The sequence below is a fragment of the Microcebus murinus genome, chromosome 4 (assembly GCF_040939455.1).
Source record: "Microcebus murinus isolate Inina chromosome 4, M.murinus_Inina_mat1.0, whole genome shotgun sequence".
NCBI classification, from domain to species: domain Eukaryota; kingdom Metazoa; phylum Chordata; class Mammalia; order Primates; family Cheirogaleidae; genus Microcebus; species Microcebus murinus.
Genome location: NC_134107.1, coordinates 12672413 through 12791049, shown reverse-complemented (window position 1 = coordinate 12791049; position 118637 = coordinate 12672413). Strand labels below are relative to the sequence as shown.

General features: G+C 54.5%; 8 protein-coding genes and 1 non-coding gene across 23 annotated transcripts; 4 read left to right on the top strand and 5 right to left on the bottom strand.

The window, feature by feature from the left end:
* The first annotated feature begins 7547 nt into the window (after positions 1-7547).
* Positions 7548-7652, top strand: LOC142870742 (U6 spliceosomal RNA). Its single transcript, XR_012919087.1, has one exon. It is a non-coding gene; the product is annotated as a U6 spliceosomal RNA (small nuclear RNA).
* Positions 7653-24425: 16773 nt separating this feature from the next.
* RELA (RELA proto-oncogene, NF-kB subunit) lies at positions 24426-34168 on the top strand. 2 transcript variants are annotated; one of them, XM_012778099.3, is made up of 11 exons: positions 24426-24714; positions 25335-25361; positions 25456-25607; positions 25766-25914; positions 26697-26788; positions 27126-27257; positions 28072-28176; positions 28407-28619; positions 30645-30725; positions 30834-30911; positions 32743-34168. In XM_012778099.3, the coding sequence occupies exons 1-11, from the start codon at positions 24708-24710 to the stop codon at positions 33363-33365; spliced, it is 1659 nt and encodes a 552-aa protein (XP_012633553.2). In that variant the 5' UTR covers positions 24426-24707; the 3' UTR covers positions 33366-34168. The 2 variants fall into 2 exon arrangements, with proteins under 2 accessions (XP_012633553.2, XP_075857908.1); XM_076001793.1 differs by lacking the exon at positions 24426-24714 and adding an exon at positions 24854-24871.
* A 3183-nt stretch (positions 34169-37351) lies between these two features.
* On the bottom strand, positions 37352-49404 carry SIPA1 (signal-induced proliferation-associated 1). 2 transcript variants are annotated; one of them, XM_012778096.3, is made up of 17 exons: positions 49303-49380; positions 47511-47734; positions 46208-46983; positions 45519-45646; positions 45255-45431; positions 43017-43191; positions 42158-42261; positions 41744-41901; positions 41057-41666; positions 40520-40794; positions 38789-39007; positions 38599-38710; positions 38407-38515; positions 38222-38323; positions 38084-38138; positions 37819-37897; positions 37352-37728 (listed from the first exon to the last, which is right to left on the bottom strand). In XM_012778096.3, the coding sequence occupies exons 3-17, from the start codon at positions 46878-46880 to the stop codon at positions 37582-37584; spliced, it is 3123 nt and encodes a 1040-aa protein (XP_012633550.2). In that variant the 5' UTR covers positions 46881-46983; positions 47511-47734; positions 49303-49380; the 3' UTR covers positions 37352-37581. The 2 variants fall into 2 exon arrangements, with proteins under 2 accessions (XP_012633550.2, XP_012633549.2); XM_012778095.3 differs by lacking the exon at positions 47511-47734 and having other exon boundaries at positions 49303-49404.
* Positions 49405-49724: 320 nt separating this feature from the next.
* Positions 49725-72212, bottom strand: PCNX3 (pecanex 3). 3 transcript variants are annotated; one of them, XM_020286370.2, is made up of 35 exons: positions 71387-72212; positions 70830-71017; positions 70494-70593; positions 70342-70381; positions 70145-70240; positions 68815-69942; positions 68214-68337; positions 67959-68134; positions 67442-67532; positions 66899-67034; positions 65672-65832; positions 64704-64857; positions 64399-64431; positions 63992-64163; positions 63778-63888; positions 63343-63434; positions 63074-63183; positions 62752-62857; positions 62541-62633; positions 62261-62411; positions 61210-61354; positions 60681-60858; positions 59582-59690; positions 59327-59456; positions 58835-58893; positions 58520-58735; positions 57578-57831; positions 53148-53378; positions 52862-52965; positions 52396-52543; positions 52077-52307; positions 51722-51996; positions 51233-51366; positions 50853-51151; positions 49725-50772 (listed from the first exon to the last, which is right to left on the bottom strand). In XM_020286370.2, exons 1-35 carry the CDS (start codon positions 71537-71539, stop codon positions 50560-50562), a joined length of 6141 nt encoding a protein of 2046 aa, XP_020141959.2. In that variant the 5' UTR covers positions 71540-72212; the 3' UTR covers positions 49725-50559. The 3 variants fall into 3 exon arrangements, with proteins under 3 accessions (XP_020141959.2, XP_012633537.2, XP_012633534.2); XM_012778083.3 differs by having other exon boundaries at positions 65672-65793; positions 67959-68137; positions 71387-72211; XM_012778080.3 differs by having other exon boundaries at positions 67959-68137; positions 71387-72210.
* Positions 72213-72625: 413 nt separating this feature from the next.
* On the top strand, positions 72626-88636 carry MAP3K11 (mitogen-activated protein kinase kinase kinase 11). Its single transcript, XM_076001791.1, has 10 exons — positions 72626-74501; positions 78727-78907; positions 79083-79231; positions 79339-79514; positions 79610-79853; positions 80359-80472; positions 81045-81180; positions 81261-81352; positions 86020-86394; positions 87761-88636. Exons 1-10 carry the CDS (start codon positions 73763-73765, stop codon positions 88096-88098), a joined length of 2544 nt encoding a protein of 847 aa, XP_075857906.1. The 5' UTR covers positions 72626-73762; the 3' UTR covers positions 88099-88636.
* Positions 88637-90111: 1475 nt separating this feature from the next.
* KCNK7 (potassium two pore domain channel subfamily K member 7) lies at positions 90112-92957 on the top strand. Its single transcript, XM_012778101.3, has 3 exons — positions 90112-90517; positions 91910-92308; positions 92572-92957. The coding sequence occupies exons 1-3, from the start codon at positions 90199-90201 to the stop codon at positions 92775-92777; spliced, it is 924 nt and encodes a 307-aa protein (XP_012633555.1). The 5' UTR covers positions 90112-90198; the 3' UTR covers positions 92778-92957.
* Positions 92958-93154: 197 nt separating this feature from the next.
* EHBP1L1 (EH domain binding protein 1 like 1) lies at positions 93155-109529 on the bottom strand. 11 transcript variants are annotated; one of them, XM_012778088.3, is made up of 21 exons: positions 109122-109528; positions 106395-106452; positions 106088-106183; positions 105409-105462; positions 105139-105317; positions 104919-105061; positions 104396-104431; positions 104239-104307; positions 103998-104157; positions 103107-103851; positions 101535-101717; positions 100899-101056; positions 100763-100811; positions 99657-100322; positions 96169-96238; positions 95995-96050; positions 95772-95895; positions 95396-95495; positions 93936-94009; positions 93740-93854; positions 93155-93629 (listed from the first exon to the last, which is right to left on the bottom strand). In XM_012778088.3, exons 1-21 carry the CDS (start codon positions 109223-109225, stop codon positions 93530-93532), a joined length of 3339 nt encoding a protein of 1112 aa, XP_012633542.1. In that variant the 5' UTR covers positions 109226-109528; the 3' UTR covers positions 93155-93529. The 11 variants fall into 11 exon arrangements, with proteins under 11 accessions (XP_012633542.1, XP_012633543.1, XP_012633540.1 ...); XM_012778089.3 differs by having other exon boundaries at positions 101535-101711; XM_012778086.3 differs by having other exon boundaries at positions 101535-103851; positions 109122-109529.
* Positions 109530-111470: 1941 nt separating this feature from the next.
* Positions 111471-114161, bottom strand: FAM89B (family with sequence similarity 89 member B). Its single transcript, XM_012778103.2, has 2 exons — positions 113166-114161; positions 111471-112296 (listed from the first exon to the last, which is right to left on the bottom strand). The coding sequence occupies exons 1-2, from the start codon at positions 113445-113447 to the stop codon at positions 112018-112020; spliced, it is 561 nt and encodes a 186-aa protein (XP_012633557.1). The 5' UTR covers positions 113448-114161; the 3' UTR covers positions 111471-112017.
* Positions 114162-114294: 133 nt separating this feature from the next.
* ZNRD2 (zinc ribbon domain containing 2) lies at positions 114295-115626 on the bottom strand. The gene is made up of 4 exons (XM_012778102.3): positions 115543-115626; positions 115297-115448; positions 115082-115166; positions 114295-114685 (listed from the first exon to the last, which is right to left on the bottom strand). The coding sequence occupies exons 1-4, from the start codon at positions 115559-115561 to the stop codon at positions 114342-114344; spliced, it is 600 nt and encodes a 199-aa protein (XP_012633556.1). The 5' UTR covers positions 115562-115626; the 3' UTR covers positions 114295-114341.
* Between the last annotated feature and the right edge of the window lie 3011 nt (positions 115627-118637).

Genomic DNA, 118637 nt, shown 5'->3' with positions numbered 1-118637 from the left:
GGTCACAGAAGTTGGAGCACCACAAGTAGACACTTCTTTAGGGTAGTTTGAGTTTGAATGAAAGCTTAGAGACATTTAAATACCAGGTGGAAAGTTGTAAAACACTACGAACTTTTCTCTTTCTTTCTTTCTTTCTTTTTTTTTTTTTTTTTGATTAAAGTGATTGAAGGGGAGTCAGAGGGAGCCACAAGGTTGGAGAAGGAAGTTTCTTTTTTTTTTTTAAGAGACAGGGTCTTGCTCCTTCACCCAGGCTGGAATATAGGGCTGTCATCTCAGCTCGCTGCAGCCTCAAACTCCTGGACTCAAGAGATCCTTCTGCCTCCGCCCCCCAATTTGCTAGGACTACAGACGCGTGCCACTGTACCTGACTAATTTTTAAAAATTGTTTTGTATGTAGAGACGGGGTCTCACTGTGTTGCCGGGGCTGACCTTGAACTCCTGGCTCAAGCAATTCTCCCACCTCGGCCTCCCAAAGTGCTGGATTACAGGTGCCCGCCACTGCGCCTGCACAGGAAGTTTCTTTAGGACATGGATCCGTTAAACACTCCTGGTTGTAAATAGCAGAAAACCGAGAATAAACTGGCTGGGTAAACTGGAGTTCTCACCTTCCTGGAGGCAGAGCAGCTCCAAGGCTGGTTGGCCCAGTGGCTCACAGGTGGTACCTTCACCTACCCCGGCTGCTTCTTTCTCTCCCTGCCACGAACTCACCAGTTGGCTTTATCCAGTGGATTCTCCCTAGGGTAGCAAGATGCCTGCAGCAGCCACTGGGCCACATGCTTCTGCTTTCTAATGTTTCCATGCAGGAATTCCTTCGCAGCATTTCTTGGGAAACGTGTGTTTTTTCTGAATCCTGAGCAGGGCTGATTTCAGGACCAAGTGACTGTGCCTCTGTACAGGGTCCAGCCTCAGAAGGGCCCTGTACTTCCTTTAATGCTCTTCCTCACCATCGTGCCAGTTCTTAATTTTTTTTTTTTTTTTTTTTGAGACAGAGTCTCGCTTTGTTGTCCAGGCTAGAGTGAGTGCCCTGGCGTCAGCCTAGCTCACAGCAACCTCAAATTCCTGGGCTCAAGCGATCCTCCTGCCTCAGCCTCCCAAGTAGCTGGGACTACAGGCATACGCCACCATGCCCGACTAATTTTTTCTATATATATCAGTTGGCCAATTAATTTCTTTCTATTTATGGTAGAGACGGGGTCTCGCTCTTGCTCAGGCTGGTTTTGAACTCCTGACCTGGAGCAATCCACCCACCTCAGCCTCCCAGAGTGCTAGGATTACAGGCGTGAGCCACCGCGCCCAGCCCAGTTCTTAATTTTTGAATAAAGGGCTTTGCATTTTCATTCTTCACTGAGCCAGACAAATTATGTCACTGGTCTTGGTCCTGGAAAAATCAGTCAAAAAATCAGAAAACAGGAAAAAATATAATTCTTCTGCAAGAGTTGAAGCTTAACAATCAACATGGAGACATCACTGCTTCGAAGGAACCCACCAATGCCAAGTCAAGAGCAAGAGCGAGAGCAGGAGGGAGCACAGAGGAGAGAGGCTCTGGGCTGGAAGCAGTCTTACCTATAGCTGACACCACATTATAAGTGTGGGTTCACCGCCCTGTCCCTGCTGCCAACCAGTAAGTTGTTCTTTTTTTTTTTTTTTTAATTGTGGTAAAATACACACAACATAAAATTTACCATTTAAGCCAGTTTTAAGTGTACTGTTCAGTTGCATTAAGTACACCCAGTTCTGGAATGATTTTCATCTTCCCAAACTGAAGCTTTGTCCCCATTAAACACTGACTCTCCATCCCCCTCTTCCAGCCCCTGAAACCCACCACCCTACTATCTGTCTCTATGACTTTGCTCCAGGGACCTCATATAAGTGGGATCCTGCAATAGCTTTTCTCTTGCATTTGTTTTCAGTTAGAATAATGTCTTCAGGGTTCATCCATGTTGTAGCATGTGTCAGAATTTCATTCCTTTTTAAGGCTGAATAATATTCCATTGTATGGATATACTACATCAGTGAGTCATTCCTACAACTAAAATAAATATTAATACATTTATATGTGTAGTATCTTTTATAGAAATCCCATGAATGGTATTCCAAGAGATAACACCTTTTGGAAGCAAAATAAGTTCTTAAATTGATCATTTCTATATGGGATTCTGGGTAGTATTGGTAATCTTGCCAGGAGATCCAGATGTTTATTTTAAGAATGATAACTTCTGGCCGGCCTCAGTGGCTCATGCCTGTAATCCTAGCACTCTGGGAGGCAGGTGGATTGCTCAAGGTCAGGAGTTCGAAACCAGCCTGAGCAACAGTGAGACCCCGTTTCTACTAAAAATAGAAAGAAATTAATTGGCCAACTAAAAATATATAGAAAGAATTAGCCAGGCATGGTGGCACATGCCTGTAGTCCCAGCTACTAAGGAGGCTGAGGCAGAAGGATTGCTTGAGCCCCCAGGAGTTTGAGGTTGCTGTGAGCTAGGCTGACACCATGGCACTCTAACCCAGGCAACAAATTCAGATTCTGTCTCAAAAAAAAATAAAAATAAAAATGAATGATAACTTCTATGCAAATACATATAGATTCTTAAACAATGGCAACTTCAAAAATAAATAAATAAATATTAAATATTTGTATCATTATTTCTCAGTTTGGGAAATGACTTTTTTTTCTTTTTTTTTGAGGCAGAGTCTCACTCTGTTGCCCCGGCTAGAGTGCCGTGGGGTCAGCCTAGCTCTCAGCAACCTCAAACTCCTGGGCTCAAGCATCCTCCTGCCTCAGCCTCCCGAGTAGCTGGGACTACATGCATGTGCCACCATGCCCGGCTAATTTTTTCTATGTATTTTTTTTTTTTTGAGACAGAGTCTCACTGTGTTGCCCAGGCTAGAGTGCTGTGGCATCAGCCTAGCTTACAGCAACCTCAATCTCCTGGGCTCAAGTGATCCTTCTGCCTCAGCCTCCCTAGTAGCTGGGACTATAGGCATGTGCCACCATGCCCACTAATATTTTCTATATATTTTTAGTTGGCCAGCTAATTTCTATTTTTAATAGAGACAGGGTCTTGCTCTTGCTCAGGCTGGTCTCGAACTCCTGACCTTGATTGATCCACCTGTCTTGGCCTCCCAGAGTGCTAGGATTACAGGCGTGAGTCACCTAGCCCAGCCTGGGAAATGACTTTTAATTGGCATTTAATTTATGCTCATTTCCTTCTTATAATCTTTATCAAATGTCTGAATCAGAGAAAGATTATTTTACATGTTACTAACATATAGAGTCTGGTTATGATATATTGGATCATAATTAATCTTGCATATATTATCTCTCTCTCTTTTTTTTTTTTTTTTTTGAGACAGAGTCTCACTCTGTTGCCCAGGCTAGAGTGCCGTGGTGTCAGCCCAGCTTACAGAAACCTCAAACTTCTGGGCTCAAGCGATCCTCCTGCCTCAGCCTCCCCAGTAGCTGGGACTACAGGCATGTGAAACCATGACTGACTAATTATATTTATATATATATATATATATTGTCCAGCTCATTTCTTTCTAATTTTTTTTTACTAGAGACAGGGGTCTCACTCTTGCTCAGGGTGGTCTCGAACTCCTGAGCTCAAAGGATCCTCCCGCCTCAGCTTCCCAGAGTGCTAGGATTATAGGCGTGAGCCACCGAGCCCGGCCTCTTTTTTAAAAAAGCAGAAACTTCTGAAGCTTTTAGCACAAGGCTATTACAGAAAAGTGATTCAGTCTTTATGTTCAGTCATTTTTATTTAAAAATATATGAAGTATTGTGAAAAATACAAAATAACTTATGGTTTTGGCAGGATCATCATGGGGAGGAGGAAGGACAGAGACGAGAAAGACAGAGACAGAGAGACAGAGAATTCCCTGAAGGCTGGAGACAGCCCAGAGGAGATGCCATCCACATGGTCTGTGGGGGTTAATTTTATGTATCAACTTGACTGGATCACCGGGTTCCCAGATAGTTGGTTGAACATTATTTCTAAGTGTGTCTGTAGAATGTTCCCAGATAAGTCAGCATTTGAATAGGTAAATGAGTAAAGCAGATGGCCCTCCCAAATGTGGGTGGGCATCAGGGTCTACTGGGGGCCTGAATAGAACAAAAAGATGAAGGAAGAAGGAGTTGGCTCTCTCTGCCTGACCCCTTGAGCTAGGCCCTCAGTCTCCTACTCTCAGACTGGAGCTGACTCCAACCGCTTTCCTGGGTCTGCAGCTTCCAGACCACAGACTGTGGGACTTCCCAGCCTCCATAATCACGTGAGCCAATTCCTTATTTTATATATGTACCGTGTTTCCCCAAAAATAAGACAGGGTCTTATATTTATTTTTCCTCAAGAAGACACCCTAGGGCTTATTTTCAGGGGATGTGTTTATTTTCCCCTCAAAGCTTCAGCTTGCAGCATGCACAGGGTGGCCTGGACCCGACAGGGGGAGCCGACTTTGTTGGTGGGGCTGCCCACACGTTTCTGGTCACTTCTGGGATAGTAGCTGTCACGATGGGGCAGATGAGAAGGGCTGCTCGTCTTCTTTACCGCTTTGCGACGAAATGCATGGGTTGTGCAGATACGCTGCGTAGCCACGCCCATCGCTAGGTCTTATTTCGGGGCAGGGTTTATATTGTGCAAATGCTTAGAAATCCAGCTAGGGCTTATTTTATGGGTAGGTCTTATTTTGAGGGAAACGCAGTATATATGCTGTTTCTGTGAACTCTGCTGAATATATGGTCATGATACATGTATTTTTTAATGCAGTCTATTTTTGCTTTGTCTTTTTTGCTTGACTTCTGCCTCCCTCCACCCATATTTCCCACCCCACCCCCAAGTAACCCAGGTCAACACCCTGATATGTATCTTCCTGTATTTATCCATATTCTTATAAATAAGAATAAACCAATATTGGAGATATGTGCAAATGTACATACACAGAATGTGTTTATTATTTGATTTTTAGTCATTATTGCTTTTACCAAATTCACTTTTTTTTTCTTGACAACAATACCTTGTGGAACTGTCTTCAACTGTTACAGCGCCGATTCACTCTTTTTCGTGGATATAATATTCTGCAGTGTGGAATTTGGCTCTGTGGGCCTTTGCTTTTTCCCGTTTTATGCCAACACGAACACTGTCACAATAAATCCTTCTGGAGATCTAAGGAATGGAGTCCCACGAATAGATTGCTGGAATGAACCATGTAAGAATTTTCAATTTTACTAGAAATTAGCTAAGTTTTTTTAAATTAACATGACTTAAATAGTGTTTAACCACGAAGAATGTACAAAAATTCCTGTTTCCCCAAATCCCCATCACCAACAGGTGTTAAGGCCCTTTCTAATCTTTGCCAGACTGAGGGACAAAATGGCATAGTAGTATAATTTTAATTTGCATTTCCCAACCTTTTGGTCAGATTAAGAAACATCTTTTCTTTTGTTTGTTGGCCATTAGAGCTTTTCTTCTGTGAATTGCCTCTTTATAGGCTTAGCTCATTTTTCTGTGGTGTTGTTTGTCCTTTTCTGGGTTTGTAAAAACCCTTTTTATAGGGCAATATCAGGCGCTATTGTCTTCTGCTTTGCAAATATTCTTTTCTAAATCTCTTCTTTGTCTCTGCACTTTGTCTACAGCATCTCTTTGACATGTTTGTGTTCAAATAGTCAAATATGCCTGTATTTCCCTTCATAACTTCTGGATTTTCCAGTCTTGCTTAAGAAGTTCTTCTCATCTTTTACAGTTTCTCACAAGATTCTCATTATGAGTTGTGTGTGTGTGTGTGTGTGTGTGTGTGTGTGTGTGTGTTTTACATTTAAGAGTTTGATCCTTCTGGAATTTATTTTGGAGGCTAATGTAAAAGATAGGCCCGGTTGCATTTTCTTCTGGATGGGAGTGAGCTGAGTGTGGCAGTCCTCATCACATAAACTCACCCTTTCCTGCCAAATAGAAATACCCAGCGTGTCAGATATTAAACAGAAAAATAGATTGGGATCCTGCTCCATATTCCTAATTTGGCTCCATGGGTCTGTTTGTCTGGTCCTTCTTTCTAATACCATATTGATTCAGTTACGGTGTCCTTACGATGGTTCCTTTCTGGGGAGCCAAGGTCACCTCACTATTCTCTTGCACATTATTTTGGCTGTTCCCAGGTTTGTATTCTTCGAGATAAGCATTAGGATCACTTAAACCAATTTCAAAAGAAAGCTTGTTATAATTCTAATTTATCAGCCTGGGCAACATAGCAAGACTCTCACTCTACAAAATAAATTTAAAAAATTAGCTGGGGGCACCTGTAGTCCCAGCTACTCTGGAGGCTGAGGCAGCAGGATGGCTTGAGCCCAGGAGTTAGAGGCTGCAGTGAGCTATGATCATGCCCCTGTACTCCGGTCTGGGTGACAGAGTGAGACCTTGTCTCAAAAAAATTTGCACTATTATTTCATGCTATTATATCTAACCACCCCAAAGTCTGGGCTATCTTTCCATTTGTTCCATTTTTTAAATGTTTTTCAATATATTATAGTTTTCTTCATATTCGTCTGTGCTTTTCTTGATAAAGTTAGATTTATCTTTGATCTCTTTTGAGTTATTTCTTATATGATTTAATGTAAGGGTGCAACTTCATTCTTTTGAATGTGGATGTCCAGTTTTCCCAACACCGTCTGTTGAGAACACAGTTCTTTCCCCATTGAACGGTCCTGGCACCCTTGTCAAAAATCATTTGGCCACATATGTGATGATGTAATTCTAGTCTCTTCATTCTCTTCCATTGGTCAGTATGTCTGTTTTTATGCCAGTATCACTGTTTGGGGCTAGTTCGGGTTTTTAACCTAATCTAACTGTTTATCTCCCTCATATTTAGTGTAATGAATGATAGACTTGGATTATAGTTTTCCAATTTTTCTTTATGATTAAAATTTACTTTACATTATTTATTCCTTAACTTTTCTTTATTTGTTAACTTTAAAAAATCATGCCTACCGTTAAAAAGTTTTAACTGAAGTTCCAGAGAAAACCTCTGCTCTGCCACTTGGTCATATGTGATTGGGCAGGTAATTCAACTTCTTCTAGCCTCGATTTCCTAATCTATAAAATGTGAATAATAACATCCATTTCAGTTGGTGGTTGTGAGGAATAAATAAATATTGAATTTATCAATTTATTTTTTTAGACAGAGTCTCATATTGTTGCCCAGGCTAGAGTGCCATGGCATCAGTCTAGCACACAGCAACCTCAAACTCCTGGGCTCAAGCGATCCTCCTGCCTCAACCTCCCGAGTAGCTGGGACTACAGACATGCACCACCATGCCCGGCTACTTTTTTTTTCCATATATATTTTTAGTTGGCCAATTAATTTCTTTCTATTTTTAGTAGAAACGGGATCTCACACTTGCTCAGGCTAGTCTCGAACTCCTGACTTTGGGTGATCTGCCTGCCTCGGCCTCCCAGAGTGCTAGGATTATAGGCGTGAGCCAGTGTGCCCGGCTGAACCAATGCAATTTTGAAAAAGAAGAATGTCATAGCATAAGACTAGAAGCATATGAAAACATAGACAAAGCTCACTTCAGCAGCACATATACTGAAATGGGAATGATACAGAGAAGATTAGCATGGCCCCTGAACAAGGATGATATGCAAATTCATGAATTGTTCCATATTTTAAAAAATAGTTTCATAGAACAGGATAGAGTCCAGAAATAGAACCAATATCGTCAAGTGATTTTTTTTTTTTACCCCCCTCCCTCTCCGTCAAGTGATTTTTGACAAAGGAGTCAAGAGATTTCAGTGGGCAAAGGAAAGCCTTCTTAATAAACAAAGCTGGAGCAGCTGGATATCTATGGGGAAAAAGTGAGTTTTCATCCTTACCTCATCCTCTATATAAAATTAATTCAAAATGGTTTATAGACCTAAGTGTAAAGCTAAAACTATAAAACTTGTGGAGGAAAATGCAAGAGGTGGGCAAAGATTTCTTCGATAAGACATAACAAGCATAAACCATGAAAGAAAAAAAATGATGAAATAAATAAAAAACTTCTATTTATAAAAAGACATCGTTAGGGAATTGAAAAGGAAAGCCACAGACTGGGACAAACTATTTGCAATACACATATTGCAAAGTCAAAAGAATTGTATCCAGAATGTATAAAAAAAAAACCTCTAAAAACTCAATAATAAAGCAAAGAAAAAATTCAAATACGAAGCCAGACACAAAACAGTACATATCATATGATTCCATTTATATGAAATTCCGAAAGATGAATCGAATTTGTAGTGTCAGAAAGCGGATCATTGGTTGCTTGGGGCACGGGGTAAGAGTGAGGATTGACTTGGAAGGGTATAGGGGATCGGTTGGGGGTAATGGAAATGTCTTGATTTTGGTGATAAATACATCGATGTGCCCATTTGTCAAAACTCATTGAACTGAAAAAAATACCACTTGGTTAAGCTTATGGGGAAAAAAACTCATTGAACTGTACACTTAAATCATATACATTTATTATATGTAAATATACTTTAATAAAATTGGTTTTCAGAGGCCAGGTGCAGTGGCTCATGCCTGTAATCCCAGCACTTTGGAAGCCAAGGTGGAAGGATTTTTGAAGCCAGGACAACATATGGAGACTTTGTCTCTACAAAGAAATAAGAAAACTTAGCTGGGCATGGTGGCGCATGCCTGTAGTCCCAGCTAGTTGGGAGGCTGAGGCAGGAGGATCACTTGAGCTCAGGAGTTTGAGGCTGAAGTGAGCTAGGATCATGCCACTCACTACACTCCAGCCTGGGTGACAGAGAAAGACCCTGTCTCAATAAAATAAAATAATTAATTAATTAAAAAAAATGTCAACTCACCAGGCATTACAACATTGTCTTGTTCACTACTCTCTCCTGGACATACTGTGCGCACACATTAAATGTTTGTTGAATCAATGACTCAAAGATGGAGGGGATTCTCCAGGGTGGGGAGCAGCCTTGGATCTTCTGTAAGGCCCCACTGAGCAGAAGGCTGACCGTCTCATGGAAACCAAAAGGAGACAGATTCTGGCCCTACAGCAGAAAGGACCTTGAACACCCAGAGCTGCTGCGAGCAACCTGTTGCCTGAACTGACCGTGTTGGGGCCAGAGATGGACCCGGAGGGACACTGTGGAGGATGGCTTGCTTCAGGACAGACCCGAAGGGCCCCTGGGGGTCCTTCCAGCACCGTGTCCAGACCTTTCCTGGATCGCATTGTGTGTGGGAGATCATTGCAACTGAGATGGCATCTCTCGTGAGACAGAACTAGGTTTCAATCCTGGGCCCTCCATTAGGATGTGTGACTTGGGCATGTGACTCAATGTCGCTAAGCCTATTACCTCATCTACAGTGTGGAGGTGCTAGTGGTATTCCCTCAAAGGCTGGCTGCAAGTGTCAGATTCCAACAATAACCTGGCTACAGCATTTTGTGCAGCATCTGGCACACAGCCCAGGCTCAGGAAACGCTGGCTATTGTTGGAGCTCCGGAGATGAGCCAGCGCGGGCTGGTTCCCAGGGCCCAGAGAACCAGGACAGACCACGTGGAAAGTAAATCAACTGGTCGGCAGACAGAAAGGTACCCGGTAGTGCTTCCTTTAAATACTCAAAGTGCGCTTCTCTCGTTTGATACAATCGTGGTTCATACACTTCTAAATTACTGCTGGGGGGACAATAACTAGAGACATGGAATGTGCCGGTTTTAGGAGGGTCACAGAAACAGATATGAAATCCATAACTGATACAGATGTTTCTCACTTGTGTCAAAAAAACTGGCAGTTCCAGTGTTTGTCTTTCATGGGTCGAAATATAAGGAAAAAAACTAACCAGAGTTTAAAAACCAAATGACAAACCTGACAGACAGCTTGGTTCTAAGGCCCTTACCCATACGGTGAGGTTTAAGGATTAGTTTTGCTCCTCTCTGTTAGAACCACCTCCAACAGAAAAGGTATCTAGACTGTTTTATTGACAATATTTACATTGTTTTATGAACTTAAACTCTGTGTTAATATAAAGTGGATCATTTGTGGAAACAGTAAGTTTATCAACAATGACAATTAATGCAGTTTTTAAATATTTTAAATATTTATCAAAGGCAGTTAACCTCAGGCCAATGTTTTTAAATTATCAGAACAAGAACAAGGATAAAATGCTGACTTTGAGACTCCCACTTGGAGCTAACCTCATAAGAGTGGCCGAATTAGTTCTAAAATGGATTCAGTGCTCCAATAGCCCCTCACCCCTACCAGTGGTGATGGGAGAAGATAAAAGAAGCAGAAGCAAAGCCTCCATGGGAGGAAGCTTTCCAGAGTTAAGCCCACAGGATTGTTATTTAACGATCAACGATCAAACCAACGATCAAACCAACTCACAAGCAACAATCAAACCCAGGAAGGTAAACTACTGTGAGTGAATATCAGCAAAACCAAGAAACAACATATTGTATGTGATGTGTGGTAAGGATCAAGGTTCATTATTTCCCCTATTGTTCCAGCACCATTTCTTGAATAAACTTTCCCCCTTGAATTGCCTTGGAACCCTTGTTGAAAATCAGTTGAGAGAAATGGGGAAGGAGGGACAAGTGGAGGAAAGAATTTGTTCCATCTCCAGATCTGGCTAGGAAATGTTGCTAGAAATGCAAACAAGGGCAGTTTTTGCAATAATGAGTGACTTCATCACTTTTTAAAGGTGTATATATCCACGATAAAAATATTCAGAGAAAGAAGAAGAAAAAAAAAAGAAAACCAATTAATTGTGTATGTGTAGGTCTCTTTCCAGTCTCTTTAATTTGCTCCATTGATCTATATGTCCATCTTGACACTAAAATCCCACTTCTTTGGTTACTAAAGCTTTTTTTTTCTTTTACTGTCAGTAAAACCTAGTTAATAATAAACAAAGTCCAATATTCAGCCTTTAAATAAGTCTTTTTTTTTTGAGACAGAGTTTCACTTTGTTGCCCAGGCTAGAGTGAGTGCCGTGACATCAGCCTAGCTCACAGCAACCTCAAACTCCTGGGCTCAAGCAATCCTGCTGCCTTAGCCTCTCAAGTAGCTGGGACTACAGGCATGCGCCACCATGCCTAGATAATTTTTTGTATATATATTTTTAGTTGGTCAATTAATTTATTTCTATTTTTAGTAGAGACGGAGTCTCGCTCAGGCTGGTTTCGAACTCCTGACCTCAAGCAATCCGCCTGCCTCGGCCTCCCAGAGTGCTAGGATTGCAGGCATCAGCCACCACGCCCGGCCAATTTCTTTTTTTTTAAATTTGAGATACAACTTTATTCTGATTCTTAATGAAAAGGAATGGGAAGGACAGTTAATAAACAGGATTTCACCACTAAATATTGCGATGTGACTGTAGCAGTCTTATATTTGAAACTTAAGGATGAATCAACTGCATTCCAAAACAGCTAAATATGCAGGTCCAAACAATGAAGGTATTTTTTAAACTGCCATTCACTCTGAAGCCCATTGTCAATTTCTGCAAGAAAAGCCCACTGGCATTTTTATTGGGATTGCACTGAATCTGTAGATAAATTTGAGGAGAATCTGGACACAGTGGCTCGTGCCTATAATCCCAGATACTTGGGAGGCAGAGGCAGGCGGGTGGGCTGCTTGAGGCCAGGAGTTCAAAAACAGCCTGGGCAACACAGTGAAACTCTGAAAATATCAAAAATATGAAAAAAAAATGTGTTAGGCGTGGTGGCACACACCTGTAGTTCCAGGACTAGGGAAGCTAAGGTGGGAGGATCGCTTGAGCCCATGAGCTCAAGGCTGCAGCCAGCTATGATTGTGCCACTGTGCCACTGCTCTCCAGCCTGGGGGACAGAGTGAGATCTAATCTCTAAAAAAAAAAAAAAATGGTAGGAATCAATATCTTTTTTTTGTTTGTTTGTTTGTTTGTTTGTTTTGAGACAGAGTCTCACTCTGTTGCTCGGGCTAGAGTGCCATGGTGTCAGCCTAGCTCACAGCAACCTCCAACTCCTGGGCTCAAAGCAATCCTCCTGCCTCAGCCTCCCGAGTAGCTGGGACTACAGGCATGTGCCACCATGCCCAGCTAATGTTTTCTATATATTTTTAGTTGGCCAATTAATTAATTTCTATTTTTAGTAGAGACTGGGTCTCGCTCTTGCTCAGGCTGGTTTTGAACTCCTGACTTTGAGCGATCTTCCCGCCTCAGCCTCCCAGAGTGATAGGATTACAGGTATGAGCCGCTGGGCCCAGCCCTCAATGTCTTAACAATATTGAATTTTCCAATCCATGAACATGGTTGCTAGCCCAGGGGGTTAACCCTACCTCACACTTGTCAGGCTGTGGTTGCTGCAATTGCCCATACTTATTTATCAATAAGCATAGAAACACCAAGAGGCATGTCAGTGACTCTCTTGAGTTCCAGATATATTCCTGCTGTCCCCCTCATATAATAGAATCCTACCTCTTCATAATAATCATGTTCAGTTACATCTGCCAAAACTCTTTTCTTTAGCTGCTGGCTTACTGGCATGAAGAGCCCAATATGACTAAATGGTAACTGAACTAAGCTTTAGGCTTAGTGGAACTTTATTTGTGTAGTTGGTAGAAGCATATCCCCCTTTACCACTAAAACTCAGGATCTCTCATCCAGCAAAGTCTAAAGTAGAGGGGGCAGGAAGCACAAATTTTCCAAGTTGGCCCTTGGGAAAACCTCTGACTTCTATACCTTGGTTCTTGGGCCCATGCATTCTAGCTTCACCTTTAAGAGATTATTCCAGAATTCTATCAGGTCAACAGCTTTTGGATGGTGCAGTATGTGGTACCACTAGTGGATCCTATGGTAATGTGGTCATAGTTATGTCTAATTTTCCATAAAGTGGGTGCCAGGTTGGTAGAGCAAATACTCTGTAAGGCCCCACCAAGGCATTGCAGGTAGGGAAAGCAAGCCCATACCCAGACTGCATGCCAATCCCAGTATGGGCAAATCACAGCCTCTCCAGAGCAGAAAGTCCTCCACAGTGATTGCCACCAGCTGTATAAAAGGGAGCCCACATTGTTGGGCCATACATAACCTGCATCTCTGTCACTACAGGACTCTACTCATGAACCAGTTGTGTGAGCACTAGAGTGGTCTAAAGCAGAAGCTGGCTTACATCTGCAGGATGAGGCAACCTGTCCACCATGTTGTTCAGTCTCTCCTTTGTGGTGAATGCAGTCTGGTGGGCAGTAACACGAGGCACAAAGATCCTCACACTTTGTCCCCATTCTCACAGGACTACTCACATGCCTCTTCCTCACACCTCCTTGTCTCTGACCTCTCAGGCTTGCTACTTCCAGGCGCCTGGCTACCCGGCTGAGGGCTTCACCACTGCCCAGGAGTCCTTATATATCCCTATTCCACGTCACTTATTTCTCCCTCCACACCAACTTGATGACAAAGTTTACTGCCTGAAGTTCTTCCGCTAGGAGGATTATTCCCTCATTCCTGTTCCTCACCCTGGGTGGGGCTGGAGAAGAGTAGCAATCTATTTTTGGTTCACTCCAACTTCTCCTGGCACATCCAAAACCAAGCCTGAGTTTTTCTTCTCCATTGGCTGGTCATAGGTAACCCTCAACAGGTCATAGGTCTAAGCTGAGAGAGAGATATTGATGCAACAGAGATAGGTGAGGATCCGGCCACGTGATCATGCAACTTCCTTGTGCCTTTGGGTCTGTTCAGGTGAATATGTCATTTTGAACTTGGTGGGGCTGACAATCCTAGATCATGATGGGTAGCGATCCTTATACCTTAACCAGAATATGTGTAGAGCTCTCTTTCACTCGGAAGTCCTGAGACCCAGAACTGGCAGTCTTCAAGCCACTCAGTTAATGGATCATACCAGATACAACGCTTCTTTCCAGTGGCGGAGGTAAGGTGCGATAACTGATCGTAGTTCACTGCATGACTGTACTGCAATTTATTTATTTATTTATTTATTTATTTACTTATTTATTTTGAGACAGAGTCTCACTTTGTTGCCCAGGCTAGAGTGAGTGCCGCAATCCTCCTGCCTCAGCCTCTCAAGTAGCTGGGACTACAGGCATGTGCCACCATGCCTGGCTAATTTTTTTCTATATATATTAGTTGGCCAATTAATTTCTTTCTATTTATAGTAGAGACGGGGTCTCGCTCTTGCTCAGGCTGGTCAAACTCCTGACCTGGAGCAATCCGCCCGCCTCGGCCTCCCAGAGAGCTAGGATTACAGGCGTGAGCCACCGCGCCCGGCCTCTACCCTGATTCTTTTTTATTGTTATTATTATTATTATTTTATTTTTATAAGCCAGTCAAATTTAGCAGTGGGGGGTTGAATATCAACTTTAGTGACACTAATGTTAATAAGTTCTGATAACCCACTACCATTGGACCAGCTGACCTTCATTCTTGAAAGATAATTTTAATAAATACACAATTCCAGATGGCTATTTTTCTCTCAATACTTTACAGATATCCCCACCTTGTCTCGTGGCTTCCTTTGCTGTGTTAAGAAGTTTGCTGTTATTCTAATTGTTATTTATTAGAAACCTGTTCTTTCTTTCTGGCTGATTTTAAGATCTCCTCTTAGTCTTCGATATTCTACAGTTCCACTAGAATCTGTCTAGGCACAGGTTTCTTTCTACTTGACTTCCTTGGGATAAATTCTATTTTCTGGATCTGTGGATTTATGCTTTTCATCAGTTGTAAAAAAAATTCATATCCCTTTTGTTTTTGCTTTTTTTTTTTCTGTTTTTTTTTTTTTGTTTTTTTTTTTTTTTGAGACAAAGTCTCACTCTGTTGCCTGGGCTAGAGTGCCGTGTGTCAGCCTAGCTCACAGCAACCTCAAACTCCTGGGCTCAAGTGATCCTTCTGCCTCAGCCTCCTGAGTAGCTGGGACTACAGGATTGTGCCACCATGCCCAGCTAAGTTTTTCTATATGTATTTTTAGTTGGCCAATTAATTTCTTTCTATTTATAGTAGAGACGAGGTCTCACTTTTGCTCAGACTGGTTTTGAACTCCTGACCTTGTGCGATCCTCCTGCCTCAGCCTCTCAGAGTGCTAGGATTACAGGCGTGACCCTAACCCTAACCCTCTTCTGTCTTACTATATTACCTGTCCTGCATGCTTCCTGTATGTTCTTTCTGGGACTTATTAATTAAAATGACTACATAGGCCACAGGAAAAAAATATTTGTAACACATATATTTGAGAAAGTATTTACAGCAACAATATGTAAAGAACTCCTACAAATCAATGATAAAAAGATAACTCCAAAAATTGGCAAAAGAAATGAACAGAAGCTTCATAAAAGAAAATATACACAAATAAATGGTCAAAAACATATAAAAAGATATTCATCAAGAGTCATCAAGGAAATACAAATGAAAACTATAATGACGTACCGCTTCACACATACCGGAATAAAAAAGACTAAAATTGAAAATGACAGAGAGAACATGGAGCAACTAGAACTCTCGCTGGTGAGGGTGTGAAGTGGTACAGCCACTTTGGGGGATGTTTGGCCCTATAAGGTTCAGTCTACATTTGCCCTGTGGCTCAGCAATTTTACTCTTCTGTATTTCCTGAATTAAATTAAAAAAATATATATTCACAAAAAGTACAAGGATGTTTATAGCTTTTTCATAAAACGAAAAAAACCATAAGCTAGCTAATGTTCATCAACAAGAGAATGGATAAATAAATTGTAGTACAAGGCCAGGCGCGGTGGCTCACGCCTGTAATCCTAGCTCTCTGGGAGGCTGAGGCGGGCGGATCGTTTGAGTTCAGGAGTTCGAAACCAGCCTGAGCAAGAGCGAGACCCCGTCTCTACTATAAATAGAAAGAAATTAATTGGCCAACTAATACATATAGAAAAAATTAGCCGGGCATGGTGGCGCATGCCTGTAGTCCCAGCTACTTGGGAGGCTGAGGCAGAAGGATTGCTCGAGCCCAGGAGTTTGAGGTTGCTGTGAGCTAGGCTGACGCCAGGCACTCACTCTAGCTTGGGCAACAAAGCGAGACTCTGTCTCAAAAAAAAAAAAAAAAAAAAAAAGTTATGGATATGGGGATAAATGCAACAGCATAGAGAGTCCAAAAGCACACCCACACATATATGGTAAATTGCTTTACAACTAAGGCACCAATGTGATTCAATGAAGAAAAGATAGTTTCTTTAAATAAATGTTGCTAAAACAATTGGATAGCTATATACTAAAAATTGGGAAAAAAAAAAAAAGAAAAAGAAAACTTGCCTTTACTTCATACCATGTACAAAAGTTAACTTGAAATGGAATATAGACATAAATGTAAGACCTAAAATTATAAGACATATAGAAGAAAACATAGGAGAAAGGCATAATAACCTTGGGTTTAGCGAAGTTTTTTTAAACATGACACAAAAAACATGAAATACAAAATTCAAAAATCAACAAATTAGAGACCAGCCATGGTGGCTCATGCCTGTAATCCCAGCACTCTGGGAGGCTGAGGCAGGAGGATCACTTAAGCTCAGGAGTTCCAGATCAGCCTGAGCAAGAGCTAGACCTTTCTCTCCCAGAAACAGAAAAAATTAGCCAGGCAGAGCGGCTTACACCTATACTCCCAGCTACTCAGGAGGCTGAGGCAAGAGGATTGCTTCAGCCCAGGGATTTGAAGTTGCAGTGAGCTATGACAACACCACTACACTCTACCTAGGATGACAGAGTGAGACTCTGTCAAAAAAAAAACACAAAACATTGAGACATTTTACTATATTAAAATTCAGAATTTCTTGACTGATGAATGAGTGATCAGTTAAAAAAATTCAGAATTTCTGCTCATCAAACAATATCCTAATACTACTACTTACCTAAGTAATCCTGGATGTAAAATATACTTATATTTTTGCCCGGGCGTGGTGGCTCACACCTGTAATCCTAGCACTCTGGGAGGCCAAGGCGGGCGGATCGCTCGAGGTCAAGAGTTCGAAACCAGCCTGAGCAAGAGTGAGACCCCTGTCTCTACTATAAATAGAAAGATTAAATGGCCAACTAAAAATATATAGAAAAAATTAGCCAGACATGGTGGCATATGCCTGTAGTCCCAGCTACTCGGGAGGGTGAGGCAGAAGGATCACTTGGGCCCAGGAGTTGGAGGTTGCTGTGAGCTCAGCTGACACCACAGCACTTTAGCCCAGGGAAACAGAGTAAGACTCTTTAAAAAAAAAAAAAAAAATATATATATATATATATATATATATATATTTCTTTTTTTTAAGGAAAGAAGAAAACATGAAATAGAAAAAGTGATTACCTAGGGGGGAGGGAGAAAACAGGTGGGTGGGGACAAGGATAGACTTCTTTTACTATATCTAGTAATGTAGATTTGACTTTGGAACCATATAATATTTTACATAATTATGAAGAAAAATAAAAATTTAAAAATCAATCTCCAAAAGTCGAAAATAAAACAAAACTATGCATCAATTTGATGGCACAACTTCACAGGGATTAAAGAGATTCCAAGAGATTTAAAACCAAGTAATTTGACTGTCATCTCTAGTGGGCTGTCACCTAAGGACAAGAACTGAAAAAATATATGCTGTTTTCAGAAACTACATTATTGGTGGTAGAGTTGGTATCATTATTCTTCTATTGTCTTGTATATAGTGTGAAATCAAGCAGATGAGTAACTGGTTGGTGTCATTGAGAATTGAGGGTTTTTTTTATTGTGGTAAAGTACACATAACATAAAATTTACCATTTTAACCATTTTGTAATTTTTTTTATTTCAGCATACTATGAGGGTATAAATGTTTAGGTTAGGTTACGTATATTGGCTTTGCCCCACCCGAGTTGAGCTTCCAGTATGTCCATTCCCCAGATGATGCACACCGCACCCATTAGCTGTGAATATACCCATCCCTTTCTCCCCCCCATCTGCCCAACACCCGATGAATGTTATTACTATATGTACACTTGAGTGTTGATTAGTTAAAATCAATTTGATGGTGAGTATATGTGGTGCTTATTTTTCCATTCTTGGGATACTTCACTTAGTAGAATGGGCTCCAGCTCTATCCAGGATAATACATGAGGTGCTATATCACCATTGTTTTTTGTGGTTGAATAGAACTCCATGGTACACATATACCACATTTTATTAATCCACTCATGTATTGATGGGCACTTGGGTTGTTTCTGCATCTTTGCAATTATGAATTGTGCTGCTATAAACATTCAAGTGCAGATGTATTTTTTATAGAATGCCTTTTGTTCTTTTGGGTAGATGCCCAGTAATGGGATTGCTGGATCAAATGGTAGTTCTACTTGTAGCTCTTTGAGATATCTCCAGATTGCTTTCCACAGAGGTTGTACTAGTTTGCAGTCCCACCAGCAGTGTAGGAGTGTTCCTGTCTCTCTGCATCCACACCAACGTTTATTGTTTTGGGACTTTTTGATAAAGGCCATTCTCACTGGGGATAGGTGATAGCTCATTGTGGTTTTGATTTGAATTGCCCTGATGATTAGAGACGTTGAGCATTTTTTCATATGCATTTTAACCATTTTTAAGTACACATACAGTTCAGTGGCATTTAATGTATTCACACTGTTGTATAACCACCACCGCCATCCATCTCCACAATCTTTCCATCATCCCTAGCATAAACTCTGTACACATTAAACAGTATCTCCCCAATTCCCCTCTCCCCAGCCCCTGGTAACCTCTATTGGTTCCATCTCGGTGAGTTTGCCTAGTCTGGGTATCTCCTATAAGTAGACTCATACAATCTTTGTCCTTTTGTGTCTGGCTTATTGCACTTAGCATATTGTCTTCAAAGTTCATTAATGTAACATGTATCACAATGCCCTTCCTTTTGAAGGCTGCATAATATTCCATTGCATGTATATAGCACATGTCCTTTATCTGTTTGGATTAGTCAGGGATCTCCAAAAAAACAGAGCCAAGAGGATATAGCTGTATAAGAGGCGACTTATCATGGAAACTGGCTTACAAGATTATGGAGGCTGAGAAGTCCTGACATCTGTCATGTGCAGGCTGGAGAACCAGGAAAGCCAGGGGGGTAATTTGGTCCAAGTCCAAAGGCCTGAGGACCAAGGGGGCCCATGGTGTAATGTCTCAGCTTCCAAAGGCCTCCAAGACCTCCAGTGTCCAAAGACAGGAGAAGATGAATGTCCCAGCTCAAGGAAAGAGAGAATTTGCCCTTTCTCCACCTTTTTGTTCTATTTGGGCCCTCAGTGGATTGGATGAGACCCGACCACATTGGAGAGGGTAGATGTTCTTTTCAGTCTGATTCAAATGCTAATCTCTTCCAGAAACACCCTCACGGCCACACCCAGAAGCAATATTTTACCAGCTATCTGGGCATCCTTTAGGCCTGTCAAGTTGACACATGGAATTAACCATCAGAGTGTTCACTCATCAGTGGACATTTGGGTTGTTTCTATCTTTTGGCCATTGTGAATGACGCTGCCACGAGCATTGGTGCACAGATATCGATTTGAGTTCGTGCTTTCAGTTGTTTTGTGTGCATGTATACCCAGAAGTGGAATTGCTGGCTCACATGGTAATTCAATGTTTAAATTTTTTGAAGAACCGTCATAAAGTTCTCCACAGCAGCTGCGACATCTTGCATCCCCACCAGCAGCGCACAAGGGCTTTCATCTCTCCACATCCTTGTCGACAATTGATATCTTCTGTTTCTCTGGTAACAGTCACCCTAATGGGGGCGAGATGGTGTCACTGTGGTCTTTATTTGCATTTCCCTGCTGGTTAAGGATGTTAAGCAGCTCCTCATGTGCTATTGGCCATTTGTACGTCTTCTTTGGAGAAATGTCTGCTCAAATCTTTTGCCCATTTTTGAATTGCTTGAGGTTTTTTTGTTGTTATTATTAGCTCTCTGTATCTTCTGGATATTAATCCTTATCAGATATGTAATTCGCAAATATTTCCTCCCATTCTGTGGGTTGCCATTTATTATACTTTGTTGATACTGTCTTTTGGTGCACAAAAGTTTTTCACTTTTTTTTTTTTTGAGACAGAGTCTCTCTTTGCTGCCCAGGCTAGAGTGAGTGCCATGGTGTCAGCCTCGCTCACAGCAACCTCAAACTCCTGGGCTCAAGGGATCCTTCTGCCTCAGCCTCCGGAGTGACTGGGACTACAGGCATGCGCCACCATACCCGGCTAATTTTTTTCTATATATATTAGTTGACCAATTAATTTCTTTCTATTTATAGTAGAGACAGGGGTCTCGCTCTTGCTCAGACTGGTTTCGAACTCCTGTCCTCCAGCAATCCGCCCGCCTCAGCCTCCCAGGGTGCTAGGATTACAGGTGTGAGCCACTGCGCCTGGCCTAGTTTTTCATTTTTATGAAGCTCAATTTATCCATTTTTTCTTTTGTTGCCTGTGTTTTTGTATTGTATCCAGGAAATCACTCCCAAATCCAACGTCATGAAGATTTTACCCTATGTTTTCTTCTGTTTTATAGTGTTATATCTTATATTTAGGTATTTGATCCATTTTGAGTTAATTTTGTATACAGTGTTAGGTAAGGGTCAACTTCATTCTTGTGCAAGTGGATATCCAGTTTCCCAGCACCATTTGTTTAAAAGACTGTCCTTTCCTCCACTGAATGGTCTTGGCACCCTTGTTGAAAATCATTCAGCCATATATGGGAGGGTTTTGTTTTTCTGGGCTCTCTATTCTATGTCATTGTTCATGTGTCTGTCTTTATGCCAGTACTACATTGTTTTGATTACTGTAGCTTTGTATTAGGCTTTGAAATTAAGAAGTGTTAGTCCTCCAACTTTGTTCTTTTTTAAGATTGTTTTGGCTACTTGGAGTCCCTTGAGATTCCATATGAACTTAACTTAAGGATGGATTTTTCTATTTCTGTAATAGAGAGTCAAGATTTTTGACAGGGGAGAAATATGTAAAATGACTAAGGTTAACTTAAACCCCACTAATTCTAAATTTGAGGAGACATCAGTATGAACTCCTGATGCATTTCATTTTTTTTTTTTTTTTTTGAGACAGAGTCTCACTTTATTGCCCAGGCTAGAGTGAGTGCCGTGGCGTCAGCCTAGCTCACAGCAACCTCAAACTCCTGGCTCAAGCAATCCTCTTGCCTCAGCCTCCCAAGTAGCTGGGACTACAGGCATTCGCCACCATGCCCGGCTAATTTTTTGTATATATATATTAGTTGGCCAATTCATTTCTTTCTATTTATAGTAGAGACGAGGTCTCGCTCTTGCTCAGGCTGGTTTCGAACTCCTGACCTCGAGCAATCCGCCCGCCTCGGCCTCCCAGAGAACTAGGATTACAGGCGTGAGCCACCGCGCCCGGCCTTTTTTTTTTTTTTTGAGACAGAGTCTCGCTTTGTTGCCCAGGCTAGAGTGAGTGCTGTGGCGTCAGCCTAGCTCACAGCAACCTCAATCTCCTGGGCTCAAGCAATCCTACTGCCTCAGCCTCCCGAGTAGCTGGGACTACAGGCATGCGCCACCATGCCCGACTAATTTTTTCTATATATATTAGTTGGCCAATTAATTTCTTTCTATTTATAGTAGAGACGGGGTCTCCCTCATGCTCAGGCTGGTTTTGAACTCCTGACCTCGAGCAATCCACCCGCCTCGGCCTCCCAGAGAGCTAGGATTACAGGCGTGAGCCACCGCGCCCGGCCTTCATATATTTTTTTAAATGTCCCCAATGGGTGTAGGTGGCTCACATCTCTGATCCCAGTACTTTAGGAGGCAGAGGCAGGAGGATTACTTGAGGCCAGGAGTTTGAGACCAATCTGGGAAACACAGTGAGACTCCATCTTTTAAAAAAAATTATCTAGGTGTAGTAGAACATGCCTTTAGTCCTGGCTATTCAGGAGGCTGAGGCAGGAGGATTGCTTGAACCCAAGAGTTTAAGGTTGTAGTGAGCTATAATGACACCACTGCACTCTAGCCCTAGCAAAAGAGTGAGACAATGTCTCAAAATTTTAAAATGTCCTAATTGTTCATTGTAAAGGTCTGCAGTGACTGACCCAGTAGCAATAAGCATCCCTTGCACTCAACTGTAGTCTCTAAATACCATTTTCCACTAAGTAAAAAATCAGGACTTCTTGGAAAGCTGCCTGATTCTAGATCTCAGTCAGAAAATTTACCAGATAAGCCAGGCAACATCTTTTTATACCAGACAGCAAGAAAACTATCACAGACTACTGGAATTGTGTCAAAAGCACCGAAGAACCAATTTGAAGAGGCTCTCACTGGCCAAAGATGAAACAATTTGGATTTCAATAACAATATATAACTATAATTGATTAAAGCACATCAGATATGTTTAAAGCCATGCATTCATTTAAGACTTTTGAAAAACTTGTTGATCACTTTTGGGAGATGGTAGAAAATCAATGCATTATTTTGAAAACTGAGCCTAGCACTCTGGGAGGCTGAGGCTGGAGGATCGCTCAAGGTCAGGAGTTCAAGACCAGCCTGAGCAAGAGCCAGACCCCCATCTCTACTAAAAATAGAAAGAAATTAATTAACCAACTAAAAATACACAGAAAAAATTAGCCAGGCATGGTGGCACATGCCTGTAGTCCCAGCTACTTGGGAGGCTGAGGCAGCAGGATCGCTTGAGCCCAGGAGTTTGAGGTTGCTGTGAGCTAGGCTGACACCACGGCACTCCAGCCTCTAGCCTCAGCAACAAAGTGAGACTCTGCCTGAAAAACAAACAAACAAACAAACAAACAAAAAACCCCCTAATAAAACACTTTTGGGTATATACTCAAGAGAAACTCTTGGATATATGTACAACAGGAGATATTCACAAGAATGTTCTTAGCAACATTGTTTATAACTGCAAAAAACTAGAAATCCAAATGCCCATTCTGAGGATGAATAAACTGGTATGTTCACCCAACAGAATACAGCAGTGAGATGAATGAACTATGAAACGGATGAATCTTAGTAATATGTTGAGTGAAAAAAGCAAATAACAAAAGACAACAAATAATATGATACCCTCTTCATGAAAGTCCAAAACTAAGCTAAACTGAAGGATGTGTTTTGTAGGCATGTGTATACAAGTTATTTTTTTCTTCAAAATACAAAAGTGTAGATGGTGGTGGCCTGGATTTGGAGCTAAGAGGAGATGAACAGGTGAGGAGCTTGTGGGTAGATGTCAGTCACCACCGTGTCCCATTTATCCTCTTGAGTTTTGCAGTGGGTACACTGGTATTCACGGTATTAATTTAAAAGTTATAACATACATGAATTTTAAAAAGAGGGTCGTGCAAAGATCCACGATGATTGTGTGTTATTAACCAAAGATTATTATTAATCCATTCTCTTGACCTGAGATGTCTGCCTTAGCAAAAAAAGTAAACTAATTTTTCTAAAGGGCCATCAGAATGAGAAACTGAAAAGAGTGGGAGGGGTGGTAACTCTATTTTCACTTTTCTCTTCCTGTTTTTTTCAGAGCCTGGGAAAGCAAGTCAGAATTTCCAATCTTTTCCAATTCCCACATGATTTCCTAATTTAGAATGAATTCAAAGACAATTTAAAAATCTTTCTCCATCTGGAGAAGACTCCGCCACCTGCAATGGAACATCTTCATTCTGGGAAGAGGTGGCGGCCTGGGATGGGAGTCTGGAGGTGGGGGTGCTCCAGCCCCAGTCCCCACACCGACTCGCATTGGGCTTGGCCTTAGGGGGGATACCCGCACTGTGGGGCCACAAGACAGTTAATTAGTGGAAATGCTTCGGCTTTCCGAGGCTGGGTCTTAGCGAGAGGCCCAGGGAAGGCGTGGGGGTGGGGGGATGGAAATGACCCTGCGGGTTCAAGGAGCCTCTGGGGGTCCCGGACCTTCTGAGACACAAGGGCCAGGCTGCGCAGACGAGGCTCTGAAGTTTACCCCGGGCGCTCCCTACACCCACTGCCGCCGAGGGCCTGCAGTTTGGCTGCATCTTAAGCGGGCGCTTTAGTGCGACAGGAGATGAGCCCTCGGTTAGCTCGCCGGCGGGAGCAGACGAGGCCCTGGGCCTTGGTCGTCCCGTCGGTGCAGCAGGCTCCGCAAAGCTCCTCGATCCAAGCACGGGTGGGAGGTCTGGTCGCTCCCCTTTCCCTCAGCTGCATCTAGACTGGAGTGGATAGGGAATTAAGCAGCAACCACTGAAAGGCACCTTTAGCAATTTGGAAACCTGTGCGAAGCTCAGCCACCTGGCCTTTGAGGGCGCAGCAGACCCGGGCCTTTCCCTACGCAGGGCGGGCGGCTGCAGGCTAGCAGCCCTGGCTTTGCTCCAGACGCAGCCCAGGGTGACATCACCAAACTCCGCCGATGGGCGGGAGGGAGCCCGAAATCCCCTAAAAACAGAGTGAGTAATCGGCGGGCCCGCCCTCCAGGCGGGGCCAGGACCGGGAGCGAGCCGAGTCGCCCGCAGCGCGGGCCCGGGGAGCAGCCTCCGGGCAGACTGCCTCTCCATCTCGCTCTGGGCGCGCACTCGTTCCCGGCCCCGGCGGCGGCGGCGCGCGCGGCCTCCTCTCCGTCTGCGCAGCCCGCACTCGCTCCGGGCCCCTGCGCCGCGGGGTGGCGCAGCGCGCAGGCGCGGCCGGATTCCGGGCAGTGACGCGGCGGCGGGCGCGCGCGGCGCATTTCCGCCTCTGGCGAATGGCTCGTCTGTAGCGCACGCCGCGGGCCCAGCTGCGACCCCGGCCCCGCCCCCGGGACCCCGGCCATGGACGGTGAGGGCGCCCTCTGACTCCGCGGGGTGGCTGCGCCGGGGCTGCGGGGCTGTGGCGGGAGCCCCCCCGCACCGCCTTCCGCCCCTTCCTGCGCCGAAGGCGCTGCGCAGGGAGCGGCCGGCCTGATGGTGGCGCGGGGCGGGGCAGGCAGTGAGGGGTCTGACTCAGTTTCCCCTATGGGTGGAGGGGGGCCTTGACTCAATATCCTCCCTGGGTGTGAGTGCGGGGTGAACCTTAATTCAGTTTCCTCCCACGGTCCATGGGAGCAGTTCTGACTTAGTTTCCTTGTTAGGGGAGAATGTATCTGACTCAGTTTCCTCTCAGGATGGGGGGGAGTGGAGCATGCCCTTCCTCAGTTTTCCTTATGAAAGGAGAAAGGCCCTGACTCAGTTTCCCTCAGTAGAGGAAGGATTCCTTCTAGTTTTCCCTTAGAAGCCAGTGTTTCTGGCTCCTTTACACGTCCCCCCTTAGTTTCACCGCAGGTTCTAGGGAGCAGCTCCTAACTCAGTTTCCCTCCGAGGGAGCTTGGCTCCACCTCCTCTCCATGGATGGGGAGCAGGTTCTCCCTGGTGAGGATGGGGAGCGGGCTTGTACTGACCCCTGTCTCCCTCCTCTTTCAGACCTGTTCCCCCTCATCTTCCCCTCAGGTAAGTGGACCTTCCTCCGTAGTTGGGAGGGAGCTCCCCAGGGTTAGGGGGTTTGGGGGCAGCCCCCTGATGGGACGGTCCTGTGTCCCTGCAGAGCCAGCCCAGGTTTCTGGTCCCTATGTGGAGATTATCGAGCAGCCCAAGCAGCGGGGCATGCGCTTCCGCTACAAGTGTGAGGGCCGCTCAGCCGGCAGTATCCCAGGGGAGAGAAGCACGGATACCACCAAGACCCACCCCACCATCAAGGTCAGCACCTGCTTCCAGTGATGGGGGGGCGCACAGGGTATAGGGGGAAGGTATTGTGGAAGTCCAGCAGGCTTGCCTCCAGGCCACCATGCCCTTTGTGTCTGGAAGTCAGGTTTGGAATTCCTGGGCTTCTAGAGTGCTCTCTGTACTTTGGACAGATCAATGGCTACACAGGACCAGGGACAGTTCGCATCTCCCTGGTCACCAAGGACCCCCCTCACCGGCCTCATCCCCATGAGCTTGTGGGGAAGGACTGCCGGGATGGCTTCTATGAGGCTGAGCTCTGCCCCGACCGCTGCATCCACAGGTGAGCTCCCAGCAGGCCAGGGCATGGAGGGTGAGGTGGGGGGACAGGAGGCAGGGCAGTCGAGTAGCTGCTACAGTGTTACTCTTTTCTGGACATAGGGAGAATTCCTCACTCCTTGCTCTGTCCCCAGCTCTGCGAGCAGACTTCCTTTGTCATGAAATTATCTATTTGTCCACTCTGTCTAGCAGATGTGAGCTCCATGAGATAGGAATGAGTCCCTAGTCACCTCTGAACCCCTGGCCCCCATGACTAGAAGGGCAAGTGCCTGAGTGTCATATCTCCCATATGAGAAAGAAAGCCATTGAACCAAAAGTCTTTCCCGGAACTGACATTCCAGTTGACAGAGACAGGCCATAAATAAATATACAAATAAGTAAATAAGGCACTGTCAATAATAACTTCAGTGCTGAGAATAAAGTAGGACAACAGGTTGGAAGGAGAACCTGCACTGAGAGAAGCAAGGGAACTGGTCTCATCACTTAGGACTGGGAGGTCAGGGAGGCCTCTCTAGCTAAGATTTGAGTGGTGAGAAAAAGCAGAGAAGCACAGAGAGAACATTCTGAGAGGAACAAATAAGTGCAAAGACGTTGAAATGGGAATGGGCTTATGTGTTTGGAGAATGGAAAAGAAGCCCCTGTGGCTGAGCGTAGGGAGGCTGGCAGGCTGTGGTGTGCAAGGGCTGTGCGCTGTGGTGGATAGAGGAAGAAGGGGCAGACCCGGCAAGGCAGGAGGGTCCAGGCTCTGCTGGAGACAGTGGGACAGATGCTTGGGGGGTGCCTCAGTTTCCAGAACCTGGGGATCCAGTGTGTGAAGAAGCGGGACCTGGAACAGGCCATCAGTCAGCGCATCCAGACCAACAACAACCCCTTCCAAGGTGAGCGCTGCAGAGGCAAAGACCTGAACCTGCCTGTAGCGCCCGTACCCTCTGTCACCTCCCCCAGCCCAGCCCGCCTTCTCTGCATGGCTCCCTCATTGACCAAGACTCACAGCACACATGGGATCTTTTGCCAGTGGGAAACCTGGAGAGGGGATATGAATTCAGGTTCACAGTGGAGTCAGTGATGGGTTTAGAACCTTGTCTTTCTCCTTCTTTAGAACTTCCATTTTACATACCCACAAACAGCCCTCCCACCCCAGAGCTCTCTGCACCCCAAAACCCCTGATCTCTCCCCCTCCACCCCTGCTCTCCTGACCATCTGTTTTCCTGGCAGTTCCCATAGAAGAGCAGCGTGGTGACTATGACCTCAACGCTGTGCGGCTCTGCTTCCAGGTGACAGTGCGGGATTCATCAGGCAGGCCTCTCCGCCTGCCGCCTGTCCTCTCTCATCCCATCTTTGACAACCGTGAGTGGTCAGGGAGCCACAGTAAGGGGAGAGGGGTGAGCCTGGGTAGGAACAAGGATATTGGGGTGGGTGTGACCTGCGACAGGAGCTCTGTACTTCATTCAGTCATCTAGCATATTTGTCTCCTGTGCCAAGCTCTGTGCTGGCAGGGAAGGCAGGGCAGAGAAGACCCAGAGCTGCCCTGGAGGTGTAGCTTCCAGGCTGGCAGGGAGTCTGAGGGGAAACGATCATTTTCATTATCACGTGATGAGAGAGTGGTGTGCCCACAACTGTGCTAATGACTCTAGGAAATGAAGTCCCAGGAACAAGATAACGTTAGAGAGTAATAATTCAGTGATGGAAGCTCACAGATGAATTGGGCTGACACTGATCAACTACAGTCATTAATTAGCCAACCAGTAGGATCAATGAAAATAATAAGGGCTCTGGAGTTCCAAGGACAGGAATCCAGGATAAACCAGAAGTTAGGAGGGAAGGACTCACTGCCAAGGTGGATATGAACTGGCCTTGAAGATTGCTTGAGTCAAGTGGAGAAAGAGAAAGTGTGAAAAGATTGGTTCCCACTGGACCAAAAGGTGCATGAGGGCAGAGATGTTTAGCTTTTGTGTGTGGTTATATTCTTGCTCGGAATAGTGGTTAGCACAAAGTAGGTAAATAGTTGGTAAACGGAATGGTCTGACTTTGGCTGCAAAGGTGTGGGAGGCAAGCTCTGGGCAACCTTGACTCTAGCGCGGGCAGGGATGTTGCATCTCCTACAGGCCACCCCGGGGACCTCTGATGGTTCGGATCTTCTTATCTTATTTTTATACCCCAGGCGCCCCCAATACTGCTGAGCTCAAGATCTGCCGAGTGAACCGAAACTCCGGGAGCTGCCTTGGTGGGGATGAGATTTTCCTACTGTGTGACAAGGTGCAGAAAGGTACACACCAGGAGGCAGGGCTGCACTGTTTGGAGCAAGAGGTAAAGGGTGGCACTGAGCAGAGATAGTAAATGTCAGATAACTGGCTTCAGACACTGCCCCCAGTGCCTCGGAGGCTTCAGGTGGGCGGCAGGGTGTTGTATCTCAGGAGACAGGTATCAGAAGTTGGTGGGGGGAGGCTCTGGGGAGGTTAGACACACTGACCCACACTGCTACCCCATCTCCTGCAGAGGACATTGAGGTGTATTTCACGGGACCAGGCTGGGAGGCCCGAGGCTCCTTTTCACAAGCTGATGTACACCGACAAGTGGCCATTGTGTTCCGGACCCCTCCCTACGCAGACCCCAGCCTGCAGGCTCCCGTGCGTGTCTCTATGCAGCTGCGGCGGCCTTCTGATAGGGAGCTCAGCGAGCCTATGGAATTCCAGTACCTGCCAGACACAGGTACACAGCTGGGGAAGGTAGCAGCAGGGCTGTTGGGCTCCACCCAGTGAGAGGCTGGGCTGGATGTCTGGGGCTGTAGTTGAGGAAGAGCCAAAATCTAGAGTCAGAACTTGGGATTTACACAGTAATTGGAATCCATTTCTTGTTTCATTTACTAGTAATGACAGCCAAGACTTAACTGAGCTCATACCACACACCTGCCCCTGATCCAGGCATTTCAGTGAATTCCCTGATTTTAATTTCTCATTAGCCTTTTGAGATAGGAAATAGAGTCTGACTTACCTGAGCTCACATAGCTAGTGAGTGACAGAGTCACACCATTTGAACCCAAGCCATCTGGCTCTTGGGTCCTGTTGCCATGCTGTGTGTCTCTTGTCACTGTCATACAGCCCAGCCACATTTTGATCAAAACTTTGAGTGCCCATGCTGAGGGCATGTGCTAGATGTTGGGAATTACAAAGATGAATAAGACATTCCCTGCCCTTCAGAAGCTCAGGCACATGAGGAAGACAAACATGCAAAACAGATCCTTAAGTCACAGAGTGACATGTGAAATGGAGCTGTGAGCAGCGTGCCATGAGAGCACAGAGGCAGAGAGATGGAGACAGCTATGTGGAGGAGGTGACATTTAGTTTTGAGAAAGATACAGAAGTTCTCCAAGCAGGTGGTCCAGCACCTGGAAATGCAGGGTGTTGGTGAATGCACTGCCTGTTCGGGGGCATCTGAGTGGTGGGAGCTGATGTTGGGCAGTTAGCAGGCCCAGACAGAGGAGGGCCTTGTTAGGCTCAAGGCCTTCATCCAGGATTTCATCTGAAGGCAGTGGGAAGCCACCGAAGGTTCCTAAGCAGAGCAGTGCCATGAACAGATCTGGAAGTTCACTCTGGCGGCCGTGTGTAGAGGATCAAAGAGGGAGAGACTCAGAGCAGGGAGGCCGTTCTGGAAGATGTTGCAGTAGTCCAGGAAGAGAAGATTTGGCGTGAACCTTGCACAAGGAATGGCAAAATGAGAAGATCACATCTCCTACTGCTGTCTTCCTTGGTTACCTGTTGGGACCATGGCTTTTTTGCACCTGACACACACCAAGCTCAGTCCTTTGGGATGCCTGGCCCCAGGTCTTCTCATGACTGGCTCACACCAGTCCTTCCCTGACCACTCTAAATTAAACTCCCTGACCTCACTTCTGGTATTGGTACATCACCTTGTTTATCTTCCTTGGAAATTCTGTCACTTCTTGAGATTTTCTTGTATGTGTATGTGGTTTTTGTCCCAATCTTCTCTTCACTAGGATGCCAGCTTCTGGGGAACAGGCACCTTGTGTGCTCCCGGCCATATCCCCAGTGGCCATGAAGGAGGCTGATGTGTAGTAGGTGTGTGATAAATATGTGTCAGTGAGTAGTGGGGAGTTAGAGAAAGGAAGATGTTGCGGATGATTCCAAGGTTTCTAGCTCTGGCAATAGGGCAGATGGATGGTCAGGGAACACAGGAGAAAGAACCAGGTTTCTGAAGACAGGGGATGAGGTTGGCTTTGGACTGATGGAAGTGAGGTGCTTCGGAGTTACCTAGGTACTGCAGTGGTTAGACAGTTCTGAAAGCTACGACTGAAATATCAAACCATTAGAGAAAGAATGAGAGTCTCCGCTGAAGTCTTAATCAAACCTGTTATGCCTCAACTGGCCCTGAGCGCAGAGATTACTGCCAGGCCTGGATCAAGGCTAGAGATGAGCCGAATAATAGGGCCCCCAAAAGGGCTTCTGTTCCCCCAGAGCACAGCCCCTTTGCTTGGCATCACCCATGTGGCCTTAGACAGGGGCAGATTCAGCCAACAGAGGACTTCTCAGAAAGCTGTGGGATTCTTAGAACTCCTGAGTGTCAGACAGTGACACACAGCTCTTCTCATTTGCTGGGAAGGTTGGGACATGGGTCTTGGGAAAGCCCAGCTCCTCACCTTCCTCCTGAAGGGCCTTTGAGAGTATTGGGGGCCCAGCTGAGGAGAGCAAGTCCCACTTCTCCCTGTTACTTTCCTAGATGACCGTCACCGGATTGAGGAGAAACGCAAAAGGACATATGAGACCTTCAAGAGCATCATGAAGAAGAGTCCTTTTAGTGGTGAGATGGGGAGTCGGGAGAGCCATCGAGAAAGGCAGTGGGCAGGGAGGGGACACCCTGGGGAGGTACACCCCAGGGGTGAAAACTGACCCAGCCCTTGCCCTGCAGGACCCACCGACCCCAGGCCTCCACCCCGGCGCATTGCTGTGCCTTCCCGCAGCACAACAACTTCTATCCCCAAACCAGGTAAGGATTTCTTTTTGTCCTGCTAGAACAGGTTCACATCTGTTTGGCCTGTGGTTGAGACACCTTCTGGGAGGGAGATGAGCAGAAGAATTGGCCTCAGCAGCAGGTGTCTGAAGCCTGCTGTCTGTTGGGCCTGTGTTTCTCAGGGGGTAGGGACTGGTCACCTCTGGCAGAGTCATGTGGGGAGCAGAGATGCAGGTTCCTGGGCCCCATGGCAGACCTATTGAATCAGAGGCTTTGGAAGTATGGGCCCAGGAACCAGCAAATTCCTGGGATGCTAATGCATGCTGAAGTCTAAGAACCGCTATGCCAGTTAAATCCCATATTGGATACCTTGGGATACAGAAGTTAAAAGTACAGAATGTTTTATTTTTTTTTTGAGACAGAGTCTCACTTTGTTGCCCAGGCTAGAGTGAGTGCCATGGCGTCAGCCTAGCTCACAGCAACCTCAAACTCCTGGGCTCAAGGGATCCTTCTGCCTCAGCCTCCCGAGTAGCTGGGACTACAGGCATGTGCCACCATGCTCGGCTAATTTTTTCTATATATATTAGTTGGCCAATTAATTTCTTTCTATTTATAGTAGAGATGGGGTCTCCCTTATACTCAGGCTGGTTTCGAACTCCTGAGTTCAAGCAATCTGCCCGCCTCGGCCTCCCAGAGTGCTAGGATTATAGGCGTGAGCCACCTCGCCTGGCCAAAAGTACAGAATCTTTGCCCTCAACTCTCAGTTGAATTTGGGGAACAGAAAGAAAAAAAATCACCTCTAAAGTAGCAAGATGTATGTACCTGGTATGTGGCTCAAAAAAGAGTGACAGGCTGGGCGTGGTGGCTCACGCCTATAATTCTAGCACTCTGGGAGGCCCAAGTGAGCGAATCCTCTGAGCTCAGGAGTTCTTTGAGACCAGCCTGAGTAAGAGTGAGACCCTGTCTCTACTAAAAATACAAACAAATTAATTGGACAACTAAAAATATATAGAAAAAATTAGCCGGGCATGGTGGTGCATGCTTGTAGTCACAGCTACTCGGGAGGCTGAGGCAGGAGGATCGCTTGAGCCCAGGGGTTTAAGGTTGCTGTGAGCTAGGCACTCTAGCCCTGGCAACAGAGTGAGACTCTGTCTCCAAAAAAAAAGGGGGTGACAGGCCAGGTGTGGTGGCTTACTCCTATAATCCCAGCACTTTGGGAGGCTGAGGCAGGAGATGGCTTGAGGCCAGGAGTTTGAGACTAGCCTGGACAACATAGTAAGATCCTATCTCTATAAAAAATTAATCAGAAAAAAAAATTAATCAGGAGTGGTAGTGTACACCTGTAGTCCCAGCTACTTTGGAGACAAAGGCAAGAGGATGGCTTGAGTCCAGGAGTTCAAGGCTGCAGCGAGCTACATGATTGTACCACTGCACTCCAGCCTTGGCACAGAGCAAGACACTGTCTCTTTAAAAAAAAAAAAAAAAGTGACAAAGTGCCCACTTAAAGCTGTTACTAACTTGATGGTCTGAGGGCTCATCACCTCTGAAGGCTTGGTTTTTCAGCTGGAAAATGAGGAGATCAGCTAATCTCTGAAAGTGTCCCTTCCCCTAAAAGACTGGGAGAGATTTAAGACGTCATGGGTATGAGAGCTTTGTGGGTGTGAGTACTCAGGGAGAGCTCAAAAGAGAAGGTGTGGCTAGAAGTGAACCCTATAAACTGGGTAAGAGGAAGGAGCTAAGCTGGTGACGGCAGGGACTCCACAGAGCGGGGTTGGTCCTAAGTATTATGAAGAGGGGCTGGGGTACAGAGGACGGGGTGGGTCTCTGGGGCTTGTTCTGACCCTTGCCTCTCTGTTCTCTCCTCCAGCCCCTCAGCCCTATCCTTTCACGTCATCCCTCAGCACCATCAACTTTGACGAGTTTTCCCCCATGGTATTTCCTTCTGGGCAGATCCCAAGCCAGGCCTCAGCCTTGGCACCAGCCCCTACCCAAGTCCTGTCCCACACCCCAGCCCCTACCTCAGCCATGGCCTCAGCTCTGGCTCAGGCCCCAGCCCCTGTCCAAGTCCTAGCTCCAGGCCCTCTTCAGGCTGTGGCCCCCCCTGCCCCCAAGCCCACCCAGGCTGGGGAAGGAACACTGACGGAGGCCCTGCTGCAGCTGCAGTTTGATGCTGATGAAGACCTGGGGGCCTTGCTTGGCAACAGCACAGACCCAGCTGTGTTCACGGACCTGGCATCCGTCGACAACTCTGAGTTTCAGCAGCTGCTAAACCAGGGTGTTTCTATGGCCCCACACACAGCTGAGCCCATGCTGATGGAATATCCTGAGTCTATAACTCGCCTGGTAACAGCGTCCCAGAGGCCCCCTGACCCGGCTCCCAACCCCCTGGGGGCCTCAGGGATCCCCAACGGCCTCCTATCAGGGGATGAAGACTTCTCCTCCATTGTGGACATGGACTTCTCAGCCCTTCTGAGTCAGATCAGCTCCTAAGGGAGTGATGCCTGCCCTGCCCAGAGTACTGGTCTGCAGGGGATTGAAGTCCTCCCAAAACACTTACAGATTCTTGGAGGGGGGTGGTGCTCCAGCTGCCCCCAATTTCTTTGGTCTTCCAAAGAAGTTTTTGTCTTCCTTAGGGGGGGATTGCATTTTATTCTTCTGTTGGCAGTATCTATATCTCTCTTTTTGGAGGTGCTTAAGCAGAAGCATTAATTTCTCTAGAAAGGGGGGAGCTGGGAGGATTCAAACTCTTGCTTCCCCTATCCTGATGGTCGGCTCCCTTCTCTCTACAGCAACTCTGGGGGCCTCCATCCCCATCCTCTGGCTTCTAGTACTCTCCTAGAGAGAGGAGCAGGCTGGAGCTATGGCCTTTGTGGCCACAAAGCCTTATTATCAAGTGTCTTGCTCACATAATGGATTCAGTCCACCTTGATCCAAAATAATGCCTGTTACCAGCCCCACTATGGCACTAGCATTGTCCTTGTGCCTAACACCAGCATTTGAGGGGCTAGCCTTTCTGCCCTACAGAAGTCTCTGCCAGCTTTTTTTGCTCAAACTGTGTCTGAAGGGAACTGGTGAGGTAGTGCTGGCTCTCTCTGGGATCCAGAGGGGTTATGTCTGAGACTTCCCTGCCCCCCCCCCTTCTCAAGTGCCTTAATAGTAGGGTGAGTTGTTTCGAGAGTGGGGGAGGGCAGGCTGGCAGTTCTCCAGTCAGGAGGCACAGTTTTCATAGAAGAATCAAAGTACCTGGACTCTTGCTCTTTCTACTCTGAATAAATTTGTTGCCAAGCTGCTTAGAGATTTGCCTTCTTTCGGCAAACGCTGAGCACACACTTTCCTGGTCACGAGAGGCCCAACATCGGTGATAGTTGGATGAATATGCATGCACACTGTCACCTGGAAGCTTGCAGTCTGAGAAGACCCTTTGAAACCCCTACTTACAGTATGGTGGATGAAAACAGGTGGGTGTGGGGGGCTGTCCCAGTGCATTGAGAGCCCATTGGATGTGGGGATGGAGCAGTTTCAGGACAGTCTTCCCAGGGGCCCCATTAGTTCCAGGTCTTAGATCAATAGAGGGTGGATCTTGCAGAGGGGCTAACCAGCGTTTGGAGTTGAGTGGAGTAAGAAATAAGATGTTAAATTTGATGGGATCAGGCTGTGAAAGACTCAAGAAGTATGGGCTAAGAATTTTGGGCTTTGGCCGGCCGTGGTGGCTCATGCCTGTAATCCTAGCACTCTGGAAGGCTGAGGCGGGAGGATCGCTCAGGAGTTCCAGACCAGCCTGAGCAAGAGCGAGACCTGTCTCTACTAAAAATAGAAATTAATTGGCCAACTAAAAATATGTAGAAAAAATTAGCCGGGCATGGTGGCGCATGCCTGTAGTCCCAGCTACTCGGGAGGCTGAGGCAGGAAAATTGCTTGAGCCCAGGAGTTTGAGGTTGCTGTGAGCTAGGCTGACTCCACCGCACCCTAGCCGGGGCAACACAGTGAGTGAGACTGTCTCAGAAAAAAAAGAATTTTGGACTTCATCCCTTGGGTGGGCATGGGAGTGTTTGCCTCTGTTGGGGAAGGAGTGATGCCAGGTAAAGGTCTATGGCCGCGCCACCTATGCTTTGATACCCTGTTCTGGAAGGACCGGTGAATTCTTAATCCACTCCTTCAGGAAACCTAAAAAAACGCCAGGCCGCAACCCACCGGGCTACAGCTGGACATACTTCCGGTTTGATCAGGCGCATGCGCAGCAGCGAAAAGCACAGGCCCCATGGGGGCCTGCCCTCTTAGGCGCGCATGCGCAGAGATAGTGTTCAGAGACCGAGAAGCCAGGTAACGCGCTTCGGGAAAACCCCTGTGCTCAGGCCTATCGCGTCTAACTTCCAAGCTTCGCGCTGTTGCGGGACAGTGACGGCGGGTGCAGGGGGTTATCATTAGTGGCCTGCGCTCCAAAAGTTAGCGACTCTCCTGGGAACACAGTAGGTCCTGGGTGCAAACTCCGATGGACGGTACCCGCGAGAGAAGCTGCCAGGCGACGGCGGAACATGGGGAAGCGGAAGGCGTCTAGGAAGTCCAGCTCGCACTCCAACCTCTACTCGTGGGCTGGCGGTGTCAGGGGCGGGGACTGAAGCAAGAGTGAGCCCAGCAGATCTGCGGCGCGAGAGGCGGAGCCTGAGCCGGTGGTGGCCCGGTCAGGACCCTGGCAAACCTGCCGAGGAGCGCCTGGGAGGCGGGCTCGAGGCGGGGCCGAGCCGAGTAAGAACCCTTCTATGGCCCAGGGAGCGGCTGGCGGAGCTGCGTGCAGTCCCAGTGAGCCCGGGTCCTCCAGTCCAGGCTGCGCCGCCCTCTTCTTGTCTTTCCCAGCCAAGTCCCGCAGTGACCTCCAATGACCCCCAAAAACCCTCATGGTTCTTCTCACACGCCCTGAGTGATCTCATCTTGCTCGTGGCTCACCAAGTTCTAAATCCTGTCTCCAGCCCAGACCTCTCTTCCCTGTGCGCCTGACCCTGAACATCACTCTGACAGCCCTCAGGCCTCCCACATTCACCCCGTTCCAAATGACCTGAACCATGCCGTCTGGCCCCACTTTCCCATGTCAGCCATGCCCTGCCACCCTCCCTCTAGGGGCTCCAGCCAGAAACCTGGCCACTACTGTGGAGACCACCTCTTCTCCCCTAAGCAATTTGCATCCAGTTCCTCATGAGGTCCTGGAAAATCTACCCACTTCTCCCCATTGTCACCACTACCTCCTACCAGACTGCTGCTACAGCCTCCTCCCTGGCCTCCCAGCAGCCAAAGAGCTCTGACACTCAAACCTCACCCCATCACTCTCCCTTTAAACATCAGCCACATGACCAGATCCCAGTTCTCTGCAGACACACCCTCAGAGAGTGACCACAGCCTTTCTTACTGTCCATGAGGGCTGCTCACTACAGTCCACAACCATGAAAAACTGGCAGTCTTGGGAACTGTTAATCCAGGATCCTTAGTGCACCCATCACAACCCCTTCTGATCTAGCTCCAGCTTCTTAGAGCCCGAGGTCCTGCATGTGCCCTGACTCCAGTCCAGTAGGCACCAGACTGGTCCTACCAGATACCTTAGATGTCTCTGCCTGGTGAACTTCTACTTAACCTTCAAAACTCAGGCCTCATGTTACCTTTCCCAGGAAGTCTTCCTGATCCCCAGATGCTCTGTTTCTCAGAGCCTAGCTCATCCTGCCAGCACCTAAGTTAACAGATCCAGGGCTTAGGTCTCAGCAGTGAACTTCAACCAGCCTGGGGAAGGGGCTGGCATAGGCATGTGATGTTGGGCAAGTCAGTGCTCTGTCTAGGCCTCTGGTCCAGAAAACAGAGTTTAGACAAAGTCCAAGTTTGGACCTGATGATGCCATTCATGATTGTCTGTGACATGTGTGCTTCCCTCGCCCAGCCTGGTGAGGAACAGAGCAGGTGGCAGGCTGGTGAGCAGAGAGGAGACAAGAGCCAATTTCTTGCGGGACATGGAATACCCCCAGGAGACTGAGGCAGAGGAGCTGCTTCCTCTGGGATCAGGCCCTGTAGGATGTGGCCAGGTGGTTGAGAGAATACCAGGCTGGGGGCTCAGTGACTACAGAGAGGAGAGCAAGGCTTGCACTGGGGGGCAAGGCCATGTGAGGAATGGCCAGACGCTCCTTGACCACCAGGTTCCTCCCTCCCCTGCCCTGCAGTCTACCCTCTGTTCCTCTGCCCCAGATCTCAGCCCCTTAGGTTTGGTTTCGGGGCTTAAAGAACTAGCTGGGTAAGTATGGGGTATGGCCACCTGCTTCCAAACAGAACCAAATAAATATTTATGGGAGAGAAGCCAAGGGGTGGCCTAGCCTCAGAGACCCCCTCAGTGAGTGCCAGCTCAACCCTGACCCAGTGTCCCCAGGACCTGTCCTAACTAGTCCAGGGAGCTTGGCTGAGGCCTCTGGGGGCAAAACCCCCTCTCCATCATGTCTTGAACACATGTACAGATACAAATAGCAGTGGCTTCTTTACTCCCTGAAATTCCTTTTTCTCCAAAGAATATTTACAAACAGGGACAGGGTGGGGGCAGCTTCCACCACCAAATAACGGGCTAGGGAGTGGGGGGCAGTGCTAAGATGCGCCTCTGCGCAGGGAGAGAGTTCCTGAGGAGGGCTGAGGGCCCAGGAGGTTCCAAGCAGGCCCACAGCCAGACTGAGGCTGGACGGGATGGCTCAGGCCAGGTCGGTGGTCGGTGAGCCCAGCTGCTTGGAGGCCAGGAGCAGGCGTGTGGCTGCGTTCTCCGATTCGGCCTGAAGCCGCCGGTTGTTGTGCCTCAGGCTCCGTACCTCCTCCTCCAGGGCTGCTCTGTCTGCCTTCTCCTGGGGCAGGCAGGGAGGAAGGTGTCAGAGCAGCTGGCCCCTTTCCAGGGGCAGCCCTGAGACTCCCCACCACCCTGGCCCACTCCTCACCTTCTGCAGGTCCTCCTGCAGCTTCCTGAGCATGGACTCCAAGTGAGAGACCTTCTCCGACAGGCTCCCAGGCTCTGGCCTGAGGACATGGGGGTCAGGACTCAGCAGGACCAAGGCAGGGCAGCACCTCGGCCAGCCCCCAGCCCTGCCTAATGAGAGGGGCCCACCCTGTCTCCTCAGACTGATGTGTGTGTGTGGAAGCAGAGCACGATGCCAGGGCACAGGCAGGAAGGGGGGGTCACATGGGCATGGGACAGGGGCTTACTCGGCATCAGACTTTGGAGTTCCTTTGGGGTCTCCACTCTCTGGGATGGGCTGTCCTATAGAGGAACCACGCAGGCAGGTCAGAAAGGGAGAAAGAGCACCATCTTGGCTCCCACCCCCAGTGCCCTGGTGGCCTCACCCTCCCGGGACAGTGACTCCAGGATGGTGTTGCAAGTGGAGGCGATCTCTGAGATGGACTGCCACTCGTCCTCCAGGGTCTCACTGGCTGCCTCTGACATGACTGCGGGCACGAGAAGTGGGCTCAGCCAGGGGACCCAGGAGCATCCCCTACTCTCATCCCAGACCCTCCTACTCCACACTCACTCTTGCTGATGGAGTTCCGCAGAGACAAGGTTCGTGGCAGAAAGGAGGCCCTCAGTTCTGGGGCTGGGTCGCCCTTGTCCTCAGAACCACTGAGGCTGCTGGGCCCATCCTGGGGGGCAGAAGTGGATGTGGATTCCGTGACACCCATTGGTACCATGTGCCATTGAGCTCCAGAGCCTTGTTTCTGCTCACCTGGGTGGGGGGTGTCTCCCTGTCAGCGCTGGGTATTGATGACTTGGCTGTGGTGGCCAGGAGGAGGTCTGGGGTGGTGTTGGGCAGGACTGGGGCCTCATCCGACAGGGAGCTGGGGAGAGCGAAGGGCTCAGAACCAGAAGCTGCTGTTACAGAGGCCTGGAGGGGAGGGAAGGCCAAGGGCATGCACCTGCGGGGTGAGGGCGAGTTCTGGCTGTGCAGGAACTCAGTCCGCTCCTCAGCCAGATCCCGGGGCCCTGGCGGGCCACTATCATCTTGCAGGCACAGGTGCAGCAGCTGCTTTGTGACAGGCAGCAGGACCACTCTGGGGGCTTCCTCCTCCACTGGTTCTGGGGCCCCTCGCCGGCTGGGCTCCTGCAGAGACAGCCTGTACAGCTCCGAAAAGCTCCTGGTGGGGAAGAGGCAGGGGTAGTCAGGAGTCCGCACTCCCTGGAGTCCTGCATCACCAGCCCCAAACCCAGCTGCTACCCAGGCACTTCCAGGAGGAGAGCTCCTCAAACGCCTGGACAACAATGAGAAATGTCTGCCTGGTTACTGGCCATTTTCCCAAACCATGGTTCAAATTCCAGGGCTGCCCCAGTGTATCCTGAGAAAATCACTCTGGACATCAGTTTCTCCATCTGTGAAATGGAGATAAAGTCCTAACCCCATATCTGTTCAAACAACAGATCAATAGCTTGGCATCCAAAAACTACTGCCTGGAGCCAAATCCAGCCGTTTTCCTTTTTAAGCAGATGTACCCATTTACAGAACAGGTGACGCCTGGGAGCTAAGAATGGCTTTTACATTTTGACTAGCTGAAAGAAATCAAAATATTTCCTGATAAGTGAAAGTCATATAAAATCGAAATTTCAGTGCCCATAAATGAAGCTTTAACAGAACAATCATTAAAGCTTTAGCCACACTTACTCATTTACCTACAAGGACAGAGTAGCTGCCACAAAGATCAGATGGCCCAGAAAACCTAAAATATTTACTGTCTGGCCCTTTACAGAAGTTTGCCTGTACCTGGCTTAGCACAGTGAGGAATCCATAGTGTGTGTGTGTGTGTGTGTGTGTGTGTGTGTGTGTGTGTAGGGGCTAATACTAAAAAAAAAAAGATAACAGGCTGCTATTTGATCTTTTTTTTTTTTTCTTGAGACAGAGTCTCACTCTGCCTGGGCTAGAGTGAGTGCCGTGGCGTCAGCCTAGCTCACAGCAACCTCAAACTCCTGGGCTCAAGTGATCCTTCTGCCTCAGCCTCCTGAGTAGCTGGGGACTACAGGCATGCACCACCATGCCTGGCTAATTTTTTCTATATATATTAGTTGGCCAATTAATTTCTTTCTATTCATAGTAGAGATGGGGTCTTGCTCTTGTTCAGGCTGATTTCAAACTCCTGACCTCGAGCAATCTGCCCGCCTCGGCCTCCCAGAGTGCTAGGATTACAGGCGTGAGCCACCGCGCCCGGCCCCTATTTGATCTTTTGAGCAGTGAAAACAACGCGCTTAACTGGTTCCATTAGACATGTGAGGAAAGGGCGGTTCAGGGATGGAGACATAGGGGCCAGGCTGAGGCTGAGGCAGCAGGACTGCTTGAACCCAGGAGTTTGAGGCTGCTGTGAGCTAGGCTGACGCCACGGCACTCACTCTAGCCTGGGCAACGGAGTGAGACTCTGTCAAAAGAAGAAAAGAAAGAAAAGAAAAGAAAAGAAAAGAAAAGAAAAGAAAAGAAAAGAAAAGAAAAGAAAAGAAAAGAAAAGAAAAGAAAAGAAAAGAAAAGAAAAAAGAAAAGAGATGGAGACATGGGATTCTCCGCAGAAGGAAAGACATCCGCATGGGATTCTGGAGAGAAAGCTCCTAGCGACACGGGCTGGGTGGTAGCCAGCTGCCCGGTCCTCGCCCGTCCCGGGAACGCTGACCTGCGGGGCCGGCCGCTCTCGTCCGGGGGCAGGACGGTGACGCAGACCTTGGGCGCCGAGCGCAGCAGCTGGGCGGCGGCCTCGGGGCCCAGGCTGGGCAGCGTCTGGCCGCACACGCGCAGCAGGCGCGCCCCGGGCCGCAGCCCCGTCGTCTCGGCGAACGTGAAGCGCTCCACGTGCGTGACGAAGCCCTCGGTGTCCACCTCGAAGCCCAGGCGACCTTGGCCGTCGCGGGGCAGCGCGAGCTCGCGGGTCTCACAGCCGCGGCTCACCAGCTGCGGGGCGGAGCGCGACGTGAGCGTTAGCAGCCCACCCAGCACATGTGGGCCTGAGGCTCTGGGAGCCCTTCCCCGAGGGCCGCCAGTGCCCGCTCAGCCGAGCTCCCGGTCTGGGTTGCTCCCTCGCCTTTCCTTTCCTCAGGAGGGCGGCAGGAGAGGGGTTCCAAAGCAGACTCCGCCCGACTCGCGCCCGGGCCCGGGGCGAGTGCCCAGGCATCCCGCGCCTACTCCCAGGCCTCCGTCGCCTCCCCAGGCTCACCTGCAGGCGCGCCACCACCTCGCCCACCGCTTGGCTGGGAGGCCCGTCGAACCGCAGCGTGATCGCCTCTCCGCGGCCGTGGTACAGGTCGAGCAGCTGCTCGGAGAAGGTCCAGGCCAGCACGTCGCGACAGGCACAGTTGAAGACCACGCGGCCGTCGCGCGGCGCCACCAGCACAAGAGCCTCAGCCGAGATGCCCAGTAGGCTAGGCACCTCGGCGCCGTCGGGGTCGCCCGCCTCGGCCCCGGCTGCGACCCGAGCCCCGGGCGCCGCGCGCACGCCCCACACCAGCGCGCCCGCCGCCTGCAGCTCGGCGCCTGGGCCCCGAGGGGGCGCCCGGCGCCTCCCGCCCAGGGAGGGCAGGCCGAAGCGCGAAGCGGAGTCCAGCGACGTAGTGGTCACCTCGTTGGTGGCCAGGTCCTGCAGGTACTGCTGGCGCGTGCGCGTGGCCATGGCGTGGAACTGACGTGCGTGGCCCGCCGCCTGCTCGCCATTGAGCGCCTTGGCCAGCAGGAAAGCTCGGAAGTCAGCGTTGGCCGCGAAGGGGCCTCCGCCAGGGGGCAGAGCTGGCCCAAAGGCCGGGGTGTCCTGGGTGCGGCTCACGGCCACCCTGTGGGGATGGATGCGGTAGTGAGGGGCAGCAGGATGCAGTGCCCAGGGGAGACCCGGGACCAACCAGGCGCCCACCTGTAAGAGGTATATGGGGTGCAGGGCGCGTGCGCGCGCACCACTAGAAACACGTGCTGGAAATGCGAGCGGATGGTGGTGGGGCAGAAGGGTTTGCTGCCAGGCTCCTGGAACACGATGGTCACAATGTCGTTGCCGATGTGGCGTTTCCGCAGGAGCTGGGGGGTTAGATGGTGGGAGCTTAAGAGGGGCTGTGTATCCCCCAAGCCCCTCCTCATTCAGGCAGGGCAAAGCCAAGGCACCAATAGCTCTCTACTTGCCCAGGTGAAGGCCTGGAGCGTTTGTTGTGAAGGGGCCATCAGAGCAGAGGGTTGTTGGGGGTCAACAGCGCAGGCCAACTAAAGCTCAAATATTGCCACCCACACAGCACCCTCCAAGGTTCCCAGGGAACCCCTTTTCCTCCCCCACACACACCTGCTGCTGGTTGTTAGGGGTATAAGGCAGCATCGTGGACACGTGGAACATGATCTCGTGGTCCTGGTACGTGGTGTAGAGGGAGTGTGTGCCTGTGGAATCCGCTGTGGCCAAGGAGTTGGAGACACAGAGGGAAAGCAAGAGGAATCTGGGTGGCTTGAACCTGCCATTCTTGCCCCCTGCATTCCACTCAGGAGCCTGCCCTGCCCCAACCAGCAGGTGGCCAACCCCTCATGCCACCACCCAAGGCCCAGGCCATGAGGTCCAAGGACCTCAGCCTTGGCTGCCCCTTCCCCTCCCTACACAGGCTCCAGCCCCATGCTGGGGTGCAGGGGCATCAGGATTGAGGTGCTGAAATAGAATGAAGACACAAATGAGAAGTGGTCTCAGAGGGAGGCAGGGGGCAGGTATCCCAGAAAAGGACAGATAATGACCCAGGCAGAAGTGTATGCCATGCTGGGAGAGTGGGAAGCAGGCAAGAAGTGCTCGAACACCTCCCAGGGGCGCTGGGGTCCTTCCAACCAGGGAGACAGGAGCACCCTCCTCCACCCCTCCCCCGCTCCGAGTCTGGGCCACTGGAACGTGTCCTGTAGAGGAGTGGTACCCCTAAACCACCTTGGCTACAGCTCAGGCAGTAGGGTGCTCAGGCCTTGGGGACAGTCCCAGCCCCTCCTCTCAGTCCATAGCTTGGCCCTTGTAGGCCTGACTCAAGTCCTTAGCTTACTCAAAGAACACTCCAGTCCCTAACCCCTGCCCCAGGACAATATGGACAAAGGAGTGACAAGGCAGTTCATTCAGACCAAAGAAGTTTGCCCTCAGCCTGGGTCTGCCCCCGCCCATCCAGGCCCCTGGGCCTCACTTTTGGTGTCCAGCTGGGCCCGGTAACTGTCAAAGCCTTTGAGCCGCACCACGTCGCCCAGCAAGGTGAGGAACTGCATGAAGGCCGGTCCTGCCTCCTGGTTGTTGTACATCTCCTCCTCTGAGCCCTGGCCCGCCCGGCAGTACAGGATGCCCACCTTGCGCTGGAAGCTCAGCTGGAGGAAGGGGGTGGGCAGAAGGCGTAGGCCTCAGTCCCCCCGCCAGCCCTACCCCCACTGTGTCACAGGGACTAGACAGGACACTGGCCTGCGGGCTGGGCTGCCTGTGTGTGTGGCCACTTGTGCCCCTGCCTGTCAAGTGAGGATAGTCTGCCCTGCTCCTAGTGCTCAGGAGGTGGGGAGAGGAAGTCCCAGATGAGAAGGGATGAGAGGAAGCGGTTCTCATGTGACAACAGAGGAGACAGAAAGGATCCTGCACACAGTACACTCCCAATAAATGTTCACATTGTCATCTTCCTTATCTCAAGACCAGACTGTCCTCTCCACCCTTGAATCCAAGGCACCCCCCACCCCAGCCTCTGGAGGCCTTGAGCCATGTGCCACCTGTCCTGTTTCTATACCCTCTCTGCTCCCAGTTCCTTTCCGTCTGTGGATAACCACGCACAGCTCAAGATGCTCTGACCCCATTCAAACAGCCCAGGCTCCCCTCCCGCTCTCACCTCCCTTCTTCATAGCTAAGTGTGTTCACCCTCAGTCCCCACTTCAGTTTCATTCCTCCCAGCCCCCTGCTGCCCATAGATGTGACCCCCTCTTGGCCACAGTTGGCACCGGGGACAACTGGAACATCACATTGCCTGGGTCCCCAGGGGTCCCCCCTTCTTCCTGGGCCTCTTCTCTACCCACTTGATTGCAGCTCCTCCCCCTCAGCGGCTCAGCAGCCACCTCCATCAGACAGCACCCCCATCTCTGCCACCAGCCCAGACCCCCCTCCCAAACTCCAGAGCCATTTCTCCAGTTTCCTGGATGTCCTTGTCTGGCACCTGGCACCTCATCTCCTTGCTGTGACTCCCCGACCCTGCTCCTTCTCCATAAAAACAACACTCCCAGAAGCCAGGCAGGTAGGGCCGCTCAACACTCCACGCCCTTCAGGCAGTCACAGGGGCTACCCACTTTGCCCCTGGGCTAGCACATCCTCTTCACCTCCACGATTGTCACCACGATGTCTAGCCTGTACAACTGTAAGAGCCTTCTTCCACCTGGCCCCTGCCCCTCTAGTCTAGCCCCCACACCGCAGCCAGAGGACTACTGCACCTCTCAGCTGTGCTTTGTATCCTTCCACGGCTCCCCAGTGCCCACAGGAACAAATGCAAGTTTCTCCCCATCCCCTCCCCACTAATCCCTACTACAGCCACATTGAACAGTACAAATGTGACACGCCTTCAGCCTCTAAGCCTTCACACAAATTGTTCCTTCTGCCCAGAAAACCCGGCTCAGCTGGGCTTGAGCTCTTGTGTTTCCTCTGTGCTGGGAAAGCCTGACCAGGGAAGAGCCATCAGTACTGCCTTTGTGCCCCATGGAACCCTCCACACTCCCCTTTCGTTGTTCTGAATTTCAACAATTCTGTGGGTCTCTCTCCCCAACCCAGCTGTGAGCCACTCAAGGATAGCACCTGGTCTGGACCTATCCCCAGCATCCAGGCTGGGGCCTGGCACCAAGAAGGGGTGAGGAAATGTTTGTTGAATGTTACTGATGGGGTGAATGACACGGGAGGAGACTCAGCTAGTGGGCAGCTTTCAGCACAGGAAATGACTTCCAACTGGCTTGATGTCCCAGAGTGGAATGGGCAGCTCCGGGAAGGAGTGAGCACCACATGTTGAGAGGAGACCAAGCAGAGGCTGCAAGGCACACTGGCCAAGAATGCTGAGGGCACTGAAGGAGCGGTGGGGTCAGTCAGACCAGGACTTCTAGGGCTGTAAAGTACATGTGCATCACCTCGGGATCTTTTTACGAAGCAGACTGTGGTTCAGTAGGGCTGGGGTGGGGCTCCAGAATCTGCGTTTCTAACAAGCACCCAGATGATGTATGTGGATGCTGCTGGTCTACAGCCCTGACTTGGAGAAGCAAGGCTCTACATGACTTCCAATGCCTTGTGTCTGAAAAGCTAGCTCTACCAGGGTCACCGTCCAGCCCAGGATCAGGGTCAGGGCCGGGGGTTTGGGACCTGGGACCTGGGTTCAGATCAGGTCTAACTGTAAGGCTGAGGCTTCCTGGCCACTCACCACTTGCTCGTCCAGTGTGAGCAGTGTGCGAGGCACCTTGGGTGAAGCTGAACCCAGGCGCAGACAAGTCGGGCTCAGCCGCGGTGCCACATGCTCCAGAAGCTTCCTTGGGGACAGGCCTCTTGGGGGCCCCGGCGGCAGCACATCCTCTGAGATGGTGCCTCGAAGGGTCCGGAGCTGGGGAGGGGAGATGTAGGGGTGCTCAGGATCCATACAGGGTGTGGGGGAGGCAACCCACAGCCCCACCCCGTGACCCTGGCCCACCTGCGTGGTCCGCACGATGACTCGGTAGCTGTGCAGGGTGCCCCCTCCGCTGCCCTCCTTCTCCTCCCGCCGCAGGCTCACTGCTACCGGGCCCAGCACCTCGTCCAGCCCGAAGAAATTCTGGTGTTCTAGGGGGCCGTGCTGTGAATGATTGGTCCCACCCAGGCAGCATGCCCTCGCTGGACCATGCCCATCACTAAGTTCAGCTCCAGGATCCCACTTACCACCAAGTTTAGGGCCCAGGCTAAGTCCCGCCCCTCTGTAGCCCTGCTCACATCACACCTTGTCCCAGACTTAGACTCAGTGACCTGCTCCCGAGGCCTAAATCCTGCCCTGGCCCCGCCCACCGCACCCATATTCTCCCTTCCCTGTCCTGGAACCCTGTCTTAGCAGGTGAGAACATGGTTCCCAGGTTCACAGCTTTTAGGCCTGAGTCCTCATCTCACAGGAATGTAGACAGGGACTCTCCTGCAGCCTGGAGGGTTGTGAGGATGAACCAGATGGAGGCAGAGGGGTACACCCTGGCTGGGGGCGAAGGGCCAGGGCTGGCCTTAAGGAGGTGGTTAAAGGTGGGTCCAGAAGAATCTCAGTTCAGCTCCTGATCCTTCTTATGGCCGGGGACTTCCTACTGTGTGTACTGCAGTGACAGGAACCTCTGCCCCTCCCTGGGACCTCTGCCTTCCCCTCACCTTTGCCGTAGAAGTACTTGCGGTAGTAGCCAGCACCCAGGTCTGCATGCTCCAGGCTGTAGGCTGAGGTTCGGTTCTGTGGCTCCTCCAGGATGGACACGGCCGCATTGGGCAGCGTGGGCGGCACAGGTGGGGACACTTGTCCACCCAGACCTAGCTCACCCTCACCCCCAAGCTCACACACAAAGCCAGGCGCCCCAAGCAGCAGGTCCGAGCTGGTAGCCTGGTCCTCAGCTGAAGCCAGGGTCCCAGAGCTGGCCTCAGTGTGGCCCCCCGTCCCCCGTGGCCTTGGAGCCCAATCAAAGAGCAGGCTCTGCACGTCATAGTGGGCAAACCATCGGGGCTCCAGCACTGGCGGGAAGGCAGGCTCTGGTTCCTCTGCTGGCAGCCCCAGCAGGGCCAGTGGGTCAGTGAAGAGCCGGCTGGAAGCTGCGGCAGGGCGTCCAGCCTCCTCATGGCTGTGGGCACGGGCACGGGGGCTGGCTGGCGTGGGGGGTCTGGCCTCGCCTGCATCGCTGCCGCTGCGCAGGAGTGGGCTCCGGGCTGGCCTCTGCTCAAAGGTGTGTGGTGTCAGCGGGGGCCGTGCTGGCTGGCGCAGCTTGCGGGCGAAGAGGTCATCCGTGGGTGCAGGGGCCATGCCCCGCCGAGGGCTCCCCACACCACCGGCCCACATGGGCGTGCTCTGCGGGCCTGACTCTCCGGGGCCCGGGCCGCATTGGCGGGCACAGGTGTTTAGTGCCCAGCTGGCAGGCCGAGGTTGCGGCAGCAGTTCCTGCCTTGAAAGAGGAGGGGGCTGCTCAGAGGGACCTGGGGAGAAAACAGGAACCCCAGCCCCCAACCTGGTCCTCCACCAACTGGGTTGGCTTCCGGCCCCCTCCGAGACCATCAAAGCTGCTTCCGCTTTCCTGGCCACTTCCTCGTCTGCCTAGGGCTGAGGTTTCCAGCCCCCTCTCGGGCTTAGCTGGGCAGAGCCAGGGGCTGGGGTGTTGGACCTTGGCCCTGAGGGCCCTGGAGCCTGGGCAGCCCTGGGGCTGCCAGGTCCCCTTATTCATCTACACACCTTGGCTTTGACCCGGGCTCAGAGTAAGGGTCCCACAAAGGCCTGGCCCAACTGGACAAATTGTCTCGGCTGGGACGGGAAACCCATGGGGCCACTGGTGTCTGGGTCCTGCCTGCTTGACAAAGAGAGGACGTCCTGTCCCCAGAGACCTTCCTCCCTGCCCCTCCCACTTCCTCCAGGGTCCCTGGGGAGCTAAGCACCCAGAGGCCTGGTCTCAATGCCCTAGCCCTCCAGTCTCAATACCTCAAGGACACAGGGACTCCTGGGGGCAGCGGCAAGGCAGCAGCAATGGCAAGAGGACTTCCTTCGGCACAGGAAGTGGCCGCAATGCTGTGCTCAGTTCCCACCCCAGCCTCCACATCCTGAGAAAGGTGCTGGGGTCACACCAGCTTAGTCACGGGACCCAAGTCATTCTGACCTCAAGGACAGGTCCAGGCCCACCCCGTTGCAGGCTCCTATGCCCATGCCTGGGAAAAGAGAGGGAGTCATGCTGACCTGGCCCCTTTGCTGGATTTGGGACCCCTGGGGACCTTTGCCTACTTCGTCTCACTGATGTGGAAGGAGAGGTCTGAACCCCATGTGACAGGTCAAAGTGAGATGCTCTTGCCTGAAGCAATTCCATGTCAGAGCTAGGATCTCACCTGGGTCTGTCAGCTCCTAAACAGAGCTGCACCTGCCCACTCCAGTCAGCTGTGTAGGTGTGAGATGGGTGGGGGCTGGGCTGAGGCTCAAGGTCTCACAGGATGTAAGATTGAGACACCCAAGGCCCCAGGGACCTGCTAAGTACTGTGATGAGGCCAGACGCAGGTGCCAAAGGTGGGGTGAGAACTTGAGGGGAGGCCATGTCCCAGTAAGCCCTGGATGGAGCAGGCAACCAGGACAGGGACCTGGGCACCCTCCACTGGGGTATAGGCATGTGATGCTGGGTCTCCGTGCATCATCCAGTGGTATCACATGGAGCTGGGCTCTATGCTCCCCTTAGCTGGGGCCTCCAGAACCAAGCAAGTGTAGCCCTCCCCAGCTCTGGGTGCCTCCTGCCTTGGTTTCTCCTAGGATAAGTTCTGATCCTGACCTTGAGCCTGTTTTCTCATCTCTGAAATGGGGTTAACTATTTCTGTCCCCTCCAAGGACCGTTGGGAGGTTGAAAGGAGAGTGAGGCAAGTATAGCTAGCCATATATGTGCATAGTGGATGTAGGCCCTGGCCTCATGTGCCAAGCTCTGGGCACTTGCATGCTTGAGCCTAGGCTATGGTGTGTGTGGGAGGGGTCTATGCAGGCCCTGCTCCATGTAGGATGAGATCTACAAACTGTGGGTAAGCTCTGTTGATGTGTGTGCACCCAGCTCGTGGGCTGCCTCTTACTCTGGCCCAGTGCCGGGCTCTGGCCCTGCCGTGGAGGATGTTCTTGGGCTTTGCTCCCTACCCGGCAGCTTCACACAGGGTCCATTGAGGCCGGGACATTCCTTGAGGCCTGTGTCACTGGGGGGGGGGAGGTTGGGGGGAAGAGGCCTGCCCCACCCCCACAGATCCGGAAGGCCTGGCTGCCCCAGGAGGAGGCGCTGGCCGCTTCCCAGCACATCTGGAGGTCATGACCCCATTTCTGCTGCCAGGGGGTGCGACAGATGTTTCCTCCCAGGCCAGGAGACAGACTGGGGGGTGGTGTGCAAAGGCTGGGGAGGAGGCCCGGCAGGGAAAAGGGGAGCCCCAGAATCGGGGGAGCCCCACACACTTGGCAGCAGGGGCAGTCGCCAGAGGCGCCGAGAGGAGCCAGAAGCCGCTGTGTCCATTCAGCTCACTGGCCTGGTGAGGCCGTCCCGCAGAGGAGGGAGTATAGGTGAGTGGCCAGAGGCAGGGGACTGGACAAGTTGACTCGGGACTGAGCTGGAGCCAGGAGGTTGGGAGTGTGTAGCCAGCGAACGTGGCAAGGAACTCTCCCTCCCACACACACACACACACTACCAGGGCCCACGGCCAGACCACCTTCTCCCCTGTCCGGCCAGACAGCGGTGCCCCCCGTCCCCTGCTCCCACCAGTACCTCTGGGGCTCCCGCCCGGCCGCCGCCTCCCGCGCTGGGGTCCCGCTGCCGCTCTCCCGCTACCGCTCCCGGCGCCGGCTCCGCCTGGGGGCGGGGCGCGGCGGAGGGGGCGGGGCCGGCCGGGAGCTGTCTGCGGCGGGAAGCGCCACAGGCGGGGACTCCAGGCCAGGCGGTGGTCAATACTGCACGCAGTCTGAAGGCATGCCCAGCCCCAGCGAGCGGTGGAGCCTCCACCTGCTGTACCGACTCTCTCAGCCCGTTTCCTTGGCTGAGAAATGAGAACAAGTGTACCCACCCTCCAGACCAGCCGGGAGAGCTAGAGGAGTGGTGTCCAGCTCCCTGCTGGCACACAGCAGGTGCTCAGGGACTGCGATTTTTGAGCACTTGCTAAGCACTTGGCCCTGGGTAATTGCTCTACCCATGCTGGTTCATTTATTTTTAATAAAACACCTTAGGTGTTATCATCTCTTTATGGCTTGGAGCAATTGAGATTCAGATAAGGGCTTTAGCCAAGGTCAAGGCTATTAAAAGAAGCCACTAGAGCTGGAAGTCTTTGAACATATGGGGGTGGGAAATTGAACACAACCACCTTCACATCAAGGCTTGGAAAGGAAACAGGCTTGTGGGGAAGAGAACTCAGTCTAACCTGAACCCCACCTTGGTCTGACCTTGGTCTCTACCCCACATCCTTCACCCCTCCTCTGTGCTCATCCACCCTTATTTGGCCACCTCTATCCTGTACTCATTCCCAGGTAGAAGAAGAAACTGCCAAGCAAAATCAAAAATAGTGTTATTAATTCTGGTGTCTCTGAAGCACAAAAAAAAAAAAAAAAAAAAAAAACCCAGAAAAAAAAAATGACCAAAAAAAAAAAAACCACCCTTCCCACACTTCAGGCTACAGGTCCAGGCCAAAGGGGCCACCCCTGCAGGCAGTGCAGGCCCAGGGGCTGAGTTGGTCCTGGCCACTGGCTCAAAGCGGGTCCAGCCCATGGTTCGGCTGTTAGGGCCTGGCTGGGAGGCTGACTGCCTCAGTTTGGGGAGCCCCAGGCCCTGGGCTAGGGATGAGAGAGATCAGGGGTCAAGGTCAGAGGCCTGGGCCATTTAGTTCTGGACTCTGGCTGAGGCAGCCAGAGGTCAGGGTTCAGACGTGAGAGCCAAAGCCACTCAGTTCTGTGGTCCAGCAGAGAAGGCCAGAGGCAGCAGAGGGGATCCAAGTTACTGAAGTCCTGGGATGGGGTCCAGTGGGTGCCAGGCCGCTCAGTACTGGTGCTCCAGCAATGGCTGGGCTGCTGGGCTCTCCCGTTCCTCAGCAGGGGCAGGCCAGTCGCCCGCAGCCCCGGTAGGTGTGCCACTTTCAGGGGCACTGATGTCCAAGCAGGGAATGTCCTGGGCTGTTCTAGGAGGCGAGGCCTCGGTGCTGACATCTGGGCTGAGGCTGAGGCTGAGGCTGAGGCTGAGGTCTAGAGGCGCCTGGGGGAGGGGAGAGAGGTTGGCGGGCAAGCAGACCTGAGCCCCCCCCCCCGGACACGACCCTCCCACAGGCCCCTTACCTGAGATTTGGGGGTGCCTCCTTTAGGGCTCCCTGAGGCTGGCTCCCCATCGGATCCTCCTAGCCCCTTCCGGCCCCCCAGGCTCCACTTCCCACTGGGGCCCTCAGAACCGAGGAGACCAGGGCCAGGGGGCCGTGAGGGCCGGGGGCCCTCAGTGGGGGCAGGCGAGGCAGGGGGTGGCCCAGGGAGCCGAGGGGGAGGCCACTGTAGCAGAGGAGGGGGCCGTCCATCACCAGAGCTGCTCAGGGAGGGCCGTGGCCCCCAGCCAGGGCCTGGTGGGAGGGGTTGGTCACCACTGCCTGTGGGAGACAGATAAGAGCAGAGACCTCAGCTGGGCTGTCCTACTTTCCCAAGGGCTTAGCCCAGCCCCGCCTGCTCACCTGCTGTGTTCTCAGGCGTGGGGTGTGCCAAGGGGGCGTTATTGCTGAGGGAGGTCAGGCCACCGCCCCCACCACAGTCCGAATCATCCACGTTCCCGCCACTGTTGCAGCCAGCGCCACAGCCCTTATGAAGCCTAGAGTAGGGCGGTAGAGAAGGGTCACGGGGGGACATGGCTAAGGCCACAGGCCTCAAGAGCCGAGGTCCCCAGTCTCAGGACAAGTCATCTAATAGTTCTCAGCCCCAAGGTCCTCAACTCTAAGGGGTTTTGCTGCCTACTTTGCAAGGCCTTTTGAGGGAGGCATTGTCAACTGTGTTACACTAAAGGCCACTGTCAACTTAAGGGGTGGGACATTGAAGGGTCCCACCTCTGGAAAGGGGTCATCTCTTAGGCGCTAGCACTTCCTCACTCTGGGGCTGAGGAGGGCACTGCTTCACCTCACTGCACCTCAGCCCTGCTGCAGGCCTCACAGGAGGTGGTGAGGGCTCACCTCTCCCAGCTGCGTAGGAGCCAGCGGGCGATGGCGCCCAGGCTGACGGGGCCACCCCACAGTGCCCGCAGCTGGGGGTGGCTGCCGGCCAGCGAGGTGGTGAGGGGCGACACATAGATGGGGTAGCCCAGCGGCTGGTCACAAGACGAATTGATCATGTTGCGAAGTGCCTGCTTGGCGTTCTGGATGCTGCCGCGCTCTGGGTTGCGGTTGCGCAGGAACACCAGCTCCTGTTGCTGCCCAGCCCACAGGCCTCGCACGCACTCACGGTTCACCTGCAGGCAGGTGCACGCGGGGGTCAGGGGGCCGGTCCAAGGAAGAGGGGCTGGGCTGTGCCGGGCAGGACCATCCCCACCTTGATAACCCGGAAGCTGAGGTGGCGCCGGTTGAGCATGATGATCTTGTATTCGTCAGAGGCATCATCCATGACGTGGCGCAGTGCCAGCAGGGAGGGTGTGTTGCTGAGGATGGCGCTGCGCCAGGCGGGGTCACCCTCGTGCGAGATGACCAGCCGTTCCTCATTGGCTGCAATGGCATCGTACAGGGCCGCTGGCTCCTCATACTCATCTGGGGATGTGAAGTGGTCCTGGCAGGAGACAGGAGCACCAGGGTCAGTGGACCCTTCCCTGGGGAGCGGCTTCGAACCTGTGCTGCCTGAACAACTCCTCCCTGACCTGGTGAAGCTTGAGGGCCATGCGAACCCCAGGTGCCACTACGCGGTGAAGCAGGTCCATGTCGGCAAAGACCCACTCGTCCCGCGGGGAGGTGATGCGAAAGTCCCCCTTGAACAGGGCGTGCAGGCCGTAGAGGAAGGGCTCCAGGCTGAGTGGGGAGGAGGAACAGGGAGATAAGTGAAGGGTTGGGAAGAACCAGGGGTCTAAGGCTTCAGAGCGATCTGAACCAAGACCCTTCCTCATGGTGGGCCTCAGTTTCCCTATCTTGACAAACAAGCTGTATCCGTTCATGTCCCTCACAGAGCAGCGAAGAGCAGGCTAAGTCACGATTTGCCCATGTGAGGACAGTCACACCAATAGGAAGGACCGATGAGTTTCCAGGGGGCCACTGGCCAGAAACACAGAGCTCTTCATGAGGGTCGGGATTGGGAGAGCAGTAGGCCCACCCGGACCTGTGGGCACTCACCTGGCAGACATGCTGTGCGAAGCTGTCCCCAGGGCCCGGCGGCCCAGCACACACAGGCCAAAACACAGCGTGACCAGCGGCGAGTTCCAATCCTGGTCCACGGGCTGTGGCACAAGGACCCCGTCCCCAGAGCCCACTCAGACCTGGGACAGGGAACTTAGGGTGGGGACTGGGGCCCAGGCCGAGGGAGGCTCAGGGTGAGAGGAATAAATGCAGATGGGAGAAGTGGATACACCCAGGTCCCTGGAGCCCCAAGTGGGGCAGCCTGCAGGTAGTGACGCCTGACCTGGCTGCGCCGGGAGGCACAGTACTGGATCCACTCGAGGTGCACGGCACAGAAGGAGGGCAGCGAGAGGCCAGAGAGGCGAAGGTCATAATCTTCATCCACACTCAGCGAGAAGGTGGGGTCTGAGTCGGCATAGCCAGGGGCCCGCACGGGCCGCAGGGCTGCTGCAATGCCCTCGTGGCTTAGCCACGCCTCCAGCTTCGGTGAGCGGCTCACATAGTAGATGATGCTCTGTGAGAGGTGGGGCAGGTGTCAGGGTGGGGCCCGCCCCTGCCCAGCCCTGGCCATGGGAGGGGAAAGCATCAGAGTAAAGAGGCTTCTCCCCTAGACTAAGTGAGTCTGCTTTCTAGGACACCCACCTCCTAGAGCCCACCTCAGCCCCCTGAAGCTACGGGGCAAGCTAGTTCCCCTCCCCTAGGCCAGGTAGGAGGGGCAAAAAGGCAACAGGAAGCACCCCCACTTCCAGTGTGACCTGGAAGGTCCTGTGCTGCGGCAAGTGCTGGCAGGCAGCATCTGCTTGCCTCCTCCCACTCTCCTGGAATATGCCGCATTTGTAAGGGAGACAGGCTCAGACAGATGATAGCCTAGCCTGATGTCACATAGCAGGGCAGGCTGAACTGGAACTTGAAACCTGGACCTTCAACACCATGACACTGTAGGGTCCAGAACCCAGGGCCTGAACAGTCAGGCTCAAGCAAGGGGGCTGCCTGCAGGCCAATGGGGCCTAAGTATCTCTGGGTCATGGGTCCTTTTAGGCAGCTAAAGTGTGACAGCCATACGGCCTCTCTTCAGAAAAAACCAGAGGCACATCTTGCGCCCAAAAGTCAGGGGCTCCTGGACCCCTTGTTAAGAGGCCCTGTGGTTTCTAAGTAGGGGTTTGGGCGAATAGAGAGGAACTTTTGGAAGGTAGGTCGCTGGTACAGTTGGGATGGATGGGCAATATGAGACTGGCAGCTGATGGCCGGTGAGGTTAAGAGGATTCCATGTGCCACCCAGAGATGGAGCTGATAGAGCTTGCCCTTGGCCTGGGTAAGGACTGCAAAAGTCTAGGGCTGGGGGGTGGTACAGCTGGCCATGAACAGAGGGTACCCAGGCAGTAGGGGTGTCCAGCAGGATGGCTGTGGGGGTGTATGGGGAGGCCAAGAGCCTGGGCAAAATGACCAGGGTACAAGCTGGAAAGAGCCAAGGGCCTATAGGCCGGGCGTGGTGGCTCACACCTGTAATCCTAGCATTCTGGGAGGCTGAGTTGGGTGGATCACTCAAGGTCAGGAGTTCAAAACCAGGATGAGCAAGAGCAAGACCCCGTCTCTACTATAAATAGAAACAAATTAATTGGCCAACTAAAAAATATATAGAAAAAAATTAGCCAGGCACGGTGCCACGTGCCTATAGTCCCAGCTACTCGGGAGGCTGAGGTGGAAGGACTGCTTGAGCCCAGGAGTTAGAGGTTGCTGTGAGCTAGGCTAATGCCACGGCACTCTAGCTAGGGCAACAGAGTGAGACTCTGTCTCAAAAAAGAAAAAAAAAGAGTTAAGGGCCTCAAACACCTGGGGCTGGGGGCGGGGGGTGGGGACCTGGAGTCAATGGCTACAGGGGAGGCCTCATCATTTCCCAGCATGGAGGCTTGCCTGGCCCCAGCATGGCCTTAGCCAAGGGCAGGTGGGTGGGCAGTCTGGGGAGGGCTGGGCTACCCCCTTACCAAGAGAAAGGGGGACCAGGCCCTTGTGTGGTAAGTGGGTGCAGGGCGGCCAGGGGCAGCTGGGGCTCCAGGCGGACCCACTCCAGACTGAGCTTCCTGCCCAGAGAGATCTCCACAGTTGGTACCCCCAGAGCCCCCAGGAAGACTCAGAAAAACAAAGTTTTGGGGGCAAAAGGAGCTGGCCAGGCACATATAAAGTGCTTGGTTAACTTTCACCACCAACATTCTGTTCTGGGACACACCCCACAGATTGCTTCTCAGGAGGAAAATGAAAACACGAGTAGCAGCTCCCGCCTATAAGCATTCAGAGTTGGGCTTGGCCCAAGGTGCTTCCCGGACTCCACGGAGCCTCGGCCCGGTGCCTTCCCCTGCGCCGTGTGCACCTAGCTGCAAGAGCAGGTGGGGGACCTGTTTCCTCAGTGGCAAAAGGGCCACTTCCACTGGCACCACCTCTTCCAAGGGCTGCTAAAAGGATACAAGACGATACGGAACATGCATGGGCTCAGGCCCTTGAGTGCCAAGGCTCAGCCACAAGCAGATGTCAGGGCTGGTGTCTCTGTGGCCACAAGGGCTGGGTCAGTCTCTCACCCACCATGCAGCAACTCCCACAGGAAGGGGAAGGTACAGGAGGAAGCACTGAGGGTGAGCCAAGCAATATGGGAAGGGCTTTGCCTGCTCTGGCCAACCTCAGGGGCTGGCAAGGATGCATCCCCCCAGCTGGGACACTGCCTGGGGTCCGCTGGACTCCCAAGTGCACTTGGCACACCTGCCTCACCTACCCATGGCAGCCCTGTCGTCCTTCCCAACTTCACCCTACACACCTCGTCTCTAGTGGAGCCTTCCCCAGGTCCTCCAGGTGCCTCTGCCTGGCTCTGATTCTGCCCAGCCTTTTAGGCAGCCTTAACTGTGGCAAGCTGGCTTCCCCACGGGACAATAAACCTGGCAGGGCTGGAGCTCTCTCAGCCTGCCAACCAAGGCCTGGTGGGCACCTGGCACACGGCGATCAGAAGGCCACACAAGGCTTCTTCAAGTGTAGTACTGAGAGGCAGCAGGGCCACCCAGGCAAGGACACCTCTCTCAAGATAGGTCATGGCCCGGTGCGGTAGCTCACGCCTATAATCCTAGCACTCTGGGAGGCGGAAGCGGGCGGATTGCTTGAGGTCAGGAATTCGAAACCAGCCTGAGCGAGACTCGTCTCTACTATAAATACAAAGAAATTAATTGGCCAACTAATATATATAGAAAAAATTAGCCAGGCATGGTGGCGCATGCCTGTAATCCCAGCTACTCGGGAGGCTGAGGCAGGAGGATTGCTTGAGCCCCGGAGTTTGAGGTTGCTGTGAGCTAGGCTGACACCACTGCACTCACTCTAGCCTGGGCAACAAAGCGAGACATTGTCTCAAAAAAAAAAAAAAAAAAGGTCAGGAAGGTGGACAGGACCATGACCCTGGGTGACCTGGGGCTGGGAACATCCCTCTCTGGGCCATGGCCTTTTTCTTGGTGATAGTAGGGGGGCTCATAAACTCTTCCCTATGAGTGACTGGGAGGACAGAAAGAACGACAGAAAAGTTACAGCTCCTCTGATGTGTAGCAGAGACAGATGTTCATTGGAGGCAAAAGGACAGGTGGGAATGCACAGGACTGCTCCAGAGAGAGCCTCAGGTGGCAGGCTCACCTGGGCCCCAACAAGTCACCCCCTCCCAGCCCCCATGGGAAACTCTAGGGCAGATCCTAAGAAGGCATGTTGGGGCCTGGGCTGTGACCACCAACCTACCCCACTCCCACAGTGCCCTTATTCTGGCTGCTACAAAGCCTCCTCATTCCTGCCATCTCACAAAACTGCAATAACCCCCACTTCTTAAGGAGGTAAACTGAGGCACAGCCAGCAAGGTGACATTCCAGGCTGCCCAGAACCCCCACTGTGCCCCACACTGTGCCTCACCAACCCCCATGAGGGTCTACGAGGTCTTGTTTATTTTAAATAGGGATGGGGTCTTGTTACATTGCTTTAAACTCTTGGGCTTAAGTGATCCTCCCTGCTCAGTTTCTCGAGTAGCTGGGACTATGGGCATGCACCATTGCGCCTGGCTCCCACCAGGTCTTGAGACTCTCAGGCCTGGCCTGGAGCCCCAGGCTGAGGCAGGAAAGCCCAGTGGCTCAACAGGCAGGCTTGGGTTCAAAGCCTGGCTCTGCTACTTTCTTCTGATTCTGAAGCCTCAGGCAAATCACTTCTGTGAGCCAACTTCCCCACCTGTGAGATAGCAGGACTTCTTTTGGACAGAGAGGTAAACTCTATATAGCTCAGGAGAGGCACCCAGCACAAAGCACACCCCACAGTAAGTACCACTGCTTGGCAGCCACTTCTCTAATTATCAGAAACGTACGTGATCGCTGTTGGCTCCATCACAGCTGGGTGCTGCACAGGGTGGGGTAGGGTGGGGGCTGGCGGTTTCAAGGCTGGCCTTGGCCCCCGAACCAGCAGCCCCATGAGGGGATCCGTAGGTGTGCTGCCCACTTGCCCCATACTCACTGCCCAAGGCAAGCCTTCCCCACCCTGGGTACCCTATCACCAGAGCCACATGGGCCCCCATTTAAAATCTCTGAGACCTCTGGTTCCCTTGGGCAAAGCGGGCTCCCAACAGTCCAGAAGATGGTATCCTGGATGCTTCTGGTCAGCAACCGTTCACCACTAGAGACCTGGCCCAGCTGCACGCCACCCTGCCCAGCATACCTTGACATAGTAGGTGATGAGGATCTTGCGGAGGTCAAAGACCTGCAGCATGGAGGCGGCGTTGTTGTCACTAATGCTGTAGCCCTCCAGCACATACTTGCTGGCTGTCACCTCCCAGGCCAGCCAGCGCTGCCCGAAAGCAGCATTGAAGGACAGAACCCGCGGCAGGTGGCCGGGCTCACAGCAGCAGCAGCCCTCGTCCTCCTCCACACCCTCGGTGATAGCCTCCACCTCACGCTGCTGGCAGTATGTGCCTGAAGAGGACAGGGGCCCAGTCAGGGGTCACTAGGACAATCCCTACCTGCCCCATCCCCAGTGAGTGCCCAACATGGCATTTAAGGCCTGCTGCCACTCACCCTGACCCTGGGATGCCAGGGGTATAAACGTTATTAAACAAATGGATTAACAAATGAGCATCTTTTGCCTCTCAACTCCCAGCAGCCCTGGGGGTGGGGGCAGGGGACAGGGATCTAGCTCCTCATTTACAGAGACAAAGACTAAAACTCAAAGAGGAGAAATGAATTTGCTCAAGGTCACAGTGCTCATTAGCCTCTGCACTCGAGGCCCCTTCTGAAGCTGGCATCCCATCCAAGCTGTGTCTTCCGGAGAGCAAGGGCTGGCTCACTCACCAGCGCTGTGCATGGCCAAGCCTGAGACCACAGCGCAGGCCAGGGAGCTCCAGGCCCAGGCTTTCACCACAGAGACCTGGAGAGTCACTGCGGACCCAAAGTCAGGGCAGGGATAGGGCTTAGCCCAAACAGACCCTGCCACTTCACTGCTCAGACTGGGAAATTGAGGCCCACAGAGGAAGAGGCTTGCCAAGGCCACCCAGCCAGCCAGGGAAGAGCTGGACTGGAATCCAGCCCCTAAGCACGATGCGACGCAGCGCCCTGCACCAGGCTTAGCCGCGTCTGCCCACCCGAGCATGGCCCTACAGCTCACCCCGGAACTCAAGGCCACGCAGCTGGAAGGTGACGAAGCCATTGCCAACCTCGATGAGGTGCACCAGGGCGTTGAGGTAGTCAGAGGCCAGGACGAAGCAGTCGCCAGGGCCATAGTTGCCCCAGCGGCCCAGCACCAGGTCCCCACACAGTGTGTGCTGTAGCGAACGTGTCAGGTGCTCGTAGAAGATGGAGTTGAGGTTGTTGTCATCAGCACCTGGGACCCAGGATAGACAGACAGACACAGTGACAACTGAGCAAAGCTCCCTCCCTTGGGAGGCCCTGCCCCAAAGCCCCTGGATGGTTGGGTACACACCCGGGTTCCGGTCCAGCTGTGTGACCAGGCGGGTGTTGGAATGATCCACACGCTTAGTGCTGTTCAGAGAGAGAACAATGCAGGAAGCCGAGGGTGAAGCTGGTGATTCAGATGACAACTTGCACCTGCCCATCAGTATGTCTTCTCTGCCCCTGATCCACCCTGTGCCATGAGGCAGACACTGTCTATGACAGCCCCATCACACAGAGGAGGCAGCTGGGGCTCAGGGACATGAAGGGGACTCACCCAAGACCACACAACCAGGAATCGGGGAAGCTGGACCTTACCCCCAGGCCTGACTGCTCCCAGGCTGTGAGCCTGAGCCCTTGGCCTGGCACAAGCTCTGTCCTCATTGGATCCACTATCTCAAATGTCCCCTCTGCACCCCAGCGCTCACACACTTGCTGTGGCTTTCTGGGCACCGTCCAGCCTGGGCTCCAAAGCCCTCCCTTCCATCCCTGCTGGGCACTGCCTGTGTCCCATGAGACTTACTTGTAGTCACGCTCCCAGAACTTGAGGGGCCTTGCGTAGGACATGATGAAGACGGCGCTGCCAAGCAGGGGGTTGAGTGGCGTGGAGAAGAGCCCCGAGAGCAAGGCTTGGACGAATAGCATGGCCGAGTCTGGGCCGGAGTCAAGGAGGCAGCATGCTCGAGGGACCTCCCAGCCTCCCTCACCACCCTCGCTGCCCCAGGCCACAGCCCTCCCTGCACACCCCCACCCAGACAGTGGGCAGCAGGCTGGATACGTGGCACAGCAAAGGGCTGGGCAAAAGCATGGAAAGCTGAGCCCCAGGTGATCTGCCAGGGCGCGATGTAGGTCAGCACGAAACGCAGCTTGTACAGCAGGTCCCACAGCTGCCATCGTCGGCGAAGGGAGGAGATAAAAGGCACACAAGGGTCACTGACGGAAGCCACAGAGGCCAGGCCTCATTCAAAGCCTTGGACCACTCCACTGGCTACCATGTGAGGCCAAGCTAAGATCACTATCAGCCCTAGCCCTTTCCCTCTGGACTTGGCTCAAGGCACCTGATACCATTAGCAACCTCTGACTGCACTCTAAGGGGACGTTAGCCATTTAATTCGCACAACAATCCTGGCAATTCTATTGCTATTGCTGTCCCATTTCACAGATTGGAAAGTTGAGATTTGGAGAAGACAGAAAAGGTAAATGATTTGCTTGGATCATGCCACTAGGTCACTGGTGAGGCTGGATCTGGATTATGCCACTGAAAGACAAGAGACAATCCCCCCTGCCCTCGGAGAGGAACACAGTCTAGCTGTCCTAGGCCAGGTCAGAAAATAAGAACAGAATGCCCACAAGAGAGGAAAAGGCTCAGGCCTGCTTGGGGTCCCAGGCACCACTGTGAGTCTCTAGTACAGTACAGGGGAATGGTCCTTTGTTCAAAGCGACCCCTTCAAGCCCTGGCAATGCCACAGCCTGGCAGAGCATCTGTGTATACCCAGGCCCTAGGGGCTTCTGAAACTCAGCTTTGAACTGGTCTCCAGGGACGTGGCTGGCAGTGGGCAGAGTTCAGAAGTTGGCATCCAGGAGACAAGGCCAGGTCCTGACTATCCTAACCGCTTCTCCTCAGTAGGGCAGTCATGGGGTCAAATCCTGGCTGACCTCCAGTCCCCTGGAAGACCTGAGGCAAGTCACTCAGCCTCCTCTATGAGAAGAGGTGAATGTAACCCCCTCCTTGAGGGGCTGCTGCAAAGGCCCACAGTGGCGCTCGTACACAGTGGTGGGCCATAGGCCCCTGGGAAGTTCTCCTCCCATCCAGACAGAAAAACTCTGCTCTGCTCCCATTCAGTAGCCTAAAGTCTGGGCCACAGCCACCAGCTCACCTTGCTGCAGAGCAGGGACATGAGGAAATAGTCGAGTAGAAAGCCTTGGGAGAGGCGTGGGTAGTCGAAATGGAAGAGCAGGACGGTGAAGGCCAAAGTCAGGTATTGCTGGGGTGGGCAGCAGAAGGCTGAGCGCAGCAGCTTCAGCCCAGCCACAGTCATCAGCAGCGCCCGGCAGCTGGGGGTGAGGGGCAGACATCAGGTACTTGGTGGAGGCCTGGGGCAGTGGGGGCAGGAGCCCTATGCCTTGTCTACTCTGGCCTGAGAGCAGCCCCAGGCCTCGGCTCTGCTGGCCCGGCCCCTGTTCTTCGGGACCAGTGATTCTCAGTCTCCGCTCCTCCTAAGGGAGTGGCGGGGAGGGTACATTTGCCTTCAATGAGGCAACCATTTCAATGGAAAGTATCGGGAGCTGGGGTCCCCCTTCAGCTTGCTGAGCAACCCTATGCGAGAATCATTCCTTCTCAGTTTCCCCATGTATCAAATGGGAACGCAGATGGTGGGACAGTAGGAGGGGTGGGGTGGTCCTCACTAGAGGCAGAACTTGTCTGGGTGGCTGACAACAGTGTGGGCGTCCACTGTGAGAGCATTGAGCACCACAGCAGGGTAGATGAGGTACTTCTCAACACACTGCAGACCGGCGTACAGCTTCTCAAACCACATCACCTGGGCGGCACCTGCAATGAGAAGGTTGCCACCTGTTGGCCAGCACCTGGCCTCCACACTCACCCCTTCCCCAGGGGCACAAAGACTAGCCACTGCAGGGCCAGGATGGTGCATGCTCAGAGAGAACCTGAGAGGACAGGTGACGATGGGTTGTGTTGTCCCAGGCCCCTGGAGACATGGGGGAGAGGCTGATTTCTGGCAGCTCAAGTGAGTGCCATCAGCATCAGCAGGGCAAGGGTCCCATGAGCCACTTAGCACGCCCGAGGCTTACTTTAGGGTGAGTGCTTTGCCCTGTTTTGCTGTCTGTGAAAACAAAACTGACAAGGAAATCTCAAAAGCCCACCAGAGGCAGGCAAGGGCCACTTCAGGCAGGCTGGGTGAGGCCCAAACACATGGTCCTTCTGAAGGGGTACTCCTTGCATCTCAGGCTAATTGCAGCCACATGGAGATGCTGGCCTGAGTTGCAAATTGTTCCATTGTTTAGAAAAAATAACGTAGACCTTCATATCACAAACCAAGACTTGTTTAAACACAGGCTCAAAGAATTTTGAAACTATTAGACCAGTGAAAATGTGCACCAGGCAGCTCCAGTCTACAGGTGACCAGCCTGTAATTCTGGACAAAAGACCCCTCAGGCCCTGGGTCGCTATTTCTTCCGTGTCTTCAGAGACAGCTAGGAAGGCAGAAGGGCAGTGCTGGCAGGGTGGCAGCACGGCAGGGGCTGGAGCCGGGAGAAGAGTGGCAAAGAGAAAAGTGGCTGATATGGGCACACAGAGGGCAGGGTGGGCAGATGCTGCCCCCTGCTGGCACTCCTGAGTCAAGAGGACCACAGCTCTCATCACCTGGTTGCCCCAAGCCACCCAGGCCAGGCAATGGGGCAAGAGGACATAGGTCTGCCACCAGAGATGGGTACTCACCTCGCACTTCATACTGGCTGTACTCCAGCGGCTTCAGCACAGGCTGTGACAGGCAGAACCAGGGCAGCTGTTTGCGGAGTTGTGGCAGCAGGTAATGTGTGAAGAAGCCCACAGCCCCAGCTAGCGCGTACAACACGAAACCCAGCACCGACTGCAAGGGGCAGAGGCTGGAGGTCAGCTGAGGGGAGCAGGCCAAGGGGCCACAGGGGGCTGCCTAGGACCTCAGGTTGAGCAGGTTCTCGCCAAGACTGGGGAGGAGCAGGTGGCTGTGTGCACAAACCTTTAGTGCGATGAAGACGGTGCTTGCGCTGATGGCAAAGGTGAGCACAGCGATCACCACGCACATCACCAGATCAGAGTGCAAGACTTCACGCTGCAGGACGGGAACAAACCAGCCTGGCTGCCCGGTGCCCCAGGCAGCCACACCCCTCCCAGGACCCCCCCATACCTGCCACCGCCTACCACCAGAACCCCACACTCCCGCCCCTCACCACCGACTGGCGCATCTTCTCTGGCAGGGGGTCTGGGGGCTCGGCCCGGGCTGTCTCTAAGCTCCGCTCTTCTAGCTCAGGGAAGAGCTTGCTCCGGATCAGAGACCTGGGCCAGGGGCGGTGAGAAGAGTCTGGAGCTGGGGGCTGGAGAGGCCACCCCTCCCTCCCACAGGCCCCAGGGTCTAGAGGAAACTGGGGTCACTGGATCACAGGCACGTGCACAGACCCACAGACCCCCAAACCCTTGCCATGCAGATACACAAACACACGCACACAGAGCACACACACCAGTGTGCACGGACAGGCACATGCAGGCACCCACCAGAGCACAGTGGGGTCACTGCTCTGCCGGCTCAGGTGGTAGGACAGTGCCACCAGGAGGCCACAGAAGACTGAGAAGAGGACAGGGACGTGCTGCTCTGGCCAGGGAGTCTGGGAAGAGAACCATGCTGGTCAGGGGAGGTGAGGGTAAGCATGGGAGATGGGGGTGCCCCCCCATATGAGAAGCCACTGCTGAGCCCAATTCACAGCCCCATCCCAACAACCCCCATGGGCCTCAGCATGCCCCCCCACCCCATAGGCCACTCCTACCTTGATGGCCCCAAAGCAGAAGCCGTAGAGCAGGGCAGCAGCCAGCAGGCTGCGGCAGAGACTGAAGACTGCAGTGAGTGGGCTGGTGGCAGCTGTGTTGTGGGGAAGAGAAGGCACGGCCCAGCTCTCACCAGCTGGCACCCCACCTCAGCCCCTGCTCTCTACCCCTCAACTCCCAGAGACTGGCCTCCCTGGACACCATCCTGGGCCCACTGTTCTCTGCTCCCTCCAACCCTGAGAGGTCTTCAAAGTTTCTACTTAGGTTTAAACCAGTAGCCTGGGCAGGGGCAGAGCAGAGCACAGAAGGGACAGGGTCCTTGTGTCTGTGGTATAGATGCAAAGGGGGCTCAGCAAGGGCTGGAGCTGCAGACCCAAACTGAGGGCCCCCTGGGCCTCCACACCAGCCCCCACTCAAGACTCCTGTGGTTATCGTACCTGTGCCCCCAAAGCCGTGCATGTCTATCTGCTCCAGCAGGTACATGAGGCAGGTGTTGACCTGGGGCAGGAGGCCCAGGAGGAAGACGAATGGGAAGCACAAGGTGAACACTGGCAGCAGGGAAACAAAGGCCCGGGTCAGCCTGCTGGCTTTCCCTCAGCCCACCCTTGGGGGCTCGCCCCCCAGGCCACCTCAGCCTTGCTAGAGCCTCACCAGTGGCCACGTCTCGGGCACAGAAGAAGAAGGAGGCGGAGAAGAGCGTGAGGCCGTAGAGGGAAACAGGCGGGAAGGGCTGAGCTGAGCCTAGGGCGTCCAGCAGCCAGATGAGCAGACAGCAGATGCAGAAGTAGACAGGCCGGCTGTATGCGATCACCCAGTTGTGGCCCTGGGGAGGCAGCTGATGAGGAGCCAGCCTCCCCGTTGACACCCCTCAGGCACGAGCACACACGCATGCACGCACATGCTCACATGCCCCAGGCCTGGCCCTGGGTCCAAGCTGGAGATCCTGGTTGAGTGGGGTGGGGGGGAGTCCTGCCCCTCTCTGACGCTCCCTCCTCCCCACCTGGTCTCAGTCCCTCTCAGGGCCTCCTGGCAACAGCCACGGCTCCGTGGGTACTCACGTGCATGGGAGATGCCGCATCAGGCTGCACACTCTGAAAGAGACAGGGCTACATTGGCAAGGAGAGCCAGTGCCCAAGGGAGGGTCAAAGGCCCCAGGACTTGTTCAGCTCCATCACTGGGCAATTACAAGTGACTGGAGCAGGACCCTGAACTGCCTTGAGCCTCAGTTTTCTCACTTATAAAATGGATAGCTGGCTACAGGGGACCATAAGCATCCCGCCTGCTCTCTGAAAACCATAGTAGTAGGACAGGGGACATCTGGGAAAAGTTGGATCGGGGATGGAAACACAGGGATGGGCCTGACCTTCAGCAGGGAATACTGGCAGGAGGCGATGACCAGGCAGAACTGGAAGACCCAGATGTCGGTGAAGAAGCCCTTGAGCAGCAACAGGTAGCCCAGGAAGGCAACGAGGCTGCTCAGCCCGACACCGAAGACGTTCTCCACCACCCCTCTCGTCCTGCAGAGACAGCAGAGTCAGGGCATACCCCCACCCCACCTTCTAACAGGAAAGTCGGGGAGAGAGGATCTGGCCCTAAAGCCTGCTTCTAGGGCTCTGTCCAGGCCTAACCCTTGTCCTCCAAAGATCCAAACCTATGAACTCGAAGGGATGAGCCAAACTGCACCCACCCCAGGAGATCATTCCTTTGTCACCCTGCTTCCCAATATTTGCCCCTCTGGACGCTGAGGACTCAAATTGCCATTGCTCTTGGTACGTGCCAATCTCCAGCTCAGACTGACAGGTAACTATGCATATGGCTACACCATGCACATTACACTGGGCATGCCATGTTATGTACATAGGCACCACGCCAGGAGAAATCCCAACAGACAGGAAGCCAGGCCACGGTCCAAATCCCCTATAGCACACAACGAAATCATCTGCCTTCTCTATCTGAGTTTGTGGGCCTCAGTTTCCCCTCTGAGAAGTGGGAAAGGTAAGACAAATGGTTTCTTAGCCTTTTTAAGGCTACAGCACTTTCTAAATCAAATCTAACACAGAAGCACATAAAAATAACAAAGTAAACAAGAATAGTTCTTTTGAGCAAGGCTTTGAGAGAGATGGAGATACCACTGCACCCTTGTGGTCACTGCCTGCACCCCAGAGAAACCTAAAGAAACACCACTGCAGACTCCAGCTATCAAGACACCCTCAGCTTCCCCCGCCCCCAGCTCCTCTGCTGCTAGGACCATCTCCACAGGTTCAGAGAGTCTGGAAGGCCAAGGTCCAGGGATTTTCTTGGGACTAGGGGCCATAGCAGGTGGGCACTCACCGGTCCAGCAGGGCCAGTAGGGCAAGCCGCTCATAGCGCACAGAGGTCCAGCGGCCAGGGAGAAGCCAGTACTTGTAGCTATGCTGGGCACGGGGCGGTGCCTCCTCCATCAGCGTCTGCTCCTGGGATTCGTGCAGGGAGTCCTGGTCCAGCAGGTCAAACTGCAGTCCCCACAGCCGCGGCCATCAGCCCCACCACCCCCTACACGGTGTATTGCCACCCCCCGCCAGCACGCTGGCCTGGTTGTAATTTCATTCAGCACAGAAAAGCCCTGCCACCTAGCAGGCCCTGCCCTGCCATGCCACTATATCACAAGGGGCTGCTCCCTCTCCATGTTCCCGGGACATGGCTGGATGGCTGCTGCAGGGTACTGGGAGCTACAGTCGCTCACTTCCACATCTGTCTTTGCTACAGAATCTCCTGCCTCTTCCAAGGGACCAGGTACAAATGCTACCCTCCTCCCACACAGCCATCACTTGTCACTCTGACCACCCCACCCTAGAATGTACAGAGTACCCGGCCCTAAGGACCTAGATGCTAATGCCAGCACCAGGAGATCCTGGGTGAACTACTCAACCTCGCTGGGCTTCATGTGTCCTTTACTCAACAAGCACTTATGGGGCACAGCTATGGGCCTCACCCTGTGCCGGGCTATGAGAATACAACAGGGAGCCAAAGATACACAGCTCTGGAGATGCCGTCAGCTGTAAAGCGAGGACTCTGCCTACCCCACTTGACGGTTACAAAGAACAAATAAATCAGGAAGGGGCACGTGGTGATTCCTGGGGCCTGCTCACGGTTTATATGGCCTCAGATATCACATGCATGAGTATCCTTTTATAATTATTCTTTAAACCCTGAGATGGGGTTTTAAGTGCTCTTAGTACTTGTCGCATTAATAAGTTGATCAAGTAAGTTATCATCTAAATTGGGATGTTCTTAGGAGCAAAATGAGACACGTTAATGACTACCCATTGTCCCTATCAAGTGTATGCCCCACCAGAATTAGGAATATGCTCCAGACACACTTGTAAGATAAGCAAATACACAACTTCTTGAGCCATCCAGATCCAGGGCCTCTGCTGGCCATCAGAGGTCAGGACACACACAACTCAGCACGGCCTGTCCACCGCAGGGTGCCTGGGCAAGCTCTCTCTACAGGCCAGGAGCAGGGATCTGCCTGCCCCGCTCCCCCTCCAGCACAGCCCTGCCCCAGCTGCTCCTCACCTCCGGGATCTCCAGGGGCACCCGGCGCACCTGCATGCCTTGCAGAACCACAGGCCTTGGCTGCAGCAGGTTCAGGCCACCTGTCGCCTCAGGGACATCAGCTGAGTGGAAACTGGAGGAATGTGAGTGGCGGTCCCTAAAGAAATGGCAGCCATAAAGGTCAGGGCCGTGGGTGTGCCCTGGGACTGGGTGGGGCCAAGGCCAAGGCCAGAAGGTGGGGCTACCTGTGCCAAGACTGGGGCCCCAAAGGGCAAGAGCAGCACTGGGCTCAGGAGGAGGTAAGTGGCAGAAGTGCCTTCCTCCCAGCCCTGGCCCACATGATGTTGAGACTACACACCCTTACTTTCCTCCCACCTGCCCTGGGCTTCCTGGAAGCCTCCTGCTTGGAATGTCACAGTGCCAGGGACCCCTGCACGTCTGCCCTTCTTTGTTCCCCATCCTCCCTCCAGCCCAGCAGAAAGAGAAAACCCCAGGCTCAGGGTGCTACTAAGAAATGCAGTCCACCAGGCCACCACCCGGGAGAGGCTACGCTTGGGGACTCACCAGGCTCCGTTGGCTGCCTGCTCCCCCTGCTGCCCTACGGGATTCTCGTAGCCACCTCCAGCCACACCAAAGGTATAAGAACGCCGCACACCTGGGGCAGGGTATAACACATGAAGAAGCACAGCAGGGACAGGAGCACCAGGGCCCTGCCCATATGGGTACCAGGGCTATCAAATGAGGGGGAGCCCTGTGCTGTGTTCCCCAGGACGCCAGCCCAGCCCAGGGACCAGGAGCTGCACAGGAAGGGCCTACTAATCAAGCACCAAAGCCCTGCAGTCAGCCCACCCAGGGCTGCGCTTCCATCCACCACTGCCCAGCCCGTGACTTCAGATTGTGCCCGTTTCCTCAACAGCAAAGGGAGATGACAGGGCCACCCACTCAGAGACACTGCTAGGCTGACGTTAAGCAACGTGCCACAGGGCAGAGGGAGCAGTGAGTAGCATCACTGGCAGGGTGCAGACCATCAATGGGAGTGGAGGAGGAGGAGCTGGGCCGCTGAGCTTAAGGAAGGACTCACCGCTCTCGTCGTAGAAGTAGTGCACAGCACCCTCGGACGTGTCATCAAAAGTGCAGGCCTCGTGTACATTGGCACCAGCCCGGGTGAGCAGCAGTGAAGAGGCGAAGTGCAGGGCAGAGGGCAGCGTCAGTGCCCGCGAGTGGGAGGCAGCCCGGCCCCGCTGAGCCTCCTGCAGGCTGCTGGGGAGGGGTGAGCCCCAGGTCAGCACCACTGAGAGCCACTGGCCCCAGGTCCCCCCCCCAGCAGAGTGCTCACCTGGGCGGTGAGCCCATGACAGAGGCTGGAGGCGTGGGGTTGCTGCCTGCGTTGTGGCGCCTCCGGATGGCCTGGGTCCGCCTCACACTGCTTGAGCGGTCTCGCCTGCCAGTCTCCTCAGCCGCTGCCCAGAGAGAGGCCCCAAGCATAAGTGATGGAGGCCTGGACAGCACCAGGGGGGTAGGGACAGGGCGGTGTTCCAGCAAGTAACTAAAGGTCACGCCTTGCCCAACCATGCCCTGGCTCTGGAGCCCAGCCAGGTCACCTAGTCCTTCATGCCTTGGTTTCCTCATTTGGAAATGGCAGTGACACTGATCTGCCTGCCCCACTGCTGCTGGGAGAATGAACACGGATGATGAGAGACCTCAGGGAACAGAGGCTCAGGTGCTAATCGCAGGCCCCAGAGCCAGGTGGCTGAGCCCTGCTTATCTGACAGGTTTGGCAGACAACATCACCTAATCACCACGTCCACATCCACCTTGCACCTGATCCAGAGGCTGAGCTGACTCTAATCAGGTCCACTCCAGCCAGCCCTTTGCCCAAACCCAAGCCCCCGGCTCACCTCCCCCAACTGCCCCCTGCCCTTGAAGCCAGCACTCACCTCCCCCAACAGCACCTTCCTCCTGCAGCTCCCCCCGCCAGCCAGGCTGGTTGGCAGCAGGTCCCCTGCGGGCCTCAGCAGGCAGCACTGCAGCCTCACCGGCAGCCAGCTCCACCCCTACCTGGGCCTCCAGCTCAGCCTTGGAGCCAGCCAGGGGGGCCCTCAGGGCGTCACCTCCTGCCCCATCCATGCTCAGCACACGGGCATGTGTTTTGGCGCTGGCAGTACTAGGCGTCCGCTGGGTCCCATAGGGCCGTTTAGGAGGCACAGCAGTCCCCTCCTCAGCCCCATGGGGGGCCCGCCGCTTCCGGGGTCCCCCTGCTGCACCCCGGGAGCTCTCAGGGGAGTAGCAAGAAGTAGAAGAGGAGCTGTCAGTACTGTAGCGGCGCTGAGACCGAAGGCTGGAGGCAGGGCTCAATTCACTGCCCTCGCTGGTGTCTTCATCCTCAAAGAAACCCCCGCCCTCAAGCAGAGGCCGTCGAGGGGCACGGCTGGGTGGAGAATGTCTTCGAATGGGTGGCCGCCGTTTGCTAGGCCGCAACAGGGCCAAGTCCTTGGGCCGCACAACCAGGAGTGGCTCAGCTGGGCCAGGTGGCGTTCCTGCTCCGATGACCGTATCAAAGGAACGCAGTGTGTCATCTGAGGGGACCCCAGCATCTGGTGAGGCGGGCAGCTCAGCCTCAGAGGGTGGGTCTGTGTCACTGCCCTCAGGGGCTTGGCCCCCTGGGGGGCTGTCCAGGTGGGTTGAGTTAGTCTTCTCACTCTTAAAACTACTCAGTGTCTCCCTGTCAGTGCCACTGAAGCAAGAATCTGAGGAGCCAGTTTTCTGAGGCATGGGCTCACCTGAGCCCCGACGGTCTAGGGGCTGGTAGCCACACGCTCCCCGGCGTTGCTCCCGTCGACTGCTGGTCCTCACCAGGGCCCGATCAGGACGGGTCAGGGTCAGGAAGCTCTTGCTCAGCTCTTGGCTGAGGCTCCCCTTCAGTAAAGGGCTCATGGGCGTGTCAGCCACGCTGCTCCCACTCCAGGGAGCTCCATCGCCAGCCAGGGGAGAACGCTCGGAAGAGTCTGTGCTGGGGAGGGAGGGGTCTGGGGCTGCCCCAGGGGGCGTCTGGGGAAGATCTCCAACTGTCAGAAAAAAACAACAGAAAATGAGAGAACTTTCCACAAAAGAAACTGCTGGCTAACAGGGTCTTATAACAGGGTAAGACACCAAGGGAGACCTATCTGGGAGTACAAAGGGAGCCCCAGAATGGAGCAAAAGTTGGGGTGTTCAAAGACAAAATTGCTAGTGTTCTCCACATGCCCCCAACTCATTGTGCCCACTCACTCAGTTTCTCCTGTGAGCTGAGCTTTAGCATCTCTCGATCGGCTGAAGTCACGATCACATTGTTGCTGCCCTGCTCCCGCACCAGCTCCTTGATGTCTGCAAAGGTAGCCCCAGAGATGTCAGCAAGACCCCAGTGCGGCTGCATGCCAGTCCTGTTCCACACCACTAAGTTCCAACCCTGAACAGCAGCCACCTACCTCTGAGGGGCCCAGAATCCTCCATCCGGGGCAGCAACTCCTGAGCAGAGAGAGGCATGAAGGAGCAAACAGGGCAAGGAGCAGGCTCAGGATGCTCACCAAGGGGACTGGCTCACAGAAGAGCAGGAGAAGCTGAGGGACAGGCCACTCACCGAGACCTGGTTGAAGCCAAACACGGAATGCTGGGAACTGCAGCGCACCGGGGGTGTGGAACTCACTTTCCGAAACACCGTCATCTCCACTCCAGGGTCCCTGGTGGTGGGAAAGCAGCAGCTTTGAGCTAATCTCTCCCCTTTATATACTGTTTGCCCCCATCCTCATCACTCCTTCCTCCTCAAAGGTCCCCTTACAATTCCAGGGTTGACATAAGACAAGTGCTCACAATCACTCAGGAAGCCAGTGTTCCCAGATCCCCTACTCTACCCTGCAAGGCTCACACCCAGGCACCAAAAACCCTCTATCCCCAACACAGCCCCTGCCCCACCCACCTGGGCGGATTGTTGTCCCCCTGGGCAGGATCTTCCTCCAGCTCCCCCATGGTAGAGTTGCGCTTTTCCACAATCTCGCCCTGGTCGAACATAGCATGCAGCCGATAGTTCACTGTCTTGATGGTAGCAAAGATGACAGCCACCACAAGGCAGTACACGCCAGCCACCATCAAGCTGGGAGGCAGGACCTGGAAGTGGAAGCAAGTCAGGTTCCTTCTTGAAAAGCCCTGCCCCGTGGGATATACCTGCCACCAATGTCATGGCTAGAATTCACAAATTTACAAGGAAATTTTGTCCCCCTTCCACACAACCAGTACAAAGACCCTATCAAGTAGCTTTGTCTTCCATTTAACTACAGAAGATTAAATGAGGGCCTCAAGGTCACTTGACCCAAAAAAATGAAGATTTTAGCCCCTCTTCCACACAGACCCAAATTCTCCACACCTCAGCATCCAAGGCACGACCCAGAATCTCTGCCAGGCTGAGAATCTCTGCCTGCCCTCCATGACATCCTGCCCTCCTTTTCCCAGCAGAAGTTACAGGTGGCGGTGTCTCACCATGTACAGCAAAAAGGGAAAGGTGAGGAGGAAGATCCAGACATAGAGGTGGAAGCAGTTGGAGAAAGTGCTCTGGTGCGGGTCGAAGAACCAACCGCCGGTGAGCGAGGCCCACACCCCCTGGCGCAGGATCTGCAACACCTGCGACCCCATGGCCCCGCCGCTGCTGCGCGCGCCCCCCTCCCGGGACCCTCATGGGGGCGGCCCTCGGCCCATGCCCCGTCTGGCGCCCGAGGGCCCCCGGGGCCTAGCCTCAAACTCACGCCATGGCCTCCCCCGGCGGGGGAGGGGGTATCGGAGGGGCGCGGGTGCGGGCAGGGGGCGGGGCCGGCTGGGGTAGTCAGCAGTAGGAGGCCGGGGCCCGGGGGTGGGGCCGCATTAGGGGCGGGGTCCGGGCCCCCACCCCTGGCCCAGAACTACACCAAGGGGCTGAGCCGGTAGGCAGGCGCGGGGCACGGGCCGGGCACCCGTCGGTGGCATCCAGAGGTGGGCGTGGGGTGGGTGCTCCTGGAGTGCCGACGAGGACTCCCTAGACTCCGGACCGGGGAGACCCCCGGGACCCCAAGGTCCACTTCCGGGGTCACAGGTCACTCGCTTGGGGCACCGTGCTCGCCCGGCTTCTGCCGGTGCCGGCCCGAGGAGGAGGCCGGAAGAAGGAGCCGCGAGCCACCAGCCTGCAGTGGCGCATGCGCTCAACGGACCCAGTTGGGACCCGGAAAAGGAAAGCCTAAGAGCACGAGTGCGCAAGCGCAGAATGACATGCCTCTGTGCCCTTTGGGCGTGCGCAGAGTCCGCGTCTAAATAAAGTCCAAAAACTAGAAGGGTTTGAGCGCATGCGCACATGCAGGCGCTGCCACTCTAGAGACCTCTGGGCGGAACTCGGAGATTTAGTTGAGTAACCATTGGGTAGTGGCGGAGTAATTGCCGCAGAGCTCTTCCAATAAGTTACGGAAAGCGGGGAAAAGATGGAAGCGTGGACTCTGTTGGGCTACACTAGGGTTCTCCGCTGCCGAAGCACGCCCCACTTGGTCCTCCCCTTTTAGTGCTGGACCTCCAACGTCATGAGGGCCTCTTGCTCCGAGGGCCTCTACTTCCGGGTCAGAGCTCAGACCTACAATGTAGAAAACGACCCTCCGGAACAGACACAAATAGTCGAAATAGGATGTTGTCGTTTTTCTTAAAGTGACAGGCTCAAAGCAAGCAGGCTCGACCCAGTTGTTATGAGAGCGACTCAGCTATTCTGAATCCAATCCTGGGCAAAGTTCTGGACAACAGTCTCAGGTTTCCGCCTTTGGGGAAGGGATATGAAGAAGCGGATCTTTTCCCAGGTGAGGGGAAGGGGAAGAGCCTTAGACAACCTGTTCCAAGAACTTGAGGTGCAGCCGTTCCATCTTCCTCCAATCTTCCCCACCTCCCATACCACTAGCTCTGCAAAACAGACCTCGTCCTCGGATGAAAAGAATGAGGCTCAGAGTCGATAGATCACACAGTCCTACAACTTGGTAGCCAAGACCAGACTCTGGTTTGTCCCACTCCCAAGAGCAAGTTGTGTAACCCCATATTGTTGATGCTGATGTAGATACAGAGGGCAGAGATGGCTCGTCCTTAAAAGAGACCAACTTCAACCCGAGGCAGGGAGCACCCAGCCTGGGGCTTTTCTTTCTAGATCCCAAAGCTTGCTGCGATGGAGGGTCTGGGGCTACCCTTTCCCTCCTTCTGCCTCTGCTGGCCCGCCTACCCGGGAACTCCCCGCCCGGAGCCTCCGGGAGGGGAGCGGTGCAACCCGCCCGCGTCATCTGATGCTGTTTCCTGCAGGAGAGAGAAGAGCGGAAAAAAGTGAAACTCCACCCTCCACCTCTGCCTCCCGCCCCCGGGGCCAAAGTACAAAGGGAGGAGGAAGAAGGGAACGGGGTCGGAGCCGTCGGGGCCAAAGGAGCTGGGGCCAGGAAGAGGCAGCCTCGATCCAACTGGGGACGCTCCCTCCATTCCCTGCGCAAAAAGACCCAACCGGAATCTAGGCGCTGCCCCTGGCAGGCCCCACCTTACACTTGGAGGGTGCTGGAGCCAGGCTCCCAGAACTGCTCGGGGACCGAGGGAAGCTCGGACCCCTCCAAGCCAGCCATGGTGAGGCACCGGAGGCCCCGGGGCCCCACCCCCCCAGCCTGACCACACTGCCCTGGGTGCCCTCCTTCAGAAGCCCGAGATGCGGGGGGCCGGGAGGCGGCACTCCTGGCTCCCCAGAGAGGCGTGGGTCTGGGGCTGAGGGCCAGGGCCTGGATGCCCAGGTTCTGGGACTAGGGCCTCGCAGCCAGCAGGAGTGGGGACCACGGGCACCCAGAGAAGGTCCTCCACACATCCCAACGCCGGCTCCCGGCCATGGAGCCCTTGAAGAACCTCTTCCTCAAGAGTCCACTGGGGTCATGGAATGGCAGTGGCAGTGGGGGAGGTGGGGGTGGGGGTGGAGGCCGGCCAGAGGGGTCTCCAAAGGCAGCAGCGTATGCCAACCCAGTGTGGACAGCTCTGTTTGACTACGAGCCCAGTGGACAGGACGAGCTGGCACTGAGGAAGGGTGACCGTGTGGAGGTGCTGTCCCGGGATGCAGCCATCTCAGGAGATGAGGGTTGGTGGGCGGGCCAGGTGGGTGGCCAGGTGGGCATCTTTCCATCCAACTATGTGTCTCGGGGTGGCGGCACACCCCCCTGCGAGGTGGCCAGCTTCCAGGAGCTGCGGCTGGAGGAGGTGATCGGCATTGGTGGCTTTGGCAAGGTCTACCGTGGCAGCTGGCGAGGCGAGCTGGTGGCCGTGAAGGCAGCTCGCCAGGACCCTGATGAGGACATCAGTGTGACAGCTGAGAGTGTTCGCCAGGAGGCCCGGCTTTTCGCCATGCTGGCACATCCCAACATCATTGCCCTCAAGGCTGTGTGCCTAGAGGAACCCAACCTGTGCCTGGTGATGGAGTACGCAGCTGGTGGGCCCCTGAGCCGTGCTCTGGCTGGGCGACGCGTGCCCCCCCATGTACTGGTCAACTGGGCTGTGCAGATTGCCCGTGGGATGCACTACCTGCACTGCGAGGCCCTGGTGCCCGTCATCCACCGAGACCTCAAGTCCAACAACAGTGAGTTTGGGGGACGTGGCTTGGGGGTGGCATGGCCCAGGCACACAGCTACTCCTAACCCTCAGCTGAGCCTAGCTAGGGATCTACTGGAGGCAGGAACTCTTGAGGGAGCCCCAGTTGACCAGGGGTGCTCATGGGCTCACATTGGCCCCAAAGCAGGAGTCCCAGGCAGCAAACAGAGTCCCCTGCCCCAGCCTCAGAAGAAGACCTTGACCCCACCCTGCAGCTGCAGCTTGGGCAAGTTAAGAAATTGGGATCTCTCAGGTGGGCTATAAGTATCCTGCCCAAACATGGTTACCACCTCAAGAAAGTCCCCTGGATGCTCCTTGTCTTCCTATCCCCTAAAGTTCACAATCGTGTTGGTGCTGTGCCCTCCCCTCCCTTCATGGTGGGCAGCTCTTCCAGAACAGATATCTCAGAGGGGAAAGCACTGCCTTGGTGGTGGTCAAGGCTAGGGCCAGGGCTGGAATTTCTGGCCCCACCTCTCCTTGGCTGCATGACTTCTAGCTGGTTATTTCAACTCAGAGCCTCAATTTCAGACTTTGTAAAAAGGAGGGTGAAATGGCTGAATGGGCTAGGCAAGCCCCAGCATAGGCTGCCCTACACTCAATGGGTCCTCAGCCATGGAGGGAGACATTTAAGGGCCGGATCACAAGAGGACCTTGCCTGGAACCAGCACTTGTGGTGGGTGTGCTGGGCTAAGGGAGACTCCATCTCCAGCCATTTCAGGCCCCATACACACTGCCCATTATGGGCCCAAGACAAGCAAGTGACAGGTTCAGAGGGCTTCCTGGTGCAGGCACTTAGAGAGCAAGGCATGGAGACAGGACCCAGCAGAGTAGGGGGACACTAGGGCCCACACCCTGCTGGAGCCTCTCGTGCAGGCTGGAGAGCACTGGAAATGCAAGAGGGAGCCAGGCTCCGTGGGGTCACTAGAGAGGCATGAAAAGTTCTTGGGGCAGGGGTCAGCTTGGATATTTTGAGCCTTTTCACCTGGGCTGACCAGGGGCTACAGGGAACAAAGTGCCGGGACCCAGTGATATCCAAGTTCCTTGCCAGGGCTGGAGGGGCAGAGGAGGCCTGCTAGCCACCCTACCCACTCTTCTCACCCATAGAAGAAGGCTGAGTTCCCCCTTCTCAACCTCACCCATGAACCTGGCCATCTAGAGACCCCGACTCCCTGCTCCAACCTGGGGGGATTCCCCGAAGGCCCAGGGGGAGGGGACTCCCTTCTTCTGTTTTTCCTCCGTTTTCTTTCCAGAAAAAATGGAACAATAGCCCAGGCTCTTGCTCCCCACCCTCCCCACCGCTTCCTGCATTTCCTGCTGCCCCTGAGCCGGCTTCCTGCCCCTGCTCCAGCCCCTGCTCCCTCCCTAGCCCAGCTGCCTGCAGGGGAGGAAAGAGCTGGGGGTGGAGGGGTTGCCCCTGCTTCCCTCTCAGAGTCTGGGTGGTGGTGGTGAGGGCAGGCAAGGTGCCCTCAGCCTCTCTGAGCCTGGCATCCAACCTTGCAGACCCCAGTCCTAGGCCCAAGTTGCTGTCTGCGGGATTGGAGTGGGGGGAGTCCCTGAGCTGGGGGGACACAGGCAGGAAACAATGGCGTGATTTTCCTGGACAATGGGGGCCTTGTGAGGAAGCCTGGCAGGGAGAGGAGGGGGAATTCTCCAGGCCCACGAGTCACAGGACTGACCAGCCAGGCTGGCCTGGGCCTGACCTCCCCCAGTTCTCCCCCAAAAGACCCCCTTCCCCATTTGGAGACCTGGCCAAGGCCTCCCAGAAAGGAGAAGTAGGGACCATAGGAGGGAAGCGGAAGAGGTGTGAGCTGTCCAGGCCACTCCCAAGCCCCACAGAAGCCAGTCCAGGGAGGGGCTGGTGGCCAGGTCTCCTTCAGAGACCAGGGAGCCCTAAGGCAGTGCTAAGAAGTGGGGCCCAGCCTTGGGATCTCTAGCCCCTTCTCCTGCATGGCCCCTGACCTCCCTCCCATGCCAGAGGTCTAAGTCAGACACCAGAACAGCAACCCAGGATGGGACGAATTCAAGGCACACGCAGGCAGCAAGGCAGCATGGAGAAAAAGGAGATGTGGAGGTGAGGCTGAGGCTTAGCAGGTGTTAGAGTTGGGGGCAGGGAGGTAGCAGAAAGGCCACAAGTACAATGAAGTCCTGAGACTTTGAGTAAGTTGCTGCCCCTGTCTGGGTCTCAGATTACCCAGCTGAAAATGGGGACAGTGGCCACCCAGCCTGACATTCTGGTAAAGACAGTATTTTGCCAGTCCAGCCTGTTGCAGTTCCTCTTTAGAACGAGCTTAGGGCTTACTAAATGGTCAGGTCTGAGCCTCTAGCAGCCAGCCTGGAGGCTGGTGTGAAGCTGGAAGTTAGGAGTGAAAGAGGATGCAAAGGAGAGAGAGGACTTGAGAGATGTGAGCAGCAGAATCTTCAGGACAGCTGGCATTTAGACCATCCCTGTGAGATGGCAGCCCCGGAGCAAAGGCTTTAAAAGCGTGATTTGTTTAATACTTGTAGCAGCTCTCTGAGGTGGGTTTTGTTATCATTCCTAGCTTTACGAATGTTCAGGACTCAGCCCTGTCTGGCTCAGAGGAGCGGGTGAATTTCAAGGCCATTCTCTGAATTAGGAGATATTGCAAGAAAATTTACTGGGTGCGGTGGGATAGTAAAGGTGATTGCTGAGGGCATATGTACATCAGGTACAGCCGCTGATGGGCAGCTAAATGGACTTCTGTCTGACCTAGAGTTCCAAATGTGGAAGATGCCAGTGGGGAGGGGGAAACTGGCACCTGGAAGAGCCTGGGACATCTGGGGTGGCAGGCAGAAGTTGAGAGGCTAGGCTCTGAGAAGCACCAGCATTGAAATGGCTGGGAGTTGGGGAGTGCATCACAGAAACAGAGCCAAGGGCAGCAGTACCAGGCCCAGAGGGCTTGGCCAGCCAATGGGATTGGGGTTTGTGGCTCTGAGTGTGAGATCCCTGATTCTGCCACCTCCTCTAAGAGGTCTTCCCTGACTCACCAGGCTGTGTTAGTGCTCTTCCCTCTGCTCCACTCCCAGTACCCTGTGCTGCTCCCATTCCAGCCCTGTCACCCTGGGTAGGAGAGCTGAGGGATATGCCTGACACATGTCCACAAACATAGTTGACTTGGATATCACATCTCCTGTACAATGCAATTGGCTGTACTCAGAAAATAGAGGGGCCCTTCAACCCTTGATTCCATGACTTTGTCCTCTTTCTATTCCTCTAAAACTTCTCTCACTCTAGCCATTTTTATCCTGATGAGAGATTTGCAAGGTGCTGCTTCTCCCTATACAGAGTATGATGGCCCCATTTGGGGTCAAAGCCATGAGTCCCTGCCAAATTTGACCACCACTCCTATATCTGCCCCAAGCTCCTCTTTGTAGCCAAGCACCATCACTTTCTTCAGCCCAACTCTTTCCCTTCCCTTCTAGCTTCATCACTGGGTATCTTTTGGAGTCTTTCTCTGGGAGTGGCTGCACTAGCCACAATGTGATATGGGCACCAGGGGCTTCCCTCCTGCTCCCCACCCCCATGTGGGTTCTGATTCACACTCCTGCCTCAACAAAATAACAGGACACTTATGGATTTTTCTGGAAATTAAAGCCATAAATGTGGAGAGCCTGCCTGCCACATTGCCAGTTTTTATTAAGTGTTGTGGTAGGGAAAAGTTAGAACAAATTAGCCAGGCATGGTGGCACGTGCCTGTAGTCCCAGCTACTCCAGAGGCTGAGGCAGGAGGATTGCTTGAGCCCAGGGATTAATTATGATTGCACCACTGCACTCTAGCTAGGTGACAGAGGGAGACCCTGTCTCTAAAACAAAAAGTTAGAATGCTGCCTTTGGAGCCACACAGACTAGGTTGGAATCTCTGCATTATTTGCTATACAATCTCAGCCAAGTCATTTTGCTACACAGTTTCATCTGTAAAATGAGAATACTATTATCAACCACATGGATTTGAGTGCTAGGGCCAGAGTGTAAAATGTGTGGTCTCCAGTAGACCCTCAGAAAATGTGTCTCAGTGTCTTATTCTTGTCTGATTCCACTCTGCCCCCAGCTGTTTGCTCTCCAGGGCAGGATCTAGACCCATTTACCTCTGTGCCTAGCCAGGATGCCTGTCAGATGACAGTTTGTTCCTAGATCTTTCCCTGTCCCTACCACCTGATCATGGAGCATCCATAATCCTGCCCCTCTTCCTCCCTAGTTCTGCTGCTGCAGCCCATTGAGGGTGATGACATGGAGCACAAGACCCTGAAGATCACAGACTTTGGCCTGGCCCGAGAGTGGCACAAAACCACACAAATGAGCGCTGCAGGCACCTATGCCTGGATGGCCCCTGAAGTTATCAAGGCCTCCACCTTCTCTAAGGGCAGTGATGTCTGGAGGTGCGGCCCTGGTGGGGGCTGGACAGGGTCTGCTATGGGGCTGCAGAGGGCAGAGGTGGCTGCCTAAGTCTAGGGCTGGGCAGACAGGCGGAACCATTTAGTTCCTGGTTGCTTCGGGGTGAAGTGGCAGTAAATGGGCACAGGAGGGGACACAGACCCTTTGTCTCACCCACAGCTTTGGGGTGCTGCTATGGGAACTGCTCACTGGGGAGGTGCCCTACCGTGGCATTGACTGCCTTGCCGTGGCCTATGGCGTAGCTGTTAACAAGCTCACACTGCCCATCCCATCTACCTGTCCGGAGCCCTTCGCACAGCTCATGGCCGGTAAGAGGACAGGACGGGGCGGGTGAGGAGCAGAACTCCCTGGCCCAGGACGCATCCACCCACAGACCCCCTTCTTACTCTATCCCCCCTCCACGCCGTGCACCTAGAGTGCTGGGCGCAGGACCCCCACCGCAGGCCCGACTTCGCCTCCATCCTGCAGCAGTTGGAGGCGCTAGAGGCGCAGGTCCTACGGGAAATGCCGCGGGACTCCTTCCATTCCATGCAGGAAGGCTGGAAACGCGAGATCCAGGGCCTCTTCGATGAGCTGCGGGCCAAGGAAAAGGTTCGAGGAGGCGAAGGACCCAGGTTGGAAGAGTTGGGGCGGGCGCCCGGGTCGGTGCCAGGCTGACCCCACCGCCTTCACTGTCCCGGGCGCAGGAACTACTGAGCCGCGAGGAGGAGCTGACGCGCGCGGCGCGCGAGCAGCGGTCACAGGCGGAGCAGCTGCGGCGGCGCGAGCACCTGTTGGCCCAGTGGGAGCTAGAGGTGTTCGAGCGCGAGCTGACACTGCTGCTGCAGCAGGTGGACCGCGAGCGGCCGCACGTGCGGCGCCGCCGCGGCACCTTCAAGCGCAGCAAGCTCAGGGCGCGCGACGCGGGCGAGCGCATCAGCATGCCACTCGGTAAGGGGCGGGTCCCGGGGTACCGCCTGCCATTGGCTGCGTGGGCGGAGGGGTGGGGCCAGGCTTGGGTGCTGACCGCATTGGGATTGGCTTAGGGTATTGATGGGTGGGCCCGCGAGCTGAAGGCTAGAAGGGGTGGGACCAGGAGTGTTTTTCTCTCTGTGGGCGGGTTCTAGCGGAAATATTTGCATGTCCGTCTGGGAGTGGCTGCGACTGGGAAGGGGCGGGGCTCATGAAAGTTCTGGGAAGGCCTTGGGGGCGGGGCGGGGCGGGGCGGAGCCGGCACAGCGAAATCTCCAACTCCGCGGTGCTTCTCCGGGAGTGGGGTCCAGCCCATTGGCTGTCCTTATTCAGAGCCTGGGGCCCAGGAAGGCAGTGAGACTGGCCCCAGTCACACAGCCACTCCCTGCGTGGCCTGGGAGCCGGCTGAGGGCCCCTGCAGGTTGGGGTTCTGGCTCTTCTTCACCACAAACCTACACCCTGCCTCCCCCCATCCAAACCCCAGACTTCAAGCACCGCATCACCGTACAGGCCTCCCCCGGCCTTGACCGGAGAAGAAACGTCTTCGAGGTTGGGGCTGGGGATTCACCCACCTTCCCGAGGTTCCGGGCCATCCAGTGTAAGAAACTAAACCTCCCCACGACCCCTCCCCTGACCCACCCTTATCCTCTGTCAAACCTCATCCTTGGAGGTGGATCCCACCATCTCTCTCCTCCCCTTCTTCCCGTCCCCAGGCTCCCTACGCTGTCTGGACTGTTACCTCTGAGTTCCCCAAGCAGTATTTATTTTACTTATTTTTTTAATCAGACAACTGCGTGACACTATATATTAATTTAATTTCTTGCAATAATTCTCTTAAGTAGTTATTATTATTGCCTAAGTTTTATAGATGAGTAAAGTGAAAAAGGTAACTTGCTCCACATCTAGTAAGTGGCAGAGCCAAAATCTAAACTCAGGCAGTTGGTGTCAATGTCTGTACTACTAAGCAACAAATGTCAGCTGAAGGACTAGAAGAGATCGCCCCACCCCCACTGCTGTCCCCAGGACCCATCTGTCGTGCCCAAAGCCCACACTAGGAATATTATGCGGCCCAGTCTGCTCCCTGTCTTCTTAGAGTTGCCCCTGAATTTTGACTGTCATCATGGGCAAAGGACAAGCATCAACTCAGATTTCACTGGTTTCCCCCCATAGTGGAGCCAGCAGAACCAGGCCAAGCATGGGGCCGCCAGTCCCCCCGACGGCTAGAGGACTCAAGCAATGGAGAGCGGCGAGCTTGCTGGGCCTGGGGTCCTAGTTCCCCCAAGCCTGGGGAAGCCCAGAATGGGAGGTGAGTGTCCCCCACCTTAGCATTGTCTGCTTTTCCCCAGTCCTGAGATTCATGAAGTGTCTTCACCTTCCCTTCACCAGGAGAACATCCCGCATGGACGAAGCCACGTGGTACCTGGATTCAAATGACTCCTCCCCCTTAGGATCTCCTTCCACACCCCCAACACTCAACGGTGAGTGGCCTTGCCTCCCCCCAGCAGGGGAGAGCTCCTTCTGTGGTCATCTTGGGGCAGCCATGAGAGGACAGCAGGCAGAGCAGGAATCCTTCCCTGATTGTTTTTAGTCTGGAGACCAGGAGACTGAGGCTGAGACAGGACAGGGCCAGTCCTAGAACCCAGTTCTGACCTACAGGCCCACAGTCAAGCTGCATATAACCCAGGCCTCTGGGAGCCCAGAGCCTAGTCCTCCTGTTCAGACCCAGCCTGCAAGAGGGCTCTGTCCTGGCCCTATGGTAGCCCCTATGCCCTTAGCAGACTCTTGGGACAAAAGGAAGACGGAATGGTACCCCCCCATTTGGTACCCAAGGAAAGAGAAGTCCCCAGAGAAGGGAAGGAAACCACCGTGTGGGGTGGAGCCAGACAAATACTACACTGTGCTTCTCAGAGCCCCTTCTGGGGAGCCTGCAGGTGGAGAAACGAGTAAGATGACTGAGCAGGCAAGGATCCTGGGCCCATTCTCACTGCACCCAGGGCAGTTCAGGGCTTCTGTGTGCCAGGCATTCTAAGCATCAACCCTGTGAGGGAGGTGCTGTTATTATCCCCATTTTAGAGATAAGAAAACTGAGACTCTGAGATGTGAAATAACTTACCTAAGACCCCCAGCTGAGAATTTGAACCCAGAGAAAGACTTCAGCTCCCATGCTCATAGTGAGTTTTCTTGGAAGCTTTCACCTAAAGAAAGGGTTTCTCACATACAAGCTGCTCAGGAGACTGGAGAGTCGGGCCGAGAGCAGGGCTCAGGTATCAGAGGGATGAGGGTTCAGTGCAACGCTGCTCAGCCTTGGCAGGGGCTAGAAGGTTATGCCCTCCCTTGCTTGGGGGTCCCTGTGCCAACCCAGGGACCATTTTTGGAGCCCCCAGGCCTACTTGCTGCTCACATCCAGCATGCAAGACCCGCTTAGCTGCTCTCAGACCAGAATCCTGTTCAGCAAACAATTTAGACTCCTCCCACCCCACCCAGCCAATCACATCCACCATCACCTGAGCTACATCCAATAATAATAACACCACATAAGGTTTATTGGGCTCTCCTATGTACCAATCTGTGAGGTGGGTATTACTATTAGCAAATTTTACAGTGGAGGAAACTGAGGCACAGAGCAGTTATGAGGTCTGATGGAAGGCACCCAGAAGAGCAGAGATTTGAACCGAGATCTGACTCCAGAGGCAGGGCCCTAGACCCCCAGTGCCCCACCATCTTCTGCTCCAGCAGTTGTATTGTCCATGCTGGCTGTGCTGCAGAGACTAAACTGAGAATTGGAAGACCAAGGGGGCTTCTTGGATTCACCTACTCTAGAATGCAGCATGCCAGAAGGGTCAATGGAGAACTTGAAGTCCTGTCATCCCAGGTGTGTAGGTCAAAGTAGCCCCAACCATGTTCTGCAGAGCCCTTTGGCCTTGCCCTCCCTGAACTCCCAGGGGCAGAGACACATGGCCTGACCCCTATTCTTCTCAAATGTGTCCCTTTACCTGAAAAGATATCACTTGCCCCAGCCCAGTTGCTGGCTGAGCCCAAGCCCCACTCTAGTCACCATCTGGGTCCATGAGAATACATGACCTTGACCTTGCAACCACCCACAAAGTCAGAAGCCTGGCTGAGAATCAAAGAACAGGACCTCACAGAGGTCCCAGACCCCCGCCCCCATGAGATTGTTTCAAGCATAAGCCACACCATCAGAGAGCCACATCTCCCATCCACCCAACTTGTCCCCCGCTGGGTGTCCTGGCCCCTAGGGAACTGGTTGGCAGTGAGTTGCACATTGGCAGGGCACATTGAGCCTACACTGACAGAGACCACCCTGTGAAGCTTGTTGCCCTGGAGCCACTAACCACCACATGGCCATGTCCACTCCATGAGGCCCCATTAAAGCAATTTCACCTTTATCTCTGTATCAAGAATGGTCATGCTGCTTTCTCCTAAACAATAGGGTTGCCAACTCTTTCTGCCAGGAAGCTTGGAGGCAAATTCAAATCCTAGCTGTATTACCTCAGACAAGTCACTTACCTCTGGGAACCTCAGTTTCTTAAGCCACTAACTGCAGGAACTTCTGTTCACTCTCATTTTGTGTGCTAGACTCTATCTTCTCTTCCTTTGTCTCATTTCTCTTGCTTATTTTATTTTTATTTATTTTTTTAGAGACAGGGTCTCACTCTATCCCTCCACCCAGGCTGGAGTATAGTGATACAATCAGAGCTCACTGCAGTCTCAAACTCCTGGGCTCAAGGGATGCTCCTGGCTCAGCCTCCCAAGTAGCTGGAAGTGCAGGCTCATGCCACCACACCCAGCTGATTTTTTTTTTTTTTTTTTTGACACAGAGTCTTGCTTTGTTGCCCAGGCTAGAGTGAGTGCCGTGGTGTCAGCCTAGCTCACAGCAACCTCAAACTCCTGGGTTCAAGCGATCCTGCTGCCTCAGCCTCCCAAGTAGCTGGGACTACAGGCATGCGCCACCATGCCCGGCTAATTTTTTCTATATATATTAATCGGCCAATTAATTTCTTTCTATTTATAGTAGAGACAGGGTCTCACTCTTGCTCAGGCTGGTTTCGACATTGAGTAATCCGCCTGCCTCGGCCTCCCAGAGTGCTAGGACTACAGCCGTGAGCCACCGCACCCGGTCATGATTTTTTTATTTTTTGTAAATACGGGGTCTTGCTATGTTGCCTAGGCTAGTCTTGAACTAGCCTCAAGTGATCCTCCCACATTGGTCTCCCAAAGTGTTGAGATTACAGGCATGAGCCACTGTATCTGGCTCTCTCTTGCTTATTTTATTTATTTATTTTTGTTTGGTTGGTTTTTTGATGTTGTTTTGGGGGTTTTTTTGTTTTGTTTTGCTTTGTTTTTGAGACATGGTCTTGCTCTGTCACCCAGGCTGGAGTGCAGTGGCATCATCATAGCTCACTATAGCCTCAAACTCTTGGCCTCAAGTGATCCTCCTGCCTTAGCCTCCATGAGTAGCTGGGCTACAGCTACTACAGGCAAGCACCACTACACCTAGCTAACTTTTCTATTTTTTGTAGAGACAGGGTCTCCCTCTTGCTCAGGCTGGCCCTGAACTCCTCAGCCTCCCACAAACTCCTGAGCTCAAGCAATCATTCTGGCTCAGCCTCCTGAGTAGCTGGGATTACAGGCATGCACGAGCATGCCCGGCAACATTTTCCTACATTTTTCTATATATTTTTAGTTGTCCAGCTAATTTCTTTCTATTTTTAGTAGAGACGGGTTCTCACTCTTGCTCAGGCTGGTCTTGAGCTCAAACCATCCGCCCACCTCAGCCTCCCAGAATGCTAAGATTACAAGTGTGAGCCACCATGCCTGGTCAGGTTTGCATTTTAGAAAGATTCCCTTGGCCCTTGAGTGGCAGTGCCCAAGGGTGGGTGTGAGACAAGATAAGAGGCAGAGAGTCTGAGTAAGGGTTGTGGCTGACAAAGGGGACTCTAAGCCACGTCCTGGTTCATAGGAGAAGCTCAGTTTTCCCAGCCTTGCATGTCTGCCTCCTGACACCCACCCCAGCGCTGTGCTCCAGGCAGGCCCACTCCCTTCCTGGCACGAGGAGGAGGGAAAGGCAGAAGCAGCAAGGCCAGGGAGGGCATTGAAAGCCCTGTCAAGGAGGCCAGACTGTCTTCTGGTGACAGTGGAGAGCCATGGCAGGTTCTGGAGCCAAGGAGTGATCTAACAAAATTGGGGCTTATAGGAGGCTATCCTAGATCCCCACCTCCTCCTTAACGACAGGATCTCCAACCCACCCCAGGTGGTCTAAAGTGGAGTCAGGCCAACCCTAGGCTCTAAGGTAGGACACCGGAGTCTTGAAATCTAGGGCGGAGTGTGGTTGGGAAGTGGTGGAGAGCAAAGGCTCTGCTGCCCCTGTCTTGGTGAGGCCAGCTCCGTCCCTCCCTGGCTGTATATGTTTACTCGAGCCCTTAACCTCTCTGAGCCTGGAATGCCTGGGGCATGGGGATCGGATAACATAACACCCCTAAATCAGCTCCGGCCTGGCACAAACACGTGCTCTACAAAGCAGCTATGACCATGTGCAAGGCACTATCCCTCTGAGCCTCAATTTCCTCATTTCTGGAATAGGGACAGTGATGTGTGCCCCTTGGGGCTGTTGGAGTTCGCTTGCTTGCTTGCTTCCTGCAAGCTATAGCTGGAGTGGGGGCTGGTAGGCAGAAGGGCCAGGGCTGCCAAGCCAGGAAGGGGATGGGTATGGAACACAGGGTGCTGGTCCCAATCAGTGGGGCCAGCCCTGCTCAGGGCCTGGACATCGACCCTGGCTGACCATTGAGGCCACTGAGGCCCATTGTGATCTGGTCTCAGTCTGCCTCCTCTTAGGCCCCTGTGTTGTCATCTATGGGCTCCAGGGCCGCTGACTGCTTCCCAGGCTTTGCTCCTGCTGGTTCCTTGGCCTACAATGCCCTTCCTGCAGCCCTCATCTTGTGAAAGGCCTCAATGTGGGTGTCTAATGGGGGAGGCTCAAGTGGACAGGGAGGAGCTGGGCTGGGGACCAGGGCAGCTGGGGCAGATGCTGGTGGGGAGTAGAACTTAGTCTTTCGAAGGCCACTTAGGGGTCCCCAGAGCCCCTACCCGGAAGAGGCAACCTAACCTATGCCATCCTTGGTCTCAGGTAACCCCCCGCGGCCAAGCCCAGAGCCCGAGGAGCCCAGGCGGACGGGCCCAGCAGAGCGCAGCGGCAGCTCCGGGACGCCCAGGCTGATTGAGCGCGCACTGCTGCGGGGCACCGCCCTGCTCGCCTCGCTGGGCCTGGGCCGAGACCTGCAGCCACCTGGGGGCGCAGGCCGGGAGCGTGGGGAGTCCCCGCCAATGCCTCCCACACCAGTGCCCATGCTGTGCCCCACCGAGCTGCCCCCTTCCCCGCTTGTGCGCCTCTCGCCCAAGATGCCTGAAACCCCACCCACCCCTGTGCCCCTGCTGCTGGACCTGGGAGTTCCTACGGGCCAGCGGTCAGCCAAGAGCCCCAGGCGCGAAGAGGAGATGCGCGGTGAGTGGCCCAGAGACTGTTGCCCGGATGCAAGATGGGGGCACCAGAGGAGGGGGAAGTGGCTGGGGGGGGCACATGCAGGGTGGCAAGGCTTGGGGGCCACAGCCGCCTGCTGGACCCCTAACTGGGCTCTGCAGGCCTTGAGGAGCAGGTAGGGAGCTGAATTCCAAGTTCAGCTGGTGGTCAAGGACCGGGTGGGGCTGGGTTAGGCCAGTTGTGCAATAAGGGAAGTAATAAAAAAAATAATAATAATATACTATTGCTAGCAAATGTCCTTTGACTGCTCCCTGTGCCAGGCACTGCAGCACTTTAGAGAGATTGCCTCGTGTAACTATCATAACCGCCTGCCTATTAAGTGCTCTCATGATACCTATTTTATTTTATTTATTTATTTATTTATTTTATTTTATTTATTTTTTTTTTTGAGACAGATTCTCGCTTTGTTGTCCAGGCTAGAGTGAGTGCCATGGCGTCAGCCTAGCTCACAGCAACCTCAAACTCCTGGGCTCAAGCAATCCTGCTGCCTCAGCCTCCCAAGTAGCTGGGACTACAGGCATGCGCCACCATGCCCGGCTAATTTTTTCTATATGTATTAGTTGGCCAATTAATTTCTTTCTATTTATAGTAGAGACAGGGTCTCGCTCTTGCTCAGGCTGGTTTCGAACTCCTGACCTCGAGCAATCCACCCGCCTCAGCCTCCCAGAGTGCTAGGATTACAGGCGTGAGCCACCGCGCCCGGCCTATTTATTTATTTTTTGAGACAGAGTCTCGCTTTGTTGCCCAGGCTAGAGTGAGTGCCGTGGCATCAGCCTAGCTCACAGCAACCTCAAACTCCTGGGCTCAAGCAATCCTGCTGCCTCAGCCTCCCAAGTAGCTGGGACTACAGGCATGCCTGGCTAATTTTTTCTATATATATTAGTTGGCCAATTAATTTCTTTCTATTTCTAGTAGAGACGGGGTCTCGCTCTTGCTCAGGCTGGTTTTGAATTCCTGACCTTGAGCAATCCACCCGCCTCGGCCTCCCAGAGTGCTAGGATTACAGGCGTGAGCCACCGAGCCCAGCTGATACCTGTTTTTTAGATGAGGAAATTTAAGGCACAGAGATTAAGGGGCTCACAGCTCCCACAACTAGTAAGTGGCAGGGCTGGGATCCAGGTCTAGGCAGGTGTTCTCCACAGGCCTCGCTCTTAACCACTACAAAATAAACGAATGCACCACAGGTCATGAAGGGCTGAGGTCAAGAAGGCTGAGTCAGGTAGTTCACTGTACAAATGGGGAAACTGAGGCCCAGAGGAGGGCAGTGCCTTCTGGGGACACCTGGAAGTTCATGGCTTCCTGACCCTGTGCCTTTCCCATACTCTCACAGGAGGCACTGTCTCACCCCCACCAGGGACATCACGCTCCGCTCCCGGCACCCCAGGCACCCCACGTTCACCACCCTTGGGCCTCATCAGCCGACCTCGGCCCTCACCCCTTCGCAGCCGCATCGACCCATGGAGCTTCGTGTCAGCTGGGCCACGGCCTTCACCCCTGCCCTCACCACAGCCTGTGCCCCGCCGGGCACCCTGGACCTTGTTCCCAGACTCGGACCCCTTTTGGGACTCCCCACCTGCCAACCCCTTCCGAGGGGCCCCCCAGGACTGCAGGGCGCAGACCAAAGACATGGGTGCCCAGGCTCCATGGGTGCCAGAGGCGGGGCCTTGACTGGGCCAGGCCACTGCCTCACACTCCAGCCACCCACAGGAGCCACAGCATACACTGGAATGGGAACCAGGCCAGCCTCTGTAGCTGCCTAGGTTTCCCCCAGGGACTCCACCCCCCTTTGGGGGTCAGGAACACTACACTGCACAGGAAGCCTTCACACTGGATGGGGGGCCTGCACCCCCCACACCTGCAACCTGTAGGTCCCCCTGACTTACCTATCCCCCACTGGGGCCCAACACTGTACCCAGCTGGTTGGGAGGACCAGAGCCTGTCTCAGGGAATTGCCCCCAGGGGTGGTGCAGGGAGGAGGGGAGGTGCAGGGGAGAGGGGCTGGCCTCAGCTATCACCAGCACTTTTGACCAAGTCCTGCTACTGTGGCCCCTGCCCCAGGGCTTACTGCCTGGACCCCCCCTGTTCTGGGGGTCACCTGGGGCCAGGGCTCTCTAGGTGCCTTCCTGCTGCCCCAGCCAGGGTTGGGGCCTTAGCCTTGGGATCCAATAAAGCCAAATAAACTCGTAAGCTGTCTCCCCAAATGCAACCTGTCATCTTTCTTGGAGGTAATCAGGAAACCCAACTTATTATGTGACCCTAGTATCCTCAGGGCCCGTGCCTCCCACACATTGGGCAGTTGGCCTGGGCCTAGGCCGGGTTACCTTGCACTGCACCCTTCTCCTGGGACCAAGTCCATCGACCTTGGTCAATCATTTAAGCCCCTCCTCAGGCTACCCTACACATGCACACGCTGGCCTCGCCCTCCTCTCCCCACCCTTGCCAGGGCTTCCCTGCTCCACATTTGCACATGCCATTCCCACCATTCAAGTGACCATTTGCCCTGATCCTCCCTGTTGCTGGGTAGTCCCTGCTTATCCTCTGGGCCCAGCTACAACATCCCCCCACCCAGGACACCTTCCCTGGCCATGCTGCCCCCACACAGGTGGCTCTCTGAGCTCAGGAGCCTACAGTCCTCTGGGTTTCCCTGGCTCTGTCTCAGAGATCCCATGGTCTGGACACATGAGAAATAAGCTCCACCCACCTCCGCATGGTGACCTACTATGGCACCTGGCACCACCAGCAATGTCCCGGACACTGCCCTGGGGGTTCTGTTGGCGAACACTTGCACACGGTGCCCTGGGGCTCAGCTCCTGAGTAGTGGTTACAGGAGTTGTAGCCCGGGCTTCCCCCTCCCCCAGCGCCCCATGGCAGCCAGACTCTGTCTGCAGTTCAGCAGGGTGGGGGGCCAGGAGGACAGGCACAAAGCTGCAGGAAGGACCACGAGTGAAGGCTGTAACGACATTTGCCCAGGATACTCTGGGCATCCTGAGTCCTCTCTTTACCTACCACCACCACTGCCACCTGATCCATCCCAAGTGCCACCAACCCCTCTCCCACTCCATTGCCCAGGCCACTGCCGTTCCATCCTGGATGCCTGCAGAAGCCCCCTTAGGTCTCCTGGGCCACACTTGTCTTCAAGGGCCTGTGTCCTTGCCCTCCCCCACGCCACCACAGCCAGCCTGCCTGTTCTTTCCGCACCCCAAGCTCATTCCCACCTTGACTGGCATCTTCTTATTCCCCAGCTGAAGCATCACCTCCTCAGAGGAGCTCTCCCAGGAAGACACGCCTCCCTCAGAAGTCTCCCATTACCCCGGTGTTTCTTTCATGGAACTTAGGACAGCATGCCATTGTCATGCTTCTTTGCTAATAGCAGAGGTTTCTGGCGTGAACACCAGGAGGGAAGGGGCCTGTGTCTCTTCCCCAGTGTTCTCAGGGCCTAGACAGCTGTTGAGTGAATGAATGGGGTCCAGGTGTCTGGGTGAGTATGACCTTGAATAAGTGTGAGGCCCTCTCCGGGCCTGGCTTCCGCCCTGTCTGCGCCCACACCGCAGCCTTCCTCAGCCGCCCCCACCGTCCCAGCTGCGGTGAGATGCAGTTGCCCCAGAACCTGACGGAGGTGCTCCAGCTCGCCTTCCTCCCCTTCACACTTGCCGGCTGTGTCCCAGCCGCCCACGCAGCACCTCTTCCCAGCCCCACCCTGTCGGCCCCTCCCAGGTGCTTGGGGTGGCGCAGCCAGCTCCCACGGCACCCCAGACTTGGGTGCACACCATGGGGGTTCTAAGGCCCTGGGCCCGATACTGGCTCCTGGTTGTGGCCCACCTGCTGGCCCTGGGGCTTGGGGCTGTGGTGCTCCAGGCACTGGAGGGGCCTCCAGCACTCAGGCTCCAGGCTCAGCTCAGGGCTGAGCTGGCTACTTTCCACGCCAAGCATGGGGCCTGCCTGGCCCCTGGAGAACTGAAGGAGCTGCTGGGTGCTGCTCTGGCAGCCCAGGCCCACGGGGTCTCCAGCCTGGGCAACGGCTCGGAGGACAGGAACTGGGATCTGCCCTCGGCCCTGCTCTTCACTGCCAGCATCCTCACCACCACGGGTAAGGCCACCAGGCAGCCCCATCCGAGAGGGCTCCTGAGGCCATTACTCCCTGGGGTCCCTGGGGGTGCGACACCCTTCCCCTAGCCCCAAAGTGCCAGACGGAGCCAGGGCCCTTTCAGACCTGACATCACAGCTGGGGTTCCCCACACCAACACACCCCAACTGGTGCCTCCACTTCAGCTGCCAGGAGGGGTGTGGCCTTCCCAGCCGCTCCCCCAGGCACCCTTGGAGACCCAGGAGAGGTGCCCAGATCCCTGCCTGACACAAGGCAGGGACGACAGTACAGTGGGATGGACTCTTGGATGGAGGGAAACAGAAGGAACCTGGGAAGCACAGACCACGACCACAGACTCAGGAGGGGAGTGAGGGAAGGCTTCTCAGCTAGGAAGTCCTGAGGACATGCTAGCAAGGACAGGAGAGCACAGACATGAGGGATGAAGGAATTCCTGGCAGAAGAACAGCAAGTGCATAGGTCCAGAGACATAGAGCAAGGGGGCCACAGCCCTGGTTTTTTTGTTTTATCCTGCCAAGTACCTAAATATTTCTTGAATTGAATTCTGTATTTCCAACTTCTTTTGGAAAATCAGGAAATCTATTCACACTGAGCCAGATCTCCCAAGGCAACACGCTGGCTGCAGCGGAGAGGAGGGGGCCTGCCCCTTTGGGCGGAGCACATGCTCTCTGGTCCACCCCAGTCCTCACCATTCCCTCCTGTCTCACATCTGCCTCCTGTAGCCATTTCAGTGTGCAGCCCCCGGACTAGCTGACCCTGCTCTCCAGCACACCCTGAGGGCCCGCCTCGCCCCACCCTGCACGGGCACTGCTGGCCTCACACGCCCTCTCCTGTGTGCTGCCTCCGTGCGGCTCTTCACGTCAAACGTCAAGACTGATTTTCCTGCCTGCCTCCCCCACCCAAGGGCAGGGCCTGGGCAGGCTCAGATTCCAGTACGAGGCCTGGCACACAGGACGATGCGATACACATTTGGGGAGTGGAAGAGCAGGTGACATTGCACTGGCTGTGAATTTGGAAATATTTGCAAGTACTTAGAAAAGCAGAGCTGAGGAATCCCTCAGAGAACTGGGGTCTTTCTCTCTAAGGCAGAACAGCAGTATTCAGAATTGTCCCAGCTGCAAAAGGCCTGAGGGACTGTCTTCTTTAATCCTTTCATTTTCCAGAAAAGAAAAGAGTGGCCCAGAGAGGTTAAGGGACTTTCCCAGGATCCCCAGTAAAGGAAGAGGAGAGTCAGACAGAATACAGGCCCGAACAGTTCAGGCAATTTTAACCACCAGGGAGCAGCAGCCTTCTGCAGGAGGTGATGTTGGGGGACGTGAGGATCCCAACAGGCAACCCATGCAAGAGCTCATTGCCCACTGTCTCTTTCTTCTCCAGGTTATGGCTACATGGCCCCACTATCAGCAGGCGGAAAGGCCTTCTGTGTGGTTTATGCAGCCCTGGGGCTGCCAGCCTCCCTAACACTTGTGGCTACCTTGCGCCACTGCCTGCTGCCTGTGCTTAGCCGCCCGGGTGCCTGGGTAGCGGCGCACTGGCAGCTGGCACCAAACAGGATTGTATTGCTGCAGGCAGCTGGACTGGGCCTGCTGGTGGCCAGCATCTTTGTGTTGCTGCCAGCACTGGTGCTATGGGGTCTGCAGGGAGACTGCAGCCTGCTGGAGGCCATCTACTTCTGCTTCAGCTCACTCAGCACCATCGGCCTGGGGGACTTGCTGCCCAGCCATGGCCATGGCCTGCATCCAGTAATTTACCACCTTGGCCAGCTCGCACTTCTTGGTGAGTTTGGCTGCCCAAGCCTGTTGGGGAGGAGGGAAGAGGGGCCTGGACCTAGGACTCCCATCACCCACTGGGGGACTGAGTCTCACAGGTGGAGGGACCCTGCCGGAGGGCATGGTATGGGACTTGTAGTCCAAAGAGACCTGATGGCAGGCTTAAGAGAGGTGTGAGTGGCACCAGGTGCCAAGGTGAGAGACCAGGCTGGGAGGTGGGGGAGCATCGTCAGCACCCCAAGAGCTGCCCGACCAACCTCTCTTCCCTAGGTTACTTGCTCCTAGGCCTCCTGGCCATGCTGCTAGCCGTGGAGACCTTCGTGGAGCTACCACAAGTCCGTGCCATCGTGAAGTTCTTCGAGTGCAGTGGCCCTTTGACAGCTGAGGACCAAGGTGGCATTCTAGTCCAGGATGAACTGGCTCTGAGCACCCTGCCACCCACAGCCCCAGCCTCAGAACAGGCCCCAGCTTGCTGACAGGTGTCAGGTGACCAAGTCCAGCTGCTTTAAGGTGGAGGAGCAGGAAGGAAACAGCCAGGAGCAGTTGGGGAAGAATCTGGAGATAGGGGTGGAGTGGATGTGAAGACCTCAGGGAATCATGTGTTAATTTAAACAAAAATAAAATGGGCAAGAACTTCAACTGTGTTTTCATGTCTTCGTTCGAATATGGCTTCTCTACAGCCATTGGCCATCATTTTTGGAAGGCCAGGTCCAGCCTCAGCTCTTCTGGGAACCTCAAAACCAGCACAGCCCCGCTAAGGATCGCTAAGGATCGCCGAGCCAACCTTCCTGGCCTAAGCCCCACAGTCTTCTGTCCATTGAGGTTCCAGGTTGTGCAGAGAAAGGGCTGGCTCTAGTGTACCCTTGTCTAACTTTATTGCGTGTCAAAACAGGACGGGGAGGGCGGGGACGGCGGTCCCCGGGCCGTCCTTCTCCACAGGACTCGCCGGCCAGGGCCCTGCCGTCGGGGAGGGGCTCCACGCGGCGCTCCCGGGACCCCCAACCCTCCGCGGACACGCGGACACGCGCACACGCCTACAGGCAAATAAATACGGCGCAGCCGCCCAGCCGCTCCCGTCCCTCGGGCCACCAGCCCCGGGAAGGGGCGCCCCCTGGCGGCCGTGCACACCGTCGGTGGGGCCGGTCCTCCGCGGCGCAGGCCGGGCGGCGAGCGAGGCTGCGGTCCGAGCCGGTGGGGAGCGGCGAAGGCCTCCGTGGCCGGCGCGGCCTCAGCTCAGCGTGCAGCGTTCGCGCCGGCTCAGCTGCCGGCTCAGCTTGCGGCGCCGCTGCTCCAGGCCGCGCTCCAGGCGCTCGTCCTCCTCCAGGGCGCTGGGAGGAACGGGTTCGGGTTCGAGTCAGCCTCAGAGGGTCCAGCTCCGGGCCACACCCAGCACCCTTGGGAGCCCGCCCCAGCGCCCTGCGCCGTCCGCCCCACTCACATCCGCTCCTTGTGGTCCAGATCCCGGACCAGCTCATCGCGCTGGTTCACCAGTGACACCAGCTCCTCCAGCAGGAGCTGCTCTCGGTGCTGCTGCGCGGCCGTTTTCTGCCAGTCTGAGGGCGGAGGCGGCTGAGGGTCAGGACGTGCTGGCCCCAGCTCTGTCCTGCCTCCCGACCCCTGGCCCCGTTTCCCACCTTCGATGGCCAGCATGGCCCGCAGCTCTCGGCTCAGCAGCTCGAACCTCCGCTCCAGGTCCTGCTCCTCGATGCTGGGAGGTGGAGGCGCCAGGTCAGGGAGACGGGGACAAGGAGAGAGTGCCCAGAAAGGGCTCTGGCCACTCCCTGGTCCCATCCCACCTCCCCATCAGTTCCCATGGACAGCAGGGCTCTCTGCAGAGCTATATTCCAGTCCCCGGGCGGAATGTTCCAAATGTTCTCCAATTGCTGGATGTTTATGTTGTCTCCCTCAATCCACCTTTTTTTTTTTTTTTTTTGAGACCTAGTCTCCAGGGAGCCGCCTGCTCAGCCTGCTGAGTAGGAGTAGTCCCTGCCACAACGCCCAGCTAATTTTTCTATTTTTAGTAGAAACAGGGTCTTGCTCTTGCTCAGGCTGGCCTTGAACTCCTGAGCTCAAGTCATCTTCCCACCTCAGCCTCCCATAGTGCTAGGATTACAGGCATAAGCCACCATGCCCGGCCCTGACCCCTTTTAAAAGTAAGAACCCAGGGCTGGTCAGATGGTAGTGAGTTATCAAAATTTATTAACATTAGTGTCACTAAAGTTGGCATATAACACCCTCCATTGCTCTAGTACTCTGGGAGGCTGACTCGGGCGGATGGCTGAAGGTCAGGAGTTCGAAACCAGCCTGCCCAAGAGCAAGACCCATCTCTACTAAAAATAGAAAGAAAATAATTGGCCAACTAAAAATATATATAGAAAAAATTAGCTGGGCATGGTGGTGCATGCCTGTAGTCCTAAATACTTGGGAGGCTGAGGCAGGAGGATCACTTGAGCCCAGGAGTTTGAGGTTGCTGTGAGCTAGGCTGATACCACGGCACTCTAGCCCAGACAACAGAGTGAGACTCTGACAAAAAAAAAAGAAAGAAAGAAAGAAAGAAAGAAAAAACAACACCCTATTGCTGAATTTGACTGGCTTTAAAAAAAAGAAAAGAAAAAAAGAATCCAGAAGGATTATTTGGATGAACATTACTCATAAACAGGAAGTATTAGACCAAAATTATTCTGAAAAATAAACCCAAATGCAAAAGGGAGCCAAAGCCTCTCCCACACGGATGGTAAAGGTGATGACCTCAGAAAGTTGCTTCTGACCCCACTGGGCCCCAGCTCACCTCTCTCCAGCCTTCACTTTTCCTTACCTTAAAGGAACAGGGTCAAACTGCGGGACGCAACTCTGACCTTCCTGGGACACATTTTGCTCTGGGCCTTGGTTTTCTCATTAATAAAAATAGTAACAATTTGGGAAGTTTACACTTTACACAGCAAAGTGGATAGGACCAAAAATGAATAACATGACTGAGCATTAATTTTTCAAAAACATCCTTGTAGAAAAGAGAAAGCAATGAATAACTCTAAGCAAATTAGCTAAGGTTCCCTCTGCTCCCCAGCCCCGGGCCAGCTGGGAGGGCCGCACTCACAGCAACTGCAGCTGGTCCTGCCTCCGGATGAGAGCATTCTTCTTGTTGACCAGGGTGAACCACTCCTGGATCAGCACCTCCTCCTGCAGCTTGTTGGCACCTGAATCGGGCAGGGACAGTCACCAGGGCCACTTCCTGACCCACTGTCAGAGCAGGGCAGCTGGGGTTGAGGCAGGACGCTTGCTCTCTGGTGACATCCTAGAAGCCAGAGCAGTGTGCCCCAAGCTGTTTCGAGGCCTCGGCATGCCCAGCTGTAGCAATGGGAGCGCTGACCCCAGCCGTGCCTCCTCCCAGCTCCTCCCAAGGTCAGGAAGAGCTTCGGGGCCAGGCAGACCTAGGGGTACTTGTTGGGGAGTGGGCACCATGCCTGCCCCACCTGACTCCATGAGGCTCCTCAGCTGTGTCTCCACCTCAGCCGCACGCCCGTCTATCTGCCTCTGCTCCTGTTCCAGGGCCTGCAGCTCTGCACACACGTACTGACTTGTGTCCTGGAACCGTTGCTGGGGGCAGAAAGACGGGTAGGGGACAGGGTGGACTCAATGCAAACCCTGCCTAGGAAGTGCCCACCCATCAGCTCTACCCCACCCAGCCCTGCTTACCAGCCCAGCCTCCTCCCCTGGGCTTGGGGGTGGCTCCTCCGATGGGGGACTCCCACCTGCAGACAGAGACCTAGCTAAGACACCCCCAGCTGACACCTGTTCCCAAGAAGTCCCCAGTCTCAGGATTTGTGAGCAGCCTGAGCTGAGCTGGTCACCACCCCCATTACTACTCACCAGGGGTCTGTTGAGAGGCTGTGGATGTGGGTGGGCCAGGAGCAGGCCCGGGGTCAGGGCCCAGACCTTCCTGTGGAAGAAGGGGCCAGTGAGGGCTGGGAGGGGTTACCTGACCGCCCCAGCCTGGGGCCTGCCAGAGCCTCTCACACGCAGACAAGGAGGGGTCCTTGACCCCAGACCCTGCCACACCAGCTGCTAATCTAGTCCTGTGTGCACAGAGCCCTGCCACACACACATCCCTCCAGGGAAAAAGCCTCCTCAAGCACAGGACACAGCCTTCACCCTCCCTGGCCCCTGGTCCTGGCCTGCCCACTTCCACTCTCTGAGCCTGTGCATCCTCCTTCCTGGGCTGATAGCTCCAGCCTCACAGGGTGTGTGGGTGGTAAAAGGCTGTGAAGGGCCCAGCTGGGGTGTCCCTTTGTCCCTCCCGTCCTTGGAGCTCGATCAACCTACTCTGACTCCTGTCACTTAGTGTTGGCATCTCCATCGTGGCCAGGGCCCCACGCCATGACACTGTATTTACCTGATACAGCCCCATCTCCAGACCCAGACCATCCTGTGTCAGCACTTCCACCTCCTGGCCAAAAGGGGGCGCCCTCCTGCCTTATCAGTTCCCACACCCAGACCCTCCTGGACTCTTGACACTCAGAACAAGACAGGCTGGCTGGACCTCCTTATTTTAGCCTGGAAGAGCAGGGCTGGCAACTTGCTGGAACCATCAGCCCTGAGGCCCCCCAACTTTAGGCACAGCCTGGCCTCCTTGACCACTCCTGCTCTGGCCACCCATCTGGGTCAAAGGACAGGGAGAACTGTTAGAGTCAGCCCACTGCCCCCTGACTTGCGCCATTCTTCGGGGCAGCCCTGGACATCCCTGGCTTGGGTGCTATCATCTCTGGCCTGGCTCGGTGGTGGCTTCCTCACCAGCCACCGCCGTACCTGCCTGCTGACCCTACCCTCAAGCCACAACGGAGAAGGTAGAGTCCTGACACCCTCACGGATGGTGTGACTTTCTCTACACCCCTTTTCAGTCCCAGCCTCACTGCCAAGGCCTGCTGACGGCTCCAGCCTCAGCGCTCCCTCCACCCTAAGCCCCTCTAGACGCCACCCTCTGGCCACAGTGACGGACTTTCAGTTCCCAAAACAGCCTCCTCAGCTTGGAGCGGGCCTCCATCTTGGGCTACCCAATACCAACTTGACCTTCACGACCCAGCTTGGCTCCACCACCTGCAGAGGCCCCTTGGGCTCCCACACTCTTTCTGCCTCCCCCCCAACTCTCATGCCTCCTGAAGGCTCGCCTGGTCGCTGGACTGGGCGGAGGCTCCCCTGTAACTGCCCCCACCACAGGTCCAACCCCCCGCCCACTGCCCCATCAGGGCTGTTGGTTATGAGATAACTGTTCAGATAGGGATGGGCCCCGAAAACGCACTCAGAGTGCACTAATTAATAATAACAGCTAATATCTACTGTTAGTAGTTTCTGCGTCAGGCACTGGAAAGCGCTTTATGTGTATTGGCTCACGTAGCTCTCCCGACCGCCCTGTGATTACTGCCCTACTTTTACAGATGAGGAACCCAGGGTCAGAGACAAGGCTCATACAGGGTCTGCTCTAAGCCCAGGGTTGTCTAACCCAAGAGCTTGTTCCCCAGCATGGTCACCAATGTGCTCAGTGCCACTGGGCCAGTCACATCCATTGGGCCTCTGTTTGTGTCCTTGTATATAAAATGGAGAGAAATCCCAACCCTGGCCACACTTGGTGGCTCATGCCTGTAATCCCAGCACTTTGGGAGTCCAAGGTGGGAGGAATACTTGAGACCAAGAGTTTAAGACCAGCCTGAGGGATACTGCATGACCCTGTCTCTACAAAAGATAGAAAAATTAGCTGGGTATGGTGGCCTGAGCCACTGCTTTCAGGTACTCGGGAGGCTAGTGTCACTCTAGAGTGCCATGGAGTCAGCCTAGCTCACAGCAACCTCAAACTCCTGGGCTCAAGCAATCCTCCTCCCTCAGCCTCCCAAGTAGCTGGGACTACAGGCATGTGCCACCATGCCTGGCTAATTTTTTATCGATGTATATATTTTTTAGTTGTCCAGCTAATTTCTTTCTTTTTTTTTTTTTCAGTAGAGATGGGATCTCACTCTTGTTCAGGCTGGTCTCAAACTCCTGATCTTGAGCAATCCTCCCGCCTCGGCCTCCCAGAGTCCTAGGATTACAGGCATGAGCCACCACGCCCGGCCCACATTTTTTTTTTTTTTTGAGACAGAGTCCCACTTTGTTGTCCAGGCTAGAGTGAGTGCCATGGCGTCACAGCAACCTCACAGCAACCTCAATCTCCTGGGCTCGAGCGATCCTTCTGCCTCAGCCTCCCGAGTAGCTGGGACTACAGGCATGCGCCACCATGCCCGGCTAATTTTTTAAATATATATCAGTTGGCCAATTAATTTCTTTCTATTTGTAGTAGAGACGGGGTCTCGCTCTTGCTCAGGCTGGTTTTGAACTCCTGACCTTGAGCAATCCGCCCGCCTCGGCCTCCCGCGCCCGGCCAGGCCCACATTTTTGTTTGTGTGGTTCCCTCAACTTGAGAACCTCTCCCCTCTCCCCCATTATTTACCCGGGAAGAATGTGGCCATGTTATCAACCTAGCTCAAAAGGTAGCTGCTTTTGAGAAAGCCTTTCCCAATGTAGTCCCTCCTTTCCCTCAAATTCAGGGTCACCCCTGGGCAGCTGAAGGCTTGGAGAGGTCTGGCAGAGTTGGCCCTGCTGTTGTAGAGAGGCGGGTGGTGCAGTGCGCAACACCCTCCCCTCCCCCCCCACTTCAGTGGCCGTGAGTCCTCGAGTAAATCCCTGCTCTTTGTAGGACCGTCTCCCCCGCAGCACAATGTTGGGATACTCTGGGAGACTGACCTGAGACCTCCAGGGGCTGGAATGGGGACATACCCCCTCAGGATCTCCCACCTCCAACCTCCCCTTATAAGAAAGAGGAAACTGTTCTCCCAAGTCAGAGAATCTTGGGGTTGGGAGGCCCTGGAAAGTCCCCTTGAGCATAGAAACCCTGTTCCCAGCTTACGGGGCAGGGCAGCTGCTGGCTGACACTGAACCACTGGCAGAAAAAACAAATGCCCAAACCCACTTGACAATCCACAAAGTGTGGGGCTGATGGTGACAACATGGAGCCTCCGGGAACTTCCTGTTGCAGCCCCCATTCCCCTGAGTGCCAAGCACTAACACCCACTAGCACATGTCCCAGGCCGGCAGCAGTCCGGGACCCTAACCCCCACAGCTATGGGCCTGGCGGGCATCGGCTAGAATATGAGTATGTCCCCTAACAGGGCCCTCACTACCACACCAGAGAACAGCACCAGGGTCCCTCTGATCAGAAAGCGCCATCGGCGTCCAGCTGGGTCCCGGGCTCTGAAGCCGACACCAGGGCCTCAGGGCTCGCCCTTTCTCTGCGGCGGGGCGGGGAGGAGCCGCGGGGGTAGGACACTCACCGCAGCTCCCGCGGCTCCCGCGTCCGGGTCGTCCACGGAGAAGGAGCTGCTGTTCCGCAGCCGCGAGCGCCGCTTCTTCAGCAGGTCGGCGTCGCGCACGTGGGAGAAGGAGCCGTGCGCGCGCGGCGGGGGCACCGGCCCGGCCTCCCCGTTGACCGAAGATCGCCTCAGCCTCACGCCGCCCCCCGCGCCCGGCGCCCCCGCCCCGTTCACCAGGCCCTCGGCCGGGAGCACCGGCGCCCGAGCTCCAGGGCCGTCGGCCGGGGCCTCGGCGGAGCGCCCTTCGCGTGCGGCCTCGGCCCCGCTGTCTTTGGAGGCTCGGCCCACGTCCACGCCCCTGGAGGCCGCCTCCGGGGCCGCCCCGTCCGCGCGGTTCGCAGCCTCCTGGGGCTCCTTGGGCGCGTCGGCCCCGTGCTCGCGCAGCCGCTGCGCCAGGCCGCCGGCGTCCAGGTCGTCGGGCGGGCTGGGCTGGGCGCTGCCCACGCGGTAGGTGCCGGCGCCGCCGCCGCCCTCCAGCTGCACCAGCTGCAGCTCCTGCCCGGTGCAGAAGGCGCGGATCTGGCACAGGTACGTCATGACGATGAGCTTGTCGGGCACAGACAGCAGCACCATGTCCGCCGGCTCCAGCAGCCGCGACACACCCAAAGCCGCGAAGCCATCGAAGGCCTAGGAAGGGTGCGCTCGGGGTCAGCTGTGGCCACGGCCCGCGCTACCCAGCAACGCTGCGGCCCCGCCCCGGCCAGCTGCGGGGGTCTGGGCGACAGCGACGTGCACGCCAGGGTTTGCCTAGCAACTCATTCACCCTCCTACCAGGGAAATCTAGCAAGAGGGCCCGCCCTGTCGTTGCTTAGCAACTGCACAGCGTCCACCCCCTGTTACCAAAGGGTGGTTTTGGAAAAACCATCTGGGGAGGGGAAAAGGCCTTAAAAAACAAAACAAAACTAAGGAAAACAAACAATTTAATAACCAAAAGGCTAAAAAGTGGCATAACTTCCAAAAGCCATGGCTAGACCCATGCAACCCACAGATTCCCCAAATCTCAGACCTAAATAAAGCCTGTCTCTAGACCCTGTTTCCCTCCAGATGTGGCTCCCTCCCCATCTCACCTGCTTGTTGTTCTGCTTGATGTTGAGTGGGTCAAGGGAGGCATAGTCACTGCAGAGAAAGTGGTGTCAGAGGCTGGGTCCACACTACCCTCCCTGAAGGCTTCCCCATTCATTCCCACTCCTTCTAGCAGCTCACATCTTGTCTGGGTAGAATCTGTGCAAGATGGCACAGAAGGCCAAGCCGTTCCGCCAGGATGTGGTGAAGTTTGTGATGCGGACTCCACGGTAGCCTGCAGTGACTTCCTGGCACCACTCCAGCAGGGACTGGCTGGAGCTGACCGGGGCAGGTGGTGCCTGGAGACATTGGAGTGGGCTTAGGGAAGGGGTACATGGGCCCTGTGCCCTCTGCCCCTTGGGAAAGCTCGGGCCTAGCATAAAACAGCCTCAACTCTGAGTTTGCAGGGGTCAACAGAGACCACTGGCTAGCTAGAGCCTTGGGACCAGGCAAAAGGGTTTCCAGCTCCAGGATTATCTGCCAAGGTCACCTACAAGGTCAGTGGCCCCCAGGCAAGATTAGAGGTCACCAGCAGCCACACCTCAAGGTCAGCCCAGAAAATCAGCTTGGGGTATCCAGCTCCATGCAGCCCAGGGTAGATGGGGTGGGAGAGCCAGGGCATCCTGAGAGAGGGAGGGATGAGGGGGCTCCTTCAAACTGAGCCCCCCAGCCCACCCCATCCTAGTCAACCAGGTGGGTCCATGCAGAGCCGCCGTTTGCTCAGCTCCAGGTTAGTGGGAAGCAGCAGACTGGGCCCTCAGCGGCCCCCATCCCTACCTGGCTGCCCGGCAGCCTCCTGTCCTCTTCAGGCTCCTCTGGGGAAGAGGCCCCCGAGGGCCTGGGCACCCCAGCCCCTGCCCCACCGGCCACCTGCTCTTCAATCAGGCTGGCCTCTGGGAGGCTTTCCTCAGCTTCTTTCCCCTTCTCGTTTCCCAAGACCCCAGCCTCTGCTTCCTGGGCCTCAAAAACACCAGATTCGTTCTCTGGAGGCCCTAAAACCTCCATCTGTGCTTCCTGGGCCTCCCAATCCCCAGATTTGACCTCTGACACCCCCAAAACTCCAGCTTCTGCCTCCTGGACCCTTAAAACTTTAGTCTCTGGCTTTCGTACTCCTGAAATCTCTGCCTCTGCTTCCTGGGACCCCAAAACTCTTGGGTTACTGACTGGGGCCCTTAAAGCCTCATATTTGAGAGCCCTCCAGACTCCAGTCTCCGCTTCCTGGACCCCAGAAGTCTTAGCTTCTGTCTCCTCACCCTGTGAAACCATAGTTTCTGTCTGTCGGGTTGTCAGTGCCTCAGTGCCTGCCATTCCAGCCTCTATGTCTGAGACCCCTGAATCCCCCATCTCTGTCTTTTGGGCCCCCAATATCTCAGATTCTGTCCCTGGGATCCCTGAATCCCCAGATGCTACTGCCTGGGTCCCCAATATCTCTGCTTCTGCTGTCCCAATCTCTATCACTGGAACCTCTGAACATTCTATCTCTGTTTTCTGGGCCCCCAATATCTCAGACTCTGTCTCAGCTTTTATCCCTGAAACCTGTGAATCCCCAGTTGTCATCTCCTGGGTCCCCAATATCTCAGCTTCTGCTGTCCCAGCCTCTGTCCCTGGAACCCCAGAACCCCCTACCTCTGTCTCCTGGGTCCCTGCTACCTCAGCTTCTATCCCTGGGAGCCCTGAGGCTCCAGCTGTTATCTCCTGGGCCTCCAATATCTTCTGGGCTTCTGCTATTCCAGCCTTTGTCCCTGGAACCCCAGAACCCCCTACTTCTGTCTCCTGGGTCCCTGCTACCTCAGTTTCTATCCTTGGGAGCCCTGAACTCTCAGCTGCTTTCTCTTGGGTCCTCAATATTTCAGCCTCTGTCCCCTCAGCCTCTGTCTCTGGTATCCTGGAACCTCCCACCTCTGTCTCCAGGGCCCCCAATATCTCAGATTCTATCTTATTTTCTATTCTCAGTAACCCTGAACCCCCAGATATTTCCTGCATCCCTAATACCTCAATCTCTGTTATCCTAGTTCTTGTCTCCAGAACACCTGAACCCTGAGCCTCTGTTTCTTGGGTCCCCAGTACTTCAGACTCTGCTGTCCCAGCAGCCCCTGACTCCAGGACCCCTGATCTTGCTGCCTCTCTCTCCTGGGCCCCCAGTTTCTCAGCTTCTAATGTCCCAGTGCCTAGCTCTGGGAAGCCTGAGCCCCCCATTTCTCCCTCCCGGGTCTGCGATACCTCCAACTCTGCCACCTCAGTCTCTGTTCCCAGGACCCTTGCCTCCCCAGCTTCTGCCTCCCAGAGCCCCAGGTCCCTAGACATTGCCCCCTGGTCAGCTGATGACCGGGCCCCCTGACACCTGCTCACCTGGGGCCTGGTGCTTGTTGCTCCAACAGAGGGGCCCTGCTCCAGGCCTGTGCCCCCAACACCAGGGGCTCCACCCCTCACCTCTGCACCCTCTCTCTCCTGACCTGTAGCAGCCCTGGCCCCCTTGAGGTCACTGAGATGCTCAGAGTGCCCTGCAGGCTCTGCTGGGGGTGGGCTCAGGCCTGTGGGAGCCTCATCCCTGGTCCTGACTCCCATCCCCCCCTGAGAGCCCCTGGGAGGAGCCTCAGGAGTCCCCCTGAATCTTGACTCAGGCATTGCCCCTGTAGCCTCTGGTCCCTTGGTGTCCACATGCCTCACTTTTGACCTCTGCTCAGCATCTACTTGACAAACTTCTGAACTCTCTTCAGCCTGCCCCACTCTGACCCCTGGCCTCTTAGTGTTCACCTCTCCAACTCCTGACCTGCACTCAGTGTCCACCCCACTGGCCTCTGCCCTGTCCCCAGTGGCCCCCTCTTCAACCCTGGGTTTCTGCCCTCCCAAAGAGTCTCTGGAGCTTTCATCCTCAATGCCTGGGCCCAGCCTAACTCTGTGGGCCTCCATCCCTTCCTGAATGTTTTCCAGAGCCTGGGTCTCCCTGGCAGAACCCATTCCTGCTGGGGAAGCCCCTGAGGCTTCAGGGACTTCATCCTCCCCTTGGGAGACTGGGGGCCGGGGGGTGTCAGAGCCTTTCTGGAGCCGAGGAGCCGGGGCGGGGGCCATGTCCTGGCCTGGCTGCCTGGAAGACCTGAGGAGAGAGCAGAAGGGAGTGTTGGGGGGCTCCCCCAACTCTCGGTTCCACCGCCCCCTTCAGACTGCTGGGGCACTGGAGAGGCAGGTTGGTGGGGGAAGTGCAGCTCCTAACAGTGGGGGGGGGCTTGTCCCAAAGCTCACCTCATCTCTGGTGGGGTTCCCGGGGGCCTTGGGCCCTCAGGCCCCACCTGGCCCCCTGCTACTGTAGCTGGTTCTGACCCCTGGCCCCGGGAGGCCCTGGCCGGGGGCACAGGGGCACTCACAGGGGCTGGGCTGGTATCCTCGGCACTAGGACTGGCAGCTGGGGGGGAAGGAAGGGAGGGCTACTGAGGCCTGGGCTCCAGGGGTCCAGTCCACACCCCAATCACAGTCCGGGCCTCACCTGCCTGCCGGGATCGGACTCGGCTCTCCTCCTCCTCCTCACAAAGTGTCTTCAGCTCCCTAGAGGGGGCTGGAGTTGGGGGGTGAAAGAGCAGAGTCAGCCCAGGCAGGGCCCTGCAGCTCTGACCCCCTCCCGCCAGAGAGAGTGCAGGGCCTACCTGGGAAACGCCCCGGCCTCAGGGCACCGCCCCTGCCTTCGAGAAGAGACAGGCCCACAGATGCAGACAGAAGAGAGAGAGAGAACCATAACAGTGGACAGAGAAAAAAGCCTCACCAAGCAGAAGGGAGGGATGAGGAAGCCCAGAGCTGACCCAGGACGGGGTGGGGAGGGGTGGGGAGATTGGCCTGCAGCTCTCTCCGGGCTCTGACCCAGCCGTGCCAGGTAAGGCACAGGCCTGGGCAGGCACCACCCAGGGGTGAGGAGAGGGCCAGGGGTATGGGGAGGCATTGGGAACCCATCCTGCAGGACTCAGCTAAGGCCCAAGGCCAACACAGGATGAGGGACCCAGCTGGGACAAGCAGGGCTTCTGGGCAGGCTGGGACTGCCTGGGCAGTAATGAGCTCCATCACTGGTGGGCACAAACTGGCCCTGCCCCAGCACAGCAAGTGGCTCATGGCCCGGGTACGCCCCATCTTCCCCAGGTCTTGGCAATCTCCATCCACAGCAGGCTGTGAGCTCACCTGGCTGGGGCACTCGAGCCCGGGCCTCAGGGGCCCCTGGGCCATTAGCCTCATCCTCGTCACTCTCAGCAAAGTCGTCCAAGTTGCCCACATCACTAGGCTTCACGCTCATGAGGCTTGCAAGACTCTGCATGTCATCGTCCCTGGAGTCAGATGTCAGAGATGAGGGCTGGGGTCAGAGGCCTCAGGCCAGGGCCAAGGAGGGCAGGCGGGCACTCACGTAGCACGGCCCTCCCGCAGCAGCACCCCTGAGAGAGTGAGGCTCAGCTCGGCGTGCACCACCTTCACCGACTTGGGCTTCAGCCGCAGCCGCAGCGGAACATGGGCAGGCACGGGCCCCGCGTGGCGGGCCAGGTCCACCTCAGCCGTGGCCAGCACCTTCCTCTGCCCCTTGGACTCCTGTGGGTTGGGGCAGGGATCAGGGGAAGGGGCATCAGTGCTGCCTCAGGGTCCCCAAGATCCCAGATCTCAGCCCACCTTGGCTACTCACATTCTCAATAATAAACGTCCACTCTTTGGCCTCATACTGGTCCACGTGTGGATCCTGGGAAGAGGGGACATCAGTGAGTTCAAGGCTGCTGGGGGACACTGGCTCAGGAGGGGCTTGATAGGGGCCTTCACACATGCTCTTCCCTCCTCCTGGGAGGCAGCCAGCACCTGACCCCAGCTGTCTCTCATCTGCATGTGTTGGCTAAACGCTGCCTCTTCCAAGGAGACCTCCAGACCACTCAAGTTGTGTATGCCCCCCAATTCTTTTTTTTTTTTTTGAGACAGAGTCTTGCTTTGTCACCCTGGGTAGAGTACAGTGGCGTCATCATAGCTCACTGCAACCTCAAACTCCTGGGCTCAAGTTATCCTCCTGCCTCAGCCTCCTGAGTAGCTGGGACTACAGGCTCAAGCACCCTAATTTTTCTATTTTTAGTAGATATGGGGTCTCGCTCTTGCTCAGGTTGGTCTTGAACTCCTGAGCTCAAGTGATCCTCCGCCTGGGCCTCTCAGAGAGCTAGGATTACAGGCGTGAGCCACCATGTCTGGCCGCCTCCCTAATTCTTGTTCTTACTCCTCTGTTCTTTCCTGTTTGGATGAATAACCTGCCAAGGGACCCCGTGGCCGCCCAGGGTTGCAATTGCTTACCCATTCCCATCTACACTGGAGGGCTAGAGACTCACCCTGTAGAGGGTCACAGAGATGTCCACATTCTCAGGAACCATCCACACCACGGTGCCCCGGTATGGGTTCTCGATGCCTGGCTGCCAGCTGTGAGCCTACAAAGGGCAGTCTGAGTCCTCCCCCAGTCTTAACTCTCCCCCCATGCCCTCATCTCCCACCTTGATCCCATCTTCCTCTCCCCTCCATGAACTCTCATCTGAACCTGAACCTGGCTCCACTCCCCTACCAGCCCCCACCAGCCTTCCCCACATCCCCCCCAGCATTGGCCCCATCCCCAGCCGGGACCACAGTTGCCATTCTCCCCACCTTGGAGCAGATGCGTCGGTTCCGCCGGGTCCACACCACCACCAGCTTATCCGGCTGCCTGGAGTAGGGGTGGTGGGAGGAGGCTGCTCAGTCAGCCTCTAGCCCACCCAGCTTCCTTATCTCCTCCTCATCCTCCCCCTTGCTCCCTCAGGGTCTTCCTTCTGCCCACGTCCCCTTCCCCCCAGAAGAGGGCCTGGGCAGCCCCTTATCTGGGGCCACAGGGTGCAGGGTGGGGCTGCTGAGGCAGGGTGGGGCCGGAGCAGAAGGGCAAAGGCCCGGACAGCGTGGGCCAGCAGGAACTGTGGGGAAAGACAGCAAGGGAGACAGAGACAGGCACACACAGACACACAGACTCAGGGAAACGCAGCAAGGGCCCAGCAAGAGATGACAGACGCAGGTGAGCGGTGAGTGTGCCTGCACGCCTGCCCACACACACGCGCACACACACAGCCGGAGAGACAAAGACCAGGAATTAAAGAATTAATTCACACATATTTGTGGAGTGCCCACTATAACCCCAGCCTAGTTTTGGGGACAGAGCAAAGGAGCAAGACCCTTCTGGGGCTGAGGACAACAGAGGTTGGGGGCTGAGTGCCAGTCAAGAAGGAAAAGAAATGAACAAGCTAACTGCAGGGCGATGTGAGAGAGTCCCGGGGTCTCCTTGAGGTTGGGTGTCTGAGCAGAGGCGTGAGAGGAGGGACAGGCTGTGTGAGGATCTGGAGAAAGAGGGTTCCAGGTGGAAGGAATGGCAAGTCCAAGGGTCTGAGGCTGGGGGGTGAAGGGAGGTCAGAGGGAGGCACAGAGGGTGGGAAGTGAGGCCAGAGAGGCAGAGGGTCAGCTTGTTATTAGACGACACCCCCCAGCCTGCCATGCCCAGCCCTTTGCTGGGCCCGGGCCTGAAGGATGGTCAGCCGGCACCCCCACTTTCCTGAATCAGGGAATTGCAATCAGGGAAGGCTTCCAGGAGGTGACATCTAAGCTGAACGGCATATACCAGGGTAGACATAGGAGAGGCAAAGAGATGCAGGGATGCAAAGTGAGAGGAGTAATGGCCGTGCAGGCCCCCTCCCAGACATGGAGCCAACACGTGGCTGGGCCTAGGGGGAGAGGGCCCCTTTGGGTTAGAGTGTTCAATTGCTGCCCAGGAGTGGGGGATGGTTAAGGGGACAATCTGGCTGAGGGCAGCACAAGAGCCCTCCTTGCCTGTACCCAGTGCCATACCAGGATGCCCAGATATGCCCTGCCTAGTACCCCTCTGGAGGCCAAGCCAGGATAACTGGCTCTCCTGACACTGAGGCCCAGAGAGGCTGGGGGCCAAGCAAGGTCACACAGCTGAGCCTGGAGCCCTCTGGCCCAGAGCCAGGCTTCCTTCCCCAGCCCCAAACTGCAGGGGAAAGCCAAGCAAGGGTAGCCATGGGGCCTTCCCAGAAAGGGGAAGCGACAGGGGTGCCTGGGGAGGGCGGGGCCTGGCTGGGCAGCCTGACTCAGGCTGGGCACGCCCTCCTGAGGAGCCACGACCTGGGCAGGGGCAGCTTCCTGGCCTGGGCTCCAGGCTAAAAAGCCCAGAAGGCCCTACCCACTGCTGCCTGTGACTCAGCCACACTGACACTGCCAGCACTCTCAGCCTGCTCTCCAGGACAGTGCCCAGTGTCCCCCTAGTGTCACTCAAGATGCTGGAGCAGAAATCAGAGGCCAGAGTTCAAGTGGCAGCCCTGTGCTGTGCTATCCCTGTCAGCCCTGACCTCCCTGAGTCTCTGCTGAATGGAGTCAGTGGCCCTCAGGAGGCCCTGTGTGGACAAGACCAGGGATATGGCAGCTGCCCAAGGGACCCTGGCCTCCTCATCTCTCCCCTCCCCTTGGACCCCATGGTCCCTTCCTGCCCCAGTCCTTCCCCTGGGGAGCCTAAATTTAGCCCCGCCTGGCGGGTGAGGCCCCCACAGCTGTGCCCTAATCCAGCCAAGGGAAGCTGACACCAGCGAGCACGTATATTTAGGGTGTGACGCAGGGGCCTGGGCAGCTGCGGTGGGGGCCTGTGAACGAGGTGCCCCTGGGCCCTTTGGCAGTCGGGGCCAGGACCTGCACCCTCTCATGTATTGCCCCTCACCGTCACCTTGCCCTCGGCAGGCCCTCTCCTCCTGGACCCACAACGGTCTAGGCCCTCAGGCCCCTTTAAGCCGCTCCCCGCCTCCCTCCTCATTCCTCCCAGCACTCAGTTTCCCCTTTTAAGGACATTGTGGAGACATCTCCAGCCTCCCAGCACTCACTCTGGCTGAAGGGGCGGGGGTTGGGGGGTTCTTCTGGCTCAACCAGATGGCAGGGGAGGACGGGGCAACATCTTTGTGCTGAGCTGGGCTAAGGTCCATGGAAGCGTCTACCTCAGCCCTGGCCACCTACAGACCTCAGAACTTGCTCCCTGATCCAATGCCACCCTGAGCCGTCTCTCTGCTGAAAGACACGCAGTCTCCCTTCCCCAGTCCTGACCACGGCGGACAAAAATGTGGGTACAGATTCTCAGGCTCGGAAAGCTGCCCGCATCCCCAACTCTAGGGGTTCCACAAGTTGCAAGGGCACTTCTGAGTTTCTGTGCCTGGAACATCAGGTCCCAAGCTGGTGGGAAGCCCCTTTGGTCACGGGGCCGGGGGTGGGGGCAGGTTTCTCTCAGGCTCAAAAGGCCAGACGGGTTCCCAGCTGGTCTTGGGGAGTCCCCCAGGCCTCCCTCCCACTCACCATTTCTTGGTGCACTCCAACACCAGCTCATGGTAACAGGCCACAAACTGGAACTTGGCGGCCCGCTTGCCCACGCGCTGCAGGCGCTTCCACACCGAGGTCATGGCCCCAGCCCCGTCGTCCGCTTCTCAGGCCAAGGGCTCCCGCTGGCCCGCGACCGCTGGCCCAGTCCGGGTCCCCATGGCTTCTAGGGCTCGGATCCGCGCTGCCCGCCTCGTCCTTGCGGAGTTGACTGAGGCTCGGACCCAGGTCCGCTCTCCCTGCTGTCGCCGTAGGGGCCTGTGGAGTGGTCTGGCTGAGTCTGCGGGGTCGTCTGGTGCGCGTCGGGTGGCTGGAGCGCCAAGCAGCGAGCGAGCAGAGCGCGCCGTTTCCTGGAGCCGCACCCCCGTCGGAAGGCGGGCGGGGCTCTGGCGCGGGGCGGGGGCCGGGGCAGGAGCACGGGAGGCGGGGCGACCCGGCTTCCGGGGCCTCGAGCCGCGATGGGGCGCGGTGGGGGGAGCAGTGGTGGAGGGGGTGACGCCTGACCGCAGCGCTGAGGCGGTGTAGACACGCAGGCCGGGTGCGGAGCCCGTGGGCCTGGGGAGAGGGCAACCGACAACTTGGTGCGGCTCTTGAGAGCGCTGCTCCGGCCTCCTCCCTTCCTGCTTGCAGCCCTGGGAGATATGTACTGGTGGCCCCATCTCACAAGCTAGGAAAACAGAGACTCAGAAAGGGGAAGGGACTTGCTCAGGGTCATACTGAGAATCTGGACCAGAGCCAGCTGTCCTCAACTCTAGGGTGGCTACATCTTAACCAGAGCAGAAAGGAGCAGAGTCAGGGACAAACCTCTGTGGCCCTACTTCTAGGCAGCACTGACCCCCACTCTCTCAGAACCTGGTTTCTCCGCTGTCACGTGGGAAGATAATCCCTACCTCCCACAAGTAGCTGGAGGTTCAAATCCTGACTTCCAACCAAATGTGTGACTTTGGACAAAGCACCAACACTCCAAACCTCAGTTTCAACGTCTGCTAAATGGGAATAATCATAGTTCCACCTTTTATAATCATTGGGAAGATGCAACCTAGGTAAACATTTAGCACAGAGCCTGCTGATTTTGCCAGGTGTCATTAAATGGAATTCGTTATCATGGACGGGGGAAAAGTGTGCCTGCGCGTGTGTTTGTTTACCCTCCCTCCCGGGGAAGCCTGCCCCGGGCGTTAGCGGCTGGGTTAACACCTAGATTAGAGCCCTTATCGCCTACCCTCCCGCCCAGCATGGTAATGAACGTCTGCTGGGGTGTCAGGCCCAGTTAGAGAACTGCCCTGGGGAAACACATCGTTTTGTTCTCTCCAGCTGCTCAGCAAGGTTTGCGAATGGACCGAAGCCCGGTGCGTGATAAAATACTCGGTTTGAAGAGGACGTCAGATCTCCCAGGGGTGCCAGCTGCGTGGCATGTCCAGGAGGCAAGTGACTGTTCAGCAGGGCATGGGGATGAAATGCCTGTACGCCAAAGTATGCGACCTCGCGGCCTCTCCTCTTCGCTCCGACTCAGGAAGTTGTCGAGTGTAGTGCGTGGGGGGTCTGAGTACCCATTGTCCCCGAATGTGCAGGCTTCTGGTGGGCTTCACACCTGGGTTTGGCTCCCAGTCCCAGCGCTGTGGTCTTCGGTTTCCTCCATAAAAGGAAGCCTTTTACATACAACCGTAAAGGCCCCTCCCTGGCGCTGCGGGGCAGCTGGGCGGTCTGCATGAAACTAAGTGCGGAATCGGGGTGTCTGGGACCCCAATCACTCTTCACCGCCGCCGGCACTGTCCCCCTCCTGGGGCTTGCCTGGCCTGTAGGGAGGCGCGGGATACTGCGATCTTCACTCCCTTCTGCCTCTGCCGCTCTTTCCTCCCACCCGCAGGCCATTAGCTGCCAGGCCCTTCCTGAAGGCTCCTTTCCCCTCTCCAGCCGAGGGGCCCCTTGGTCCGCTGACTCCCGCCCACCCATTTCCTGTGCTGCCCCAACTCCGCCCTCGCGGGGTGGAAAGTTTCTCTCCTCAAGATGGGCGGCTGCTGCGTCTTCCTTCCCGGCCCGCCGGGAAAGCCCAAAGCGAGTTGGGAAGGGCCGGGGGCGGGAGATTGGACTCTGAGGTCGCCGGCCTGAGAAGGGAAGTGACTCGACCGCAGTCACCCAGCTGCGGAGCCAGGCTCGGCCAGCCTGGAACGCTTTCCAGCCCCGCCCGGCGGAGGGCGGACTCGCACCCCGCCGCCGCTCAGCTCTCGTCCACTCGGGGTCTCGGGCGCCACCTGCCGACAGAGCGTGGGGCCGCACTTGCCAGAAACACCGCTATACTCCCGCCCCAGAGCCAGGCAGTCAGAACACAACAACGCGGAGAGAGTATTTATTTATCTAGGAGGCTGGCCCCTAAACTTAAATATCCAGCATGGAGCCTGTGGCTCTCCTGGCCGTGGGGAGGTGCAAGGACGGGTCCTGGAGCCCTTGTCCAGGGGAGTGGAATCCAGAGATCAGAGCTGGGATGCGCCTGAGCCAGCAGCTGCCAGAAGCAACAAAAGGCTAGGAGATAGGAGCCAGGCACTCATCCCAATCCCAGAGACGCTACGGGGAGAGTAAGATGCTTTGGGTGAGCCCCCCATCGCCAAAATGAGGGTTGGCCAAGCTGGGGACACACGTGTGGGAGAAGTGGAGGCCCAGTGCCATGGGCAGAGGCTATAACCTAGGTACCAGCCCCAGTGCCAGCTAACCCAAGACAGGAAAGAGAGGGGTTGGCAGTTTTGCCTCTGAGGTGGCACAGGCCTTGCCCTCCTATGAGGTGAGGCGGTATGGGGGAGAGCAGGCACTGCAGTCTGAGGACTTGTGACGAGTGAGCTTCTGAGCCTTTTGCATGGATACATGCCACCCACCCCCCAGCTCTTCAGAGGCTGATGTGAAAGGCATCCTGCAGCCACTGGTCACGGGCATTGTGCGTCTGGGGTACAGTAAGGGGTGGTGGGTCAGGGGGCAGGCTGGCATCAGGAGGCTCCTCATCATCAGATAGGCCGGCATCAGGTGGGTAGGAGCTGTCCGAGTGCAGGGAGGATGACAGGTCCTGGCATAAGCTCAGGTCTTGGCACAGGTGTTTGTAGTCCTGGATTGACTCATATAGGCCCCACAGCTGGCACAGCAGGGACATGTCCAACTGCCGCAGCCCCACCTGCAGACAACTGAGGGTGGGCTGGAGTTGGGGTCCAGGCCACCCCCAGTCCCAACCTCCTGGAATCCAGGGCCCCCAGCCCAAACCATGTCCTAGCTAGTCTTCCTACATCTTCCTAAATGAAAGGTTTTGTTTTGTTTTCTTTTTTTTTTTTGAGACAGAATTTCACTCTGTTGCCCGGGCTAGAGTGCCGTGGCATCAGCCTAACTCACAGCAACTATTTTTTTTTAATTAAAAAAATAAAGACACCACTTGAAGTACAAGCAAGTTTTTGTGAACATCAAGACACTACCTGCAAGCTATGAAACTTTAGGCAAGTCACTGACCCTCCTCATCTGTAAAATGGGGATAACATGAATCTAGAAGGATGAAATGAAGTAACATGAGTAAAACATTTAAAAATATATGGTAGCTATTGCCACAAAATGGTAACTAATTTTTTTTCTTTGCTCTGAGCCAATTATTTTGGAAGTTTTTGTTTTTTTTTTGAGACAGGGTCTCGCTCTGCTGCCCAGGCTAGAATGCAGTGGTGTCATCACACCTCACTACAACCTCAAGCGATCCTCCTGCCTCAGCCTGTCAAGTAGCTGGGACTACAGGCGCACTACTGTACCTGGTTAATTTTTGTATTTTTTTGAAGAGATGGGGTCTCAAGCTCCTGGCCTCAAGTGATCCTCCCTATTACAGGGATGAGGCACCACGCCAGGCCACTATTACTAATTATTGTTACCATACCCCTGTGACCCAACGGGCTCTGAAGGTGCTCTGAGACCCAGGCTGCCTGTCCGGGTTCATGGCTCTAAGCTCCGCCCCGGGACCTCTTGCTCCGCAGTAGCCCCCAGCCCGGCTGGCTGTCGCCTACCACTCACCATCTCCTTGCGCAGCGCGGCTAGCGCCGAGTCGAGGTTAACAGGACGACGTGGGCCGACAGCGGGTCCTGCGCTGGCCGCGTGGCGGGTCCCGTCCGGGGCGCGGGCGGCGCGGCTCAACTCATCGTGGATGCGGCTGCGCTGGCTGTAGACGCGCTCCAGCTCCCGCCACGAGCCCCCGCTCGCGTTAAGGAGGCCACTGAGGCCGCGCGGCAGCGGCGGGAGCCCGGCCAGGGTGCAGCCCGTGCCACCCGGCGCCTCGGCGGAGGGCAGCCCGTTCATAGCTGGGCCGGCGCGAACGGCGATGCCGCCTCCTTCCCTCCAACGCTCCGCCCGGGCCGCCGCCCGCAGGCCCCGCACCCCGGGGCCCCGTTGGCCAAGCCCAGCCGCCGCCCGAAGGCCGCGCTTTGTTCCTTCCCCAGCTCCGCAGGCTCCGCCTCTGCCCCACCCCCTCCGCTGGGCCGGGCCTCTCTTAAAAAGGCAACAGCCGTGGGACCACGTCGCTCAAAGCAGAGAAAAGGCAATCGGGCTCCCACCAAAGAGAAGACAGAAAAAGGGGCAGGAGTGGTTCCTTCGCGGTTCTGTTTGCTACCCTCCTCCACACACACACTTTGTTCTGCCCAATTACTCTCTCAAGGAAAAGGATCTAAAATTGGGGGTCGGAGACCAGGGCAATTCCGTACTTGGCTCCTAACTTGCAACCTGTCACTTGGGTCACCACAACCTGCTGTCAACCTCTGAGTACCCAGGGTGGGCATGAGATGGCACAGGATGATAGAATCAGGATGCTTAGAGAAGGGCGGGGAAGCCACCAAGGAGACTGGAACCCAAAATCTCACTGGCAGGTGGGAAGGGCACTGGATGGCTGATGAGGCTGCAGGGGTGCTGCCAGAGACCACCCCTCTTGATCCTAGCTTTGAAAAGGCGACAGCCTCTTCCTCAGAAAAGGGGTATCACATACCCTCTACCTACTCCCTGATCCTCTGACAGGGCAAACAGAGCAGAAACAAGATCAACTGATCTCTCAGAGCATCAAGGAGAGCAGATGACAAAAACGACAAAAGTAGGAAAAAGGTGAGTGGAGCTGGGGCCGGCATGCATACTCAGAACCAAGAAAAGAACAAACCACACAGAGGAACAACTGTTTTTCTAGAGGGTTTTTCTCAGGGGCATCTTTTAGTGCTGCAGCTGCTGCAGGCTGTGCAAGGCTTCCGCACATGCCCGGATAAGGCCACACAGCTGGATGCTAGTCTCCAGGGAGGTGCTAGAACCCAGCTCGGCTGAGGCCCAGGTCAGCTTCTGCAGGAGGGCTGCCTGTGTGCAGGCCACCACACCTGCATTTGGAGACACAGCAGGAGGGGGTGGGCCCTGGGCTGCCTTGAGCCCTGCTGCAGCTCCCTCACAGTGCTCCGGTCGGGGTACTGGGGGCTGAGGGGCAGGCCGAGGAGCTGAGGGGAGCTCTGTGGAAGAGGCAAGCTGGTGCTCTCGAGCTTGGGAGAGGGCAGCCTGGGCATTCAAAGCTAAAAGAGGAGAGAGTGGGTGGAATGGTCAGGATGCCTGGCCCACCTGAGCCCTGAGTCACCTTTCTCTCTACTGCTCTGCCCTTTCTGTGGTTGAGATGTTTTCCCTGCCCCCACTAGAAGGCAATTCATCCACTTTCTACTTTGTATCACAGCTATTTATGCCCTAGCTTCATCTCTCCATCAGGACTGTGCCTGATTGAGCTCAAACTCTCTCCCAGTGTCTGGCACACAGGAGGCGCTTGGTGCTCTTACTGAATGAGTAGTCCCAAAAGGGGAAAGCCCCTTATCCGCCCCCGCCCCAGACTCACTGTCACCTCCCAGGCTTATTGTTCCCAGGCTTCTATCACCACTCACTACGCTTCTCCACGGAACCCCCTCTCCCCTGCCCCTCACCTGGGTTATCTTTATCCACATCTGAGTCGAGCTCCTGGCAAGCCACACAGTAGATTTTCCGCTGCTTGTCTTGGAGGAGGATTGTCTAGGGATTAGAGAACACACAGGACAGAGGTGAGACAGCTGGCGATGGAGTCTAGAGGGGACAGGTGAGAAAAGGCCATGCACCCTGGCCGCGACCGCATCCCCAGTCACTCGCCCGAGTCTCTCCTCACCCCGCAGTCCGCGCACGTCTCGCCCAGCATGCGGTAACCGCGCAGCAGGTAGTCGCCCATGAGCCGGGAGATTCGATCCTGCCGCTCCCGTCGTGCCTGCAGCACCTTCGTCTCTGCCTCAGTTGGGGGCTCCCAGGAGAAATCGTCGACTTCTGGGGAAGAGAGGCACAAGGAGCCGGGGGTCTTGCCGGAGCCGACTGCCTCCCGTACCCCGCAGCCACAAGCCCCTGCAGCCCAAGTCCTCACCAGCGCCGTTCAGGGCCATGTTGCCGTTGTTGCCTCTGGGCTCACCGGAAGTGACGCACAAGTGGAGCGCCTACCGCCGCGGCTCCGCCCCTCCTCTATCCGGCTGAGGAAGAGGGCGGATGTGACGCTTCGGCGCGGTTCTCAGACCTCGATGTGCCCAGAGTGGGGCGTGTCTGCTGCAGACTTGACCCTGCCCTGGAGGCGCGTCTGGCAGCGAGATTCCAGTGGACTCAAGCTTTAGACTGGCGGGGCTTCAGGAGGGGTGTCTCCGTGGTAACTGTGCTCCAGTCGCAAGACCTGGAATTGGCTTCGTAGGGTCGCCCTTCCTGCCCGTCGCGGTTGGAAGGGACCACTGAGCTTGAGAAATCTTGGCTTGCCTCTATCCTCCCCGGGATTTCCTTTTCTGCACTGGCAGAGCTCAGTGCAGGCTTGGTAGTGGAGTCATCACAGCAACCATAGTCATTACAAACGGCCCTTTGCAGGCGAGAAGGGCCTTCTCAGGCTTTAGTGCCTCTCACTTTGACTGGTAAGGCAGGCCAGGCGGGGATCATTCTGGCTTTCAGCCTATTTGAGGACCCCTCCCCTTCTGCATGTTTGATGTCCCCGTCTATCTCCTCACCCACCCCCACCCCACCTCCTGAGGCCGGAACTGAAGCAAAGTCTGCCCCTAAGCAGACCATTTTTCGAAGTTTAAGCCCTCAAAAAGCTTGCTGAGTGAACAGCGCTGTGCTGCACATGCACAGTCTCGGTTCCAGCCGCAGCTGAGAGATGATGCATGCCAGAGGATGGGGATGGGGAGCTTAGTACATATACTTATGACTGTTAGGGTCTTCTTGGATGAGTTGCAAGTTAAAATTACCAGTGCTTCCTGAACGTTGGCCTGGGTGATTTTTTCTTTCCTGTGTTCTCTTTCCATGCACATTCTCTCCCTTATTAAGTTCAGAGAAGCCAGATGGGGCAGGCAGGGCTCCCAGATGTGCAGTCTTTTGGGCCTGGAGGTTTTATACCAGGACAGTGGAAAAGCAGGTAGGACTTAGACTTCCATGATCTCATCAGCAACCTCCTTCTTTGAACAGGCCATGTTCACTCAATATTACCTGAAGTGCTCTTCTCCTGGCCCCATCTTCCTCCTACATAGACCCCCTGGAGCTGCCATTTTATGATCCTTGCTGCCAGCTTATTTAGAAGCCCTGTGCCCCTCTTCAGTCTCTACATCTACCAGCAGGCTGTTGAGTGACAGTGTGCCTGACTCAGGGACTGTACCCCAAGTCATTTTTGCCAGGCTGATTAGAGGAATTGTCCCTGAATAATCTCTTGGACTCCAGTATATCGGCACAGACCCTCTATGTCTCCAGCTCCCAGCCCCACCCCGAATTCTTCAGTGCACACTGTGTCATCATCATAGCCAATATCCACTCAACTGCCTACTCTGCCTGGCACCAAGACCCTTACACATCTTCCTGCTTAATCCCTTTCATTTACTCCTCTTGATAACTTTATGGGGTAGGTACTCTTCTCCCTATTTTACAGAGAGGAAACTGAGAGATGTTTTTTTTTTTCTCAACTTGCCCAGGCTAGAATGCAGTCACTGCAACCTCAAACTCCTGAGTTCAAGTGATCCTCCTGCCTCAGCCTTCTGAGTAGCTGTGACTACAGATGCATGCCACTGTGCCCGGCTGCTAATCTTTTAAATGTTTTAATTGTTTGTAGAGACAGAATCACACTGTGTTCCCCAGGCTGGTCTTGAACTCCTAGCCTCAAACAATCCTCCCACCCTGGCCTACCAAAGTGCGAGGTGTGAGCCACTGAACCCTGCCCTCAGTAATTCTTTTAAAACATAGATCGATCATGTCATGCTTTTTGTCACAATCTTCTGGCATCTCACCATCACACTTAGACAAAAGTGTGCAGTCCTTATTATGGTCTCTGAGGTCCTACAAATCTGGTCCTTGGCTTCTGTCATCTCCCACTCTCCCTGCATTCCTCCTCTCCTACTACTCAAGAGGATTCTCATCACCTTCCTCCTCGCAGGGTCTCTCCCTTCCTCAAGTTCCACTATAGGGTGGGCACGGCACAGGAATGGAATGAGGCAGGCCTTAGTTTGATCCTGGATCACCTGGAGTAATTTCTTCACCTATTTGGACTTGAGAGTCTCATCTGTAAAACAGGGCTGGTTATACCTATTTAGTTAGGTTGCTGTGAGGATTTGGTGAGGAGATGTGAGGAGAGTGGTATTTGGAGACAATTTTTCTCCAGTCTTTCACATTTGTGCAGGTCTTGTGAGCAGAGACACTACTACCTTTGTTCTGGACTATCTTTTCAAGGATGTTAGTATGGTGAGCAGCCTTGCACCACAAAGATAATGTTTCTCTCTGGAACAAAAGGCACACATACTTACTGCCCATTATAAAAGATTTGGATCCTTCTTGTAATACAATTCACCATGCCTATAGGCATCCATGTGGGTCCCTCTGCATTACCTGCATTGGACTTGAAGGTAAGGGGAAGTGACACAAATATGCTCACGTTCATGCTGCTTGCTTGCTGTAATGAAGTCCTTTGTTTCTGACTTAGAAGTCTCGTGTCTTCTGCCAGCATCTTGAAATTGTATCCATCTAACTTGGTTGTTTGAAAGTAGAGTAAAATCTTAGACCTTGCACTGTTGTTGACAGTTTTGGCAATGAGGATGAGATGATGACAGAGACATGGTTTTTTATAAGAAGGATGAGGATCTCATGGACAGATTAACGGGTTTTGAGGGAAGGCCAGGGAATTGGTAGAATACATGTTCATCGCATTGTATGGCCAAACAAACAATGAATGGTCTTTGGCTTTATTTGCTGTTCATGAGGAGGAATTAGCAAGGTGCTTGCAGGCCAAGTACCAGGAAATAGGTTCAAAGTCAGCTTCTAGACATTTCTCTGGTAGTTGCTAATTCTTCTCTGGGTAGGGTTGGGGAATGGAGGGGTAGTTCCTCACAGTTAGCCTCAGGTCTGCTTCATTGTAACAACCAGTATTACCACTCATCCTGGGAATACTGAGGTTTCCAACACTTTTCAGACACCATTTATAGAGATGCCCACACACTAAACACA

What these genes read in the sequence shown, in the direction of transcription:
- RELA (XM_012778099.3), top strand. An exon ending in CCCGACCGCTGCATCCACAG is followed by an intron (nt 25,915 to 26,696) that starts GTGAGCTCCCAG and finishes GGGGTGCCTCAG; the next exon opens with TTTCCAGAACCTGGGGATCC. An exon ending in GAAGAAGAGTCCTTTTAGTG is followed by an intron (nt 30,726 to 30,833) that starts GTGAGATGGGGA and finishes CTTGCCCTGCAG; the next exon opens with GACCCACCGACCCCAGGCCT.
- PCNX3 (XM_012778080.3), bottom strand. Translation starts at nt 71,539, where the DNA reads ATGGGGTCGCAGGTGTTGCAGATCCTGCGCCAGGGGGTGTGGGCCTCG. An exon ending in CCAGCCCTTTGCTGTGCCAC is followed by an intron (nt 59,457 to 59,581) that starts GTATCCAGCCTG and finishes ACTCCGGCCCAG; the next exon opens with ACTCGGCCATGCTATTCGTC. An exon ending in GTGCCTCCCGGCGCAGCCAG is followed by an intron (nt 52,966 to 53,147) that starts GTCAGGCGTCAC and finishes CTTGTGCCACAG; the next exon opens with CCCGTGGACCAGGATTGGAA.
- KCNK7 (XM_012778101.3), top strand. Translation starts at nt 90,199, where the DNA reads ATGGGGGTTCTAAGGCCCTGGGCCCGATACTGGCTCCTGGTTGTGGCC. An exon ending in CAGCATCCTCACCACCACGG is followed by an intron (nt 90,518 to 91,909) that starts GTAAGGCCACCA and finishes TTTCTTCTCCAG; the next exon opens with GTTATGGCTACATGGCCCCA. An exon ending in TGGCCAGCTCGCACTTCTTG is followed by an intron (nt 92,309 to 92,571) that starts GTGAGTTTGGCT and finishes TCTCTTCCCTAG; the next exon opens with GTTACTTGCTCCTAGGCCTC.
- EHBP1L1 (XM_012778086.3), bottom strand. Translation starts at nt 109,225, where the DNA reads ATGACCTCGGTGTGGAAGCGCCTGCAGCGCGTGGGCAAGCGGGCCGCC. An exon ending in GGCTCGAGTGCCCCAGCCAG is followed by an intron (nt 104,432 to 104,918) that starts GTGAGCTCACAG and finishes CTCTTCTCGAAG; the next exon opens with GCAGGGGCGGTGCCCTGAGG. An exon ending in GAGGAGCCTCATGGAGTCAG is followed by an intron (nt 95,496 to 95,771) that starts GTGGGGCAGGCA and finishes TGCCCGATTCAG; the next exon opens with GTGCCAACAAGCTGCAGGAG.
- MAP3K11 (XM_076001791.1), top strand. Translation starts at nt 73,763, where the DNA reads ATGGAGCCCTTGAAGAACCTCTTCCTCAAGAGTCCACTGGGGTCATGG. An exon ending in AAGGGCAGTGATGTCTGGAG is followed by an intron (nt 78,908 to 79,082) that starts GTGCGGCCCTGG and finishes TCTCACCCACAG; the next exon opens with CTTTGGGGTGCTGCTATGGG. An exon ending in CTTCGCACAGCTCATGGCCG is followed by an intron (nt 79,232 to 79,338) that starts GTAAGAGGACAG and finishes CCGTGCACCTAG; the next exon opens with AGTGCTGGGCGCAGGACCCC.
- FAM89B (XM_012778103.2), bottom strand. Translation starts at nt 113,447, where the DNA reads ATGAACGGGCTGCCCTCCGCCGAGGCGCCGGGTGGCACGGGCTGCACC. An exon ending in CCGCGCTGCGCAAGGAGATG is followed by an intron (nt 112,297 to 113,165) that starts GTGAGTGGTAGG and finishes AGTTGTCTGCAG; the next exon opens with GTGGGGCTGCGGCAGTTGGA.
- ZNRD2 (XM_012778102.3), bottom strand. An exon ending in AGACGTGCGCGGACTGCGGG is followed by an intron (nt 115,167 to 115,296) that starts GTGAGGAGAGAC and finishes TCTAATCCCTAG; the next exon opens with ACAATCCTCCTCCAAGACAA. An exon ending in TGTGGATAAAGATAACCCAG is followed by an intron (nt 114,686 to 115,081) that starts GTGAGGGGCAGG and finishes CTCCTCTTTTAG; the next exon opens with CTTTGAATGCCCAGGCTGCC.
- SIPA1 (XM_012778095.3), bottom strand. Translation starts at nt 46,880, where the DNA reads ATGTGGGCCGGTGGTGTGGGGAGCCCTCGGCGGGGCATGGCCCCTGCA. An exon ending in CAAGTACTTCTACGGCAAAG is followed by an intron (nt 45,647 to 46,207) that starts GTGAGGGGAAGG and finishes ACGGCCCCCTAG; the next exon opens with AACACCAGAATTTCTTCGGG. An exon ending in CCCCTAACAACCAGCAGCAG is followed by an intron (nt 41,902 to 42,157) that starts GTGTGTGTGGGG and finishes CTAACCCCCCAG; the next exon opens with CTCCTGCGGAAACGCCACAT.